The 144,179-nt window shown below is 41.3% G+C and overlaps 1 long non-coding RNA gene across 4 annotated transcripts; it reads right to left on the minus strand.

Annotated features, from left to right (window-relative positions):
• Positions 1-2,231: 2,231 nt before the first annotated feature.
• On the minus strand, positions 2,232-66,043 carry LOC129621574 (uncharacterized). 4 transcript variants are annotated; one of them, XR_008699457.1, is made up of 4 exons: positions 65,352-66,043; positions 57,922-58,053; positions 14,454-14,671; positions 2,232-2,546 (listed from the first exon to the last, which is right to left on the minus strand). It is a non-coding gene; the product is annotated as an uncharacterized LOC129621574 (long non-coding RNA). The 4 variants fall into 4 exon arrangements; XR_008699455.1 differs by lacking the exon at positions 2,232-2,546 and adding an exon at positions 12,052-12,870; XR_008699456.1 differs by lacking the exons at positions 2,232-2,546; positions 14,454-14,671 and adding exons at positions 39,031-39,458; positions 44,117-44,208.
• Positions 66,044-144,179: the final 78,136 nt, after the last annotated feature.

Raw genomic sequence — 144,179 nt, forward strand, 5'->3', positions numbered from 1 at the left:
TTTAGAATTTTTTTCTATTCTTGTGTTCATCTTCATCTTTGAGTTGCATCAGTTGACAGAATGATTGTCACCACCACTAGGGAACATAAGCCCATAGAAAAGTGACAAAGGTGTCACTTTCTCATAAGTAAAGACTGGATGCATGAGAAGCATCACTTTTTTAACATATGTTCAATCTATGTTATGATCTATGTCTCAGAAGTTATCAGAAAGGGTTTATACATCATGTCTGATTTTTGGCCCTCAGAAATGTACCAAAGAGAAACTTAGCCTAAACTGCACTCAAATCTTGCAAGCAGAGCTGACAATATTGGTGGCCAAGCTGCATCCTATATGGAGTTAATGCTACAGCAAATTATGCAGGACAAAGCAAGACAACGGCAAAGGGAGTTCAGAATGCCCCCTCCTCCCCAGCTCTGCCTCTCTTCCCAGCCCTGTTCACTCTTGTTAATGGACTGCTTCTACAGACTCCAGTCCAGCCTGGTCCTGACCCCCAACCTTACCCACATACATGTGGGAGAAGGCAATCCTGTGCATCCCCATCCAAACCTACATGTGATGGAGAATTAGCCAGATGAGAAGCTGCAATTCAGCCTGCCAGAACTTCCTCCTCAAGATCTGCTCTACATGGAAACTGACTGGAGCCAGACTCATCCGCTTTCTAACTCCATATCAACTCAGAGCCAAGCAGAAAAAGGCCTGGTAGCCTGACAGAGATGCTGTGGTAGATGAGTCATTTTGTCCTTTAATTAACATAACATCTGCAAGCAATCTCTCCCCATCCCCATAATCTTACCAACAACATTGGCAGGTTCTATGTGTTTGTTGGCTATGTGTACTGTGTGTTTCAAATAATTGATAACATACAGGATTTTTGTGCCCAGACATAGAGCATGATTAATTCTGCATATTCATTAAAAAAGAATTTTTAAAACTTTGTATATGTCAGATTCAAAATCATCTTCTGGTATTGAACTATATCCATGAATTTTTATTTGTTTTTATCATCATGTCATGATAAAAAAGATTCATGGAAAGTTTGGAACATGGTGGTGTTGAATTTTTCTGATTTTGCCTGATTTGTTTACTTTTAGAAAGCAAGCTGTAAATATTAGTAGTAATGATGTGTTGAGTGGAACTACATTCCTACATCAACCTCAGAAGGATTAGAGTAATCCAGAGGTCAGAAATCAAATGAATTTCTAACTGTCCTATCCTTGGCTGAAGTTTTGAAGGAATATTTTTAAGGTAGTCTGTGGCTTAAATTGCATATTTCCTCTGAAGTTTTATTCTAAGTATTTGAAAATACAAAAGAATATATATGATACATGTAACATCTTCAGTTATATCATACATAATATATAGAATGAAGATAACTATAAAGCAGTTCACCAAATTGTACCTGGCATGTAATTCATATTAAATAAATATCTGATAAATGAATAAACTAAAGAAAATATGCAGTTCCTAATAGGGTCATATCTGATTCCTGTAACCAAGTGAAAAAAAAAAAACAACAAAATGTAGCCAGATACACTCTGGGAAAGCGGATAACCAAATTGGGCAGCATCCCACAAAATAGAAAGGACCTCTTGATGAGTGTGAAAGAGGAGAGTGAAAGAGCTGGTTTAAAACTCAACATTCAAAAAAGATCATAGCATCCAGTCCCATCACTTCATGGCAAATAGATGGGGAAAAAGTGGAAGCAGTGACAGATTTTATTTTCTTGGGCTCCAAAATAACTGCAGATGGTGACTACAGCCATGAAATTAAAAGATGCTTGCTCCTTGGAATAAAAGCAATGACAAACCTAGACAGTGTATTAAAAAGCAGAGATATCATTTTGCCAACAAAGGTCCATATGGTCAAAGCTATGGTTTTTCCAGTAGTCATGTACAGATAGATGTGAGAGTTGGATCATAGATAAGACTGAGCACCGAAGAAATGATGCTTTAGAATTGCGGTACTGGGAAAGACTCTTGAAAATCTCTTAGACTGCAAGGAGATCTAACCAGTCAATCCTAAAGGAAATCAACCCTGAATATTCAATGGAGGGACTGATGCTCAAGCTGAAGCTCCAAGACTTTAGCTACCTGATACAAAGAGCTGACTCATTGGAAAAGACCCTGATGCTGGGAAAAATTAAGGGCAAGAGGATAATGGGGTGGCAGAGGATGAGATGGTTAGATAGCATCATTGACTCAATGGACATGAGTTTGAATAAACTCTGGAAGATAGTGAAGGACAGGGAAACCAGATGTGCTGCAGTTCATGGGGTAGCAAAGAGTCGGACACAACTTAGCAACAGAACAACGACTACAGCATGGTGACAATATGTTTTATTCATTTGAGAAAGTCTTATAAATCAAGCAAAGTCAGTCAAATAAGCATTTCTTGTGTAAATTTTAGGTTTTCTTCTCTAAATTCAAAGTGGGCCAGGACTCAGTTCACTCAGGACATTCCCTTGATGACTGGGTATAGCCAGAGAGGTTGCCTGGCTGTTGTTGAACTTGGTCAAAAGAGCCTCTCAAGCATCCTTCTCCAACCTAAACGTCAGGGAGGCAGAAACAGACGCACTGAGTCCAGTGCCCAGAAGGCATTGTAGAAGGTGCCAGGAAGGTGGAAGAGGAGTTTTCAGTCACTGATGGCAGGCTCCAAACATTTAAAGATGAGGGAGAGGAGAGGAGCCTGTGGGGTTGTGGGACCCCAAGGTTATATCCCTTGCAAGGAGCCATGTAGGGCAATTGTTGTTGTTGTTTAGTCACTAAGTCCTGTTGAACTCTTTTGCAACCCCATGGACTATAGCCTGCCAGGCTCCTCTATCCATGGGATTTCCCAGGTAACAATACTGGAGTAAGTTGCCATTTCCTTCTCCAGGGGATCTTCCCCTCCAGGGACTGAACCCATGTCTCCTGCATTGCAGGCAGATTCTTTACCACTGAGCCACCAGGGAAGACCATAGGGCAATTAAAGGAGTATTAATAATGATGATGATCATCCAAGGAATTCTTGCCAAGTGCCAAACACTGGATGACCTCATAATCCTCATTAAAAAGGGAGAGGTAGATACTACCTATACCTTCATTCTGCCTTCATTTCACACAGAATGATAGAATAACCTGTCCAGGAGATACTATTAGTAGGTTTCAAGTCCAGATGGTTGGATACCAAAACTGAGCTATTAATGCTTTGGTCAAGTGCCTTTGCTTGACCAAATGAGGGGATAGGAAAGTAGTGCTGAAGATTTTACCATGATTGCATGACCATAGATTGCACAGACCACCCAGGCATTTATGAACTATTCTCTAGCACAGGGTCTGCAGCACCTCAAGAAAACCCTGGACCCTCAAAAATCCAGAGCAGCTACTCCATGGTACCCACTGTCCCTGTATGAATCATTGCAACTAAGGGAACTGTGTCCCTCTCAGTTCCCTTGTGTTTGCCTCACACCCTTGGATATACCCTGGTGCCCCTTCCTTCCAGGATGGCCTCTTCCCTGCTCTTCACCCACCAGATCACCCCCTCCCTTAAGACCCATAAGGTTTTCGTCAGCCGGTCCAATGCCAGGGGTGACTTCTGCTTTTTCGCTGTACACATCTGTCCACTCAGTCAGAAGATAAGTATTGGTATGCTTTCAGAATCCAGTTACAGGAAATCCATTTGAAACTGGATTTAGCAACAATAGAATGGTTGGTTCACATTCCTGGAAGTCCACAGGGAGAGCCAATATGCGGGTTGCTTAGCCCAGAAGATCTAGCTCTGTTTTTATGTGATTCTCTTAATGCTGCCCTGCTTTGCATATGGGGCTTCATTCTTATTCTTGCAGAAAGATGGAACAGAGAGAGTCAGTTCTGGAAGCAGGAGACAGAACTTTTCCAGAAGCCCCTAGAAACCTTCTTATTGATCTGATTTGAGTGGCATACCTAGCCTGAACCATTCACCACCAAGGAGGACAGAATTACCCTTAATCACAGAAGTTGTGAATAGGGTGGTGGATAATGTTGCATCTCCGCTGCTCACATGCATGCTCCACTTCCCACTGTCGCATCAGACTTCACTTACAAGTCACAAATTCAAATATACAACTACTAAGAATGTGAAGATGGTGATAGCAGAGCATGTAACCACGCATGGAGCCCTCTGAGCATGAAGCCCTGTGTGACTGCACAGGTCACATCCATGAAGCTGGCCCTGGATAGGAAGCTACCTACACAAAATCAAGGAGGGGGTGGAAATTGAATTCTCAGTCAGCACTAACCCCCATTGGCATTATCTTCATTTTGTAGATAAGGAATTGGGTACTCAAGGTGTCAGCATGTAGTTGTTTCAAAGCTGATGTTCAAACCCAGATCAGCCTGCAGCACCGCAGCACTTCCACTCTGGCCCTCCCGTTCTCATACTGATAACCTGTGTCTGGGGATTGCTTTCTGCCTGCTGATACTTATGTTCCAGTGGATCGTCATTGCCTAGAAGCCAGTGCCCCTGGGTCCTCCACAGAGACTAATTGGAATTCTGCATAAACACAGACATTCCCTAATGGCCTCCAGGAAGAACTATTTAGTGTGGGTTTATTTATTCAATTTGTTATCACTGCCCCTATTGCTAGGAGGTATGCATTAAAGAAAGATAGATTCAGATATTACATTAAGAGAAGTCAGTAAAAGCCCCACTGAAGGGGAGTCAGATACCAACTGTTCCAATTGCTTAGTCTCATTTTTGAAACATGCTCACTTTTAAAATGCTTGGGCCTTCACTCTGGAGATCTGCCTCCCCTTCTCTGTGATCACAGATTTCATGGGGCTCTGCTGTAGGGATGAATTACCAGAATGACACTCAGGTATTAGGAAGGAAATGATGAATGGGCAGACATTATTTGGGCAATGCGGTTTTCAGACAGGGGCTGCAGGAGAATATATTTTCAGGTGCTTCTGTTGGTGTTTAACTTGGAGACTGTATGTACAGTAAATCAGGAAGTCCAATAAAACAGTGCAGAGGGCATGTTTTATGTATGGTTCTGACAGCCTACAATGGCTGCCTTGGTGGAGGGGGGATGTGGATTTATGGTCCCACACTTGCAGGTGGTAGCAGCTAATATGTAGCACAGCTCTCTGTCTATACCTGGGAGTATTTATTTTTTGGTTCATCTGGAGGTAAAGGAAAAGTATAAGACAAACTGTGGACTTATTGACACAGAAATGCAGCCTGGGCAGCGACTGCATAACTTTTAAAGAATGGAGAAATTGCTTAGACATAACACACTTGTCCACAGATCTCTCCAAGGTCATTTCTTGATGGCAGCATCTTCCAGTGAAGGGAGGTTTTGATTTCCCAATGGCTCATTCATTTTATCCATGGAGAAGAACTGAGTTATTCAACAGGGACTAAGTGTTGGGGGCTCCTAAAGGTTTTAGGCCAAGATAAATGTTTCAATTATAATTTCTTTTAAAATATGAAGCAAATGAATATAGTTGGAAGGAATAAAGAATGATGGATCCAGCATAGATTATAATTGTCTTTACACCACTGAAGTTGTCAAATATTTTTTAAAAGATTTTTTGGTGTGGATATTTTTTTAAAGTCTTTATTGAATTTGTTACTACACTGCTTCTGTGTTATGTTTTTATTTTTTTTGGCCATGATGCATGTGGTATCTTAACTCCTTGGCCAGGGATTGAACCTACACCCCTTGTGTTGGAGAATGAAGTCTTAACCACTGGACTGCCAGGGAAGTCCCTGACGTTGACAAATATTTTATCCTTTTTTTTTTTTTTAATGGAGGAAGGAGCTCATGATAACCAAAGTGCCAAAGGCCCATGAAAGTCATAAAGTATCCCTACGGTGGCGATAACACGGTACTTAATTAAAATCTAACATCTTCCATCCCCACAGGCAGGTAGGGCCTGTGGCATCTGGCGAGGGTGAGTTAGTCCTAGCCTAGAACTGTCTCCAGAGAACCTCAGGGAAGGACCGAGGCTGTCTGTGAACCACACCTGTAGCCTGTTCAGGCAGTGCTCCCACAACCCTGACTCCAAGAGCACCCACCTGACCCATTAATGGGGTTTGCAATAGCTTTCAGATGACTCCTTCAGTTCTCTCTCTAGCTTAGTAGTTTCCTAGGGCTGCCATAACAAGTCCTTCTTTCCGCACAGTCCTGGAGGCTAGAAGTCCAAATCCAGCTGTCTGCAGAGTTGGCTCCTCCTCAGGGCTATGAGGACAACTCCGTGCCAGGCCTCTCTCCTAGTTTCTTGTGGTTTGCTGGTGATCTTTGGTCCCTGACTTGTAGCAGCCTCATCCTGATCTCTACTGTCATTGTCACATGGTGATCTAAGAGCACATCTGTGTCCAAATTTCCCCTTTTCATAGGTCGTGCTGCATGTTGCTGCCTGCTCAGTAGCTCAGTTGTGTCCGACTCTTTGCAATCCTATGGACTGTAGCCCACCAGGCTCCTCTGTCCATTGGATTTCCCAGGCAAGAATACTGGAGTGGGTTGCCATTTCCTTCTCCAGGGGATTTTTCTGACCCAAGAATTGAACCTGTGTCTCCTGCATTGGCAGGCAGATTCTTTACTCCTGAACCACCTGGGACTAGTCATCAAATTAGGCTACTCTTGTATGATCTCTTCTTATCTAGTTACATCTGTGATGACCCTGTATCCAAATAAGGTCACATTCTGAGGTTGGGGGTTAGGCCTTCATGAATTTTGAGAGGACACAATTCAGCCCCTAATGGCAGTTCACACTGAGCCTGTGACCTTAACATGGGCCTTCAGTGACAGCCTCTTATGCCTGAAGTTCCAGAAAGCAACTTAGTATGAGTCATCTGCCTATCTCTCATTTCACCTTCTCCTATCTTTCATCCCGTGATTGGTCTATGTATTCTCACTTCATTGAGTGTAATCAGGGATCTGTGTTCCCAATGCTAGCTAGGGATTAAGGAGAAATGAGAGGAGGGGCTCTCTATTATGCTCCTTTGCTACCACAAAGCCTACTCTTCAAAAAAAAGAGATAAGAGTGGGCTGCTGAGATATAGGTGAAACTGAAGGTCACCAGACGTGAGAACAGAGAGGGAGGTGATAGACAGGTAGGACCAGAGCCAGCAGGCTTGATCTGATTATCTCTATGTCAACTGCACAGAACTCTTCTCATTAGCAGGATGGAGAATCCCTTGCAGGCCAGGGTCAGGAGCAGAGATGCTGAGTCTGAAATGCAGGTGTGGGTGTGGGGAGATGGAGGGAGATTTTTAGGGCTGGCATTGAGCCTAGGGTGTGTGGGAAGACTGAAAGTTCAGCAGAGCAACTGTGGGCATTAACCAGTTTACTTACTCAGCAACACCAGCCCCCCTGGACTCGTCAGACTTGTGTACATATCACAATGCACAGGATTGGGTGCAGTGAAAAAAGAATAAATGGAATTATACAGAACTGAATTTAAACTCCAAATTCTGAGTCCACAGGCTTTAGGCAAATCATTTTATCTTTCTGGTCACAAGTTCCAACATCTGTAAAATGGGACATATAATAACAACAACAACACTATCCCGTAAGATTGTTGGGAACACGAGATATGTGAGGTGCTGATAGAATCTTGGCACGTAGTAGGTAATGAATAAATGGCAGCTAGTAAAGGTGATGCGAGAGTCTTGAACCAACTAAATGCTGTCTTTGTTCAAAGTGTGTGAAGTTGAAACTAAGGCTAAATTTCCAGGATTTTTCTTTAATTCTGAGTTTAAAATGTACACACAAAGTCTTAGCTGTTACCTCTGGGTTAAAATTCTCGTAGAACAACTTGATTCAAGATAAAGGTGCCAGGGTTGCCCTGGATAGTTTGCCCTTTACTATTATTGATGTGGCGGCTGCCCGGTTAGTGACCCAGCACTTTGATCTCTGCTCTGCTCTCCTTCAAAAGTGAGTGGAAAAGTAATGATAATAATGAACACTGACATGATGTTTACCATGTGCCCAGTCCTGTTCTCTATATAATCCCCACAACAACTCTAGGGAGTTAAGTGCTAGTAATATGCCCTCATGTTTATGGATGAAAATGTTTCAAGTCCACAAACACAAGGACAAAGTCTGACTGCAGAGGACTCACTCGTAGTCACGACACTCTGCTGCCTTGCTGTGCTCTCTACACTGTGGCTTCCCTGAAGTGGGGCGTGTCTGTGTCAGGGTGTCAGAGAGCACCAAACCCTCACCTCCCAGCCACTGTGCAGAAGGCAGGGGTGAGTTGCTTCATTTCCGCTGTTCTCTCTACTTTTTGTAGAACTTGTCCATTGAAAGATCTTAATACAGGAAATGAATAAAGAAGGGTTTTGAAACAAAATTGAGACCAAGACAGCTCTCATCTTCTGCATGTCTGATAAATAAACCCTCCCAGTAAATAAGCTCTTTGATATGAAACTTCTGTCCCTGGAATATTAATGCTGTAGGACGCTATAAATAACGGTGGTGTAGTTCATTTCCCGAACTATGTCATGGCCATCTGCTCAAACATCTCCCTTCTTTTTCCTGTGTTATAAGGAAAGAACAACTCTTTGGACTATTATGTCACCATTAAAAATGGTAACTTTTAAGCTTTTAAAGTTAAAATGTGTAACAATGAAAAAATATTTATAATATGAGTGAAACAGTTGCATAGATACATGTAAAACACGTGTGCAAGGAGATGAGACCTGAAGGACTTGGAAAAGAAAAATCATTTCCCACAATTGTGGACTTCTTTTTAAAAGTTTTGCAGTTAATTTTTTTAAAAATGGGAATAAAGCAAGGCATTTACCTGTGCCATCAGTTACAAACATAACATATATCCAAAGACTCATAGTTTTGGGGAGCCAGGGAAGGCCTCTAAGATGAACAAAAATTAGCTATTAAAATGACAGAGATTATACTGGATGTTGGAAAATTTATTACTGGATAAGCAATGTGCTTTCCTTATCCTGTCTGAAATTCCTAAGTGATTGAACAACGTAAGAAGAGGGAAAAGATGAAGACAATCATGTCGGCTTTTCCTTTACAACGTTATCTTACGCCAGGTAAGGAGCGGAAAAAAAGGCAGACCAAATCCTTTGGGGAAGGAAGCGGGACATAAATAACAAATAAAATACGAGCTAAATGAAATATTACTTCAGAAATCTTCCTAGATACATTTTTCAATGAACCTGAAACCTATTAGATATTTTTCAGGTCCTCATTTCCTTCACTGACTCAAAGTCTTGAAGCCCGTGTTGCTTTGTTCTACCTTTAGTTTATTCACGGAATCATTTGTTCTCAGCTTTGGGCGCTTGAGGTTTGCTAGAGTGAAATGAATCTTTTATACTTCAGCTCTACATCTTAACAGATTTTTTAAAGGTAGATTTGCACATAAAAAGAGTATTTTTTAAGTGCAGTGCCATGCCATCTGTGCTTCATTTGCTCTGTTGGTCTGGGTCAGCTAAGAAGCCAATACATCTTTACTATTGATGCATCAAAGGACTTAGAGAAATTAATCAACTGCATTCCAGAATTGAGCCTTCATTCCAGAGGAAGTGTGGGTCATTAATAAAAGCTAATTTTCCCCATTTCAAAATTCTATAACATAGAAATGAAAATGAAATGACTTGGAGTAAGTCCAGCCCAAGACTAATTTCCATTCAAAGTAAACTCTTAGGTTAGGTTGAAAAAAAAGTTGAAAGTGTTATTAGCTCAATCATGTCCAACTCTTTGCAACCCCATGGACTGTAGCCTGCTAGGCTCCTCTGTCTTTGGGATTCTCCAGGCAAGAATATTGGAGTGGGTAGTCCCTTCTCCAGGGGATCTTCCTGATCTAGGACTCAAACCTGGACCTCTTGCATTGAGGGCAGATTCTTTACTGTCTGAGCCACCAGGGAAGCCCCTAGGTTAGGTTGGAACTAGACAAAATCGAGTTGTCTTCTGACCCTAGGAGGTCAAATCAGACATATCTGTGATCATTCCTGTTACCAGAGTCCCTGGAACAATCATGTTTCCTGATTCTGCTTAAAGATGTTGAGTCTAAGGAGATCCCTTGAGAAATCAGTGCAAATGATGGTAAGTTCTAAGCAACAAACTTATAGCACGCAAGCTTGCTAAGAACGTCCAAAAGGGCCTATTGTTCCTAAATAAGAAGATTCTAGAAGATTATGATCAAGGAGTAGGTACCAGTGGAGAAGAAGAAGAATCAGAGTTTGGAAATGTGTTAAATTTCCATCAGTATGGCAGAAACGAGACTTGTCTCCAGTTGAGATGTACTGCTGCTCAAGGTGTGGCCTTTGGGAGAGTGTCAATCTCAGCATCATCTGCAGGCCTGTTACAAACGCAGATCCACCAAGAGCAGCTTTCTGTCTGTCTGTTCCCTTGCTCCCCTTGTGTGTTTAACAGTGTCTAGCACACATAATTTCTGGATGAATTCATTTCTTCAGCCCAATCCAAAACCATTAAATAAAAATCTCTGAAGGCAAGTCCCTAGAATCTGCACTTTAACCAGGATCTCTAGGTGGTCCTTCAGTTCAGTAAGTCAGTTCAGTCGCTCAGTCGTGTCTGACTCTTTGCAACCCCATGAATCGCAGCACGCCAGGCCTCCCTGTCTAACACCAACTCCCGGAGTTCACTCAAACTCACGTCCATTGAGTCGGTGATGTCATCTTGCCATCTCATCCTCTGTTGTCCCCTTCTCCTCCTGCCCCCAACCCCTCCCAGCATCAGAGTCTTTTCCAATGAGTCAACTCTTCACATAAGGTGGCCAAAGTACTGGAGTTTCAGCTTTAGCATCATTCCTTCCAAAGAACTCCCAGGGCTGATCTCCTTTAGAATGGACTGGTTGGATCTCCTTGCAGTCCAAGGGACTCTCAAGAGTCTTCTCCAACACCACAGTTCAAAAGCATCAATTTTTCGGCACTCAGCTTTCTTCACAGTCCAACTTTCACATCCGTACATGACCACTGGAAAAACCATAGCCTTGACTAGACGGACCTTTGTTGGCAAAGTAATGGCTCTGCTTTTGAATATGCTTAGACACAGTTAAATGTGAGGACTCTTGCCCTGCTGGGCACAAATGCTGACCAATACCTTATTAGGCCTAAATGTTTCCCCTGAATGCACTACAAGATCTAGGTGCTTAAAGATAAAGGAACAGCCATACCTTGGTTTCTACTGGGGCAACAATGACTGTCCCCTGACACTATGTAAAGCATTTACTCCATTATCTCTGGGTGTTGGGGTAGGCAGTTTTCCTTATCCACATTTTACAAGTAGAGAAACTTAGACATAGGCAAGGTCAACTAATGAACAAAATAGGAATCAAAACCTATCCTACTAGACAGAGGTTAGGAAATTCTTTTAGCTCCTTGGACAAAAGGCACTGCATAAATCCCCAGCATTAGTATTCCTGACATTTGGCACAGTGTTAGATCACTTTCCTCTAATCACTCCATTCTCTTTTATGAGACTTGAGGTTTAACTGGAGGTTCCAATAAGAGATTTTATGTGCTTAATGGATTTTGGTGTAATAATCAGAGTCTGAAATGCTAGTCAGAAGGCCAGCTGACTTCTAACGAAGCTGCACTTGGGGGAATAGGTTTTTAAAAAGACATTACATGTCTACACTATAGAAGTAGAAATGCAAATATTTAGGGGAAACAATATGTATAAGGCATATGGTTACTTCTGAAACCTTGGATATGGACAGACATGTATATTAGAACATGCACTGTTACAATAGTGTCATTCATGATAGAAATTTAAACTGTGGAATGCCCAGCACAATTGAAGGCCCCTGAGGGAATAACATGGAGATGCTTTGTCAGTTTCTCCCATTAGCCACTCCTGGAGTCTCCCTGGAACAGGCTTACCTTCCTGACTCCTCTTCCTCTCACACCCTCTGCAGAATGGAAGGCGGATCTCGCAGCTTCCCTAATTCTACTCCTTCCTTGCTGTTCCCGAAATATGCAATTGTTGACCTCTATTTAATTATGTAAGAGGTTTTTCAACTAGACATCACAAGAATATGGAATTAACAAAAAGAATGAGAAATGAAGAAATTAATCTTATGGGAAATCTTATATTTAGAGCTATATCAGAGCAAATTCCCCAGGACATTTTATGGTATATTGCTGGCTAGACAATTTCTTCCATTCTCAGCACTGTTGGCAATATTTTAAATACCAGACAAGCACTCTTACCACAAAGCTATATTAAGTTGAATATACTTAAGAGTACTGTACAATACATCTCAAGCTTTAAGTGCATGGCCTACACATGGAAACCAACAATTCATAAGTGACCTCACTGGCAGCCAATGATCCTTTGTGCTTCCCAAGGTGGGAACGTGAAACAAGGATCCACTTTGCTATTCCACCCAGGTCACACAGCCTTAGATCCTAGAACTTTACTGGTTTCTCCCTGCCTTTTACTAAAATGTAACTGATGCTAACCAGACTTTTTATACTCATTTTTATAGACTAGGGGATCAGTGGTTCTTAAACTTGAATGTGCACAAGAGACACCCAAAATACTTTTTAAGAATTTAGATTCTTGGTCCCCAATCCCACAAATCAATTCAGCAGACCAGGTGGGGCCCAGCAATGGAAAACTGCACTGGTTTAATGAAAGCTCCAAGGTGATTCTGAGGACTCCTCTTTGAGCAATTGACTTCTGGATCATGCCTGGAGAAACACAGTGTGTGGCCCTATCTGGAAGGGACAACTTGGACCATAGCTCTTGCCTGAGAAACACGAGTGAGTCTCTGGGTCACTCGTGGGGCCCTCACTCATCCCAAAGCTGCTCAAGCTTCCTTGGGTGGAGCTTTGGGTTGGTGGATGAAGAATTCTTCCCTGTGTGTGATCTCCAAAGTTTCCACTTTCCATGGGCTGCGGGGCATCCTATATTAATAAAAAACATTAACTAAGCTCCTGTACCTAACCTGGAGGGCCTTGATTGTTTCCTAGTAACTTATTAGTTGTTTAATTTGACAGCAACATTGGCTTGTGATTTCAGACTATAGGCCTCAATTTCTTCTTAGCCCATTTTGCTGCTCAGTCTCTCAGTTGTGTCCGACTCTGTGAGACCCCATGGACTGTAGCCTGCCAGGCTCCTCTGTCCATGGGATTTCCCAGGCAAGAACACTGGTGTGGGTTGCCATTTCCTCCTCCAGGGGACTTTCCTCCAGGAGCCCGTTATACTAGTGGTTCTCAGACTTGGGTAGGCATCCAAACCATCTGCACAGCTTCTTAAACCTAGGGTGCCAGGCTCACCTCAGACCTACAGCCACATCCCTGGTGTCTGTGCCATCAACTCTGTGATTCTGTATTTGACGAGTTCCACTCGGGGTCCAGGTGCCACCAAACACTGAGAATCTTTGTATAAGGAGTTCTTACCACTTGTCAGGGAATCACCCAGAGAACCCGCTTAACCAAGTCACTGGGACCTACTGCCCAAGTGTCTGATTCAGTAGATCTGAGTGAGGCCTGAGAATTGGAACTTCTGTCAAGTTCCCTAGTGATTCCGATGTTATGATGTAGGGTCCACACTTAGAGAGCCACTAAGCAAATATCTGAGTTGAGTCACACTTAGAGCTATTAATAATTTTTGTTGTTTAGTTGCTAAGTTATGTCTGACTCTTAGCAACCCCATGTACTATAGCAGGCCAGGCTCCTCTGTCCATGGGATTTTCCAGGCAAGAATACTGGAGTGATTTGCCATTTCCTTCTCCAGGGGACTTTCCCACCTCAGGGATCGAACCCGTGCCTCCTGCACTGCACGTGGATTGTTTACCACTGAGCCACCAGAGAAGCCCTTAGAGCTAATAAACTGTCTTAATAAAGACAAACGCTTTCTGTGAAACGTTGCTTTAAGCCTGAGAGGGTCTTCTGCTCTCAGATCACTGGCAGAGTAGCAGAGGTGGTTGAGAGAGGTCATTTCTCCAGGAGCTTTGTGATGTCTCTCATCTGACAGTGTTCCTGTCGCCTGAAAATTACTTTGGCATTGGCCACTGCAACAAGGGACCCAAGTGGCATCCTTCACCCTTTGTTAATTGTATTATTCTGTCCGGCTCAGGCTTAGCCTGTTTGGTGGTCCTGGATTACTCATAGGCACTTTCTCAAAGCCTGAGCCCTTCTTCAGATTCCACTCCTCCATCTTCAATAAAATAGCAGATTTTGCAGGTGTTTCATGTCAAGATGGAAAAGAGATTACATCACATACAGCACAGCAAAACTTCATCAAAATCTCCACCTTAGTCATCTCCTTCTCTCCCCTGTTCTCCCACCCCTCCAATAGTTTTTGTTAGTCTCTTCCTTCCTATTATTGTGTAGAATAATTTAGGGGCCCTCCCCTACCAATTAGCATTCTCCCACCTGAATCAACCCAATGCCCCATCTTAGCAACAAGAAGTTCTCTTTAGGATAATTCCTCTTTAGCAGGAGGGAGGTGTAAAAATGTATCACTTTTTCAACCACTACCTTACCCTGACATAGACTCCAGTAGAGGTTCTCTTTAGAAGAGGATGCTTGCCTTTGGGGAGAGTGTGGTCCATTCTTTTGGGAGTTCCTTCCTCTCCACATCATTAGTCCGGGCACAGGTGTGAGATGGAGAGTTACCTTCTTCTCTTTCTGAGCTCTAACAGATCACAGAGGGGCTCTGGTTGCCACAACCGTCACTCTGAAGCAACGTGGACACCTGGAGCTTTGGGGAGGGAGGGGAGGAGATGCAATATAAACATGTGGAGCCTTTTCTTGGGGAGTGTGGGGAGGTGCACTTGAAGATACAGCATGCAGACTTGGAGTCTTTTCTGGGGAGGAGGATGCATTTGGAGATGGAATATGGATACCTGGAGTCTTTCTCGACCAGGAGAAGGCAGGGGCTACAGTTCACAGCCCTCAAACACTTCAAGAGGCTGAAGTCCACTCTTAGCTACATCACCCTCAGATCTGGACTAGCCCCATGAACAGACAATAGATTTCCCCCCACCACCACTCCTACTGTGGTTTTGGGGTATAACGGCCTGCCCCTAGATGAAGTAACCTGCCAGCCAGCCACAAAGGACTTAGAGCTACATTTTAGTCTCCTGCTGCAGCACAGAGTTCCATGACACAGCATGGAATGACTCAGCAAAGTCAAAGGAGGACGGTGAAGACAAAGGGAATGATAATCCTTTTGGTTAGAGCAATGAACAAAGGTCATCATTAGCGAATACCCACAAAGCACAAATTGCCATGGACGGCAGTTCCACCTGCCGGCTGGGGGCATTTAGTATTATTCTTGCATTGGCTCCATTCTAGAAGCTGTTCTCTGGGCCAAGATTCAAACAAAGGAGGCTGTTCAGGTAAGCTGTCTCCCTGAACTAGATTTCAGAAGAGGTTTTTTGTGAGTCTCTCTCATGCCCTTATGGAACTTCTCTTTATCCTTGAGGAACATGGGTGATCTAAAACTCAGAAAAGTCTAAAACTGTTCAGAGATGTTGAAGGTGTTGGAAAAAAAGGAAGAAAATATACGAAACCTAGCTGCTAAAATATGTCTCTTTGATGTTTTTCATGTGCTTAAAAATCTTCAAGGCACAATAAAATGATCACCAATCAAACTGTTCATGTAACTGTGTAAATGGCCACCGTTCTTCCCTAATTGTTAAAGGCATCCAGCTGCAGTCTAGCTCCTCAGTGGACGAGTCTGTGCAAATGGAATTACATCTCCTCTATCTGCCCTGCCCCATAGTTATAGACACAAATAGTCTTTAAGTTTGTTAATGAAGATGGATCCATATTTCAGTGATATCACCATTGTTGGCTGATTATTTATCAATGTGTTTCAAGCAGGGATTGATTCCAGGATCATAAAAGAAGCAGAAATACGGACATATGTTTGAGATTTGTCTTTAAATTCTAATACCTGTGACTAAAGATTTTACTGCCATATCCGTTTCTCTGCCAGGTTAATGAAATACTTTTCTATGGGCATTAAGATTAACTTTCTTCTTTCTCATCTCCTGGAGTGTTAGCCAGCTGGACCTCTGTTTAACAAGCTCCGTGAAGCATTGTGCTCTGACAACTTGCTTGATGGATGGAGCTGCCAGCGCATGTTCAGTCCAGAGATGAGGAGGGCATTGGCTTACCTATCAACTCCACAAATCAAATGAATAAAATTAGCAACAAAACAAACCTAGGGATCCATTCTCATTTTGGTGTTCTTCATAGATCATAATCTTTGGAATGTGTTCCAGGAAAAATAATGACTTTGATGTTGCTTAGCTTTAAAGAATTAGGAATGATTTACTCTATGAAAGCACTGCTTATAAGCAAGACATCTGGAAAAATCTGTATTATATGCACAAACCTGTCTTCTGTGCCTGGAATAGTATCTTTAAGGGATATTGGAGGGTCTGATCTGAAGTACAATGAGAAGATGTAAAAAGAAATAGCAGTACCAAAGGGGACCCGGGCAGAGGGGGCAGGGCAGAGAGAAGAGGGCAAAATGAGACAACTCAGGGTGCCCAAGAGAGAGGAAAGCTTTTCCTGGCCCACAGCTCCCAGGATATTTCTTTACAAATCTGCCTACTTGTTTCCATGTCAGCTCCCCCTTACAGACTCTGAATCCCTTGATGGCAGGAACTAAGATTCATTTATCTGTGTCCCCATGTTCCCAGGCCTGTGCCTCGTAGTAGGAACTTGGTATAAGATCAATGAATTAATGAGGTTCTGGTATTTTAGCAAAATAATTATAGTAATTCTAGATGGGGGAAAAAAAAAAAACACAAACCCTTCCATATCCTGGCAGAAATGTGTAGAAAATATTACCCAGATTATTAATATGTAAAAAAGGAATTATGGGCAGTGTGTGTATGTTAGTCGCTCAGTCGTGTCTGACTCTTTGTGACCCTATGGACTGTAGCCTGCCAAGCTCTTCTGTACATAGGATTCTCCAGGCAAGAATAGTAGAGTGGTTTACGATTCCCTTCTCCAGGGGATCTTCCAGACCCAGGGACTGAACCCAGGTCTCCTGCATTGCAGACAGATTCTTTACCATCTGAGCCACCAGGGAAACCCTTATGGGGAGTAACTTGCACCAATAAACATAGGCTCTCATGCTTTATTTTTAGCTGAGAAAACACAATTTGTACAGATGATGCTATGAGCATTATATGTCAAGTTTTTCCACTGGGGAAGAAAGCATCCATTAAGCTCTATATTTTTCTAGGTCACCACATACACGACTTTGTCCTGCCCCAAGTTGGCATTCATTGAATTGATGTGCTTTCCTGTTTTCCTGTTGGCCACTGTCTCTCCCTTGGGACTTGGGGTGGTTATAAGTCACCTGTGATGCAGCTTCTGGCTCTGCCTGGCCCCACTCTGTTCACCTGCTTTGAGCTTTAGGGTCTCAGCATCTCTGTCTGTAAAATGTAAATGACAAGACTTGTGCCTTGGCTGCAAAGCAAGACTTGGCTAAAAAATAAGATGTTGTCTGGGAAGTCTGGAAGGCATGTGCCTGGCACAGGGTAAAAACAGCCAAAAGGCAGATGAATGCAGCAAATATTTTGTCATTTGCTTTGCCTTAAAATTTTTCATTACTCTTCATGAAAATGGAAAGATGTCCTTTTGCAGGGTGGCAGCTGCTGTTGGTTGCAAGAAGCTGCTGTTTGCTACTGATAAACAAAGGACAACTTCCCCTGAATGGGTCCATGTATTGCCTGAAGCAGATTTGTGATTAAATTTTTTGCTGGCTTTTTTTTTTTTTTTTTTTTTGACCACTGTAAAAGATTTGGCTGGAGTGGGTATATTTCCCTCTTGACCTAATCCTTTTGGTGTTTTGAAAACTTTCCAAGTGAGAAAATGAACACTTTTACCCAGCTTGAGTCAGATGCTCAAAACACAAAATAAAAATAGCTGCTTGGGGAGCTGCTGTGCTGTTTGCTCTGCCCCCAGGGTGGTTAACCCCTGAGAGGGTGTTCAGTGCGATGAGTTATCTCCCCTGGCTTGTGCTAGAGTTGGTATTTCTCAATTTTGATTTGGGTTGTCCTTGTTATGAGGCATGCAAAGTCACTGTGATTATGGAAAGGAAAGTTGGGTGTGATCCAAATGACAAAGTGCTCTTTCCAAACCATCTGCATTGAGGTGCTTTCCTCCTTGAAGGGATCAGTTTTTGGATTTAACTCTCCCTCTTTCTAATAGGAGCTTATGCATTCACTTCTCTCTCCTGGGTGATTTAGTCAATCTGATTAATCAGTATGTCGCTTGTAATAACAACAAAAATAACATTTTGATATTGAGAGCTGACATTCAGTTTGAATATATGCCAGCTACTTTATATGCATACAAAAACATCATTCCATTTAATCCTCATTTTAAAAATTTATGAAATAGATGCTATTACTAACCTCTATTTTACAGATGGGGGAAAAGGAGGCTCATGGAAGCTAGGTGATTCACCCCAAATCTTACAGCTTAAAAATAGGAGGCAAGAATTTAACTCAAGCCTGCCTGCCCAGAGTCTAAGCCCTTAGCTAGCATGCCCTGCTGAGCAAAGGGCATTGGGTGTAGCATCCTCCCGGCCATCAGTACTGCAGCTCTGGGTCTCAGTCTCTTCCAACGTAACCCTTTACAATTTGATTTAAAAAAAGATTATTTGGGGCTTCTCTGGTGGTCCAGTGGTTAAGAATCTGCCTGCCCATGCAGGGGACACAAGTTCAGTCCTTGGTCCAGGAAGATTCCACATGCTGTGGAGCGACTAAGCCAGTGCACAACTACTGAGGCCACATAGAGTCCACGAGTCACAACAACTGAACCCTGAGCACCAGAGCCTGTGCGCCACAAGAAGAGAAGCCACCAAACGAGAAGCGCCAGCACCGCAGTGAAGACTCAGCAGAGCCAAATATATTAAATTAAAAAAAAAGATTATTCAAGGCAGAGACCTGAAAGAATGTGGTGCATTAACTGCAGGTGGCAGTAAGTATGAGGTTCAGATGGCTGAAAAGCCAGCACGTTGGCTTCCTCAAGTGCCAAAACTCCTTACTGGCTTTGTGAAGTGACAGGCATTAAGAAGAATGTGGGCCTGGGAGTCAGCATCGCTGGACTGGCTTTATTTTTATCTTTGGAAATTTGTTCCCCGTTTTGGATACTCATTCAGCATCTCTGGGGCTTAATTTATTTTTGTAGTTGGGGGTTGGGAGTAGGTAAGGATTAATTAAGCAACCTAGTTGGCAGGAAATTTACAACTCAGTAGAGAGATTAGAATGCCTGAATCCTGTGATGGAACAGAGGTTCAGAATCAGCTGGGATGCAGGGTGCTTTTTCTCAGCTATCTCTCAGTCTAAACCCTGAAATACTTCTCTGAAGGGACACAGTAAAGCCAAAAGGATAAAGTGAGATTTGGAAGATCTAGAGAGATTTGGAATTGATTACAGGTTAGGTCACCCAACGTTGAAGGCAAGAGCTGGTTTCACTTAGATTTAGGTAAATAGGTACAGATCTGAAGGGGACCCTTCCTCCAACTAGAAAAAGAAGTAAACCACAGAGCAGGCACAGATGATTGGTGTGTAAACTGTGGAGGTGACATCAGCCTTTGGGAAGCATCCTTTAAGTCAATAGTATCCCTGAGAAAGGCAGGTGTTTTTTAGGGTCTCAGGAATAAAACTCACAGCATTGGGTGTATCTAAAGTATCTTATTTAAGTTTGAGTTTAAAAGGAGAAATATAAAACCTGTATTTAAGGTGATCACAGAAATAACAGCATTATAAAATCACAAGACCCTGAAGGTTACAATATGGGTGTCTGACAACATTCATATCATCCTCTCTCTGTCTCAGTCAGTCCAAGCTGGCAGTGTTTCTGATGGAATAAAATTCTTCAAAACCTTCAACTTTGGAAAATTTTCTTGTATTATTTTCAAAAATAATTATCTCCCTATTTTTCTATTATATATTTCTTAGAACTCTTATGAATAGAAAGTTGGAGCTCCTAGATTAATCTGCCATGTTTTTTATTTTCTCTCATATTTTACATTTCTTTGTGTATTTGGAAGGTGATATCCTTCCAAACTTTCTAATAAATCATATTATTTTAGTAATAATGTTTCATTTCTAAAAATATCTTTGTTCTATCATTGCTCCTTTTTCACAGCAGCATGTTCTTGTTTAGTGTCTGGGTCTGTTTTCTCCAGAATAGGTCTTTGTTTACCCTTCCCCTTCCTCTCCTTCCTTATTTCCTTTTCCACTTCCTTTTTTTATTTTTTTAACTTTAATATTTCCTCTTAATCCATGCTGTTTGTTCTCCTCTAATGTCTGATGACCTTTGAAAGGCCATGTTACATGTGTTCCCCTCTGGGTCGTCCCAGTGCACACATGTATACCTGTGGCAGATTCATTTTGATATTTGGCAAAACTAATACAATTATATAAAGTTTAAAAATAAAATAAAATTAAAAAAAAAAAAAAAAAAGAAAGGCCATGCTAGTATACAGGGATCCTTTGTATGACTGTCTGCTCTCTGGCTTCTCACGCTGTGGTTGGGCTGACTATGGATTCCATGAAAATGGAGAGGTCGTGTGAACAAATCACCTCCATTTAGGAAGCATGGATAGAGAACATCTCCACAATTACCAAGACAAAGTAGACGTTATACTTGTGCTGGAGATGTGAGAAGTTCTGTGTGTTTCCCTCTAGACAGAGCTTTCATCTCTTTCTTCCTGTGTGTTGTAGAGATCTAGAGTACCCTCAGGGTCCCTCTGCCTCTTGCCATATCTCTTTCCAAGAAGACCTCCCATTACTTCCTGCAGGTCTCTGTTCTGGCCAAGAGGAAAGAAGAGAGGAGGCAGATGCCAAGGCCTGGCTCTGCCAAAAAGAAACAAACACAAAACAACAGCTCCCTACTCTGCCGGAACAACTTTCCAACTGTCCTCCCTGGCAGGCCTTCTTCTATACAGATCCCAGATTTCATTTCTACTGCTCCATTCTATCTGTCCACACAATCCTCATTGATTTTCTCTTCAGGAAATTTATTTTAAAAATTTCTGATCTGCTAATTATGGACTGTGAAGAAAGCTGAGCGCCAAAGAATTGATGCTTTTGAACTGTGGTGTTGGGGAAGACTCTTGAGAATCCCTTGGACTGCAAGGAGATGCAACCAGTCCATTCTAAAGGAGATCAGTCCTGGGATTTCTTTGGAAGGAATGATGCTAAAGCTGAACCTCCAGTACTTTGGCCACCTTATGTGAAGAGTTGACTCACTGGAAAAGACTCTGATGCTGGGAGGGATTGGGGGCAGGAGGAGAAGGGGATGACGGAGGATCAGATGGCTGGATGGCATCACCAACTCGATGGACGTGAGTCTGGGTGAACTCCGGGAGTTGGTGATGGACAGGGAGGCCTGGCGTGCTGCGATTCATGGGGTCTCAAAGAGTCGGACATGACTGAGCGACTGAACTGAACTGAATGATACTCTTACTGTTTTTAGTACCATCATAGTTTTATTTTTGTTCAGTTTTGTCATGCCAATCAAATCATGAGCGAGCAAGAAGGAAATCATATATGGACAATTTACCATCTTGAATTGGGATATATCATCTGAACTCGTGATGATCTCAGGGCCTTACAATCTTAAGAGAGAAAAATATGGTTAAAATTTTGATTTTGAAACCTTGGAAATACTTAACAATTTGAGGTTTGTCAGGATGCTACCTTTCTGCCTTCTTCAATACAGATAAATAACTATTTTATTTTTCTCCCTCTTCTTTTCTGCATTAGATAGATGGAAAGTGAATATTTCCCCTTACCCTGAAAATGTTTGAAGATTGGAAGGAATGATGCTAAAGCTGAAACTCCAGTACTTTGGCCACTTCATGCGAAGAGTTGACTCATTGTAAAAGACTCTGATGCTGGGAGGGATTGAGGGCAGGAGGAGAAGGGGACGACAGAGGATGAGATGGCTGGATGGCATCACTGACTCGATGGATGTGAGTCTGAGTGAACTCTGGGAGTTGGTGATGGACAGGAGGCCTGACGTGCTGCGATTCATGGGGTCGCAAAGAGTCGGACACAACTGAGCAACTGAACTGAACTGAACAGAATTAGAAGAAAGAAGGATCACTTTTCATTTGTTTCTCTGGTTGGTTGCTAATAATTTGAACTCCATTGGTAAAAAACAGGAGAATACCTGTTCAGGTGAGGGTATGTTGAGGGATAAAGATAGGGTAAAACTGGGAATTGGGGAAAGCCTGAGGAAGGTTGGGGCCAGGTGAGACAGACCCTTGGACACCTATGAACTGAGCTGGAAAATTGTCCCTGCTTTTAGGGAAAAACTGTGTAGTAAGGGGCATTCAATGCCCAGCTGGTATCTCAATTTCAACAATAAAATAACCACATAAATATAAACAGCCATATAAGTATTGTATACTCTTTATATTCCAGACACTGTCCTAAGTGTCTCACCCATATGATCTCATGTAATCTTGGTAACAACCTGAGGAGGTCAGTGTCCTACGTTAGGATGTGGTCTGTTGCCATTTAGCATCATTCACATTTCTTTCTAGGTACCTTCCTGTATTGCTGGTTCAGTTCAGTCAGTTCAGTTCAGTCACTGAGTCGTGTCCAACTCTTTGCGACCCCATGGACTGTGGCACGCCAGGCCTCCCTGTCCATCACCGACTCCCAGAGTTTACTCAGACTCATGCACTGAGATTCCATCCATTGAGATTGCATCCAAGTACTACATTTCAGATGCTTTTGTTGACTATGATGGCTACTCCGTTTGGAAGATCTAAAAACTACTTTCCTAGACTCCCTTGAAGCTAGGGTTCTTTCTGGATGCAAGAACCTGTGAGAGGCAATGGCTCCAGATTTGGAAGGTGAAAGTGAAGTGGTGACTATTTGCTTGCTATTGTTAATGCTAGTCAAGTAAAGTTGGATGGCTGTGAGTGAGTGCCCCAGAGAATTCCACACTTCAGTGTCTGGTTACCAGTTTTGTCGGGGTGAGATGCAGCGGTGGCCCCAGCAACAGCAACTTTGTGGCCTCTAGAACTCAGCAATGGTGATGCTCTCAAAGTCTATGGCCCATTTGTGGCTCCTGTGATTCCACTGCTCCAGTCCCTCCTACAATTTTATAGGCACTATTTCTCTGTATTAGATCCATTTCTTCTTCAAATACCTGGAGTATTTTTCTGCATTAAACTCATGTATACTATTTATCATCTTCATTTTATAGGTGAAGCAAATAACGAGGTTAAGTATCAAAGTGATCAATGGTCACTCAACATTGAATGGAAGAGCTGGGTCTGAACCTTGGTGTATCAGAATCTAAGGCCTTAGACTTAACCACCACACTTTTTTATTTCTTGTTGTCGACCTGAAATCGGATCATACTAATATAGACTATTCAGTCCTTAATATTCAAGGGTAGTCCTAAGACTAGTCTGTCAATGAAAGAAAATATGCTTTCAGAATCAGTGAGTCAGGACTATGCCTTTTGGTTCTACTGAGGTCAAACTTTTCATTAACCAAGATGCTCTGAACGAGGTAACTCAAACCTCCCAAAATCACTCTACCAGATCTGAGTTTTCTATAGATGTTAAAAAGTAAATTCAATGAACTTTGTATGATATATGTAGACAGGTGAGTAAACTGAAAATTTTTTTTGAAATTGAAATAATGAGAATACTCTTGATCCTGAAGACAGGATACTTTTGTTCTTTTCATATTTCCATAACCCATCCCCACTGATACTTCATTAAAATATGAGTAAAAGCAAAATATCCTAGAGGCAAGCAAATGATACAAAAGATATGCTTTGAGAATTCTTATTTTCCCAGGTCAGAAACTGTTGCCATAACAATATTTGTCCTTTTAAGAAAAAGAACTTGTGAATGGGGCTATTATACATCAGTTTGACTCAAATATTAATAGCAGCTAGTTGCTGTTGTTTAGTCACTAAGTTGTGTCTGACTTTGCGGCCCCCATGGACTGTTTAGCCCACCATGCTCTTCTGTCTGTGGAATTTTCCAAGCAAGAATATTGGAATGGGTTGCCATTTTCTACTCCAGGGAATCTTTACGACCCAGGGATCAAAGCTACATCTCTTGCATCTCCTGCATTGGCAGGCAGATTCTTTACCACTGTGCCAACTGGGAAGCTGCAATAGCAGCTAGATTTCACCATAATTTCACCATAATTAAAAGGAATGTGGAGGGAGGGGATACATAAAATAAACAAGAACCTACTATATAGCACAGGGAACTATATTCAATATCTGTAATGATCTATAATAGAAAAGAATCTGAAAAATATATAATGTGCTATGCTTAGTTGCTCAATCATGTCCGACTCTTTGTGACCCCATGGACTGTAGCCTGCCAGGCTCCCCTATCCATGGGGATTCTCCAGGCAAGAATACTGGAGTGGGTTGCCATGCCCTCCTCCAGGGGATCTTCCCAATCCAGGGATCAAATCCAGGTCTCCCACATTGCAGGCAGATTCTTTACCATCTGAGTCACCAGGGAAGCCCGAAAAATATATATGTGTGTGTATATATATAACTAATCACTTTGCTATACACCCAAAACATTTTAAATCAACTATACCTCAATTTAAAATGTCATTAAAAAGGGGGGGATATTGGTATTATTAAAATCAGCTGAGCTTCCTCCTGTGCTCTCTCCGGTCTCACGGAGAAGTAAGAGTGCTATGAGGATGTGCTAATGGGCATCTAATTTTAGAGGGAAATACTTCATTTCTGCAGTAATGTGGTCGTGATTCTGTGTGCATTTGAACTGCTGAGCTCAGAAAAGCCTTGGGATTACCTATCCGGTGCTCTTAAGCCAGACGTCCATTGTTCCATGCACATGCGGAAGTCATAGACACTCCACTTCAGATTTCAAGAAACAAGGTCAGCCTATTGTAATTGGGATGATCACTGCAGTCTGATGAAGCAGACATCACTAGTGGATATTATGGGGAGGACCTGAAGAATTCTGGTTATTTCCAAGCACTAAACTATTTATCCAGTTTGGATGAATGGAGGGCACCCAAGATCTAATTGAAAGTGTTTGGGATTGAGGACATTATGTGGTAATGACACTGGGGACCTAGGTTGATTCATACATTGGAGGAAGGAGAGAATGAGAGTGAGATTCATACAGGCCAAGAGGGCTAGACTAGTACACTTCAATCTGGTACTTCATAAAAATCAATTTCACAGGCCTACCCTAACTATATCTGAGCATCACTCCAGCTGGGTCCGGAAAATTCTCTTTAATCAGAAAAGCATTCAAGAGTATTAAATGCTCATATGACTGCCAGGTATTTGTATGTGAAAGAGTTCTAAATATAGTTACTGTAAACTTCCATTTGTCAGGGGTCTTAGTATGTACAATGAATTTATTAAGATCTCAGGAAGATAAATATGTCTTTTTAAAAAAGGTAATTTATAATCTGAGCTTGGGTTTCAGTATGATGGTGTGATAGAGGTTCATTGTGAATTTAAGAAAAGCGGTATTCACTTTCCGTGGGAATAAGTCATATTTTTCCTAAAAAGAGTTAATGGAAACCTCCAACTCAAGTACACTCCAAGGATACATTTTTATCTTGTGTTTCTGAACAATCACTTTTTTGGCAGACTCTCTCACTCATGTGAAACAGAGTTAAGAAATTGATAGGCAACGAAAAAAGGCCTCTTAGCAGTAAAATAATGTTCACAAAGTCCAGATGCTCAAGGTCATGCACTTTACCTGCAAAAGAATCTCTTAGGCACTCAGCAGAGCCTCTCCACTCTTATTTTGTCCACAAATCAATGAGTTTGATTATCTGGTTGTAAAACAGATTGGAAGCAGCAATTAGAAGGGATTAGAAAGTAGCTACTACAGACACACGTGAAAACACAAAAACAGAAATAAATGCTATAAAATGTAGAAATAAGAATCCAAAGAGCCCAGGGGACTGAGCTCATACCACATATTGGAAAACAGCCAGCACCTATATTCCTGTGCATGTATTATTTCCTAGCATGATCATGTTCCTAATGACAGCCCTAAGGTACCAAGGAGGTATTTGGAATTTTCTTTTCAAGATGCAGGAAATGATGAAGCATATTTTCGAAAGGTTACTGTTCAGAGAGATAAAAACTAAAACTGGCAACTGAAGAGATAAAATCTTGATTTGCTTTGAACTCTTCATGTATCCAGAGGAATTTATCCCGTGAGTGGCCCATAGTCAGTGTTTTCCTATGAGAGCTTTAGTTGGGAGAGAGAAAAACGAGAAGTTTTGTTATCTATTCATTGCTTCAAGGTATGTGTATATATGAACATATGTTAGTAAATTTTGTCAACATATGTGTGTACATATATAAGCATATAACATTGTCATACTGTTTAAAGTGAGTACATATGGGTCTGTATACATGCTCAAGCTAAATCTTTCTGTGACCAGAAGGTTTTTAAAAATATGGGAAGGTTTAGATCTTACAATCTGATTAGACATTCAGTTTGGCCATTGCTTAATGATTCAAGCTAGGTATTGCATCACCTGTCTGTCATGGCTTCTCTTTGCCCATTTAGGAAATTGTGTCTGAAGTCCTTCAAATATTCCAGACACAAGCTTTGGCAAATAAAGTATACAGTTTTTGAAGTTTATTTTGATAATGGATTTACCAGACTTAAGGATCTGGAGCTGAAAGATAGGGCAACAGTCATAATATTAATACCTAATGTTTAACAACTTGGCCATTTACAAAGCATTTTCACCCATATGTTCCATTTGGTTGACATGGTCTTAATCCATTTTAAATCTGTAACAGTTAACCCTTGGGTTTTTGTTTGTTTGTCTTTATTGTCTATTTGTTTTAAGGAACTGGGTCATTCACCCTGTGGTAGAACCCCACAATCTAGATGTGATGAGTCCATATGATATCATTTAACATTTTCCTCTCCTCCCTGTAATTTTGTAAACTGGTGTTTACAACAAAAGGTTTGATTAGATTCAGGTTCAATTTTCTTAAAGGACACCACATAGGTGGGGCTATGAACTTCCCACTAAATAGCATCAGAAGGCTGATAATGTCTGGCTGTCTTTCCATTAATGCCTTTAAGATTGACCAGTCAAATCAGGTATTGTCAACTTGATCCATCCATTATAAAACTCTTCATCAAAATTTTACTTAATGCTTTCAGTGAACATTGATCATTGCCTAGAAGAAACCCATTGTTTCACAGGGTGTTCCAAAGCATAATTTCTAATTCCACTATTCCTTATGTAATTATTAGCTGGAACTCTATAAAGAAAAACTTGCCTTGTCAACTAGTTAGAAGCCCTAAAATACACTCAATACAGGAAAGGCAGGATAACTGTAAAGTCCATGCTTTCACTGCTGTGCTGTCCTGGAAGGATACTGCTTTCCTACGTGGGATCTGACAGATCAAGCTTAGCATCAGAAGGTTCTGGCCATGGAGGTCCTTTTCCTTAGACCCTAACATATCCAGTCTATCCAGACTGCGCAGGATTCCTGATGGAAGATGGAATGAGAAGATGGCTCCCAGCTCTGGAGAGAGAAGGCTAGCAAAATTTAGGCAGATTTTCTGGTCCCAACCTGGAAGGGAAATGCAGGCATAGAACTGAAGTATGATAGGAATAGAACTGAGACCCAGGAATATGGACCAGGCATACTGGATGTGGTAAAAGAGGGAGGAGGAAGACATCAGTAGTCCTGAGAGTGTTTATGGTCTTGACCCAAGCCAGAAGGAAACTGAGCTCACATGTGGCTGGGCTTCTTGACGTGGACAGGGAATGAAGGGTGGATACAGGACTGAGCTCTGGAGTGAGTGTTCTCAAAGGCATTTGAAGGGCCTGGGTTTGGGTGGCTGAAGGATTGCGCTGTCTCCCTGGGTATGGAGATGACCATGCCCTAGTCGGTTTGGCACCCGCCACTCCACATAAATCCTGATTGGAAACTCTGTAACCTTCTGTGACAGAACCAAAAGAGCCTGATTTCCAAAGGAAATCAGAGGAAACGGAGCCAATACTGGCTTTGTATGGCTCATACATTCATCACTAGTTCAAACAGTGGTACCTGGTCAGTGAATCCTCCATCACCTTTTTGCTCACATCTGATCCTGTTCTCATCACAATCATATAAATTCTCAAAAACAGGGGAACTGGAGGATTTGTGATTACAGAGCCATGCTCTCTGGGCCAGACTGACTAAGATGTGCAAACGCAAAGAACTGCTGAGGCCTCTGCTCATCCTCTCAGCACCTGACCTTCTCTTCATCTGGGGGCTTTCAGAGAATCATGCCCACCATTATATTTAGGAATTGACTGCTAAAAATTGAACTGCTCAATCCAATTAAATTAAAATTTCTTTTCTTCCTGCCATATTACTTACACACAAGAGCACTGAGAATTATTTTTAGATGTAAAAAATAGCAGTTTGCTGGTACTTGCCATCTAATTTGTAACAGATTTCCAGAGATTAACACTACAAGGTTTTTGGCCACGTTTAATCACAAAAGTAATTCTGTATTCTGTCAATACGCTCAGCTCGGGGGATAAAAATAGCAGGGCAATCTGGTTGGGTGAGTCTCGGCCACGGGGCTTTGCTCCCAGTTTCTGTTTTAATGTTGTTATGGAGTTTCTGTCCTCCTTAAGGACAAACCAGTGTAGGAAGATGGTAGAGTTTATGATGTGCTGTTAGGCTCAGTGAGGCCCTCAGCATGCTAGAAACAAGATCTTTCCACACAGCCAATGAAGAGAGTAGTTCTCTGTCTGATTATCTGGCCAGGTTTTCCAACTGAGAAACTACATAAAACATGCTTTTTAAAAACTTACTTTTGATAAGAAGTTATTTCAATAAGTGAAAACTAACTCTGGGACAGACATCTGGAAACTGGCTTATCTTTCCTTGTGGCGTCACCTCAAGGAAAGGGAAAGAAACACCAGTAGGAAGTGCATCGAGCAGCACATGTCAATGTCCACCCTGATTTGGTTCTGTTTCCTTGTATATTTCCCATTCTTTAGATCTGCCAATACGAAGCTCTGATGTACCGCAGGGAATAAGTCACTATAATCCACTTAACGTCAGTCATCCTGTGAAGGTTTAATTCTGGACCTAGAAATTCCAGTATTCCCAAGTCTCCCATATTCCTGCAGTGAATTTTCAAAGAATGAAGAAAGCTGCCACAGAGAGAAGGTAAGAGAATTCAAGTTTCTCTTTTTTTAAAAAAAAAAAAAAAAAAGAAGAAGAACTTTCAACCCTCTGTGTTCTGAAGCATCTGAAATGTCTTGTTCATTGCTCACCTGTGGATGAAGGTCTTGGTGGCAAAACTCCCAAGCCTTTAAGATATATATAAGATACAGTCCTCCTTTACCTGATAGCCACTGTCCAAGGAAAAGCTCTGGGATTAACAACAACAACAAATTGCACAAGCACACTCTGGCCTCTGCAAAGACAAGTGAGTTCAGCTTCTCTGGGAGAATGATTGACTTGCCAGAATCCCCTGTAGCCCTCCCTGCCTACCTTTCCTTCTAAGCCCTCTTCTCTGCCAGCTTCATGAAGCCCAACTACAAACTCAGGCAACACCAATCCCTAACTTTTCTGACCTCTCGGAAAATACATTCTCTTAACAGATCAATTACATGAGGGCCTACATCGACGGACATGATTTTTCAATAAATCATGGCCTTTTAGAGCTGGGGGTGGGGGAAAAAAACTTACTGAACATCTAGCTCAGGATTTACCCAAAGTATAAACTAAGAAAGCCTATTCAGAAGAGAGATCTTCTGTAGAAAGGATTCCACAACTGTATTAGGTTTTAGAGCTACAAAACACCATAGACTGGGTGCCCTAAAGAATAAATATTTGTTTTTATTGCTAGAGACTAGACATTCAGCACTAAGGTATCAGCGGGGTTGGTTTCTTGTGTCAAGGAGATCTCTCTCCTTGACTTGTGGACACCCATCTTTACCTTTTGTCTTTCACATCATCTTCTCTCTATGTGTCTGTATCCTAACTGCCTCTTCTTTTTCTTCTTCCATTTTTTTTCCAGTTTAATTGCAATATAATTGACTTATACTGTACAAGTTTAAGGTGCACAGCATAATGATCTGACTTATATACATCACGAAATGATTATCATAATACATTTAGTAAACTTCTATCATCTCATATAGATACAAAATTAAAGGAAAAGAAAGCAATTTCCTTATGAGAACTCTTAGTATTTACTTTCTTAACAACTTTCATATATTAATGTACAACAGTGTTAATTATACTTACCACGTTGTACATTGCATCCCTAGTGTAATACTTCCTTATTTTATAACTGGAAGCTTGTACCTTTTGACCACTTTCATCCAATTTCCTCTCCCCACCACCCCCTTCTCTGGTAACCACAGGTTGGAGCTCTTTGTCTATGGGTTTGTTTGTTTCTGAAGTATAATTGACCCTCAAAAGTATGTCAGTTCCTGTTACATGAAACAGCGATTCGATTTTTCTCTACATTTCAAAATGATCACCACAACAAGTCAAGTTACAATCTCTTACCATATAAAGCTATTACATATTTATTGACTGCATTGCCCACACTGTACATTTCATGCCCATGATTCATTTATTTTGCAACTGGAAGTTTCTACCTCTTAATCTCCCCTCATCTATTTCTTTCCTTCCCCACAGCCGCCCCATCCTCTGACAACCACCGGTTTGCTCTCTGTATCTACAACTCTGTTTCTGTTTGTTATGTTTGTTCACTGTTTTATTTTTTAGATTCCACACGTAAGTGAAATCATACAGAGGAAGACAAACACTAACTGCCTCTTCTTTTAAACATATCAGACAAACTGGGTTAGGGCCCACCCTAATGACCTCATTTTAACCTAAACTCTTTAAGGAACTTATCTCAAAATACAGTCACATTCTGAGGTACTGGGGGTTAGGATTTCAACACATAAATTTGAAGAAAGACACAATTTAGCCCATAACAACAATCAGACAACTTTGGGAAACACTAATGTGAAATTCCCAAGTTACACTGGCTAAATTTCAAAGACTCTCAGGAGCCCTTGAGATAACAAGCTGGTCTAAATATGTTTAACTCATTGTTTCCAAAATATGTTTGACTTGTGATACTTTTTCCTGGATATTCTTAATTAAGTTCCTACTGCTGCTGTTACTGCTAAGTCACTTCAGTCGTGTCTGACTCTGTGCGACCCCATAGATGGCAGCCCACCAGGCTCCCCTGTCCCTGGGATTCTCCAGGCAAGAACACTGGAGTGGGTTGCCATTTCCTTCTCCAATGCATGAAAGTGAAAAGTGAAAGTGAAGTCGCTCAGTCGTGTTCGACCCTCAGCGACCCCATGGACTGCAGCCTTCCAGGCACCTCCATCCATGGGATTTTCCAGGCAGGAGTACTGGAGTGGGGTGCCATTACCTTCTCTGAATTAAGTTCCTACAGAATGTAATTTAGAAACACTGGTCCTATCTATCCTTCCCTATTTACAGGTGAGGAAACCAAGGCCCAAGGATGCAAGTAGCTAAGATTAGTTCTAACTCTCTGGGCTTTTCCTATTACTTCTGATCCAATATCAAAAATGGCCAGATTTGGCTGACAAAGATAAATGCTCCTCAAAGGTATGAGTGGATAGAGGGAAATTGGAATAACAACGGCAGGCTTCTTTGGGGCTGACTGTAGAAGATAGGAATATAAAGCCTCTCCTCCCTGACTTACAGCCTTTCTGCCCTTCTCTGTACAAGTCTCTTAACCCTGTGTGTTGTCAAGACAGCCTCAGTGCTCCTTTTTAACAGATTCCATAGGGATAGAAATACTGGGGGAAGGGGCAGTTCTCTGCTCCTTGAGGACTGACCCTGGCTCTCAAATTGCACACCTGGTAATTCCATTCGCTCTCAGTCTATAGCACAGAAAGGATGTGATTATTTATGCTCACATACCTTTCTGAAGCAGAAACCTCAAAAATGTCAATGATGGGGACAATTAACCTAGGTAAGAGTTGATAGAATATTTATTCAACTCAAGCCCTAAACATGCTCTTTAAAGCTCTCTTCTATTACCCAAGCTCATTTACTTGACATATTTTTATTTCAGAGCTGTATCAGGGAGACTAGAAGTATAAAGTTAAATATGACAACTTCTGAATGAGAGTAGCCATTGCAGTCTTCTCTGGAACACTATCTGTGCTGAGTATCCAGTTCAGGGCCTTTTGTACATAATTTTTAAAGTTTCCTTCCAGAATATGGGGCTTTTAAATCAGCAGGACTCACTCACACTGAGCTGAATATGGTAAGAAAGATATTAGGGACACTAGCCCTGAGCCCTAGGATTCCTGCTTCCATTTTCCCTCCTCTCCTGCTCCACCACAGTGATTACCCAGTAACTCTTGACCTTTTACCCGTTCTCCTGTTCCTGGCCCTAAACATGGCCCCTGGATCTGAAGGCAGAGCTGACCTCCCCTTTTCTCCTTTGACAAGTGCCTCAAACCTGGTTTGTGCTTATTCTCTGCCCTGATCTGCTTCCAGCCCTTCTTGTCACCACCTTGCATCAAAAAAATGGACATCTCTAGACTTTGGAGCTCAGAAATAATCTCACTTTGCCCAGTGCCAGAGAATTTTCCTCTGGACTTGTAGGTGCTGTGTGCTCAGTTATTTCAGTCATGTCTGACTCTTTGCTATCCCATTTGCTATAGCCCGCCAGGTTCCTCTGTCCAAGGGATTCTATAGGCAAGAATACTGGAGTCAGTTGCCAGGCCCTCCACTAGGGGAATCTTCCTAACCCAGGGATCGAAGCTGGGTCTCCTGCATCTCCTACATTGCAGGCAGATTCTTTACCCACTGAGCCACCTGGGAAGCCCTTGGACTTGTAGGAGGTAGCCCCAAAGCCGTTGTGCCACTTCTCATGATGTCTGGGTTGATGATTGTGAAGGGCTTTGGACATAAAGTGCTCTCAAGGAAAGGACCCAGGCTCTCAGGATGGCATGCTGCCTGTTCAGGACTGATGAGAAATCTGCACATGATGTTATCGTGTAAAGGTGTCCAATGGGATGATTCTGCAGCACAAGAATTTCTTCTCTTCCCATTTTATATGCATTGTTTGATACAAAACATCAGACATACTAAATAATTCTGAGAACATTAAATGAAAGAGAAAATCTGCCATTAGAAATCTCAGCATTAAAAACAAAACAAAATCCTACAGCACCATACATTCTTCTTTCCAAAAGAGCCAGTCTTTGCATGATTCTTATCTCCAGCAATTTTTATCGGAGACATTTCTGATTTGTTACTTTAATAGGCTTTCTGAAATCAGACATGATGCTCATTATTCTTGCATGGTTGCTTTATTCTTGCATTTTTCAAACAAACAAGGGAGCCAAGGGACCTGGGGATGCTAATCATTCTAGAACCCTCACACTGTGACAACAGGGTTTTCAACTCCAATATGGAAGTGGTAGCAAAAATACAGCAGTGAGGCCTGATTGAGAGTCCTCTTGGTCATTGGATAAATGCTGAAACAAAGTTGGCCTACATTTAGATCAATTTTGCAGCAACAGATTGTGTCTTTGGCCAATGTGCATAATGGGGTTCCAATGCAGAAACGGGTTAGCAGAGACAGCACAGATGTGAAAAACAACAGAGCCAGGTGTCCAGAGGATTGTCTTTCCTTTTATTCCCCTTCTTAATTCAATAATTTTCATTTATTAGCTGTACGTGTACCACCCAGCTTGGGGCTGGGAGTGTGGTTCTAAGGGAAATAATGTATGATCTCCAATGTATTGACTCCCCAGCCCCATCTTTCACAGATGTATCAATACCTTTATCCCTGGGATCACGTGTGCACCATCCCCTCCTGACTTGGCCAGCCATGGTAGGAGGAATTTCTAATTGAATGAGACAAGGATCCAACACCTGACTGTGGTGCTGGCACTCCAGCTGTGGTGTTGGAGAAGACTTGAGAGTCCCTTGGACAGCAAGGAGATCAAACCAGTCCATCCTAAAGGAGATCAGCCCTGAATATTCATTGGAAGGACTGAAGCTGAAGCTGAAGCTCCGATACTGTTGCCACCTGATGCGAAGAACTGACTCATTGGAAAAGACCCTGATGCTAGGAAAGATTGAAGGCAGGAGGAGAAGGGGACAACAGAGGATGAGATGGTTGGATGGCATCACCAACTCAACGGGCATGAGTTTGAGCAAACTCCAGGAGATGGTGAAGGACAAGGGAATCTGGCATGCTGCACTCCCTGGGGTAGCAAAGAGTTGGACATGACTGAGACTGAACAGCAACCAACATCTAAAGAAGCATCTGGAGGCTGAAACAGGCTCTTGGTGAGTTGGTATAAACCATCCATGACAGAGGACTTCCCAGGTAGCTCAGCAATAAAGAATCTGCCTGCAATGCAGGAGATGAGGGTTTGAGCCTGGGTCAGGAAGATCCTATGGGGAAGAAACTGGCAAGCCCCTCCAATATTCTTGCCTAGGAAATCCTAAGGACAGAGGCGCCTGGTGGGCCACAGTCCATGGGGGTCACAAGAGTCAGACACGACTTGGTGACTAACACCATCACCACCCATGACCGAAGGCCTCTGTACTGAATGAGGCAGTAGGAAAACAGTTTCAATTAAAAAGGAAATCAAAGAATGCTGGTTGGTTTTGTAGACAGTTACTTCCTGGTTCTCAATACTGTCATCCCATCCTCTCTTTCTTCTTACTCCTTTCTTCTTACTCTCTTACTTCTGTCTTTCTGCCACAAGCACCACCCCCATTTCCCATTGTCCTTATTCTATTCCACTTCATTGAATATTGGGGTGTCTATCTATACCTCTGAAGCATGGCTCATTCATGTAGCTAAACTCATAAATACCTTATTCACCCACAATGGAGAAGAGAGAACAGAAAAAAGGGTGAAAGAAAGAGAATTGCTCCTAAATTGTGAAGCCATGATTCAAACAGTCAAAGAGACTCAGACTCGAATCCCTGTCCTACCTTTTTACTAGCTGAGTGATTCTGGGAAACCTGCTAAACATCTCTGAGCCTCGGTTACCTTGGTTGTCAAAGGGGCATAAGGACACTTACGTTTCAGAACTGTTGGGATTAGAGGTTGTGTGTAGGTTACTACCACATAGTAGATTTGAGGAGATAGTTGCTATGAATACTTTATATAGATAGAGTTATATTATATATACAATCTGATATCTGCTTTTCCCATTTAACACCATAATATGAGCGTCTTCTCATGTTCTTCAAAACTTTTTGTAAACATCATTTTTAAATGCTAGGAAGTAGTCAGTCATATGTTTGTACTGTAATTATATAATTGTTCCTTTATTTGGGGACCCTTAAATTTGATTTTGTTGGTCTTTCTTTATTCTGTTATAAAGGGTACTACAGTGAAAATCTTTGAGCGTAATACTTTATCTGTATTTAGGCACATTTTCCATGGGCTTTGTTCATAGAAATGGAATTACTATGCCCAATTGTAAGGACACTTTTAAGAGTCTTGGTATATAGTGCCAAATTTCTTTCCATAGCTCCTATGAGCCATGTATGTGGCCTGTCTCCTTGGCAGGCAGAGAAGATACCATGAGTTGTCTGCCCAAGGACCACTACTTTCCCTTTTTCCCTGTTGATAGAGCCTTAGTTGGTCAAAGTGTTCATGCTTCCTCGGGGGATAAATCTGGATTAGTCTGGACCAATATTGGTCATTTCCTTTCTCTTGCCAGTGATTGGGCTAGAGGTGGGCACATGATCCAGTCCTGGCTAAAGAGATGGGAGATGAGGTTTACTGGGTATTTTTCATCCTTATTTAGAGCAACATGGATGGACCTAGACATTATTATGCTAAGTGAAGTAAGTCAGACAGAGAAAGACAAATGTCACATGATATCATTTATATGTGGAATCCAAAAAAAAGTGATACAAATAAACTTATTTATAGAACAGAAATAGACTCACAGACATAGAAAACAAACTGTGGTTACCAAAGGAGAAAGGCAGGGTGGGGAGGATATATTAAGAGTTTGGGATTAACAGATACACAGTATTATGTATAAAATAGAAAAACAAGGACCTACAGTATAGCACAGGGAATTACACTCAGTATCGTGTAATAAACTATAATGGAAATGAATCCAAAAATATATATATAATACATATAACTGAATTACTCTGTTGTATACCTGAACTACCACTACATTGTAAATCAACTATATTTCAATAATTTTTAAAAAACATAGTATCCTTAGCTACACAGAGGGTTGCCTGTAAATAATTCATCTTCTTCATTTCTTCTTAAATAAAATTATCAAAAAAGAGAGAGAGAGAGAGACAATGGATAAACAGTTTACTTTCTTTCACTGGACATTGGCATGTCTGCATGTAACCATGCCAGCCTAGGGACAAAACCTATGAAGGAGGGGGGCTTGAGGATTCTATGGAAACCCTGAATTAATCAACTGAGGAGCCACACTGCCTTGGGACTTATTTTCACTTGAAATCATATATTATACATGTTATTTAAGAAGTTTGATTTGGTTGTTTTGTTATTATTCCCTAAAAGCATTTTAATGGGAACACCAGCATTATAATTACTAAAAAACCTTTTGCAAATTAATTCACACACAAAAATAGCATCTTAATTTTGTTGGAATTTGCTGTTCTTTAATTACTGATGAGATCACATGTTTATTATTCATAAGGTTGTTAATAATTTGCATGGTTTTTTTCCTAAATTATCTGGAAAGATTTTTCAGAGATCAGCGAATCATTTGCAGGCTGGACTGAGCAGGGCAAGGCGTCTAGGGAACAGTTAAGGTCATGCTGGGAAGGAGACCTGCCACTCCGTTTCATACAAATATTCCTCCATCTTGCAAAGTGTCTTGGGCTCAAAGAGATGGGCTCCTATCCAATATATGGTAATTATAGAAGTCAATCTTTCAGGACTGTTTGTATAGAAAACTAGACCTTGGGGAGGACTGTCTTTCAACATGGAGACAGGAAGTCTGGTGGCCAAAAGGAAAATAAGACTCATGGAGGTGAAGGTTGACAGAGGACAGAAATGAGCTAAAGACTTGGTGTACAGGAGCGCAGCTAGCATTTCTCCCTGCTTGCTCCTGGCGTCTGCAATTTCAAGCCACTCTGGTCCCTGCCCCATTACCCCATTAGGCTTACCCATGTGTCTGCTCTAGCTTAAGAACATTTGCATTAGATTTTCCGTACAGAGAAATGTTTTTAATTACTTGAGTTTTGAAATAAACTTTGAACAAAAACATTGGAGCATCTGATTCATCTCTCAGAAAAGGAAACATATGAAAATAATTCACAATCTCTTTTTATTAGCACATTAGAGAGTGACAGAGTCCTGAGTCATCAGTATGAAGGCAATGTCTAATGGTCAGTTAATCAGAAATTTAAATGGTCTGGGTTTAATAGTAGATTTTCAATATTATGAATAGTCAGTAAATCCAAGCCTGATTGAGAAATGCCCCAGATGAAGTCTTGCCAATGAGCACATGTATAATACATGGCTAAGGTTGTTTTATAAAAGACTTATTGACTTTCTAGTCAAGGGTCTAGTAGCTTCCATCAAAGTCTTGTTCTAAACCATCATAAATTAACAGATCAATCGTTAATGGAACTGCTAGGCAAGTTTAAAGCCAAATAACTCAGATCCCAAGACAACTCGATTTTACTCATTTGTAATTCAGAGGCACTTTTGTAGACAAATTGTTGTTTGTTTAGACAATTTGTACATCCCAAGGTCCTCAGCCTGAACCTCCGTGCCTTCAGTCCACAGAGACTGTCGGCAGTGCGGCTCACTAATCGGCAGCTGCTTCTCTTTTGTTTGTGTTGAGATTGTTCATTACCCAAGTTTCTGCATTAGCAGCATCTCATAGGATTAAATCTGATCATTTGTGGTAGCTAGAATCCTCAAGATCCTGACCAAATCAAAAAGTAGAGTCTTTATCAAAACTGGGAGCAAGAGAACATGAGAATGTATGTGTAGGGGGAAAAAAGGAGGGTATTTTTAAAAGCAATATAGGGCAGTTTGAGGGTGTGTGGTGTAATGGGTACATGCCACATGGCCTGTATTGGTGGGGGTGTTTATGCCACTTCATACAATATTGCTCCAGCTATAATATGAATTCTGTTGGAGGAAGAGAATAGAGAAAAAAATACATCATTTGTGTTTCTGGCTGCCTACTCTTTATATGCAAAATTATCAAATAAACAAGATCCAAAAATAGTACTTTCTTTGCTCACCCAGAGATCTTCCACTCAGCTCTGAATTATAAAAGCCTCTGGTTTAAATGATCTAGATAATGAATTGGGCTCACACGGGAAGCATATAGGAAGAGGCAAGACTAAGTTTAATGAAGGGCTCAGATTTAGCTGCGTTTGCTGATGTTTGTCAAGGGAGGGTGATTTCTCAGTTTCGGGGATGATGACTGCAAATGAAGCCCCACACTTGTGGCCATGAGATTTTCTTTTCCTTCCGTGATAAAGCTCAGGGTGGACAATATCACTGCTGCTGCCCACTTAACTACAAAATTATTCATTCATTCTTCTTCTTTACATTTTTATATATATATATATATATATATATATATATATATATATTTGTGTGTGTGTGTGTGTTCACAAATTTTTATTGCCTTTCTTCTCCAAACTGTTTCTTTAACTTAACAAGATTACTGGATTTTCTTCCCATCTGTGACCTGCAAACTCCCCCTAAATGTGAGCTGGTGCATTCATAGGGCACAACTTTTCCTTCTCTTGGAGATAATTATTGTTTGCTCTCTATTGCCCTGTGTCTTTTTTTTTTAACATTTTTATTTTTATTTATTTTTAAACTTTACATAACTGTATTAGTTTTGCCAAATATCAAAATGAATCCATTTATATATTTTTTAATTGAGGTATAATTGAGTTACCATATTATATAAGTTTCAGGTATACAACATAGTGATTCACAATTTTTAAAGGTTATATACTCCATTTATACTTATTCTAAGATGTTGGCTATCTTCCCTGTGTGCACAATATATCCTTATAGCTTATTTATTTTATATACAGTAGCTTGTACCTCTTAATCCCCTACCTCTATCTCGCCCCCCTCCTTCCCTTTCCCCACTGTTTACAGCTCACTTGTTCTCTAAATATGTGGGTCTTTTTTTTTTTTTTCTTTTACACAGACAATGTTGTCTCAGCCCTGACCAAAGCCTGGCTGCCAGGTAGGGCATTACCATGGCATTATCGGCTAGTAACGCCTGAGGTTTCAAAAGCCTCTTCTCTCTCCTCCAGCCCCAAACCATAGGAATCTGCATTCGGCATCCAGTCTACAGACAGCATAGCTCCTGCATCAGACCCAGGTTCCCGGGCCTACTGAAGATGAACTGTGTCAGACTCTCGGCACGCAGTGTCCAGGAATGGGACTGTTTACATGGGCTCCGGTGATTCTTGGGCTTTGCTTGTGGCTCGGCGAGTAAAGAATCCTCCTGCAATGTGGGAGACCTGGGTTCGATCCCTGGGTTGGGAAGATCCCCTGGAGAAGGAAAAGGCTACCCACTCCACTATTCTGGCCTAGAGAATTCCATGGACTGTATAGGCCATGGGGTTGCAAAGAGTCAAACACTACTAAGCGATTTTCACTTTCACTTTCTGATGATTCTTATGCTCACCCAGATTTTTATGCTCAAAGTTTGAGCTACAATCTCATAGTTTCTTTTTCCTTTTTCTTTACATGTCTAGCAGGATCATCTTTGTGTTTAAAAAACAAACAAAACACACAAAAAAACTACGTCATTAAGAGTGTTTTTACCAGATTCTAGAAGCATTGATTATTTAGTGACAAGTAGTCATGCATTGGAGAAGGAAATGGCAACCCACTCCAGTGTTCTTGCCTGGAGAATCCCAGGGATGGGAGAGCCTGGGGATGGGAGAGCCTGGTGGGCTGCCGTCTATGGGGTCGCACAGAGTTGTACACGACTGAAGTGACTTAGCAGCAGCAGCAGCAGCAGCCATGTATTGATGTGAGAGTTGGACTGTGAAGAAAGCTGAGCACCGAAGAATTGATGCTTTTGAACTGTGGTGTTGGAGAAGACTCTTGAGAGTCCCTTGTACGTCAAGGAGATCCAACCAGTCCATTCTAAAGGATATCAGTCCTGGGTGTTCTTTGGAAGGAATGATGCTAAAGCTGAAACTCCAGTACTTTGGCCACCTCATGCGAAGAGTTGACTCATTGGAAAAGACTCTGATGCTGGGAGGGATTGGGGGCAGGAGGAGAAGGGGATGACAGAGGATGAGATGGCTGGATGGCATCACCAACTCGATGGACGTGAGTTTGAATGAACTCCAGGAGTTGGTGATGGACAGGGAAGCCTGGCGTGCTGCAATTCATGGGGTCACAAAGAGACATGACTGAGCTACTGAACTGAACTGAACTGAACTGAGTCTCTACTTCGTCATCTGACTATGACTCTATTTGAATCTTGGCTAATCCAAATCAGTTCCCTCAACAGTCTTCCTGGTCAGTTTCACAATTCCATAGTTGCAGGCTGAGTGTACCAAATACATCTTATTCTGCTCCTCAAAAGATGTGCCATTCGGCCAAGAAAAGAAATGATGCCACAAAACAAGCTCCCCAATACTGATCAAGTCCCTGTTTTTAATAAAACTATGACAAATTCTTTAATGGTTTTAATAGTATTAATTTCCTTTGTATATTCTGTATTGAGCCCTTAACCTGAAAGATAATGAACTTAACACACAGAAAATCCGTTATGATTCACTTTGTGGATTTTCTAAAGTTTTTATTCCAAGCTGAAAGTCTCCATTGCTCAGGGCCCTGCCAGATTGCCACCTCCCAATTAGTTTAGGCTAAATATGACTGGAAAGGTATCATTTAGGTCGGTTCCATTGCTCAACCATGTTCCACTCTTTGCGACCCCATGGACTGCAGCACACCAGGCTTCCCTATCTATCAACAACCCCCAGAGCTTGCTCAAACTCATGCTCATTGAGTCAGTAATACTATCAAACCATGTCATCCTCTGTCGTCCTGTTCTCCTTCTGCTTTCAATCTTACCAGCATCAGGGTCTTTTCCAATAAATCAGTTCTTTGCATCAGGTGGCCAAAGTACTGGAGCTTCAGGTTTAGCATCAGTCCTTTCAATGAATATTCAGCATGGACTGGTTCAATCTCCTTACAGTCCACGGGACTCTCAAGAGTCTTCTCCAACACCACAGTTCAAAAAAGGAGAGTGAAAAAGCTGGCTTAAAACTCAACATTCAAAAAACGAAGATCACTTCATCCAGCGCTCAGCTTTCTTTATGGTCCAACTCTCACATTTATACATGACTACTGGAAAAACCATAGCTTTGACTAGACAGACCTTTGTTGGTAAAGTAATGTCTCTGCTTTTTAATATGCTGTCTAGGTTGGTCATAGCTTTTGTTCCAAGGAGCAAGCATCTTTTAATTTCATGGCTGCAGTCACCATCTGCAGTGATTTTGGAGCCCAAGAAAATAAAGTCTGTCACTGTTTCCATTGTTTCCCCATCTATTTGCCATGAAGTGATGGGGCCAGATGCCATGATCTTAGTTTTTTGAATGTTGAGTTTTAAGTTAGAGCTTTCACTCTCTTCTTTCACTTTCGTCAAAAGTTTCTTCACTTTCTGCCATAAGGGTGGTGTCATCTGCATATCTGAGGTTACTGATACTTCCCCTGGCAATCTTGATTCCAGCTTGTGCTTCATCCAGTCCAGCATTTCACATGACGTACTCTGCATATAAGTTAAATAAGCAAGGTGACAATATACACTCTTGATGTACTCCTTTCCCAATTTGGAACCAGTTCATTGTTCCACATCCAGTTCTAACTGTTGCTTCTTGACCTGCATACAGATTTCTCAGGAGGTAGGTCAGGTGGTCTGGTATTCCCAGCTCTTTCAGAATTTTCCAGTTTGTTGTGATCCACACAATCAAAGGCTTTAGCGTAATCAATGAAGCAGATGTTTTTCTGGAATTCTCTTGCTTTTTCTATGATCCAACAGATGTTGGCAATTTGATCTCTGGTTCCTCTGCCTTTTCTAAATCCAGCTTGAACATCTGGAAGTTCACAGTTCATGTACTGTTGAAGCCTGGCTTGGAGAATTTTGAGCATTACTTTGCTAGCATGTGAGATGAGTGCAATTGTGTGGTAGTTTGAGTATTCTTTGGCATTGCCCTTCTTTAGGATTAGAATGAAAACTGACCTTTTCCAGTCCTGTGGCCACTGCAGCATTTTCCAAAATTGCTGGCATATTGAGTGCAGCACTTTGGCAGCATCATCTTTTAGGATTTGAAACAGCTCAACTGGAATTTTATCACCTCCACTAGCTTTGTTCATAGTGATGCTTCTTAAGGCCCACTTGACTTCACATTCCAGGATGTTTGGCTCTAGGTAGGTGATCACACCATTGTGGTTATTGGGGTCATTAGGATCTTTTTTGTATAGTTTTCTGTGTATTCTTGCCACATCTTCTTAATATCTTCTGCTTCTGTTAGGTCCATACCATTTCTGTCCTTTATTGTGCCCATCTTTGCATGAAATGTTCCCTTGGTATCTCTATTTTTCTTGAAGAGGTCTCTAGTCTTCCCAATTCTATTATTTTCCTCTATTTCTTTGCATTGATCACTGAGGAAGGCTTTCTTATCTCTCCTTGCTATTCTTTGAAACTCTGCATTCAGATGGATATATCTTCCCTTTTCTCCTTTGCAACCCCATGGACTGTAGCCTGCCATCCTCTATCCATGGAATTCTCCAGGCCAGAATACTGGAGTGGGTAGCTCTTCCCTTATCTACGGGATCTTCCCAACTTAGGGATTGAACCCAGATGTCCCACATAGCAGGTGAATTCTTTATTGTCTGAGCCACCAGGAGAGCCCCTGGAAAGGTACACCAGCTATCAAAGTCAGGATTCCAGATTTTGCTATAATTTGGGTTCAAATCTATGCTTTTCAGCTAAGGTATTGATTGTAATCATTGTTCACAAGTGTTAATGAAAGTTTCAGTTTTTAAAATATATAATTTTATTTTTCCCATTTTTAGTATATGTGCTGCTGAAGTAAACACATGTTTTTGTTATTATTCTCCCTCTTTCATAAAAATAATAACATGCCATGATTAGAAAGTGGTTCTTACTCCAGGAATTATTTAAACTACATAAAGTAGCTTCTATGGAAGACATGTCTTAAACAAGACACTTGTTTTCATGAAAGACAATTTCTCAAAGTCTACCCAACAGAGAAGAGGGGGCTCTTTTTAAGAGCAAAGCAGAACCCCCTGGTGATCCAGTGCTTAAGAATCTGCCTGTGTGGATCACAACAAAGTGTGGAAAATTCTAAAAGAGATGGGAATACCAGACCACCTGACCTGCCTCCTGAGACATCTGTATGCAGGTCAGGAACCAACAGTTAAAACTGGACATGGAACAACAGACTGTTTCCAATTTGGGAAAGTAGTACATCAAGGCTGTATATTGTCACCCTGCTTATTTAACTTACATGCAGAGTACATCATGTGAAATGCTGGGCAGGATGAAGCACAAGCTGGAATCAAGATTACTGGGAGAAATATCAATAACCTCAGATATGCAGATGACACCACCCTTGTGGCAGAAAGCAAAGAACTAAAGAGCCTCTTTAGTTGGCTGGTTCGATCTCAGCAAGGAGATCCAACCAGTCCATCCTAAAGGAAATCAGTCCTGAATATTCATTGGAAGGACTGATGTTGAAGCTGAAACTCCAATACTTTGGCCACCTGATGCGAAGAACTGACTCATTTGCAAAACCCCTGATGCTGGGAAAGATTGAAGGTGGGAGGAGAAGGGGACGACAGAGGATGAGATGACTGTATGGCATCACCAACTCAATGGACACGAGTGTGAGTAAACTCCAGGAGTTGGTGATGGACAGGAAGGCCTGGCATGCTGCAGTCCCTGGGGTTGCAAAAAGTTGGATATGACTGAGAGACTGAAGTGAACTGAACTGCCAGTGCAGGGGATGTGAGTTAGATCCCCGGTCCGGGAAGATCCCACATGCCTCAGGGCAACTTAGTCCATGTGTGACAACTACGGAGCCCTCGTTCCACAGCCACTGAAGTCTGTGCACTTACAGCTTGAGCTCTGCACAGGAGAAGCCACCGCAATGAGAAGCCTGCACACCACAACTAGAGAGCAGCCTCTTCTCGATCCAGTTACAGAAAGTCTGCACGCAGCAACGAAGACCCAGCGCAGCCAAAAATACATAAATAAAAATTTTAAAATAATAATATAAAATATATTTTTTTAAAAGAGCAGGGCAAAGCCTGATTTAAATTTCCCCTCACTACCAACTGGAAAGACACGGCTCATTGGCCAGCATCTCTCTTGAGCTCCTTGTTTCTGCTCCAGCTTTCTCCCTGCATGACCTGCCATTTGTTAAGGTTTTAGACTGGAAGATACTCCAACATTCTGTTCTTTTGCCTCTACCCCAACTCACCCCCCAAAAACTCCCAGCTAGATCCACGTGCCTCAGAGCAGGACTCCAAGGCCCAGCCTGCTGCCTTTGACCCTCCCACTTCAACATCATAACCAAGGTTTCCCAGTTCTGACTTAACCTTCTGGATTCTGCTGGGACTTAACCCAGGCTTCTCTTGGACCCTCTCAGTTTGTATATTACTAGTTCTATGGGGACTCTTTTGATACACCCTAAATTGTATATTTGTATTCATTTAAATCCTCATTGCATTTGAACAGTTCTTCTCTGTGGAGGCCAAATGTTTTTGAGAATGAGCTGGTCTCTAATAACTAGAGCAGCCATATAGTTCATCATTCATATCTGAACATGATTGAAGGTAAAGGGAGATGCTATCTGGATAAGATGCTGGGGCCACAGATTCAAGCAAGACACACAGTCATTCTAGTAATGAGGCAAAGAGTCGCCTCCTGCACGGATTCTGGAATCACGTCCTCTGGACTCCCCACTGGGGAGAGAGGATGGTCAGAGCAGAGTGGACTGAGAAAAGCGGAGGTGGGAAGAAAAAAGGGAAAGAGGAGGAAGCAAAGTGGGACGAGACAAGAGAAAGGCTGAATTCACTATTGCATGACTTCTGGTTGATAAAGTCACAGTCTCTAAGATATACTAACTAGAGCCTCTGCAAGAAGACGACTGGAGAATGAACTGAAGAATCTAAGGTAAGCTCACCTAAGCAGAGCCCACAGTTAATCCAGCTGCTAGGTCTTTACACCATATTGTCTGATTTTTTTCAACATTCTCTATGGGTTGTGACTAATCTTAGATCTGGGCTGGGGAAACAAAGTCGTTATATGTGTAGCTAGATTATAGAACTACAGAAAGTCCTCCCTATCCATGAGTTCCACATATGTAAATTCAACCAGCTGGGCATCAAAAATATTTGGAAAAAAAATTCCAGAAAGTTCCAAAAAGCAACACTTGAATTTTCTGTATGCTGGCAACTATTTGTGTAGCATTTACATTATATTAGGTATTATAAGTGTCCTGGAGATGACAGAGTAAATGGGAGGATGTGCACAGGCTATATGCAAATACTACGTAAGGGCCATTTTATATAAAGTCCTATAGATTTTACTATATGCAGGAGTCCTGAAACCAGTCCTCGTTTAGTATCAAGTGATGCTATACAAAGCTTTTCACTTTTCCTTTAACGTTATAATCCTTCTGCCAATGAATTAGCATCACTGCCGCAAGCCAGGAATGACTCTGCATAAAGCAAATGCCACAAAAGGAGTCAATTATTAGCTTTTAGGTTTTTAACATCTTGGCCTCAAGAGAACAGAAAGAATTAAAGCATGTACAATAGATGTGGGAAAAGAAGTGATGAGTAATAATAAAGAAGCTTTCCCATCCATGCTGCTCCCCATCCTCCAGGCTAAGTTTTCCCCTCACCCCTTCCACCAGCCAGGGAAAGAGAGAGTAGACTAAGTAGATGCCGTCCCAGGTGGCTCAGTGGTAAAGAACCTGCCTGCCAATGCAGGAGACACAGGAGATGGGGGTTCTACCCTTGGGTCGGGAAGATCCCCTGGAGAAGGCAATGGTAACCCTCTCCAGTATTCTAGCCTGGAAAATCCCATGGACAGAGGAGCTTGGTGGGCTACAGTCCATGGGGTCACAAAGAACTGGACACAAATGAGTGACTGAGCATGTATGCATGCAGACTAACTAGAGGTGATGAGTCCTTGATGAAAAAGGTCTGAACTCTGATCCTTTCCTAGGATGAAGTAGAAAGAATGTGCCATAGCAGAAACTCCAGATACATTTGGGAATAGTAGTACAGAGGAAAACTGTTTACTTTCCCAAGGAGACCCTTCAGTTCAGTCGCTCAGTCGTGTCTGACTCTTTGCGACCCCATGAATCACAGCACGCCAGGCCTCCCTGTCCATCACCAACTCCCGGAGTTCACTCAGACTCATGTCCATCGAGTCAGTGATCCCATCCAGCCAACTCATCCTCTGTCGTCCCCTTCTCATCCTGCCCCCAATCCCTCCCAGCATCAGAGTCTTTTCCAATGAGTCAACTCTTCGAACGAGGTGGCCAAAGTACTGGAGTTTCAGCTTTAGCATCATTCCTTCCAAAGAAATCCCAGGGCTGATCTCCTTCAGAATGGACTGGTTGGATCTCCTTGCAGTCCAAGGGACTCTCAAGAGTCTGAAGGCAAAAACCAGGGAAATATGACTGTCTACTCTGCCCTGGCAGATGAGTTTGAAAAATTCTCAGGGTAGAGCTATGAATGGAAGGGGTTGGGGGTAGTGCTGGGGATCTGGAATGATTCTTGTGTTCTCAAGAGTGCCATGGAAGTGACAAATGGCTGTGAATTGGCCCTACCAGGTGTAGTGCTAGAAAAACATGGAACTGTCAAGATTGTCTTGTGTGCCCAGGATGGTCCCCAGTTAGCTGACCCAGTGAAAGTGAGTGTTAGTTTCTCAGTCATGTCCAACTCTTTGCAACCCCATGGACTATATATAGCCTGCAAGTCTCCTCTCCATGAGCCAGACCCAAAGTTGCTGTAATATAGCCCACACACTGCTGGTCAGCAGTAAACAGTAAGTGTCCACATTCCATCTAAGTAGCTGCGCTAGTCAAGAGTGATGGCAGTTTAGATGAGATGCTTCCCCTACCCTAACCTTCATTCATGGGCATGATAAAAGCCTCAAAGTTAAAAGCTTTCTTTCATAAAGAAAGCCAGAACTCTTAAATGACTGAAGTTAAGTTTCTACTGTCTGGAATAAAGAGAGTTTATTATAAGTATTCCCAGGTGGCACTAGGGGTAAAGAATCCATCTGCCAATGCAGGAGACTCAGGAAACATGGGTTTAATTCTTGGGTTAGGAAGATCCCCTGGAGAAGGAAATGGCAACTCACTCCAGTATTATTGCCTGGGAAATCCTGTGGACAGAGGAGACTGGTGGGCTACAGTCCATGGGGCTGCAGAGAGTCGGACACAACTGAGCAACTAAACACAGCACAATATAAGTATTAACTTCATTTACAGAAAAATAAGCTTACTTTATCCATAACTGGGTCTACAATCCAAGATTTGTGTGTATGATATGCACCCCATCCCATGTCCTTTCTCTTCCAAGTCCAGGTAGGATGCCTCATCAGGGCATGGGTATCTCTTATTTCCCCCTAATGCTTCTCAACATTGCACCAGTCCTGGGAACTAGTTGCTTTGTGTTGATTTTATAGCCACGACTGCCGTGGAGAATTTCTCTCTCAAGTATTTCATTGTTTGTGTGTTTTATGCACCATTTCCCTCCAGAAAACAGCCATCTGCTCTGAAGTCAGTATAACTGCATCACTTCTCTGTTCTTTTCATTCGAGGCTTGACCTTAGATGATGTGGACTTCTAAACACATGAGGCTAAAGAAAAAGTTCTTATCTAATTAGGCATGACCCAACACATTGGAAAAACTACTTGAAATAAGATAACCTGGGGGTGAAGGGTAGGGGCCTTCCCTGGTTGGAATACACACATATACACATACATACATACAAACAGACCCAGAATGAAAAAAGAAGGTTCTACTAACCTTCAAGAGAACTCTATTGCCTTTTATACTCTGAAATTAGACATAAAATTAACCTCCTAATTGTAAGTTTAATATATTAGCATTGTATTTAGCTTCACAATTATGTAGCAGGTAAAATTTCTGAAACTCAAGTTATCAAGTATGCTAAAACATAACTCACTTTATTTGATAATTTTACAGACCTAAGTTAATCAAGGTCCATGTCTCCCTTTCTCCACAGACATTCTAAGCTGGGGGTAGGCTGAGGCCAGTAACCAGTGGGAAGGAGTGGCCTGGTGTTCACTGATCACTGAGATGTAGCTTGTACCATCTGGTCTTTGGACATCACACCAGATGGCCTCTGGTTATAGCCAAGTGTCCTCAGTCACTCTCTTGCATCAGATTACCATGTCCACACACTCCAGCCCTCATCCCAGTTAAAAGCCCCTTGGGATCCGCTGACCTTCACTCCATCACCCCCTTAGCGCTCCCAGGAGCAAGGCAAACGTCTTCCTGTATGTGTGCAGGAGTCAGAGAGCTGTGAAAAATCCTCTTTTGTTCCTATTTTTCCTCCTATATTGTTCCTCTACCATGCCACCTGGACCATGTTTGAGTACTACATTCTTAATGTATGTCTAATATCTCTGCCAGGACCTTAACTCTGAGTCACTGAAGCCAAGATTTAGTCTCTGATAGAAATTTAGAACATATTTTTAGGAATTCAAAAGCAGAGAGTCAACATCTGCATTTCCCCCCATTCTTTCCCTTCTCCAGGGCCAATGAATGGCACTCCTGATCCAAATGAATGCAGCTGACAAAGGAGACAGGAGAGAGGGGAAGTCACTGCAATTAGGAGCAGAACGAGGGGACTTGGCGTTAGTCTGACAAAAACACTATTCCACTCCAGTCTCTTGGGTGGGATGCTTTGTTTACGCACTTGAATCATTTCCTCTGCTCCCCCAGTTCCCATATTGCTGAGGGTTACTTTCTTCACAGGCCTCACATCTAACCTCTTGTTCTTTGGCATTTTCTTGCTCTGCATCCCTTTGACCTGCCCTTCTTTACAATCTTGCCTCTCTTCCTGATGCTATGCTGGCTGGCAGATGCTGCCTGGTGAAAAAGGAAACAGTCAATAGTGCTATATTTGGGCATTCCTCCTCCCTTGCCTCTGCCTCCTTTTTTCTCTCCCTTCCTTCCTGACTCAAGGTGTCAACTGTCACACAGGTAGCTGCTGCCAGAAGTGAGGATGGCGAATCCAGCAGGAGTCCGGGGAAGGAGGCTGGCAGAGGCCGTAAACCTTTATGCCCCCTCCTTGACAAACATCACAGAACCCTATTTTCTGTAGGGTAATTGCCTTGTTGACTATAGTCAATTCTCTTCTTTAAATTTTTGGGGGTGAAATTTGTTTTTTAAATGTTTTCTGCACTTGAAGCATAGCTTTTATTTATGCTTTGAGGGAAAAGCTATCTCTGTAGCAGCACAGCTCTAAAGAGGAAACATGATTAACACAGAGTTCACTCCTATCAAGGCCTTTAGGAATGTTCTTTTTCACAAAGGGAAGGTCATTCTGACCATGTTTTCAAAAAGCTTAGGGTAGTCCTAAGAGGTGCCTTCCAGATAGATGATTCAAGACAGCATTTGTCTCTGCCATAAGAAATATCCTTTTATTATTAAACTCCCTCAGTATTAAGTACACACCTGACTAGTATTCATCGTAAGAAAGGACATACTATGGGCTCAGAAATTCTGTGTGCGTGCCTCTGTGTGTCTTGCATTATCTTACTGTTGTGTTCTCCATCACATGTGCTGCCTCACACGTTCAGCTGGAGTAATTTCTCAGACAGTGCAATTTCAACTGAAAATCGCATGACTTTAAAGAAATTTGCATACCCTTGCGTTTTGCTTTTATTTATCCAGAATCCCAAAGTGAATTATAAATGGTTCCTATAACCAGTTCACTTCTGAGTTGAGCATCTCTCCTGGGTGAGAAGAACGATGTTAGGCCCAGAGAAGAGATAAAGATGACTAAGACCTTCCTTGTCTGCAAGAAGTTAGTAACCAAGTGAGGAACTTCAGTTCAGTTCAGTTCAGTCTCTCAGTCATGTCCGACTCTTTGCGACCCCATGAACCACAGCACCCCAGGCTTCCTGTCCATCACCAACTCCCAGAGTTTACTCAAACTCATGTTTGAGTCGATGATGCTATCCAACCATCTGATCCTCTGTCGTCCCCTTCTCCTCCTGCCCTCAATCTTTCCCAGCATCAAGGTCTTTTCCAATGAGTCAGTTTTCACATAGGGGGCCAAAGCATTGGGGTTTCAGCTTCAACATCAGTCCTTCCAATGAACACCCAGGACTGATCTCCTTTAGGATGGACTGGTTGGATCACCTTGCAGTCCAAGGGACTCTCAAGAGTCTTTTCCAACACCACAGTTCAAAAGCATAAATTCTTCCGCACTCAGCTTTCTTTATAGTCCAACTCTCACATCCATACATGACCACTGGAAAAACCATAGCCTCGACTAGACGGACCTTTGTTGACAAAGTAATGTCTCTGCTTTTTAATATGCTGTCTAAGTTGGTCATAACTTTCCTTCCAAGGAATAAGCATCTTTTAATTTCATGGCTGCAGTCACCATCTGTAGTGATTTTGGAGCCCAGAAAAATAAAGTCTGACACTGTTTCCACTGTTTCCCCATCTATTTGCCAAGAAGTGATGGAACTGGATGTCATGATCTTAGTTTTCTGAATGTTGAGCTTTAAGCCAACTTTTTCATTCTCCTCTTTCACTTTCATCAAGAGGCTCTTTAGTTCTTCTTCACTTTCTGCCATAAGGGTGATGTCATCTGCATATCTGAGGTTACTGATACTTCTCGCAGAAATCTTGATTCCAGCTTGTGCTTCTTCCAGCCCAGCAAGACAAGCATTCAAACAAAGCCCTAGCATACAGGGCAGAATGGAATACATGTACAAAGGAGGTACCAGCCAACCTGGGCCAAGGGTACCTGAGAAGGAAGGATAAATTCTGGGAGTCAGGAAACTTTCTGGAGAAGGAGACCTTGATACATAAGGATATTTGATTTGGAGAACAAGAGAAAGGATCTCCAGCATGAGGGAAAGCAGAGAGCATCTCTAATTTATAATTTTACCACATTAATTAAAAAAAAAGAATTTTATCAGTTCAGTTCAGTTCAGTCACTTAGTTGCATCCAATTCTTTCCGACCCCATGGACTGCAGCACACCAGGCTTCCCTGTCCATCACCAACTCCTGGAGCTGGCTCAAACTCATGTCCATCAAGCCATTCAACCATCTCATCCTTTATCGTCCCCTTCTTCTCTTGCCTTCAGTCTTTTTCAGCATCAGGGTCTTTTCCAATGAGTCAGTTCTTTGCATCAGGTGGCCAAACTATTGGAGTTTCAGCTTTAGCATCAGTCCTTCCAATGAATATTCAGGACTGATTTCCTTTAGGATTGACTGGTTTGATCTCCTTGAAGTCCAAGGGACTCTCAAGAGTCTTCTCCAACACCACAGTTCAAAAGCATCAATTCTTTGGTGCTCAGTTTTCTTTATAGTCCAACTCTCACTTCCATACATGACTACTGCAAAGACCATAGCTTTGACTAGATGGACCTTTGTCAGCAAAATAATGTCTCTGCTTTTTAATAGGCTGTCTAGGTTGGTCATAGCTTTTCTTCCAAGCAGCAAGCATCTTTTAATTTCATGGCTGCAGTCACCATCTGCAGTGATTTTGGAGCCCAAGAAAATACAGACTCTCACTGTTTCCATTGTTTCCCCATTTATTTGCCATGAAGTGATGGGACCAGATACCATGATCTTTGTTTTTTGAATGTTGAGTTTTAAGTCAGCTTTTTCACTCTCCTCTTTCACTTTCATCACGAGGCTCTTTAGTTCCTCTTCGCTTTCTGCTGTAAGGGTGGTGTCATCTGCATATCTGAAGTTATTGATGTTTCTCCTGGCAATCCTGATTCCAGCTTGTGCTTCATCCATCCCAGCATTTCGCATGATGTACTCTGCATATAAGTTAATCAGGGAGACAATATACAGCCTTGACGCACTCCTTTCCCAATTTGGAACCAGTCTGTTGTTCCATGACTAGTCCTAACTATTGCTTCTTGACCTGCATACAGATTTCTCAGGAGGCAGGTCAGGTGGTCTGGTATTCCCATCTCTTGAAGAATTTTCCAGTTTGTTGTGATCTACACAATCAAAGGCTTTGGCATAATCAATAAAGCAGAAGAAGATGTTTTTCTGGAATTCTCTTGCTTTTTCTATGATCCAACAGATGTTGGCAATTTGATCTCTGGTTCCTCTGCCTTTTCTAAATCCAGCTTGAACATCTGAAAGTTCATGGTTCATGCACTGTTGAAGCCTGGCTTGGAGAATTTTGAGCATTACTTTGCTAGCGTGTAGGATGAGTGCAATTGTGCAGTGGTTTGAGCATTCTTTGGCATTGCCCTTCTTTAGGATTGGAATGAAAACTGACCTTTTCCAGTCCTGTGGCCACTGCTACGTTTTCCAAAATTGCTGGCACATTGAGTGCAGCACTTTTACAGCATCATCTTTTAGGATTTGAAATAGCTCAAATGGAATTCCATCACCTCCACTCAATTTGTTCATAGTGATGCTTTCTAAGGCCCATTTGACTTCACATTCCAGGATGTCTGGCTCTAGATGAGTGATCACACCATTGTGATTATCTGGGTCATGAAGATATTTTTTGTATAGTTGGTCTGTGTATTCCTGCCACATCTTTTTAATATCTTCTGTTTCTGTTAGCTCCATACCATTTCTGTCCTTTATTGAGCCCATCTTTGCATGAAATGTTCCCTTGATATCTCTAATTTTCTCGAAGAGATCTCTCGTCTTTCCCATTCTATTGTTTTCCTCTATTTCTTTGCATTGATCACTGAGGAAGGCATTCTTATCTCTTCTTGCTATTCTTTGGAACTCTGCATTGAAATAAGTATATCTTTCCTTTTCTCCTTTGCCTTTAGCTTCTCTTCTTTTCTCAGCTATATGTTTAAATATTCCTTTTTTTTTCTTCTAGAAACTTCTGTTTGCAAGTCTTCCTGTTTATCTCCCCAAAGTATATCTTAAAAGTATATCACATTTCTACTCAAAAACTGTCCAGAGAACCTCATGCCCTGGACGCATGGATTCCAAACTCCTCACTGGACATTCAAGACATTTCTTACCCAGACCCAAACCTTCACTCCTGCTTTGAGCTAACTGATCTTCTGCATCAGACATCACACAGTGAAAGACTATGAACTAGGTATACATCCACAATGTTTGAATTTGTAGTCTACATTTGAAAGCCAACATATTTATTCTCCAGTGGTAAAAAAAAAACAAACAGAGCTCCCTGAAGATGTGGTTGATTCCAGGCCTGGAGCAAAGAAAATACAAGATGGGCCTGGAAGATTATATAGTATCAGAAAATAAGGAAGTGCTCACAAAAAGATGGGAGCAAGTCAAAAGGATATAGGAACTAATGTTGACAAGATCCCAGTGGCCAAATCTAGGCAGTGTGAGCAACAAAATGATAATGATAGCATTGATTATACTTTATACCATGAAATAAAATCATATAGATTAGTCCATACTAATAGAAATTAAATAATTAAATAAATAATTAAATGGGGGAATAGGGAGCAGTTTTCCTGACAGAACAATTCTAACCAATAAAAGTAGAATGAATGAGGGAAACACAAAATCACCACTAGGGAAACATCACTGTAATCATTGCTATAGGCAAGATCCACTGGTGGATGTTAAAATCAGTGGACAAAGGTTTGAGAAAGTATGAGGCACTTATAGAGCCCCCAGAATATCTCCAAAATATTTATCACTGACATTGGAAAAGATGGTTATTTTTCAACGGAAAAACACGGCAGATATTGCCTTTACCAAATGATCAAAGTGGACATCATCAGTACTAAGACATATTGACATCATGTACCCTTGATATGATGCACTGAAAAAAGACACAGTGTTGCTTCTGTAGCATTTTGACAAAAGTTCATCATCTCACCTTAACCATGAGAAAAGATCCAACACATATTGACAGAAACTTTATGAAATAACTGAACAGTAATCATTCAAACTGTCAAGATCATGAAAGATAAGAAAAGATTGAAGAACTGTCCCAGATTAGAGGAGACCAAAGAAACACAACTACTAGAAATCAGATCCTGGAACAGAAAAAAGGCCATTGGAGAAAAACTGGAAAATCTGAATAAGCACTACAGTTTCAATAGTACTCTAATAGCAATCTTAATTTTGTAGTTTTTAATCATTATACTATGAGTCTATAAGTCATTAACATTAGTGAAAGCTGGGTAAAGCTTGTACATGAACTCCATATTAATTTTTCAGTTTTTCTGTAAGTCTAAAATTATTTTTAAATGAAAAGTTAAAGAAATACTTCACACCTCTGAATTTCCATACTATCTGGGAAAATTGAAAAGTCCAATAGCCACCTTCCTTTAAATAGGGTGTATTTTCCAGTTTACCACAGTCCTTTCTCCTCTGCATGTGGCCATGTTTTATTTATTTCTTATGCTATAAGCCTGATTCCAATAAATATTTGAACTTGGGATTTTTTACTTAATGAAACTCCTGAGCCCCAGGCCCAATGGTCTACCTGCTGTTCTCTAAACAAGCTTTGTCTTCAGCTTTTCTCTACCTGTACTTCTGCTCAAGCTGTTCTTTCTGTTGAGAATGATTTCCCGCCTCTATCCCTAATCCTACTTATTTCATTTAGTCTTTCTAACGTGCAGACTACCTCCTCTATGAAGCTTCCATCCATTAGTTGAGTACAACTGTCTCTCCTTTGAACAAATAGAATTTGGTATTCCTTGGAAAATAGCACCCTGCATCAATTGCTTAATAAACTGTAGTTATGTGTCAGGCATGTTTTCCTAAGTGCTGGGGACACCCAGATGAACAATATGTCATCTTTTCTCATCAACGATCTTTTAGACCTAGAAAGCCACCAATTAGAATTTATGCAAGAAGTGTTGTGAGAGAGCTACAAATATCCAGAGTATCAGAGAAGGGCCCTTTTTGAGGGGTGAGGCAATTCAGTTGAGTCTTGAAGGAAAATGAGGAATTGGGTAGAGTGATGAAGACAAGAGTAGGGAAGAGCCTCCAGATGAGGGAAAAACTTGATCAACAGCCTGAACACCTGAAAGGGCAACTATCAGCAGCTTAGGTGCATGTGTTTGGCAGGTAAAGTTGGGCACATGGCCTTGTGCAGCAGCCAGGTAGCCAGGTCTATATGTACTTGATCACTCTCACTCAATTAGTAACTCCTTGAGGATAGAGGAACTTAGGGGACAGAAGGAAAAACATTAAACTTGACCATGTAGAACATTCAGACACTATGATCACCAACCAACCTGCACAGATGCTGGGCCAATGGGAATAGACATTGACTACAAAACCTGTAAGTGCAAACCAGGGTGTGCTATCTGATCTGCTATGGTTGAGGAACAGTGACCTGATTTATGTAAACTGCCAGGCATAGTACTTGGGATAAGCAATTAATAAGGATAAGTGATGAACTAAGATTGCCGGGAAAAATATCAATAACCACAGATATGCAGATTACACCACCCTTCTGGCAGAAAGTGAAGAGGAACTAAAAAGCCTCTTGATGAAAGTGAAAGAAGAGAGTGAAAAAGTTGACTTAAAGCCCAACATTCAGAAAACAAAGATCATGGCATCTGGTCCCATCACTTCATGGCAAATAGATGGGGAAACAGTGGAAACAGTGTCAGACTTTATTTTTCTGGGCTCCAAAATCACTGCAGATGGTGATTGCAGCCATGAAATTAAAAGACGCTTACTCCTTGGAAGGAAAGTTATGACTAACCTAGATAGCATATTCAAAAGCAGAGACATTACTTTGCCAACAAAGGTCCATCTAGTCAAGACTATGGTTTTTCCAGTGGTCATGTATGGATGTGAGAGTTGGACTGTGAAGAAAGCTGAGCCCCAAGAATTGATGCTTTTGAACTGTGGTGTTGGAAAAGACTCTTGAGAGTCCCTTGGACTGCAAGGTGATCCAACCGGTCCATTCTAAAGGAGATCAGCCCTGGGTGTTCTTTGGAAGGAATGATGCTAAAGCTGAAACTCCAGTACTTTGGCCACCTTATGTGAAGAGTTGACTCATTGGAAAAGACTCTGATGCTGGGAGGGATTGGGGGCAGGAGGAGAAGGGGACGACAGAGGATGAGATGGCTGGATGGCATCACCGACTTGATGGACGTGAGTCTGAGTGAACTCCAGGAGTTGGTGATGGACAGGGAGGCCTGGCGTGCTGCGATTCATGGGGTTGCAAAGAGTTGGACACGACTAAGTGACTGAACTGAACTGAACTAAAGAGTTAGTTATTAGAACCATGTCTCGGGCACCGGTATGTTTTCTATCTCATTTAATTCCTTTAACAACTCTGTGAGACAGATATTATTCTTTCTACATTTAACAATGGAAGAAAATAAAATTGAGCAAGGTTAAGAAACTCATCCAAGATCACAAAGCTAAGAAGGATCAAAGCTGAGATCTGAAATCCCAAGTATTCAGTTCAGTTTGGTTTAGACTTCAGTACCAGCTACATAATTTGCAGAGCCAAGTACAAAATTGTGGTCCCTTCATCAAAAATTACTAGGAGTTTCAAGGCAGTGTCAGAAGAACATTAACCAAGTGCAGGACCCTTCCAAGTGTGGGGTCCTTCTAAATGTGAGGTCCTTCTAAGCACAGAGACCTGTGTGATGGCACAAGCTGTATTTCTGATAAGCTGGTCCTGACTGTGTTGTTGCCAAAATACCAGAGTGTTCTGGAAAGTGAACTGGCATGAAGGAAAGCCTGAGCATAAGCCTTAGGAATGAAAAGAGTGAATATGGGACAAATCTCTACCCCCTTGATGCTTCATAAATGCCATTGTAATGTGTTAACAACAGCTTCTAATGAGTACAGAGGTCATTAGTAAAATAAAGAATTTAAGAAGCAGAGAAAAGAAAAGCCCACCCTGGATCTGCTGGAATACGGAATGCCAGTGGACTTTACACCACAGTATGAGTTTATTGAACTGTTCTAGTTTGTGTTCAAGGGAATCTCATTATGGTCTGGGTTAAAGACCACTAAAGACCTTTATATATCACATTTACTTTAGTTTGAATCCAGCCACTTCTTGATTTTGTGAGATTTAACATGGACACATGTATCCCAATTACGGACCATGTTAACCTAACACTTTGGAAAAACCTTCTCAGCAAGGAAACTTAATTTTAACTTTGCTCAAGTAAGAAGAGAGAGAAAATATGTAGGGAAGAGGATATCTGTTCCTGACTTACTTTGTATATTGTATATTAACGCATGTGTATAGAATCTAGAATGATGGTACTGATGAACCTATTTGCAGGGGAGCAATGGAGATGCTGACATAGAGAACAGACTTGTGGCCACAGTAAGGGAAGGAAAGGGTGGGACAAACTGAGAAAATAGCATGGAAACGTATACATTACTATATGTAAAATAGATAGCAAGTGGGAATTTGCTGTGTGACACAGGGAGCTCAGCCTGGTGTTCTCTGACAACTTAGAGGGGTGGGATGGGGTGGGAGATGGGGGTGGGGGGGCGCCTCGGGAGGGAGGGACATATGTATATGAATGTATATGTATATGAATGTGGCCGATTCATGTTGATGTATGGCAGAGGCCAACACAATGTTGTAAAGCAATTATCCTCCAATTAAAAACAAAAAAAAGGATATTTGTTGAGTCACAAGCTTGTCCCTCTCTTTGGTTTTCCTTCTCTTTGCTCTTTCCCTGAATAGTCATAAGAGATTTGATTTAGGTCATACCTGAATGGTCTAGTGCTTTTCTCCACTTTCTTCATTTTCAGTCTGAATTTGGCAATAAGGAGTTCATGATCTGAGCTACAGTCAGCTCCAGGTCTTGTTTTTGCTGACTGTATAGAGCTTCTCCATCTTTGGCTGCAAAGAATATAATCAATCTGATTTCAGTGTCAACCGTCTGGTGATGTTCCTGTGTAGAGACTTCTCTTGTGTTGTTGGAAGAGGGTGTTTGCTATGACCAGTGCATTCTCTTGGTAGAACTCTATTAGATTTTGCCCTGCTTCATTCTGTACTCCAAGGCCAAATTTGCCTGTTACTCCAGGTGTTTCTTGACTTCCTATCCCCTATAATTGGAAAAGACCCTGATGCTGAGAAAGATTGAGGGCAGGGGGAGAAGGGGACGACAGAGGATGAGATGGTTGGATGGCATCACCGACTCAATGGACATGGGTTTGGGTGGAGTCTGGGAGTTGGTGATGGACAGGGAGGCCTGGCGTGCTGCGGTTCATGGGGTCACAAAGAGTCAGACACGACTGAGCAACTGAACTGAACTGAACTGAACTGCTCTTTCCCTGAGTTTGCTAAGGAAAGCCTCCCCCGTGTTGCAGAGGCCTGCCTAAGGAGAAAAGGCTTTTCTCTCAACTCCTGCCACTTTTAGATACTCAGATGCTAAACCCATTTCCTCTGTATTAGCATTTATCTGAAGATGCTCCAACACTTCAAAAATAACATCATCATATACCAAATGGGAAAGCTGAGGAACCTTGGTGATGCCCCCTAGGCCACCCTGTACTGTGGGTTTTAAGCACAATTTCACGTCTTTTTAGGCTAAATTTTCATCAATTCTATGATGAGATGACTCAAGAGATCAACAAGCTTTTATTTGACACCTATTAAATTTCCTTTTGAGCTTCCCTTGTGGCTCAGCTGGTAAAGAATCTGCCTGCAATGCAGGAGACCTGGGTTCAGGAGGAGCCCTGCCTCCTGAGAAATCTGTGAGTGAAACTGAAAGTCACTCTGTCGTGTCCAACTCTTTGCAACCCCATGGACTATACAATCCATGAAATTCTCCAGGCCAGAATACTGGAGTGGGTAGCCTATCCCTTCTCCAGTGGAAGCCTATCCCTTCTCCAGTGGATCTTTCTGACCCAGGAATTGAACCAGGGTCTCCTGCATTGCAGGCAGATTCTTTACATAGTGAGCTATCAGGGAAGCCCTGAGAAATATGAATGCAGGTCAAGAAGCAACAGTTAGAACCAGACACGGAACAACAGACTGGTTCCAGTTTGGGAAAGGAGTATATCAAGGCTGTATATTGTCATCCTGCTTATTTAACTTATATGCAGAATACATCATGCAAAATGTTGGGCTGGATGAAACACAAGCTGAAATCAGGATTGCTGTGGAAAATATCAAAAACCTCACATATGCAGATGACACCACCCTTATGGCAGAAAGTGAAGAGGAACTAAAGAGCCTCTTGATGAAAATAAAAGAGAAGAGTGAAAAACCTGACTTAAAATTCAACATTCAAAAAACAAAGATCATGACATCTGGTCCCATCACTTCATGGCAAATAGATGGGGAAACAATGGAAACAGTGAGAATCTGTATTTTCTTGGGCTCCAAAATCACTGAAGATGGTGACTGCAGCCATGAAATTAAAAGATGCTTGCTGCTTGGAAGAAAAGCTATGACCAACCTAGACAGACTATTAAAAAGCAGAGATGTTACTTTGCTGACAAAGGTCCATCTAGTCAAAGCTATGGTCTTTTCAGTAGTCATGTATGGATGTGAGAGTTGGACTGTAAAGAAAGTTGAGCACCAAAGAATTGATGCTTTTGAGCTGTGGTGTTGGAGAAGACTCTTGAGAGTCCCTTGGACTTCAAGGAGATCCAACCAGTCAATCCAAAAGGAAATCAGTCTTGAATATTAATTGGAAGGACTGATGCTGAAGCTGAAACTCCAATACTTTGGCCACCTGATGCAAAGAACTGACTCATTGGAAAAGCCCCTGATGCTGGGAATGATTGAAGGCAAGAGGAGAAGGGGACAACAGAGGATGAGATGGTTGGATGGCATCACTGACTCAATGGACATGAGTTTGAGCAAGTTCTGGAAGTTAGTGATGGACAGGGAAGCCTGGCGTGCTGCAGTCCATGGGGTCACAGAGAGACGGACACAACTCAGCAACTGAACTGAACTGAAATTTCCTTTTATGAGTGTATCAATGATTACAGAAGGACCCACCACTGGAAATAAGAGATTTTAGATCTTCCTATAATAAGAACCCTCAGGCCCTAGTGATAATGTGATGGTGAAGGCCCTTGTCTTTTTGGTTAAGCTGGAGGTCCTCCCAACCCCTATGGAATATTAAAGAACTCACTTTCAGGTGGAAGATCATTGATGGTGTGGGGTGTGGGATGGCAAGAAATCGAGAATTTGACATCAGTTACCTGTGGGCATGTGGTTGAAAACCTTAGAAACTTGGAGTAATTTTACATAGGCCAGGAAGTTAGTAATAGGCTAAAGGAGATGTCATACTAGATTTGGTCATATCTTTTTCATTTTGAATAAAAAGAAATCTATCTCAGAAAATTAAACTCAGCGCTAAGTGAGTTGCCATAGAGTGGATTAGGACCTTCTGGGAAATGGCCAGATTTGCTAACAATGTGGCATAGTCCCCCAGCCCTGCAAAGGGATATCCTGGAGAAGTTCTGCCTGGTTCTGCACACATGAAGGCTATCAGAGAGCATAACATGGCTAGGATGGAACATGTGGCAGAGTGTGATAACTGTCCACAGATACCCATCTTGTCTTCTTCCTTTAGTCGTAGAACTAGGAATATGGTAGTCTAGTTAGAGACATTTCCCATGCTCACCTTTTTTCCCCTTTATCCTTTAAGGGAGCTTTTTTTTTTTCTTTTCTTAATTAACAACTTTACTAAATATAATTAACATACCGTACAAGTCACTCATTTATAATATATAATTCAGAGCACTTAGATATCCATAAATTATACAACCAATAATATAATCACTTTTAAAACATTTTCATCACTTGAAAAAGAAATCCTGTACCATTAGCAGGCACTTCCCAGTTTCCTCCATACTTACCCCACCTCTAGCCTCTGGCAACCACAAATTTACATTCTGTCTCTATAGATTTGGGCTTCCCTGATAGCTCAGTTTGTAAAGAATCTGCCTGCAACACAGGAGACCCCGGATTGATTCCTGGGTTGGGAAGATCCGCTGGAAAAGGGATAGGCCACCCACTCTGGTAAACTTGGGCTTCCCTTGTGGCTCAGCGGGTAAAGAATCTGCCTTCAGTGCGGGAGACCTGGGTTCGATCCCTCAGTTGGGAAGATCCCCTAGAGAAGGGAAAGTCTACCCACTCCAGTATTCTGGCCTGGAGAATTCCGTGGACTGTATAGTCCATGGGGTCCTAAAGAGTTGAACACAACTGAGCGATGTGCACTTTCACAGCACTTTCTATATAGATTTGCTGATTCTGGTCATTCCATATAAATGGAATCATATAATATGTGGTCTTTTGTGACTGACTTCTTTCACTTGGGTTTATGTTTTCAAAGTTCATCCATGTTATGGCATCCATGTTCATCTTTTTCTAAGGCTGAATTATATTCTACTACATGGCTATGCTGCTGCTGCTGCTAAGTCACTTCAGTCGTGTCCGACTCTGTGCGACCCCATAGACGGCAGCCCACCAGGCTCCCCCGTCCCTGGGATTCTCCAGGCAAGAATTCTGGAGTGGGTTGCCATTTCCTCCTCCAATGCATGAAAGTGAAAAGTGAAAGTGAAGTTGCTCAGTCGTGTCCAACTCCTAGCGACCCCATGGACTGCAGCCCACCAGGCTCCTCCATCCATGGGATTTTCTAGGCAAGAGTACTGGACTGGGGTGCCATTGCCTTCTCCGACTGTATGGCTATACCACATTTAAAATTCATTTAGCTGATGGACACTTGAGGTGTTTCTCATTTGGGGCTACTATGAATAATGCTGCTATAAAAATTAATTTATAAAATTTTACATGAATACATGTTTTGATTTCTCTTGGGCATGTATATATATCTAGGAGTAGATTGCAGGGTCATAAAGTAACTCAAGGTTTAATCATTTGAGAAACTACCTATTTGTTTTCCAGAGTGTCTACAGCTATTTTATATTTCCAATTTATCCACATCCTTACCAACATTTTCTATCTTTTTTTATTATACACATCCTAGTGGATATGAAGGTCTTCTCACTGCTTTCTGGCTTCCATAGTTTCTGATAATTAGCTGTTAATCTTAGATAATTAGCTGTTAACCTTATTCTGGGTCCCTTGTATGAGTCATTTTTCTCTTGCTGCTTTCAAATCCTCTCTCTGTCTTTAACCTTTGACAGGTTGATGTATCTGTTTGTGAATCTCTCTGTGCTTACTCTTCTTGAAGATCATTTAGTTTCTTGGATGTATTGATCAATATTTTTCAACAAATTTGAGAAATTTTAAGCCATTATTTCTTTAAATATTTTTTCTATCTGTTTCTCTTCTCATCTCCTTCTGGGACTTTCATTATGCAAGTGTTGGTAGACTTGGTGCCTACCCACAGGTATCTTAGACTGTTCATTTTTCTTAATTTTTTTCTTTTGTTCCTCAACTTGGATAATCTCAATCAACTGACCTATCTTCAAGTTCACAGATTCTCCTGACAGTTTGTCTTTTGAGCTCTTTTAGAGAATTTTTCATTTCAAGTAATATACTTTGCAACTCCAGCATTTCTGTTTGACTCTTGTTTTATAATTTCTACCTCTTTATTGATATTCTCTATTTGCTGAGATGTTATTTTCACACTTTCCTTTAATTCTTTGGAAATCAATTTTCTAAGATCCTTGAATATAGTTGTAACAGCTGATTCAAAGTTTTGATACAATAAGTCTAATATGCTATTAGGGACAAGAACAATTACAGTCAACTTATTTTTTTATGTATGGCCCATCTTTTCCTGCTTCTCTGCACACCATGCAATTTTTTTGTTAAAAACTGGACATCTTAATATAGCATGGCAACTCTGGAAGTCAGATTCCCGTTCCTAGTCTCCGCCTCCACTGCCGTCCTCTCCAGAGTGTGTTGTTGTTGGTCGTTTTGTTTTTGTTGTTGTTGCTGCTGCTACTCTTTGCTTGTTGAGTAATTTTCCTGGACTAATCTGTTGTGTATAGCCAATGATGTCTCTGCCCAGTTAGCTTGTGTGTGTGTGTGTGTGTTAAGTTGCTCAGTTGTGTCCAACTGTTTGTGACCCCAAGGACTCTAGCCCACCAGGTTCCTCTGTCCATGGAATTCTCCAGGCAAGAATACTGCAGAGGGTTGCCATTCCCTTCCCCAGGGGAGATTATCGACCCAGGGACAAACCTTGGTCTCCTGCATTATAGGTAGATTCTTTACCATCTGGGCCACCAGGGAAGCCCATGCCCAGTTAGCTTAATGATCAACTAATGATTAGACAAGAGATTTTCTTAAATGGCTTGAAAAATAAAGCTCTCAACTGTGCTCGTGTGTGTGCTGGGGCACACAGTCAGTGCCCTAGCAGTTTAAAACTCTGCCTTAGCCTTCATTACCTGCTTATGCAGAACCTGAAGGTTAGCCAGAGCTGATGTTAGAACCTTCTCATGTCTTTCTTGGGTGTGTGCACACCCCTGCACATACATGTCGGCTTCTAGGTCTCTAGGAATATGTTCAAGCTTTCTAAGCTCATTATGAGCATCTCATCCCCTAGTTTAAATTTTTGGGGGTCAGTTTTCACCAACTTGCATTCCTACCTAAAGCAGCTGGATATTAAACAATTGCTGCTAATTATTTCCAACAAATACCTTGGGGACAGGGCTATTTGCACTGAGCAAGCTCTGGGTCAGGTCAAATAAATACAAGCCCTCTAAGGCTTTTCCAGAGAACTACCAAACAGGTTGGATAGTAACAATTCTCTGGGGATGGAGCTTTTGGGGAAGCTCCAAATCCATTCTTCCCCCTCTAGTAGCTATTAGGCTGCTTGTTTTTCACAGCTGTGATGGTTGTAAGACTACTCATTTTCAGTGCTGCTGAGGAACTGGGAGAATGGGAGAAGGGCAAGCTAAAACACCAAAACTCATTGTTTTTTCCAAGATTCAGCTGTTTTTCTTGAAAAAATACTCCTCAAATTTTCATGTAACTTTGGTTAATTTCCAAGTTTCTGAAAAAGTTGATTTTGATAATCCTTACCAGTATTTTCATTGCTTTTATGGAAGAGTCTATTTTTGGAGGTCCTTCCTCTACCAATCCAGAAATGTTCCCCTAGAATCTGCACATTTACAAGATCTCCAGGTATTTGTAGGCACATAGAAGTTTGAGAAACTCTGGTTTATAGGACATCATTGGTCCCTAAACTTTCCAGATACCCTCATTTGAAGTTATCAGGTGGCTGTGGAACTTTCCAGCTGGTTTGTATCATAATCATATGTTGATAATACCTAATATGAAAAGTTTGTACTGCCAGATCCTATGATGATAAGAAACTCAGGCTCTTTCTAACTTAGTGCTTACATCTGGAAATGTTTGTATGAGCTTTGATGCTCATGTCTGCTTGCCCTTCATTAATCAGTATAAAAGTTTTCACTTGCTATAATATTTTGGCATCTTCTTTGGAAATGTGAGTTCTGGCTGTCCTAACTGAATTCAAAATACCGAATCTGTTGACCTGAGGGCAGTCAAGATGAACAAAAGAGTATCTCTCTTGGCTTTTGTTTTCTGAAAAAACCATAGTGTTTCTAGTGGAAGAGCAAGAAGGGAAAGGAGTTTACTTCCTTGGGGTCCCATTGTCCTCTGGCTGATTTGGGGTTATAATGCGAGCAAAGGTTGTGTTCTGAAAAGAAACATGGGTTGACTTTCCTCTCCTTCATCTGGGGTTCACCCCCTCACCATTTCTAATCATCTTATTTCTTATCTTTTCCTTCTTTGTCCTTCTTTCTTCCTACACCCTCCCCATTTTTCTTCTTCAGCAAGAACTCATTTATTAGCCAGCTTTCTGTGTTTCAGGGAAATTTGGGACATAAATGTAGTTTTCTTTCTTGATTGTGTTGCCCTGTGTTCTTTCTGGCTCTTCCCCCTTTCCCCAACCTGAGCCATCTCCCTTTAGCCTCATTTTATCCCAACATCCCTAAATCAAACATTATTATATGTAAAATACAGCTGCCCTTTTTGGACGTGGATGCACAACTCATCAAAGTAATTGCTTGTGTCCATTTTTAATATCCTAAAACCTGGCGATTTTGCCATTAGGGAGAAGCAACTTTTTTCATCAGATATGAAGGAGAAATTATGCTTCAAATAAGAAAAATGCTTCACCACCTTAATGGTTAATTCTGCTAAAGACCTCAATAGAAACAAAATTAAATGTAAATCATTACCTGCATGAGGAGGAAAGGGAGTGAAAATCAAGCTGTCCTGGACAAGGAGGCTGGGGGATCTTGCTGGAACTGAAACACACTGGCTCGGATTTAATGTTATCGATTAAGCACAGCTCAGTGCTTTCAGCTGGTAAGAATCAAAGTGTGAGGCTAAACACTAAATTAGCTGTGTGCTGTACCTCACAGCAGAGCCAAAGTGAGGCAGCATTTTTTATCCCTGCACCTCCCGTTGCCTGCCAAAAGGAATTCAAAGCAAGGGAAAATATGCCTCCTGTTGTTTGGGGGAGGTACAAGATACATTTAAAAATTGATTTATGCTTTAATCGCTCTTGAAGCTTCATTATTCCAAGTATTAGTCCGAAAGGCTGTCTGATCCAGCAGACTTATTTGTTAATGCACCAACGGTAGCAACAGATGTGCTGTTTTTCATCTCCGACCTGATCCACTAGCTGATTCATCTGCTTCCGTTTTCATTTTCCTGTCATTGATTTATTAATGATGTCTTACTTATCTGTGGTTCTTTGATGGGGTGGGCTTTCTCCGGCATGGTCTCAATAGAGATGTTCTGTACCTTCCCCAAACATCAAAAACCCTGCCCCCCTTTCTGGCGTTCTTTATCACCGCTCCAGAGATTAGACACTTTAATCATTTAGTAACTGAAATAACCTCTGTGGCTTGCAGAGTTTATAGCCAATTTGTCTTCAGTGCACAGAATTCAACTGCTTTTCCTTGCTAAGGAATGGGCCGTGCTTGTTACACTGCTTCTTCGGACGTGGGGGAGAGGGAAGGGAGGGGCAGTCGGTGTGCTGTGCAGACACAATGCAAATAGAGGATGACTCTGGGGAGCTCAAGACCACAAGGCATGGCTCAGCATGGCCCTGGGAACACATGTGTATATTCCATGAGGCTGTTAACCTTCTGAGTTGCTTAGACAGTGGGTGTGGCTTTTAGCTCCAAGCAGCAAAGAAAAGAAAGTACAAACCAGGATTGAAATTCTATTAATAGAACCAGTGGCAGAACCATCAATGGAGTTGTCTACTCCAAATGCCAAATGGACTTCTTTTGTTGTCTATGTTAAAAAGAAAGAAAGATCTTGGTTTGTTTTGAAACTTTGGACTCCTGGAAAACCTAAGTCCTGTGTAATTAATTGACAAAGGCATATTTCACCACTAAGGTTCACCTGAGGATCTGAAAGTCACTACTTACTCTGTAGTTATGGTTTCTAAAACTTTATATTTGTTAGTAGGTAGGCTGGTGTGGTGGATGTCATGATTCTCACTCAGATCTCCTTGGAGGACTCAAACACTTGTTCCCCTCTCTACCCTCCATGCCAGAGACTGACTGCTCTCAGCTAAGTCCTTTGCTGAGACTTGCTCTGGGCTGAAGACTTTGCCCAAGGTCACCTTGCTTCCTTCCCAGGGACAGCCCCTACTGGGTGACTGTTTGATGCAGGGCCTAAAGGCCTGGGCTTTCATCCCAGTTTGGAACCACCCTGCAGGGCCACCCCAGGCCTGGAGCTCCCCATGGGGTCAGCTGAGGTATTTGCTGTGACCCCATCTCTGTGCATCTTATCCCTCTGTGCAATTCTGTTTCCTTTCTTCCCCCACACAAAGGCTGATCCTGAGAGCTGTTCCACGTTTTTATTTCCATGGGAAAATCTCTGTCTTGGACTTGGCTTCCCTGGGAACCAGACCTGTAACAATTGGTACTTAGAGTGAAAAATCATGAACTCAAGTGTGAAAGCCAGAAGGCCTCTGGGACAGCTTATAAAGAGACTCTTCTGCAGTTGGAGAGCAGAAAAGCTAAGGAACAGACTCAGGGCTTAGGTATAAAAGGAACAGAGTTCCAGAGAAGGTTGTGTTCTTGGCCCCAACAGGTTGGCTGTGCTAATGCCTTGAGATACGTAATAGGTATATCTAGAAAATGTGGATTCCCAGATTCTTCTGAACCCTCTGGGTTCACAGATGTGGCCCATTCCTCCCTGTTAAAGGCTAGTTGCACCTCCCCTACCTGAAGAGGTGCAGAGCTTTCCTGCTGTGCAAGACAACACACTCCTTCTCCCCAAACACCACTCACAGCTCTCCTCCTAACCAACAGACCATTGATGAGTGTTGAGTCCCACCATAATTGGGTTGGGGAAATGCTGGATCTGCTAATAAAGTAAAGGGCTACACTCTGGGGGAGCTGAATGACCTAGCTAACGTGGACTGGAACAGAGTTAGGATAGGACTGGCCCTGAGATGCTGGATTAATGGGGGCAGAAAATGAACTTGGATAACTGAGAGGTTATGGGAACACTGACAGTGGGTACAGAATGTAATACCTTGACAAGGACTCCAGGGAAATCATCTAACATACTCCTAGGGTGGCCCTTGGAACTTGGAGAAATCGATGGCTCACACTCTATGAAAAAAATACCAAAAGTGCCATGGAAGGTGGCAGAAGGCAAGACCATAAGACTCAGAGAAGCAGACATGTGGAGTGGATATACTAGGTAAGGCCAGAAAGTTCTTGGAATATGCTGCCTATAGAGCTTGGGTATTCACACTGGGCAAAAAGGAAGACTCCAACATTTCAGACACTGTTTGGACATAGGGTCTGAGCTGATCTGGATGTCCTAGGGAATGGAGGTGTCTTCTAGGCCCCCTGTTTGAGAGCAGACCTGGAGTCTGGGTGATAAATGATGTTCTGGTTAGGTCTAATTCTCAGTGAGTCCACTGGGTGCACAGACCCAGTAGGTGGTCTGTTCCCCAGATCTGGAATATGTAATTGGAAGAGAAATAATCAGTAGTTGGCAGAACATTAAAGGTCAGCTTCTTAGCTGTGGGGTAAGAGCAATCATTGGGAAGAAGACCAAATAGAAACTGTCCCCTTTACCCATCGGCCAAGATAGTAAATACAAAACAGCTTCACAACCAAGGAGGAATGATAAAGATTAGTGCCATGCTGAAAGGCCTAAAGGGTACAGGGACAGAGGGTATCCCCATCATATTCCCATTAATCAACCAGTCTGTCCCCTACAAAAGCCAGACAGATCTTGAAGAAATGAGAGTGAATTGCTGCAAACTAACAAAACAGTAGCCCCAGTTTCAGATATTGTGCCACACATAGCATCCTAGCTATAACAAATTAACATGGCCTTGTAACTGGCCTGTAGCTGTTGTTATGAACACGTGTTTTTAAAATTCTGATCAGAAAGGAAGATCAGAAATAGTTCAGTCACTTTGGACTGACCAGAAAATGCTGGGTCTTTCCCCAGAGCCAAGTGAACTCTTCCATTCTCTGCCATAAATAAGGTGGGAGTAGTGTATTTGGAGGGCTTGCCTGGTGGTTCAGTGGTAAAGAATCTGCCTGCCAATGCAGGAGATGGGGATTTGATCCCTGGGTTGGAAAGATCCCCAAATAAAATGGCAACCCACTCCAGAATTCTTGTCTGGGAAATCCCATGGATAGAGGCACTTGGCAGGCTATAGTCCATGGGGTTGCAAAAGAGTCAGACACAACTGACTCAGTGACTAAACAACAATAACAGCAACAGTACATTTGGAAATGGGTACAAACAGGATGAGAAGGCACAAGTCGGTTGCATAAAGAAGTAGTAGCCCAAGTCCCTGTATCATCCACTCATATACAGGAGCTTCTCCCCAAGTTCCATGGCCACCTGACCATGGAGGGTAAAAGTCAAGCTTGCTTCATGGACTCATCAGCTCAATATGTAGGCTTAAAATAGAAATCCTCACAAGGGACAGAGCTTTGCAAGATTCATCTGCTTATCCACTTTGGGAAGAAAGAAAAGTGATTTGAGGTTAGAATACGTGAAGACTCAGACAGTGGTGAATGCTTGACTGGTTAGGGGCTCAAAAGGAGAAAAATAAAGAAGACTGAGGACAAGGGCATCAGAGGAAAAGGGGTCAGCTGGGGGAGAGGGTACTCAGTGAGGATGGGGAGCCATTCTCCAGGAAGCTGTGTATACCTCGAGTCTACAACCATTAAAATGGCAATGCAGAAGTACCAGAGTCTGGCCTGCTCACCTCATTTCAGGACAATTCTGCAGGACCATCCAGCCCCAAAGTCACAGCGGTATTAGCTGAGGCTTTTTTGATGACTGCACTGCCTAACTCCTTCCACTGCCCAATCCTGCCCCCTTTATTCCTCCATGGAAAGCACTTCCCAGTAAATGACCTGCATTCAGTCTCCATTTCAAATCCTGTTTCCTGGAGACCCCACCTGAGACAATTGCCAGATGCGTTTTCATAACTGGCATTTTCATTTACAAAGCTCCATACCACTTTTAGTCTGACAGGCAGGCTAATGTAAGCTAAGCCAGTAGGGAACCTGAAGAAAAGAAAGGAACTATTATTCAGCCTGTCACCTAATAATTCAGAGGCCAAGTCTTGTGTAAGGCACGGGACCCGTCTAGACTTGAAGTTCACGATCAGCGTTTACCCAAGGGTGCCCCAAGGGTTGCCTGCAGTCCGACAAAAGGATCATCAAGCCTTCTCTGCACCCACCTTCCCCTTTCTCCTGCCCCACCCCCTATCCCTTGCATGTCAGATTTGTATTAAAAGGTGATGAGAAGAAAGAGAAACAGAACTGAATAAACAGGCAGCAATCCAAGGTTAACAAGAAGACTGCTAATCAGCCGTATCAGCTATGAAATCTATTCAGGCTCCGTGCAAATGTTCTTCTGCTCTCCTTCCATGAGCCCACACAGTATGGGACTTCTGGGGAAATCCTGGTGAAGACTTCTACTCCACTGAAGTGTATGATTAGCCACCCACGTGTTGGGAAGATGTCAGGTCTAAAACCTAAAAGGCCTCACTTGTGAACCAAAACCTTTTCTCTCCACTCTCGTAACACCCAGCATTGACTGCTTCACACTTGACCCCTGCTTCTGCCTCTTTGTCTGCCCAAGCACATGCTGTTTCCCGGGGAGCTTGGCTGCCTGATGTCTCAGAAGAGTTGGGGTATTTAACAACTTTGGGTTGCTACTGGCCCTCTTTGGGTGCTGGGTTTCCTTTAGGCATCTTCAGAGAGCCCTGAACAGCACCACTCCATCCTCCCTGTTGTACTTTTTTTTAAACTCCTGTGCTTTGTTTGACTCATTCACTCTGATTCAGTTCAAAGAGTTCACTTCACTCCCTCCTTTCCTTGCTCCCATCCTGTGAGCTCCCATCCTTCTAGAGCTGCCTGACTCTGCTTTTGAGCTAAGCAAATGCAGGACCACACCTGGGGATTAAATAAGGCAGTCACTTTTTAAACTTTTTCCATTTTAATTTCTGGCTCACTTAATTGAATTGTAAAAGGTCCATGTAACGGGAACTCAGGGGCTTTAAGACTGGAGAAGGAATATGACATTCAAATTCCTGCAGCTCCTTACTGAAAAAATGTAATGATCCACTCCCATGAAGTCAACATTATCAGAAAGGTCCCTCCCACCCCACCCCCAGCTTGGCCCAGCTGCAAGGATTTTCAACAGGAAGGTTCAGCCAGAACAATTTCCTAAGCCAATCTGAACAAGCTAAGAAATTCATTCGGAGTCCACACCCATCACACATGAGATTTAGAATTAAGTTCTTAAAAACTTGGTAGTTGCAGCTCAAGGAGTTGCAGTTTTCTTAAATAACTCCCTTTGCATGTGTTCCATGTAGCAGGGAGCTTTTGTCCTGCTTTGTGAACTCCTCTTTCCTCCGTAGTCCAGAGCTGCCATGAACCCAGTCCCTTAGTTCACTCCACGGCCATCTGCTGAATGCTTCCTCCCTGCATAGCTGCATATACTGTTTTTACACCCACCCACCTCCATTCCACCCCAGCTTGAAGCTGTTCTGCTTCCAACCACAGGGACTCCATCACTTATTAGAAGGTGCTGCTATTATCCATGTGCCACAGAATATTCTCTCCATTCAGAGACACTGTCCACTGGTTAGAATATTTGAATAGTAATACAACCCTGCGGGGGGGCAGGGGGGTGAGGAATCAAACTCCCATGTTCCTAACTCATTATGTTTAGGGGACTGGTCCTCTTCCTGAGGAGCACAGGCTATAGCTGGATCATTCCTCTGGTCCTGACCCCTATCAATTCCAACTTATTTTTACTACCCCAACCATTGCAGGGCACCACTGGGGGCCTGGGATTACTTGCAGTTGACCCACATGGACTTGCAAAGAAATTAGAATAGGGATAGAACTTGGAAAACGTGCTCCTGTGCAGTCCAACTCAGGCCTGTATCTTCTTCCTATTCAGTTATCCACCGGCTTGGTCTGTTACGTTACGTCAAGAAGCCAATGATAGGCACATTGGTTCCCCACCCCAAGCCTTTTGAAATCAGAGATCATTTCCCAGGAAATACACACCTGACCCCATAAAGGCCACTGAAATGCACCTTGACGCATAATATCTTAGGCTGAACAATTCAAGTAAGAGATATCTTTTTCCTTTTCCTCTTGTGAAGGCTATAATTTTGGAGAAGTTTCACACCTTCATCTTCTGCCAATAAAATTCTGGCTCTTAACTGATGTGCTAACCACTTCTGAAGGCTGAATCTCTAATGTATTTCAGAATCTAGGGGGAGGGAAAATAAGAGAGTTTTATCAATACATTTGTTTATTTCCCAAACTAGTAAGGCACAGGAGTTCTCATGGCAGTGACTCATGTGAAACCTAAGGGTCCACTTCTGTCCATAGTCTAGTTTTCTTTTTTTTTCTTTTTAATTAATTTTTTTTGGAAGGATAACTGCTTTACAGAATTTTGTTGTTTTCTGTCAAACCTGGACATGAATCAGCCATCAGTATACATATATCCCCGCCCTTTTCAACCTCCCTCCCATCTTCCTCCCCATTCCACCCCTCAAACAGAGCCCCTGTTTGAGTTTCCTGAGCCACACAGCAAATTCCCTTTGGCTATCTATTTTACATATGGTAATGTAAGTTTCCATGTTACTCTTTCCATAGATCTCACCCTCTCCTTCCCTCTTCCTATGTCCATAAGTCTATTCTCTATGTCTGTTTCTCAACTGCTGCCCTGAAAATAAATTCTTCAGTACCATTTTTCTAGATTCTGTATATGGGCGTTAAAATATGATATTTATCTTTCTTTTTCTGACTGACTTCACTCTGTATAATAGGTTCTAGGTTAATTTACCTCATCAGAACTGACTCAAATGTGTCCCTTTTTATGGCTGAGTAATATTCCATTGTGTATATGTACCACAACTTCATTATCCATTCATCTGTTGATGGACATCTAGGTTGCCTCCATGTTCTAGCTATTGTAAATAGTCCTGCAATGAACAATGGGATACACGTGTCTTTTTCAATTTTGGTTTCCTCAGGAGTGGGATTGCCTAGGAGTGGGATTTCTGGGTCACACTGCTGCTGCTGCTAAGTCACTGCAGTCGTGTCCGACCCCATGCGACCCCATAGATGGCAGCCCACCAGGCTCCCTCGTCCCTGGGATTCTCCAGGCAAGAACACTGGAGTGGGTCATATGATGGTTTTATTCCTAGTTTTTTAAGGGATCTCCATACTGACTTCCATTCTAAAGGAGATCAGTCCTGGGTGTTCTTTGGAAGGAATGATGCTGAAGCTGAAACTCCAGTACTTTGGCCACCTCATGCAAAGAGTTGACTCACTGGAAAAGACTCTGATACTTGGAGGGATTGGGGGCACAAGGAAAAAGGGACGACAGATGATGAGATGGCTGGATGGCATCATCGACTCGATGGACGTGGGTTTGAATGAACTCCGGGAGTTGGTGATGGACAGGGAGGCCTGACGTGCTGCAGTTCATGGGGTCACAAAGAGTCGGACACGACTGAGCGACTGAACTGAACTGAACTGATACTGTCTTCCATAGTGGCTATATCAATTTACATTCCCACCAACAGTGCAAGAGTGTTTGTTCCCTTTTCTCCACACCATCTCCAGAATTTATTGTTTGTAGACTTTTTGATGATGGCTGCTCTGACTGGTGTAAGGTGACATCTCATTGTGGTTTTGATTTGCATTTCTCTAATAATGAACGTTGTTGAGCGTCTTTTCATGTGTTTGTTAGCCATCTGTATGTGTTCTTTGGAGATATGTCTGTTTAGGTCTTTTCCCCACTTTTTGTCTGGGTTGTTTGTTTTTCTGGCATTGAGTTGTATGAGCTGCTTATATATTTTGGAAATTAATTCTTTGTCAGTTGTTACCTTTGCTATTATTTTCTCCCATTCTGAGGGTTGTCTTTTCACCTTGCTTATAGTTTCCTTTGCTGTGCAAAAGCTTTTAAGTTTAATCAGGTCCCACTTGTTTACTTTTGTTTTTATTTTCATTACTCTAGGAGGTGGGTCATAGAGGATCTCGCTGTGATTTATGTCAGAGAGTGTTCTGCCTATATTTTCCTCTAAGAGTTTTATAGCTTCTGGTCTTATATTTAGGTCTTTAATCCATTTTGAGTTTATCTTTGTGTATGGTGTTAGGAGGTGTTCTAATTTCATTCTTTTACACGTAGCTGTCCAGTTTTCCCCAGCACCATTTATTGAAGAGGCTGTCTTTGCCCCATTGTATATTCTTGCCTCCTTTGTCAAAATGGGCTTCCCTGGTGGCTCAGACGGTAAAGCGCCTGCCCACAATGCAGGAGACCCAGGTTTGTTTCCTGGGTCAGGAAGATCCCCTGGAGAAGGAAATGGCAATCCACTCCAGCACTCTTGCCTGGAAAATCCCATAGACGGAGGAGCCTGATAGGCTACAGTCCATGGGGTCACAAAGAGTCAGACACGACTGAGCGACTTCACTTTACTTTGTCAAAATAAACATAGATCAAAAATAAACATTTGTCAAAAAAACCCCATAGGTGCATGGGTTTATTTCTGGGCCTTCTATCTTGTTCTATTGGTCTATATTTCTGTTTTTGTGCCAGTAGCATACTGTCTTGATGACTGTAGCTTTGTAGTGTAATCTGAAGTCAGGAAGGTTGATTCCTCTAGCTCCATTCTTCTTTCTCAAGACTTCTTTGGCTATTTGGGGTCTTTTGTGTTTCCATATGAATTGTGAAATTTTTTGTTCTGTTCTGTGAAAAATGCCATTGGTAATTTGATAGGGATTGCATTGAATCTGTAGATTGCATTTGGCAGTACAGTCATTTTCACAATATTGATTCTTCCTACCCAGGAACATGGAATACCTTCCCATCTGTGTATGTTGTCTTTGATTTCTTTCCTCAGTGTCTTATAATTTTCTGTGTACAGTTCTTTTGCCTCCTTCGGTAAGTTTATTCCTAGATATTTAATTCTTTTCATTACAGTGGTAAATGGGATGATTCCTTAATTTCTCTTTCTGATTTTTCATTGTTAGTATATAGAAATTCAAGTGATTTCTGTGTATTGATTTTGTATCCTGCAACTTTGCTGATTAGCTGATTAGCTCTAGTAATTTTCTGATACTATCTTTAGGGTTTTCTATGTACAGTATCATGCCATCTGCAAACAGCAAGTGCTTTATTTCTTCTTTTCTGATCTGGATTCCTTTTATTTCTTTTTCTTCTCCGATTGCTGTAGCTAGGACTTCCAGAACTATGTTGAATAATAGTGGTGAAAGTGGACACCCTTGTCTTGTTCCTGATCTCAGGGGGAATACTTTCAGTTTTTCACCATTGAGGATAATGTTTGCTGTAGGCTTATCATATAGGGCTTTTACTATGTTGAGGTAGGTTCCTTCTATGCCCATTTTTTGAAGAGTTTTAATCATAAATGGGTGTTGAATTTTGTCGAAGGCTTTTTCTACATCTATTGAGATTATCATATGGTTTTTATCTTTCAATGTGCTAATATGGTGTATCACTTTGATTGATTTATGTATACTGAAGAATCCTTGCATCCCTGGAATAAACCCAGCTTGATCTTTTCAATGTATTGATGAATTCTGTTTGTTAAAATTTTGCTGAGGATTTTTGCATCTATATTCATCAGTGATATTGACCTGTAGTTTTCTTTTTTTGTGTTGTCTTTGTCTAGTTTTGGTATCAGGGTGATGGTGACCTTATAGAATGAGTTTGGAAGTGTTCCTTCCTCTGCAATTTTTTGAAAGAGTTTTAGAAGGATAGGCATTAGCTCTTCTCTAAATGTTTCATAGAATTCTCCTGTGAAGCCATCTGGTCCTGGGCTTTTGTTTTTTGGGAGAATTTTTTTTATCACAGCTTTAATTTCAGTGCTTGTAATTGAGTTGTTCACAATTTCTATTTCTTCCTGGTTCAGTCTTGGAAGATTGAACTTATCTAAGAATCTGTCCATTTCTTCCAGGTTATCCATTTTATTGACATATAGTTGTTCATAATAGTCTCTTATAATCCTTTGTATTTCTGCATTGTCTGTTGTAACCTCTCCTTTTTCATTTCTAATTTTGTTGGCTTTATTCCTCTCTCTTTTGTTCTTGATGAGTCTGGCTAAGTTTTGTCAATTTTGTTTATCTTTTCAAAGAACAAGCTTTTAGTTTTATTAATCTTTACTATTGTTTCTTTCATTTCTTTTTATTTCTGTTCAGATCTTTATGATTTCTTTCCTTCTACTAACTTTGGGGTTTTTTTGTTCTTTTTCCATTTGTTTTAGTTGAAAAGTTAGGTTGTCTATTCAGTGTTTTTCTTGTTTCTTGAGATAGGATTGTATTGCTATAAATTTCCCTTTTAGAATTGCTTTTGCCACATCCCATAGGTTTTGAGTTGTCATGTTTTCATTGTCACTTGTTTCTAGAAATTTTTTATTTCCATTTTGATTTCTTCAGTAACCTGCTGGTTATTTAGAAACGTGCTGTTTAATCTCCATGTGTTTGTGTTTCTTACAGGTTTTTTTTTTTTTTTTGTAATTGATATCTAGTTTCATAGTGTTGTGGTCAGAAAAGATGCTTGATACAATTACAATTTTCTTAAATTTACTGAGGTTTGATTTGTGATCCAAGATGTGGTCTATCCTGGAGAATGTTCCATGTGCACTTGAGAAGAAGGTGTATTCTTCTGCATTTGGATGGAATGTCCTGAAGATACCAATGAGATCCATCTCATCTAATGTATCATTTAAGACTTGTGTTTCCTTATTAATTTTCTGTTTTGGTGATTTGTCCATTGGTGTGAGTGGGGTGTTAAAGTCTCCTACTATTATTGTGTTACTGTCAATTTCTCCTTTTATGTCTGCTAGTGTTTGTCTTATGTATTGAGGTGCCTCTATGTTGGGTGCATAGATATTTACAATTGTTATGTCTTCCTCTTGGATTGATCCCTTGATCATTATGTAGTGTCCTTCCTTATCTCTTGTAATCTTCTTTATTTTAAGGTCTATTTTGTCTTATATGAGGATTGCTACTCCAGCTTTCTTTTCCTTCCCATTTGCATGGAATATATTTTTCCATCCTTTCACTTTCAGGTTATATGTGTCTTCAGATCTGAAGTGGGTTTCTTGTAGACAGAATATATATGGGTCTTGTTTTTGTATCCATTCAGCCACTCTGTATCTTTTGGTTGGAGCATTTATTCCACTTACATTTAAAGTAATTAATGATATATATATATATATATATATATGTTCCTTTTGATATTTTCTTGATTGTTTGGGGTTGATTTTGTAGATCTTATTTCTTCTCTTGTATGTCTTGACTATATAAGTCCCTTTAACATTTGTTGTAAAGCTGGTTTGGTGGTATTGAATTCTTTTAACTTTTGCTTGTCTGAAAAGCTTTTTATTTATCCATCAGTTTTGAATGAGATCCTTTTTGGGTACAGTAATCTTGGTTGTAGATTTTTTCCCTTTCAGTACTTTAAATATATCCTGCCATTCCCTTCTGGCCTGCAGAGTTTCTGCTGAAAGATCAGCTGTTAAGCGTATGGGGTTTCCCTTATATCCCTTGTATGTTACTTGTTGCTTCTCCCTTGCTGCTTTTAATGTTCTTTCTTTGTGTTTAGTCTTTGTTAGTTTGATTAGTATGTGTCTTGGCATGTTTCTCCTTGGGTTTATCCTGAATGGAACTCTTTGTGCCTCTTGGACTTGATTGACTATTTCCTTTTCCATATTGGGGAAATTATCATCTATAATCTCTTCAAAAATTTTCTCATGCCCTTTCATTTTTTCTTCTTCTCCTGGGACCCCTGTAATTCGAATGTTGGTGCATTTGATATTGTCCCAGAGGTCTCTGAGACTATTCTTTTAATCCTTTTTAGTTTATTCTCCTCTTTAAAATTTATTTCCACCATTTTATCTTCCAGCTCACTGATTCGTTCTTCTGCTTCAGATATTCTGCTATTGATTCCTTCTAGCATATTTTTAATTTCAATAATTGTGTTGTTTGTCTCTGTATGTTTATTCTTTAATTCTTCTAGGTCTTTGTTAATTGATTCTTGCATTTTCTCCATTTTGTTTTCAAGGTTTGTGATCATCTTTACTAAGCAGAGATATTGCTTTGCCAACAAAGGTCCGTCTAGTCAAGGCTATGGTTTTTCTAGTGATCATGTATGGATGTGAGAGTTGGACTGTGAAGAAAGCTGAGCACCAAAGAATTGATGCTTTTGAACTGCGGTGTTGGAGAAGACTCTTGAGAGCCCCTTGGACTGCAAGGAGATCCAACCAGTCCATCCTGAAGGAGATCAGTCCTGGGTGTTCATTGGAAGGACTGATGCTGAAGCCGAAACTCCAATACTTTGGCCACCTCAGGAGAAGAGTTGACTTATTGGAAAGGACTCTGATGCTGGGAGGGATTGGGGGCAGGAGGAGAAGGGGACGACAGAGGATGAGATGGCTGGATAGCATTACCGACTCGATGGACATGAGTTTGAGTGAACTCCGAGAGTTGGTGATGGACATGGAGGCCTGGCGTGCTGTGATTCATGGAGTCACAAAGAGTTGGACAGACTGAGCAACTGAACTGAATTGAACTGAACATACTATCACTATTCTGAACTCTTTTTCAGGTAGTTCGCCTATTTCCTCTTCATTTATTTGAATGTCTCTGTTTCTAGTTTGTTCCTTCATTTGTGTAGTATTTCTCTGCCTTTCCATTATTTATTTATTTTTTTTACTTACTGTGTTTGAGGTCTCCTTTCCCAGCCTTCAAGGTTGAATTCTTTCTTCCTTTTTGTTTCTGACCTCCTAAGTTTGGTCCAGTGGTTTATGTAAGCTTTTTGTATAGGGTGGGATTTGTGCTGAGTGTTTGTTTTTCCTCTGATGGGAAAGGCTGAGTGAGGTGGTAATCCTGTTTGCATGATTGGGTTTGTATTTTTGTTTTGTCTGTTGTTTAGATGAGGCATCCTGCACAGGGTGTTATTGGTGGTTGGATGATGCTGGGTCAACAACTGTATTCAAGTTGTTTCCTTTGTATGAGTTCTCACTACTTGATACTCCCTAGGGTCAGTTCTCTCGTAGTCTAGGGTCTTGGAGTCAGTGCTCCCACTCGAAAGGCTCAGGGCTTGATCTCTGGTCAGGAACAATGGTTCCACAAGTGGTTTGTTATGGCATTAAGTGAGATTAAAACAAATATCCAAAAATGAGAAACCAAAGATGAACCCCAGACAAATGGCAGTTGCAAAATCAGGCAAATAATAGTTAAAATAATGGAATATATGCATATACACCCCTGAGCAAAGTCAAAAGAGTCCAACAAAAATTAAGTACAATAGACTGACCTGGCAAACAAAGGAAATCAAAATTTATATTTACCAGTTAAGAACAAAACTAACTAAAGCACAAACTGGAAAACAAAACTAAAGCAAGGTGCCAAGTGGGGAATAAAGCAATGAACACTAACAAATATGTTGAGAAGAAAGGAAAGAAAGAAAAGAAAGAAAGAATAGATATGCAAAGTTAAATAGAGGTCAATGAAGAAGATTTATATACATTAAAGATTAACTGCAAGGGAAAAGAACAGTAGGAAAGGCAAACAAAGGAATAAACATAGAAAAAAATAATAGCTTTAAAAAATTTGAAAGTTAACATTATAAAAAAAGAGAAAAGGAAAAAAAAAAGGAAGAAGAAAGAAAAAAGGGAAAAGGAAAACTCTACAGAATTGCAAATGCCCAACATAAATGCAGAGCTTTATAACAAAAATAAAAAGTGTGACTGCATATACACATATACATGTACACCCATAAGCAAAATCAAAACAATCCAACAAAGATAAAGTACAATAGATTGACCCAGTGAACAAAGGAAACTCAAAATGATATCTACCCAGAGCAAAAATTACTAAAGCACAAAGTGGGAAACAAAATTAAAGCAAGGTGCCAATTGGGGAATAAAGCAATGAAAATAAAACTAACAAATACATTGAGAGGAAAGGAAAGAAAGAATAGATATGCAAAGTTAAATAGAGGCAGATGAAGATTTATATACATTAAAGATTAACTGCAAGGGGAAAAGAACAGTAGGAAAAGCAAACAAAGGAATAAATGTATAAAAAATAATAATAGGTTTAGAAATTTTTTAAAAAGCTCAAAAGCTTAATTGGATTTCATAGTTCCAATAAAATTGACAACTACAACAGAGGGGGATAAAAAGGGAAAAAAGGAAAAAATCCAAAATAATCTACAGAACAAGTCAAAACATAAGAATAATAAATGTTTTTCTTGAGTCACTGCTGGCAGAGTCCTTTCCCTCACTGGGAGTCACAGTCTACCTCACCTCCCTAGGATGCCCGCCAACACTGCTGATCTCTGAACCTGTTGTGAGGGCAGCTCAGATTCTAATCTGGTCCTACTCCTGTGTGTCTTCTTGCCTCCAGTGTTCACAGATATCAGAACTAGTGCACTTTCTTTTGTGGGAGCTCTCAGTGAGAGATTTTATATATTCCATAGACACAGAGTTTGCCTAGTTGATCATGTGGATTTAATCTGCAGCTTGTACAACTGGTAGGAAGGTTTTAGGTCTTCTTCCTTAGCCACACTGCCCCTGGGTTTCGATTGTGGTTTTATTTCCACCTCTGCATGTGGATTACCCACTGGGTTTGCTCCTGAGGCTGCCCTGGAGGACTTGGGTTTGTCCCTGTGAGGGCCAGGTGTGGAGGTGGTGCAGCTACTTCAGTCACAGGGGTTCTGGCAGCACCAGGTATTCAGGGGAGTTGGTGGCTAGGGTAGCAGGAAATATAGCACTCTAGAAGGGTATGGCGACGGGTATTGGCCAATATGCTCGAGTATTCTTGCCTGGAGAAACCCCTCCCTGACAGAAAGCCTGGCAGGCCACAGTCTACAGGGTTGCAAAGAGTTGGACACTACTGAAGTGATCCTGCGCACATAGGTGCAAGACTTTTTTGCCTGTGGCAGTTCTGCCCCAGTGAGAGTTGAGTGCGAAGGTGGCGCAGCTGCTTGGCTTGCAGGGGCTCTGGTGGCGCCCAGTGTGCAGGGACACAGACTGCCTCTGCTGCAGGAGTTACAGCCCTATCAGAGTCTTTTTTCGAGCCTCTTGTAGCTGGCGATCAGAAGGCCTCTTTGGCCAGTCTTTGTCCATAGCTCCACCCATTCAGGCACTTACAGGGGTCCTTCTCTATTGTTCCCACATCAGGCACATAGAGGGGCCCCTCTGACTGAAGTCCTACTCTGTAGTTTGGCGCATCAGTCACTTAAAGGAGCACCCTGGGTGGGGTCCTACTCTGTAGTTCAGTGCGACAGGCATTTGATGGGCCAGCCTCTCTATTGTTCAGCTGCCAATGCTGGCGTGTGAGGGGAGAGAGGCTATGGTGATGGCTCCACCCCCTACACGTGACTCAGCAGTATCGCCTTGCTTCCATGGCTGCCCGGCTTTCCTCCACAGGCATTTCCCACCACAATCTCCTCCCTCACATCCCCTCGATCTGTCTCTCCACAGTCAACAGCAGCCCTCACCCTGGGATTGCTCCACTGTCCCTAAACTCCAGCTCCCAGCCGCTGCACCTTCCAGGGGATCTACTTACCCATGTTCGGGGTAAATATGGCTGTGGCAAGGACTGTCTGATTCTCATTCCATTTAGACTGCCACAGATCAGTTGTTGCATTCTCAGCCTTAAATGTTTCTCCTCTGACTCAGACAATTGCCCTGATGTGGGGATCGGACCCCTGCTTCAGTTCCCCCACCCGCCGAGGGCAGGTCCAGTCCTACTAACACTCGTTTTTCCCCCTAGTTCCTTCCTCCTACCGAGTTTTGCATGGATCTATATATTCTTTTCCACTGGTCAGGTACTCCTGTCTGCTCCCCGCTGGTGTTCTGCATGCATTTCTGTGTCTGAAGGTGTATTCCTGATATATCCATGGAGAGAGATGTACTCCATGTCCACCTACTCCTCTGCCATCTTGTTCTCTGTGGTCTACTTTTTGTGTGCCTTAGGTTTTGGGAAAATCCCTTGTTCCATTACCCAACTATGCTGCTGCTAAGTCGCTTCAGTCGTGTCCGACTCTGTGCGACCCCATAGACTGAAGCCCACCAGGCTCCCCCGTCCCTGGGATTCTCTAGGCGAGAACACTGGAGCGGGCCGCCATTTCCTTCTCCAATGCGTGAAAGGGAAAAGTGAAAGTGAAGTCACTCAGTCGTGTCTGACTCTTAGTGACCCCATGGACCGCAGCCTACCAGGCTCCTCTGTCCATGGGATTTTCCAGGCAAGAGTACTGGAGTGGGGTGCCATTACCCAACTATAGAAAGTAATTAAAAAAAAAATTAAAAAAAAAAGAAAGAAAGTAATTTAAGTTTGATACTCATCTCCTGTTGAGAAGAGGAACTAAGAAAATAGCATCTTATGAAATTTGAGATATTTCATATATATTTGTTTAGGAACTAAATATTGTCAGAGGATCTATTCAATAGACTGTCTTTCGTTCTAAATGAAATACAGATTTTTTAGCTCTCCTCTAATGTTATTTGATTGTGATTGTATTAGATTCTTATTGCTGCTCTAACACATGACCACAAGCTTAGTGGTTTAAAAAAATAAACATTTATTACTATTTCATCATTATTATTTATAACACATTTATTATCTTTCACTCCCACTGGGCTAAAGTAAGGTTATGTTCCATTTTGGAGACTCTAAAAGAGAATCTGCATTCATGCATTTTCCAGATCCTAGAACTTGCCTGCATTCCTTAGCTCATGGCCCCTTTCCGTTTTCAAAGCCAGTAATGGCCAGTCCAGTCTTTCCCACATCCTATCACTGACATTGACTGTCCTCTCTTTTTCACGTATGAGCACCTTGTGATTACATCAGGCCCATGCAGATAATCCAGGATTATGTTCCCATTTTGAGATTCCTAATCACCAAGTCCCACCAAGTCCCTTTGCAAACATGTGCACAGGTTCTGGGACGTGGACATTTGGTGGTGGTAGGGCATTGTACTTTGGCCACCTAATGCGAAAAGCCAACTCACTGGGAAAGACCCTGTTGCTGAGAAAGATTGAGGGAAAGAAGAAATGGGGACGACAGAGTATGAGATGGTTGGATGGCATCACTGACTTATTGGACATGAGTTTGAACAAACTCTGGGAGACAGTGAAAGACAGGGAAGCCTGGCATGCTGCAGTTCATGGGGTCACAGAGAGTCGGATATGCTTGACTGACTGAACAACAACATAGGCATTATTCTGGTGCCACAAGGCTATTGAAGCATAAACCATTTCACATATTCTTTGTTAAATAATTTCATCCACTTTGTATTAGAAATTAACTCCCCAGGAAGTTCTCAAGATTGGCTAAGATTATTCTAGACAACCCTTCACCACGCCATTGCTTAGTCATGACTTGTCTAATTTCTTGAGGAAAGAGTAATGTGTTTCTGGATTTGAGACACAGAGATGACTACATACATTTGTCGCCTTCCCTTTGCCAATTCTCCATTTTATTTAATTCTGTAGAGACCTGGCATATTGCCCTTGGAAACTGGCCACTCCCTAAAATACTGCCAATTTGGGCTTAGAGAAGAAAGATTATGAGATGGTTGCTTGAACAGTGTATTACAACACTACTGTGAAGGTGTATTACAACATCAGCAGTAAATAATAAGAAAAAGGAAATTAAAAAAAAAATCATTTGTGTTGGGGTTGAGTTTAAAATAAGGTTTAACCCTCCCTGCATTGCTCTAGCGTGGTGACTCTTCATTTCAGTCATTGTTGCAGTGTTTCCGTCCATCTGCAGCACTCTGCTGGTACCAGCTGTTGTGATGTGGCCAGCAGGGGCCCCCGTGTGTTTGAAACGTCCTGTGGCTCCCGAGGAGAATCAGGACTTAACTCATTTACCCTGGCTCCTCCATGCCTTTCTCTGCCAACGCAGCTGCAACTCAGCTCCTCCATCTAGAAACCTGGCAGCTGTCCCAGCCTGGTGCTACCTGCCAACACTTTTCTGAAGACCAGCCAGAGGAGGGAGGAACAGGGGGGCAGGGGACTGAGGAGGGAAGGAAGAGAAGATGCAAATCTAATTGCATTGGCCTGCAGCCACCTTAGATCTCCATGCTCCCAGAGGTGATGACATACTTGTACTCAGCAGCCCTCACTGATCTTGCTTGTAAAAGTCCTATTTAGATGTGGGCACACTTTCCTGAGATTTGAGTTTCTGGAATTACCCTCATCTTCCTCTTGATTCTGCAATTATAGAGAACGAAGAAGACCCCACTGGCTAGAAGAGTGGTGATTTGGTGTTCTTATGTCTCTTTGCTAATATGCTGATCATTAACTTCTCTACCTTCCTCTCATCTCCATAATGAGCTACAAGAACACTGTTCACCTTTTAAGGATGCGTACCTCTTGTTAATGTCAACTTTTATAGCCTTCCCACTGGATTGTACTATAGTTGTACTTTAACGGTTGCTTTTTAAAATATGTCACCAAAAGCATTTGAGTGCAATAAGTTTTGGATAAATTTGTGTTTTATTAATCACAACAGTCTCTAATAACATTTAAAAACCAGCCAGAACAGAGTCTGCTGCAGTACCAGGTACAAAGTATGTACTCTTTAAGATTAAAGGAAAGAATAAAGGCAGTGTTTGTTGTGAATATGGATTCATGGGCCCTTGACAAGAACTTGACATCCTAGAGAAAGGGTGGCTCCTAGGAGGGGCCCCACTGGAAGGAAATGGGCTCAGACTTACCTGGTTTGTGTGTGCATAGGCCAGGTCTGCGAGTAGCCCAATCAGCTCTCTGCAAGGATGGGGATGCCCCTGGGGAGTGGGGCAAAGGTGGTGGTTGGCAAGACCACAGTTCAGAGCAGGCCCACCCACAGGAAACCACATTGTTGAGATTCCCCCCTTTCATGGTTCAGAATCCTTCAAAACAAATAAAGCTACCCTGTAGGCTTGGACTCCAGTTACACCCTTTTGGTTTATATTACAAATCTTACCAGGAAAAGTGACCTCCACAGCAGCTGGAGCTAAGTGGGAAAACTATCCAAGTAGAAGTGACAGCAGCCAGGGCAGCCAGCTCTAGTCCACAAAGGGACCTCACCAGGGGACAGTGATTGCAGGTTCTCTGTGTTATCCTGCAAACAAGTTGGGAACCAAAGACAGGCTAATAAAGAGAGAACTGGTTAGAAACCAGAATGATGAAATATTTAGAAACCAGTAAGACCCTAATGCTGGGAAAGATTGAGGGGAGAAGAAGGGGTCAACATAGGATGAGATGGTTGGATGGCATCCCCAACTTAAAGGACATGAGTTTGAGCAAGCTCCGAGAGATGGTGAAGGACAGGGAAGCCTGGCATGCAGCAGTCCATAGGGTCGCAAAGAGTCAGACAGGACTTAGCGACTAAACAACAACAGGACATGGTGAGGGCTTCCCTGGTGACTCAGAGGTAAAGAATCTGCCTGCAATGCAGAAGACCAGGTTTGATCCCTGGGTTGGGAAGATCCCCTGGAGAGTATTCCTGCCTGGAGAATTCCATGAACAGAGGAGCCTATTGGGCTACAGTCCATGGGGTCACAGAGTCAGATATGACTGAGTGACTAACACTTTCAATTTCAGGACATGGTGATAATTCCCGTGTATCGAAATGGACAATTAACCTGAGTTCTAAAGAAGCTTCTGAAGCAGCGCTCTCTCACCTCCCACCCTAATGACTAGGCATTAACCCTTTGGATGCTGGATTGAGGGAAGGTTAGGCTTTCAAGGTGGTTGGGATGGTAATGCAGAGACTTGATTCAGAGGCAACCTAGCAACTGGTATGAAAGGATTTCCATATTTAACACCTAAAAATCTGTACCCCTGCATATTGGTCGCTTAAGCCAGTAATCAAAAACTCCCATAAGGGTTTTGAAGCCATGGAGAGAATAGATAGAATCCATAGATAGAATAGAAGCCATAGATAGAATAGAAGCCATAGATAGAATTCCATTCCTTCATTTTCTCTCACTGTCCCTATAGTGAATTCAAACCTAGACTCATTCTTCTAAATAAAAACTTTTTTTTCTGAGGTGGAAGGGAAAATTACTCTGTGTTGAGTGTCTGCTATGTTCCAGTCCCTAGGCTTGGAGCTTTTCATCCATGGTTTTACTTTCCCTCACAACCATCACCCAGGTGGAGGTTTTTATTTCCATTTATAGTTGAGGAGCTTGGCACCCAAGGTCACACATCTAGTGAAAAGTTGATCCAAATTCCACCCAAATCAGCTTGACTCCTGAGCTGATGCACTTCCTACCCACCACATCACACTACAGTTCTGAAAGTTTTCTTGTAAACTTTTTGGGGACACAGTTCTCCAGGTGGTCATGAGGGCTGTATAGTTTATCAAATAGGTCCATTATATTCTTTTTAACCACCCCCAACCAATTCTTCATATATGACCATATTCATTTTATTTCCATTGATTGACTCAACCAGTAACTCGTTAATCAATCTAACCACATTGAAGTTATCACTTTCAATGGAGCCAAAGCCACATTTAGCTTATTTGGGATATGTGCTTACTGTATATAACAAAGCCTTATTTACTTAAACCTCCTTATTATCAAAAGCAAGAAACAGTTCAGTTAAAAAACACATACATAGTTACATATGTACAGACACTCCCCAAAAGATAAAAGTTGCAGTGATTCTGAAAGAATACCTTGGATTTTCAACTATAGTATTTTCCACAGAAATCGATTTCATGGACTTGTTAATATGAGCCAGTGCCTCCTGACAGAGATTCCATCTTTTCATGAACCCTTTCCAACCCCCATTACTTTTTATCTTCTACTGTTTATTGATAAGGCAGTATTATAAATACCTATCAAATACAAATCAATAATGATAAGTGTCTATTTCCAATTAATGCCATCTAAAATCTGATACACATGAGATTGCTAAATGGTGGGGCAAGAGGAATGCCTTTGAGCCTAATTGAGACTTTATGCCTTTGGTGAGGAGCAAAGTGCCCTTGGTGAGGCTTGAGGGGTTTATGGAGCAAAGTGCCTTTGTTTCTGAGTTCTGCTCCTTACCAGGTTGTGCTCACCCTCCTCACACAATGTGTCCAAACTTCACCCTTCACAGTGAAAAGGCAAAAGGCCTTTCTGGGACTCTGTGTAAAACTACATAATGAAAATGGGCTTTGTAAGAATGGAATGAATGTAAAAGGATGGAAGTTGTGGCTTTCCCATTCTATTAGGTCCAAACAAGTAGCAGAGTGGTCTATGGCTAATATTTTAGTGTTTGACTCAATAGCTGATGTGCTCTATTTGTTTTCCCCTGGACTAAAATTTAAAACATTGCTGGCCTTAGATGGGGATGTATCTTATCTGAACTTCTTATGAGACACAATTCTTTACTCCACCTCAGATTCCTTAAGCTTTCTGAGGTTCAAAAAATATTCCTACTTCTTCTTTAATGCCTTCTTTTCTTAATGTAATTATATCTTTTTAATGTATTCTACAATATTTAAGACATTTTGAAAAAGAGGATGAGGAAAAATACAAGAAATACCCATGTATCCTCCGGTCAGCTCAAGAGATAAAACTTTGGAAACACAGTTAAATCCATTGTATGCTCCATGGCTTTTTGATAGAGTCTGTTACTTCCTAAGAGGTTGTTTCCCAGGGGACCTGGATGCTTGGCTCTGCCCACCTTTGCAAGGTCTAGAACTGTTTTTTGTGTCTCTGGCTTTTGTGTTGAGTCAGAGATGACAATGTGATTTTTCCAGGCTGTGGGTTAGCCATGGAATGTCTGGACCTTGGCTGTGACTTTGGGGCACCTTTCCTCTGACCTTGTTGTCAGATGGAGGTGCGCACGGCTTTCCATGACCACCTCTTCCTGAGTGTACAGTGAGAGGGCCCAGAACCCTTGCCCACAGCTGTGCATTATGGGTGGCCAGAAAGGCCAAGGTAGCTGATTAAGCTCTCTGAACTTGAGGTAGACAATGAGGTGGACTTGACTCATTGAAGAGGAGGGGGTGTCACTGCCTCCTGAAGCCTCAGCACCATAGTGACAACTCTGTGACAGCAGGATGGCCTTGGTTTGGGCTGGCACCGAGGGTGGGGCAGGTCCAGCTGCCCCTCCCTGTGGTGTCTTCTCTCTTGGCCATAGGGCTGTCCTGGCTGGAAAGCCCTGGACCAGTGCTTTCTCAGACCTTCACCATTTTTGGTGAAGAGTAAACGCAGAATATTGACTGTCTTTTATATTATTCTGTGGACATTAGTCTTAGGTAAGTGCTTTAAGGCCCAGTGGTCTTAAAAATAAAGAATACATAAAGCTTGAGGAGTCATTTGCCTGTTGCTCTTGTATATTGCAGACAAATGAACACATTCCCATGTACTTATTTATGTTGCAGACCAGTCATTTTTCCTTACACAGGAATCTTATTAAAACAATAAATCAATGTTAACCTGGGTTTTAAATTGGCCCAATATGTTTGGAGAATTTGCTGGTTTAATTTTCCTATTTTTCATTTTCAGTTAACTAATTTACTTTTCCCAGTTGGGATACCACAACCTTAAGATGTGGATTTATCTTGAAACCAGCTAGTCCCAACATATTGCTACCAGAACAAGAGAAGAAAAGCCAACATTTTGTCTTATAATGAAACAGCAGAGAAGCTCAGGTCCAGAAGCCACCCACCCATCCTGAGCACTGCCAAGTACCAAGCCTGGACCCTGGGAAGTGGCACCAACTGCCTGCAAATTCTCTTGTATATTCTGTTCTGCATTTTCTCCACATCTCCTTGGCCTGAAAACCTCCAGTACATCTCTGTTATGGACTGAATGTTTCTGTCTTACTCCAAATTCATAGGTTGAATGAAGCCCTAACATGATTGTATTTGGAAATAATTTATGTAAGTAATTAAAGTTAAATGAGGTCATAAGATCCAATAGGATTAATGTCCTTGTAAGAAAATATACCATCAGAGAACACTCTCCCTAGTTCTCCCACCCCACCTACACATCCCTCCCCACCATGCACACACATCCCCACCCTCTACAGGCAAGAAGAGGCCATACAAGCATTTGTCCAGTGAGATGGTGCCACCTACAAGCCAAGAAAAGAAGCCTCAGAATGAAACTTAGTTTGCTGGCACCTTGATCTTGGACTTTCAGCCTCCACAACTGTGAGAAAATAGATTTCTGTTTCTTAGGCCTTGTGGTCTATGGTATTTTGTTATGGTAGCCCAAGCAGACAGAGACAAACCGACAGAGACAATCTCCTGGCAGTGTTTTCCCAGGAACACTGTGATGATTGCTGGTGCCCCCATTTCCCCAAAGCACTTGGGGTCCCAGCAAGATCTCAGCTGGCGCCTTTAAGGGTCCTGCACCACCGCAGCTTGGGTAGGTTGCAACACAGCACAAGGTCATAGAGTATGATTGGGGACCAGATACCAAGGGAAACCTTTCCAGCCATCAACCCCCAGAGAAATATGTGCATGCGAGCATGTATCTGTTGAAGAGGGGTGACTCTGTCAATGGGCCAGAATAGATGTGGCCTTAAGCCCAGAATGGACATGTACTCTGAAAAGAGCTACTGGGTGTGAGTATCAGCCGTAAGAAAATGGTGGCTCAGCAAGTGCTGTCTTTTTGGGAAAAATAGCACTGTGTAGTGTAATGGAAATGTCATTGGCTTTGGAGTCAGTCAAAACTGATTCAAATTCCAGCTTTTTACTGCACTAATCAAAATAGTATAAGCAAGGGCTCCATTGGTCACATAACTGAAAAGTCTAGGGAGATATTCGGCATTCAGATATAGTAACATCCAAGCACTCAAAGATGTCATTGGAAATCTGTCTCTTTCTCTCTTTCTGCTCTGATTATCTTTCTGCTGGCCTCACTCTAAGGAGAATCTTCCTCAGCAACTCTAGAATTGTATGATCCTTAGCACAAGGATGGGTGGAAGACAGAGAATGTCTTTGCCAAGGGGTTCAACAAGTCTGGGTGAGGTTGCTGATTGGCTGGTTCTGAGTCACATGTACACCCCTAGGGTTGGTCCTATTTGAACCCAGGAGAGACAGTGTTGTTGCTTAAGAAGGAGGAAGGGATGCAGGGAGGGCCAAATTAGCATTTGTCCACTTAGACACTGAAGGGCTCTATGACTCCAGGCAAGTTATTGAACCTCTCTGATCCTCGAGTTTCCCCATTTAGAATGTCTGTACTAGTACCTACCACCAGTGAACTGATGAATACTGAAGTGTGCTTCTAGCACAGCTCCAGGCACAGAATGTAGGTGTAACAACTGTTAACTCCCTTCTTCCTCCCTTTCCCCGCCCCTGGCCCTCTCCTGAAAACCTGAGGGAAGTCCATGGAACATCTGAGGATATTGAAGGTGTCATGCTGTTTCCAGCTGAGTCTCCTGTGCCAGGGGTTGGTTCTAGTTGGTGATGGTGGCCTTGGGGACACAGTGAGACTCTGAGGATTCCCTAGTTGTGTTCTGCCCTGGGACATCCATGTAAGCTGGTGGAGCCTTCCAAAAGACAACTGATGTCTGCAGTTTCCTGGACTGGAGAGGTCAGAGGAGCCAGCAGATCACTTCCTGGTTCTCTCTAAAAACCAAGCATCCCACCATAAACATTACTTACCCAAATAAATTAGGTCCTGGATGAGATATACAGTCCCTCTCAGACCTGTGGGGATTCCCTCACCCAAATAACCACTCACTACTTGAATTGATCTTTGTGAACTCTAAAGAATCCTAATGTAAATTTACCTCTCAACAGTATATGAACCCTGAACTTCCAGATGTTCAAGCTGGATTTAGAAAAGGCAGAGGAACCAGAGACCAAACTGCCAACATCTGTTGAATCATCAAACAAGTAAGAGAATACCAGAAAAACATCAACTTCTGCTTTATTGATTACACCAAAGCCTTTGATTGTGTAGATCACAACAAACTGTGGAAAATTCTTAAAGAGATGGGAATTCCAGACCACCTTCCCTGCCTCATGAGAAATCTGTATGCAGGTCAAGGAGCAACAGTTAGAACTGGACATGGAACAACAGACTGGTTCCAAATAGGAAAAGGAGCACATCAAGGCTGTATATGGTCACTCTGCTTCTTTAACTTATATGCAGAGTACATCATGTGAAATGCTGGACTGGGTGAAGCACAAGCTGGAATCAAGATTGCCGGGAGAAATATCAATACCTCAGATATGCAGATGACACCACCCTTATGACAGAAAGTGAAGAAGAACTAAAGAGCCTCTTGATGAAAGTGAAAGAGGAGAGTGAAAAAGTTGGCTTAAAACTCAACATTCAGAAAATGAAGATCATAGCATCTGGTTCCATCACTTCAAGGCAAATAGATGAGGAAACAATGGAAACAGTGACAGACTTTGTTTTGGGGGCGCCAAAATCACTGCAGATGGTGACTATAGCCATGAAATTAGAAGACGCTTGCTCCTTGGAAGAAAAGCTATGACCAACCCAAACAGCATATTAAAAAACCGAGACATTACTTTGCCAACAAAGGTCCGTCGAGTCAAAGCTGTGGTTTTTCCAGTAGTCATATATGGATGTGAGAGTTGGACTATAAAGAAAGCTGAGCACCAAAGAATTGATGCTTTTGAACTGTGGTGTTGGAGAAAACTCTTGAGAGTCCCTTGGACTTCAAGGAGATCAAACCAGTCAATCCTAAAGGAAATCAGTCCTGAATATTCATTGGAAAGACTGATGCTGAAGCTGAAACTCCAATACTTTGGCCACCTGATGTGAAAAACTGACTTGTTACAAAAGACCCTGATGCTGGGAAAGATTGAAGGCAGGAGGAGAAGGGGACGACAGAGGAGGGGATGGTTGGGTGGCATCACCAACTTGATGGACATGAGTTTGAGCAAACTCCAGGAGTTGGTGATGGACAGGGAAACCTGGCATGCTGCAGTCCATGGGGTTGCAAAGAGTCAGACACGACTGAGCAACTGAACTGAAGATACCTAAAAGAACCTACTGCATCATGCTAGAATCAGGTACCTGTTGAACTGGCAGCAGGATAGAAACTGCCAAATTCGTTCTTCCCACTTCTTCTACTTCTTCCCTAACCATCCTCACAACACTTCCTTATCCTTTTATCAAAGGTTAAAAGAGTCCTGGCACTTGTCCCCTCCAGTGGGTCAGACTGAGGCACGAGACTGTCTGCCAACACACTCATGCCCACTGGAAGGAGGTCTGGCATCTCAGTGACCCCCCTTTCCCCTGACTCTGCAGCTTTAAATGTCACTCACAGATTCAGAGGAAATCAAACTAAAAAAAGAACCATCATTTAATGGATTTCTTTCAAGTTTTGTTACCTAGTTTCCTTGGATCCACCTTAATTTATCCTGGGACCTTGGCCCAGGATCTCATTTTCATGGCTGCTGCAGAGGAAAACAAGATAATCTCTCCCTATATCTCCACAAAGCTTCAACAATATCTTTCCTGGTCCTGGCAAGACCATGTGACCATAAATGAGGTAAGTAAAAAGAAGAGAAAGTGTTAGTCACTCAGTCGTGTCTGACTCTTTGTGACCCTAAGGACTGTACCCTGCCAGGTTCCTCTGGCCATGGAATTCTTCAGGCAAGAACACTGGAGTGGGTTGCCATTCCCTTCTCCAGGGGATCTTTCTGACCCAAGGATGGAGCCTGGGTCTCCTGCATTGGCAGGCAGATTCTTTACAGTTTGAGCTACCAGGGAAGCCAACTTTAGGTAGTGTAGTAATAACAAGTCTCGTTTTAATTACATAAATGTCTATTTTATTTATCCTATTCTAAATAACCATCCATATATAAATGAGGTAACATATATTTAAATGTTATGAACACTTTGATGGAGAAGGTCTACATAATCTGAAGGCAGCATTATTATCAATGGCAGTGAGGGTGGTCATTTTCTCCTTGGGCGGTCAGTGGCTCAGTTAGAGCAGAGAAGATTCAGGGGCAATGGAGAATGATTCTGGTAATAACTTGGGGGTAGGGAACAAGTTCCAACTTCAGAATGGAAGAATGTGCTATAAAACTGTTTCAGGGTGAGTACTTAAGAGGTGTTGGGACAGTCACCTCCTTCAGAGATAGTGATTTATGGGTAAAATTGCAGAACTGGTGTGATTCCCAAAGATCCTAGAGTAAATGGAGACAAATAATGTTATTATAAAGAGAGACTCAGTGACTTCCCTGGTGGTCCAGGGGTTAAGACTTGGCCTGCCAATGCAGGGGGTGCAGGTTTGATTTCTGGTCAGGGAGTTAAGATCCCACATGCCTCTTGGCCAAAAAACAAAACATAAAACAGAAGCAATATTGTAACAAACTCGATAAAGACTTTAAAATTAAAAAAATAAATAAAGGGAGGCTCATGTCAATGGACCCCATTTGACCCCTTCAAGGGGTCCTGACAGTTTCCAATTTGTGTAATTTGGATCTTTCATTTAGAAACCCATTTCCTGAGGCTGTTTTTATTTTGTATAGTATGTGTGGGATTGCTAATCCATAAAGAGCATCTTTTGAGGGAGTGAAGAAAGGCCCTTCTGCATGCTGTTAGCAGGAATGTGAAATGGGAAAACTAGAGTTTGGAAAGCTTTGGGGAATATCTAGCCAAGTTAAAAATGCAAAAATCCTATGACATGGCAATTCCATTTTAGGAGTAGATCCTGTGCATGTACAAACATATATGCACAAATGGCTATGTGTACATCCTACCCAGTGATGAGTTCAGCCTCAAGCCTCTTCAGCAGAGTGCTGGCGAAATAACCTGCGGCAGAGCCCTCACAGGACACTGTGTAGATATTAAGAAGACTGAGATACATCCTATGTGAAGATCACACAGTATGTCAGCTGGGAAAAAAACAAGAGACACAACAGTGTGCATAATATGCTTTCATTTATGTCCAAAATTGACTTGTATGTGTGTGCAGAAGAAATTATTGGAAGCATATACCAGAAATTATTAGCAGGTGTGGAAAGACAGGAGAGCTGGACTGAGACGCTTACTTTTCATCAGTTCATGTCATACTATTTGAATCTTATTTGACCCTGTTCATGCACTTCTTTCTCAACTAGGGAAAACATTAGAAATCAAACAAATAGGCCCTTTTCCAAGGGAACTCCCATTTCCAAGGCAATACTGCTGCCAGGAATGAACAACACTGGTTCTGTAAAAGAGAGAAACTTTTATGAGTCCACCTAGCTCATCACATTTTAAAGACCAGCCATGTCCATTCATTGGAAAAGATCCTGATGCTGGGAAAGACTGAGGGCAGGAGGAGAAGAGCGAGACAGAAGATAAGATGGTTGAATGGTATCATCAACTCAATGGACACGAGTTTGCAGGAACTCCAAGAGATAGTGAAGGACAGGGAAGCCTGGCGTGCTGCAGTTCATGGGGTCACTAAGAGTCGGGCACAACTGAGTGAGCTACAACAAATGTCCACTGATAGAACAGACATTGAACTTGGGGTTCTATTAGAATTTGAAGGAAGACTCATGGAGACATTTCCCCTTCATGCTCTTGTTGATATGTGCTGTTAGCCATCTTGTCCCACCTGTCTCCCTGTGTGGTCCTGCTACTGTAGAGGGTGTCCAGATATGTGGGCCCAAGGGTATGAGTGGCTGTTCAGAAGGTGGCAGGAACCAGAGCACAGCCTCAATTCTGGAACCTCCTAAGTGTGAGAAACTGAAGTGGGCTCATGGTGCTTCCAATGTATAACAGCCACTTGAGTCATATGTACTTTCATTTAATAATTTATTAATTTATGTGCCTAAGCTTAAAGAAAGCCTAAGAAACTCAAGAAAGCTTAAGAAAGTACTATGCTATTTTTTTTCTTACTGCTTTATTTATTTATGTTTATTATTTATGTACTGTAGTCCACCAGGCTCCTTTGTCCTTGGAATTCTCCAGGCAAGAATACTGGAGTAGGTAGCCCTTCCCTTCTCTAGGTGATCTTCCCTATCCAGAGATTGAACTTGGGTGTCCCACAATGCAGGCAGATTCTTTACTATCTGAGCCCCCAGGGAAGCTTCATTATTTGATGATTTATTATTCGTGAATCCTTACATATCCTTTTATCTTATATAGCAATAAATCCAAATGTGAGAAATTTAAATAAGACATGTTTATTTGATTGGTAAAGCTTTAAATTTGAGGAGAAGTTACTCAGTTTTCCTGGGTCTCTCCCGTTTATACATGTAATTAAATTTTTGGTTGATTTTCTCCTGCTAATCTGTGTATGTCATTTTAATCTTAGGCTAGCCAGAAGAACCTAGACGGGTAGAAAAAATTTCTTCCTCCCTGACAGTTGGCAACAGGACATGATGCACCTTTACTGGCTGGACACTCCTCGCCCCAAAGCTGTTGCAGTTAAGAGACCCTGGGACAACCTGAAAAAAGCCAGCAGGAGGTGAGAATCTTTACTATATATATCAGGCTGTCTGCAGAGCCTATTGAAAAGAGTTTTTCTCTTTTCTAAAAAAACTTGGGGGAGGAGCCAAGATGGCGGAGGAGTAGGACGGGGAGAACACTTTCTCCCCCACAAATTCATCAAAAGAGCATTTAAACGTCGAGTAAATTCCACAAAACAACTTCTGAATGCCGGCAGAGGACATCAGGCACCCAGAAAAGCAGCCCAACTCTTCGAAAGGAGGTAGGAAAAAATATAAAAGACAAAAAAAGAGACAAAAGAGGGAGGGACTGAGTTCCGTCCCGGGAAGGGAGTCTTAAAAAGAGAGAAGTTTCCAAACACCAGGAAACCCTCTCCCTGCTGAATCTGTGCCGAGCTTTGGAAGCACAGAGGGCAACATAAAAGGGAGGGGAAAAAAAATAAACAATTAAAAATCGCGGATTGTGAGCTCTACGGTAACTCCCCCAGCGGAGAAGCAGCGCAGACGTCAGCACACGGCATTAGCAAGTGGGGGCTGGGCAGGGAAGCGCGGCGCGGGCTGTGTCCCTTAGAGTAAGAATCCGCCCGAATGTCCTGAGCGCTATCTGAGCGAAATAATTTGGGCTAGCAAACCAGACTGTGGGATATCTACCACGCGAAAAGCCAGCCCTAACCTAAGACACCGCCAGGCCCGCGCACGGAACAAAGGACTGAGCAGAGATAGCCGGCTGCAGACCTTCCCCCTCCGGTGACAGGCAGCCAGAGCTGGAAGGGGGCAATCGCAGCCCCAGAGAGACACTATCTATAAAACTGTAAGCAGGCTTCTTTGCTAACTAAAACTTCTTGGGGGTCTGGACGGTCAACATCTGCCTGAGAAGGTGCGCCGGATTTACACCCAGATAACCGAGTGGCGGGGAGGCGATAAGTCGCAGCATTGGCGCCCGCCAAACACATCACCTGAGCTACTCGGATCTGGGAAGAGCACAAAACGCAGGCCCAACCGAGTCTGCGCCTCTGAGGACTACCCGAGTGCCTGAACCTGAGCAGCTTGGACCTGGGAGCTCAGCCCAGGGCCGGCCTCTGATTGTTCCCGGCGGAACAACCTAGAGCCCGAGCAGTGTGGGCACGGAGGCTACACACGCCGTGAGCAGGGGCGGACCCAGTGTGGCTGAGGCACTGCGAGAGCACGCCAGTGTTATCTGTTTGCAGCATCCCTCCCTCCCTCCCCACAGCGCGGCTGAACAAGTGAGCCTAAATTTAAAAAAAAAAAAAAAAAAAAAATAGTGTCCTCAACCATCCGCTTTGTGTCAGGGCGGGAACCAGACACTGAAGAGACCAGCAAACAGAAGAAGCTGTAACAGAGGGAAACGCCTTGGAAGCTACAGGCCATAGATTAAAACCCTGTGGTTACTACGGATTACATAGGAAGGGGCCTGTAGATCTTGAGAAATATAAGTCGGACTAAGGAACTGCCAAAAATGAACTGAACCCACAATACTCACAACCAAACCAGAGAAAGACCTAGATATATTTTTACTATTTTTACGATCAATCTTTCTTTCTTTTTTTTTTTAATTAAAAAAGAAAAAAAATTTTTAAGTCCTCTATTGTCCTTTAATTTTCACTTTTATAACTATTACTTTGCAAAAAAAAAAAAAAGACCCTATTTTTTTTTTCTTCTTCAGCAAACTTCATATATATATTTTATAATTTTTTGACCGTGGTTTTTTTTTTTCTTTTTTCTTTTTCTTCTTTTCTTTAACATTGTATTTTTGAAATTCCAAACTGTACTCTAGATTTTTAATTTTAGCCTTTTGATATATGCTATCAATTTTGTACCTATAGTTTTTTTCATAATTTCTGTGACTTTTTTTTTCCTCTGTTTCTTTCTCTTCTTCTTTTATATAACATCATATATCTGCAATTCCAAACTCTACTCAAGATTTTTAATTTATGCTTTTTGGTATTTGATATCAATTTTGTACCTGTATTTTCTTTATAATTTTTGCGACATTGTTTTTGTTGGTTTGTTTGTTTTCTCTCTTTATTTTTCTTCTTCTTCTTTTTTTTTTTTTTTTTTTAACGTTGTATTTTTGAAATTCCAAACTCTACTCTAGATTTTTAATTTTTGCTTTTTGGTATTAGTTATCAATTTTGTACCTGTAGTTTCTTTATTACTTTCACGACCTTGTTTGTTTTTCTTTGTTCGTTTTTTCTCTCTTTCTTTTCCTTCTTCTTTTCATTAACATCGCATTTTTGAAATTCCAAACTCTACTCTAGATTTCTAATTTTTGTTTTTATGTATTTGTTACCAATTTTGTACCTTTAAGAACCCAATCTTCAGGACCCATTTTTCACTAGTGTACGAGATTACTGGCTTGACTGCTCTCTCTCCCTTTGGACTCTCCATTTTCTCCACCAGGTCACCTGTATCTCCTCCCTAACCCCTCTCTACTCTACCCAACTCTGTGAATTTCTGTGTGTTCCAGACGGTGGAGAACACTTAAGGAACTGATTACTGGCTGGATCTGTCTCCCTCCTTTTCATTTCCCCCTTTTATCCTTCTGGCCACCTCTGTCTCCTGCCTCCTTCTTCTCTTCCCTGTATAACTCCGTGAACATCTCTGAGTGGTCCAGTTGTGGAGTGCACATAAGGAAGTGACTACTGGATAGCCCACTCTCTCCACTATTGATTCCACCTCATCTCATTTGGGTCACCTCTAACTCCCTCCTCCCACTTCTCTTCTCCATGTAACGCTGTGAACCTCTCTGAGTGACCCTCACAGTAGAGAAACTTTTCATCTTTAACGTAGATGTTTTATCAGTGGTGCTGTATAGAAGGAGAAGTTTTGAAACTACTGTAAAAATAAGACCGATAACTGGAAGTAGGAGGCTTAAGTCCAAACCCTGACTCCAGGGAACTCCTGACTCCAAGGAACATTAATTGACAGGAGCTCATCAAACGCCTCCATACCGACACTGAAACCAAGCACCACACAAGGGCCAACAAGTTCCAGGGAAAGACATAACAAGCAAATTCTCCAGCAACAAAGGAACACAGCCCTGAGCTTCAAGATACAGGCTGCCCAAAGTCACCCCAAAACCATAGACATCTCATAACTCATTACCGGACATTTCATTACACTCCAGAGAGAAGAAATACAGTTCCATCCACCAGAACATCGACACAAGCTTCCCTAACCAGGAAACCTTGACAAGCCACCTGTACAAACCCACACACAGCGAGGAAACGCCACAATAAAGAGAACTCCACAAACTGCCAGAATACAGAAAGGACACCCCAAACTCAGCAATTTAAACAAGATGAAGAGACAGAGGAATAGCCAGCAGATAAAGGAACAGGATAAATGCCCACCAAACCAAACAAAAGAGGAAGAGATAGGGAATCTACCTGATAAAGAATTCCGAATAATGATAGTGAAATTGATCCAAAATCTTGAAATTAAAATGGAATCACAGATAAATAGCCTGGAGGCAAGGATTGAGAAGATGCAAGAAAGGTTTAACAAGGACTTAGAAGAAATAAAAAAGAGTCAATATATAATGAATAATGCAATAAGTGAAATTAAAAACACTCTGGAGGCAACAAATAGTAGAATAACAGAGGCAGAAGATAGGATTAGTGAATTAGAAGATAGAATGGTAGAAATAAATGAATCAGAGAGGATAAAAGAAAAACGAATTAAAAGAAATGAGGACAATCTCAGAGACCTCCAGGACAATATTAAACACTACAACATTCGAATCATAGGGATCCCAGAAGAAGAAGACAAAAAGAAAGACCATGAGAAAATACTTGAGGAGATAATAGTTGAAAACTTCCCTAAAATGGGGAAGGAAATAATCACCCAAGTCCAAGAAACCCAGAGAGTCCCAAACAGGATAAACCCAAGGCAAAACACCCCAAGACACATAGTAATCAAATTAACAAAGATCAAACACAAAGAACAAATATTAAAAGCAGCAAGGGAAAAACAACAAATAACACACAAGGGAATTCCCATAAGGATAACAGCTGATCTTTCAATAGAAACTCTTCAAGCCAGGAGGGAATGGCAAGACATACTTAAAATGATGAAAGAAAATAACCTACAGCCCAGATTATTGTACCCAGCAAGGATCTCATTCAAGTATGAAGGAGAAATCAAAAGCTTTTCAGACAAGCAAAAGCTGAGAGAATTCTGCACCACCAAACCAGCTCTCCAACAAATACTAAAGGATATTCTCTAGACAGGAAACACAAAAATGGTGTATAAATTCGAACCCAAAACAATAAAGTAAATGGCAACGGGGTCATACTTATCAGTAATTACCTTAAACGTAAATGGGTTGAATGCCCCAACCAAAAGACAAAGACTGGCTGAATGGATACAAAAACAAGACCCCTGCATATGTTGTCTACAAGAGACCCACCTCAAAACAGGGGACACATACAGACTGAAAGTGAAGGGCTGGAAAAAGATTTTCCATGCGAATAGGGACCAAAAGAAAGCAGGAGTAGCAATACTCATATCAGATAAAATAGACTTTAAAACAAAGACTGTGAAAAGAGACAAAGATGGTCACTACATAATGATCAAAGGATCAATCCAAGAAGAAGATATAACAATTATAAATATATATGCACCCAACACGGGAGCACCGCAGTATGTAAGACAAATGCTAACAAGTATGAAAGAAGAAATTAACAATAACACAATAATAGTGGGAGACTTTAATACCCCACTCACACCTATGGATAGATCAACTAAACAGAAAATTAACAAGGAAACACAAACTTTAAATGATACAATAGACCAGTTAGACCTAATTGATATCTATAGGACATTTCATCCCAAAACAATGAATTTCACCTTCTTCTCAAGTGCACATGGAACCTTCTCCAGGATAGATCACATCCTGGGCCATAAAGCTAGCCTTGGTAAATTCAAAAAAATAGAAATCATTCCAAGCATCTTTTCTGGCCACAATGCAGTAAGATTAGATCTCAATTACAGGAGAAAAACTATTAAAAAATCCAACATATGGAGGCTGAACAACACACTGCTGAATAACCAACAAATCACAGAAGAAATCAAAAAAGAAATCAAAATTTGCATAGAAACGAATGAAAATGAAAACACAACAACCCAAAACCTGTGGGACACGGTAAAAGCAGTCCTAAGGGGAAAGTTCATAGCAATACAGGCACACCTCAAGAAACAAGAAAAAAGTCAAATAAATAACCTAACTCTACACCTAAAGCAACTAGAAAAGGAAGAAATGAAGAACCCCAGGGTTAGTAGAAGGAAAGAAATCTTAAAAATTAGAGCAGAAATAAATGCAAAAGAAACAAAAGAGACCATAGCAAAAATCAACAAAACCAAAAGCTGGTTCTTTGAAAGGATAAATAAAATTGACAAACCATTAGCCAGACTCATCAAGAAACAAAGGGAGAAAAATCAAATCAATAAAATTAGAAATGAAAATGGAGAGATCACAACAGACAACACAGAAATACAAAGGATCATAAGAGACTACTATCAACAATTATATGCCAATAAAATGGACAACGAGGAAGAAATAGACAAATTCTTAGAAAAGTACAACTTTCCAAAACTCGATCAGGAAGAAATAGAAAATCTTAACAGACCCATCACAAGCACGGAAATTGAAACTGTAATCAAAAATCTTCCAGCAAACAAAAGCCCAGGTCCAGACGGCTTCACACCTGAATTCTACCAAAAATTTAGAGAAGAGCTAACACCTATCCTGCTCAAACTCTTCCAGAAAATTGCAGAGGATGGTAAACTTCCAAACTCATTCTATGAGGCCACCATCACCCTAATACCAAAACCTGACAAAGATCCCACAAAAAAAGAAAACTACAGGCCAATATCACTGATGAACATAGATGCAAAAATCCTTAACAAAATTCTAGCAATCAGAATCCAACAACACATTAAAAAGATCATACACCATGACCAAGTGGGCTTTATCCCAGGGATGCAAGGATTCTTCAATATCCGCAAATCAATCAATGTAATACACCACATTAACAAATTGAAAAATAAAAACCATATGATTATCTCAATAGATGCAGAGAAAGCCTTTGACAAAATTCAACATCCATTTATGATCAAAACTCTCCAGAAAGCAGGAATAGAAGGAACATACCTCAACATAATCAAAGCTATATATGACAAACCCACAGCAAACATTATCCTCAATGGTGAAAAATTGAAAGCATTTCCTCTAAAGTCAGGAACAAGACAAGGGTGCCCACTTTCACCATTACTATTCAACATAGTTTTGGAAGTTTTGGCCACAGCAATCAGAGCAGAAAAAGAAATAAAAGGAATCCAAATTGGAAAAGAAGAAGTAAAGCTCTCACTGTTTGCAGATGACATGATCCTCTACATAGAAAACCCTAAAGACTCCACCAGAAAATTACTAGAACTAATCAATGACTATAGTAAAGTTGCAGGATATAAAATCAACACACAGAAATCCCTTGCATTCCTATACACTAATAATGAGAAAACAGAAAGAGAAATTAAGGAAACAATTCCATTCACCATTGCAACGGAAAGAATAAAATACTTAGGAATATATCTACCTAAAGAATCTAAAGACCTATATATAGAAAACTATAAAACACTGGTGAAAGAAATCAAAGAGGACACTAACAGATGGAGAAATATACCATGTTCATGGATTGGAAGAATCAATATAGTGAAAATGAGTATACTACCCAAAGCAATCTACAGATTCAATGCAATCCCTATCAAGCTACCAACGGTATTCTTCACAGAGCTAGAACAAATAATTTCACAATTTGTATGGAAAAACAAAAAACCTCGAATAGCCAAAGCGATCTTGAGAAAGAAGAATGGAACTGGAGGAATCAACCTACCTGACTTCAGGCTCTACTACAAAGCCACAGTTATCAAGACAGTATGGTACTGGCACAAAGACAGAAATATAGATCAATGGAACAAAATAGAAAGCCCAGAGATAAATCCACGCACATATGGACACCTTATCTTCGACAAAGGAGGCAAGAATATACAATGGATTAAAGACAATCTCTTTAACAAGTGGTGCTGGGAACTCTGGTCAACCACTTGTAAAAGAATGAAACTAGAACACTTTCTAACACCATACACAAAAATAAACTCAAAATGGATTAAAGATCTAAACGTAAGACCAGAAACTATAAAACTCCTAGAGGAGAACATAGGCAAAACACTCTCTGACATACATCACAGCAGGATCCTCTATGACCCACCTCCCAGAATATTGGAAATAAAACAAAAATAAGCAAATGGAACCTAATTAACCTTAAAAGCTTCTGCACATCAAAGGAAACTATTAGCAAGGTGAAAAGACAGCCTTCAGAATGGGAGAAGATAATAGCAAATGAAGCAACTGACAAACAACTAATCTCGAGAATATACAAGCAACTCCTACAGCTCAACTCCAGAAAAATAAATGACCCAATCAAAAAATGGGCCAAAGAACTAAATAGACATTTCTCCAAAGAAGACATACAGATGGCTAACAAACACATGAAAAGATGCTCAACATCACTCATTATCAGAGAAATGCAAATCAAAACCACTATGAGGTACCATTTCACACCAGTCAGAATGGCTGCGATCCAAAAGTCTACAAGTAATAAACGCTGGAGAGGGTGTGGAGAAAAGGGAACCCTCTTACACTGTTGGTGGGAATGCAAACTAGTACAGCCACTATGGAGAACAGTGTGGAGATTCCTTAAAAAACTGGAAATAGACATGCCTTATGATCCAGAAGTCCCACTGCTGGGCATACACACTGAGAAAACCAGAAGGGAAAGAGACACGAGTACCCCAATGTTCATCGCAGCACTGTTTATAATAGCCAGGACATGGAAGCAACCTAGATGTCCATCAGCAGATGAATGGATAAGAAAGCAGTGGTACATATACACAATGGAGTATTATTCAGCCATTAAAAAGAATACATTTGAATCAGTTCTAATGAGGTGGATGAAACTGGAGCCTATTATACAGAGTGAAGTAAGCCAGAAAGAAAAACACCAATACAGTATACTAATGCATATACATGGAATTTAGAAAGATGGTAACAATAACCCTGTGTATGAGACAGCAAAAGAGACACTGATGTATAGAGCAGTCTTATGGACTCTGTGGGAGAGGGAGAGGGTGGGAAGATTTGGGAGAATGGCATTGAAACATGTAAAATATCATGTATGAAATGAGATGCCAGTCCAGGTTCGATGCACGATACTGGATGCTTGGGGCTGGTGCACTGGGACGACCCAGAGGGATGGAATGGGGAGGGAGGAGGGAGGAGGGTTCAGGATGGGGAACACATGTATACCTGTGGCGGATTCATTTTGATATTTGGCAAATCTAATACAGTTATGTAAAGTTTAAAAATAAAATAAAATTAAAAAAAAAAAACGATTTAGCAGAAAAATTTATATCTATATTGATATTTTTAGAGCTACTTTCTTAAGACTTGGTGACTCAGTTTCAAGTTTGTCAGAGTGCTCTTAATTTGTGGATCTGTTTCCTCCCAGAGATGGTCTCTGTTTCTCTTTGTCTGTCTTTTGTGTCACTTGTCATAAGGAGGAAAACCATTGGTCTGATTAGGTTTTCCTTTCATCTTGTTCAATGTTGTAAGAGCTTGGCTTGCTGGTTGATGAGAAAACTCTCTCTAATCTCTGTCATCCTGAAGATACCCAAAGTAGTGTGCATTTGGAAGCCAATCGGATAGACTGGGATTCTAAGCATCTCTTTATCAGCTCTCAGAAGAGTTTGTCATAAGAGGTCCCAGTCCCTATGGGGTCTTTGTCATATCAATATTTATTGCTTTGTTAATGATGCAATAAAGGTCTTTGTTTTATCAGGCTATTTTGGGGAGTGGCCTTTCTGGATCTGGTGAGGGCTGCATCATTTGCACTCTCTTGTAGGAATGCCTCACGTATCTTCTTGGTTTGAGTCACTATTAAGCTCACTCATCAATGGCCAGGTGATGTATCTTTTGAATTAGGAAAAAATTGCATTGCAATTGGATATTCAACCACAACACTTTTTGTCATTTGAAGACAGTTATTGTTTTAATCTAATTCTTTTACAAAAACGCTTCATCTTCAAGATTTGTAGAAAGGACTTTTTGGCAAATATAGGTTTCTGATAATGTTCAGATTGTATCACTGAACTAGATAAGATATAACAGAACTTAATGGGAAACCTGATGGCTTCATAAAACTGCTAAGAGAAGATCAGGTTCAACAAGAATTAGTTACATAGAACTTAATGAACTGATGAATATGATTATAAATTTTATAACATTTTGTCCGAAATATTGCTATCTTTTAAAAATCTTTGTTTTCTAGATATAAGGAAACTTTTCCTCTTATACTATGATTTACAACAATTTGTTTAACTATACCTTTGTAAGCAGAACTGAAACATTTTTTCCCTATATAATGCCTCCAGAATTTAGAAACTCTTAGTTAAGTACTCTTATTTTCTTGCCAATATAGTTATTTGCATACGTTTACTAAGAATCTGTTCTCAGTGTAACAGGACACAATTGGAAACATTGATTACAAACATTACCATGGCTTTAACAGGAATGTCATATTTGAGAATATATACATAATCAGATATGACCAAATGGCCTTATGGAACTAGATTGACTTTATGGAACCATAAAGCCCCTTGGAAAAAGAGCATGGTGTCTTGCAGGCAAGCCTGATGGCAAGTTCTTGGCCTGGTTTCCTGGCCTTGAGAGGCATTTAAAAAGTTCAATCTGGAAATTCCATATGAAAAATTCCAGTAAAGCAGATTCAAAAGAGCTTATTTGGTCAATTGCTATTCTTGCGGGACTTATGTAAATAATCAAGCCAAGTTTAATGAGACTAAACTTATTTTGCAAGTAAATTAGTCTTAATTTGTCTTTGGTAGAAATGAGGGTGATTCTAAAGAGAAAAAAAAATTGCTTCAGCAGAAACTTAACATACAGTTGTGGATGTTGTTGCTGCTGTTGTTCAGTTGCTCAGTCGTGTCCAACTGACTCTTTGCGACCCCATGGACTGCAGCATGCCAGGCCTCCCTGTCCTTCACCATCTCCCGGAGCCTGCTCAAACTCATGTCCATTGAGTCAGTGATGCCATCCAACTATCTCATCCTTTGTTGTCCCCTTCTCTCACTGCCTTCAATCTTTCCCAGCATCGGGGTCTTTATGAATCAGCTCTTCACATCAGGTGGGCCAAAGTATTAGCGTTTCAGCTTCAGCATCAGTCCTTCCAATGAATATTCAGGACTGATTTCCTTTAGGATGGACCGATTTGATCTCCTTGCAGTTACAGAAATTAGATTGTAAAAAAAAAAGTTTTGGAGTACAAGTGTTAGCAAAAGTGAGAGAGAAGTAGCTGTGGTGGGTATAAATTGCCTCAATTCTTTTAGAAATGGTTTGACAGTATCTGTTCAAAGAAATATATGCATAGTCCCTGACACAGCAATTCCTTGTCTAGGATTCCTTTTGCAGAAACACTTCCAGATGTGCACAAAGATTATTGTACAAGAATTTTATTCAATGCTGTTCCTATTTAGGAAGATTGGAAATAACCCAAATGCATACCAATAGCATTAAACACTCATGATACTTCTGTACAATGGGACATGATGGTGACGTAAAGAGAAGCTGCTCTGCATGTATTGATATGGAATGATGTCCATGATTGAGAGCCAAGTTTTTTGAAAAAAGTAAAAGTGAAAAGGTATTATGTATGTTCTTATTTCAATTTATAAATACTCTAAAGATCTGTAATAGTATGCACTAAAAAATAATATTTGGACAAGTATAAACCAAGCAGTGTTTATCTCTGGGGTTTATAGGGACTTCTACTATTTTATGGCATACACTTTGTAATTTTTATTACAGTCATGTGTTACTTTTATTATCAGAGATAACAATAATGGTTTTTAAAATAAGCAAAAAATATTGATCAGAAAAAAATACTGCACACTCATACTTAAAGGCAACTAATACCAGGAATTTTTTGATTTTTACTCTTAAAAGTTAGTCTGTTCCTCTGATCAAGTTTGCACACCAGTGACTAAATTTGGAGAAAAGAACTTTCTTTACTGCTTCCAATTATATTCTAATTTGTTGTGGAATGCCACTGTCCATTATCATTTACACTCTTGTTTGGCTGGTCCAGGGTCCTGAAAAGGACTGAGTTGGTGACTCATTCCAGCAGTCCCACTTAGTGAGGAACTGTAGGCTAGGGTGAAATAACTTACTGCAGACTTAAACAAGCAGCAAGACTCGAGTCTCCTGACAGCTATTCTAGTCAGAACAAACCCTACTTTGCTCTTTCCATGGCTTTATAATGAAAGTTGTTCAAATGGAGATTTATCTCTTTATTTTGGTGGAATGTCTCAGGGGTTTGATTTGAAAGATGAAATGCATGGTTGCCTTTCAGCTCATGCACAGTCTGGCAAGTCTTCTCATTAGCATTTTCGGCTCAGTCTTTGCCCATCCAGCCCTGGCTTCCTTCCTGGAATGAGTCGTGGCTTGAGCTCCAGGGGCTGCCTGAGCCTCCTGCCTCTCAGTGCTGCTGCCAGCCCCGCCAGCATGGCCTGAATCACACAGCCATCACTGCCGATGTACTTCAGTCTCCAGCCTGGGAGATGAGACCTGATTGGCTCTTAGAGAATAGGATGCCAGTTTCTTTCCTGAAGAAACAACAGACTCTGTCTCCTGGAACTGAGCTGTAATATCAGAGCTGTGAGGTGAGGGTCGTATCAGCCTGGGCATTTGTTAGAGGTCAGGAGCTTAAGGCCTTGTGTAGTGAACTGAAGGGCTCCACGCTTTGGGTCCCTTTCCAGTCTCTGGTTTATGAATGTCATCAATTCAAAGAATAAGCAAGACAGACACAACACAATAAAAAAGGAAGTGCCCTGAAATTGTCAGTTCATTATGAAAGGTCTCTGTATTAGAGATGTCCTCAAACTGGACAACATCCTAAAATTCATATATTTCCAATAACAAGCTGTAAAACTAAAATAAAATGCTAAAAGATTAATACTAAAAACTCATTTTTATCAATCATGGTAGAGCAAAGAATGAATTTGCTTTCTAGGCTTTCATCAGAAAATAACATTTTAAAAGACTTAAAAAAAATTTTTTTTTTGATGCAGACTATTTTTTAAAGTCTTTATTGAATTTGTTACAATATTGTATCTGTTTTATGTTTTGTTTTTGCCCGAGAGGCATGTGTGATTTTAACTCCCTGATCGGGGACTGAACCTGCATCCTCTGCACTAGAAGTTGAAGTCTTAACCACTGGACCACCATAGAAGTCTCAAAGATTGTTGATCTATAAAAGGCACTCAAATAGCAGGCAACCAAAATGGGAAACTAGAGAGGTATGTCAGACTGTTAATGAATATATGATGTTGTTTATATGAATGTTGTAATGCCTGTGGTATTGTTCACAATCTAAATCTAAATCTAAAATTGGTATTTTAGATTTCTGATTTTCTTTTATTTCTTTTCCACTCTAAATAAACATTCATTTGGTAGCAATTTCATGCTTTTTTTCTTAAAGAGAGACTCCTAAATTGCATACACATCGTTGCCCCACAAAATATGGACCAACTTCTATAGGTGTTCTTGCTGATACCCAGCTGCATATGTGTGTCCAGCACTGGCCAGGCATCTCCAACACTGTCATCATCTGTAAGATCATTATCTCCTTAGCAAGTGTGTATTGCTTCTTATCCTGAAAGAGCAGTCACATCTATTACCTTGGATATAGTGTAGAGACTATGGATGACTTAAAGCATCTCTTAGTTACTTAAACTCTCTGTGCCTTAGTTTTCTCATCTGTAAAATGAGGATAATCCTAATGTCTACTTTGTAGGATCACTGTGAGGGGTAAATGAATTAATATCTGTAACTTGCTTAGAACTGTAAGAGCTGGCTGTGATTTTATTTTCTTCTTTGCCCATAAATGTGCACTTCACAATGTGCAGTAGCACAAGACCTCAGACTTTCTTCAGCTTTTTCTTCCTCCTCCACTCAGTATCGGGAGTTTGGAGGAGAGATGAGAGATTTGTAGTGGAAGGACTCATATGAAAGGCAGCAAAATCTTCTTCAAACAGGAAATCAACAGATAAGGTAAAAATTCATATCCAGAAATCACAATGGAAGCATATTATCTAGAAAAGTGTACTTATGGAGACAAATTCTAGAAGAAATGGCTGAAAGATTTGAAAGTTGTGGCCTCTGAAGAGGTAAGAACGGACAGAGCGGGAAATTACTGTTTTTTTCATCATAAGTTTTGACTCTTTTAAATATGTACATATGTAACTTTGCTTTTTAAATTTTAAATATTTTTAAGATGTTACAAATATTTGACTAAAAATATCCTTTCAAAGCATTCTTTTGATTGGAAGAACTAGCTTTTTTTCTCCTGATGTGATAACAATGCTCTTGGTTCCTCTTTGTAGTTATTTTAATAAGAAAAATTAATAAGCAGCAAATTGCAACAAAAAGGAAGAGGGTTTGTTTAGGTAAATCACAAGTAAGCTTTCCCTTGTGGAAGCCTTTGCTTAATTGGGCTGCAGCTGGTGCTAATTTATTCCCTTCACTGTATCTCATTTTGGTCTTGCATGTGTATTTGCCTGTGTTTGTGTTTTAAGCTTCACATAATTTGAGGCTTTCATTTGATGGCATGAATTCAGATACAACTGGGAACTGCTCATGAGAAGCTTATCCTAAAGTAGAATTTACTTTTTTGTTATGGCTGTTTTGAGGTGTACCTGGAAGCCCACTGATTGTAATTGGAGTACAACTGGGATGAACTAGGTTGGGGGTTTCTACGTGATCATATTTGATCTTATTTTTCCTTTCTATTATTTTCTCAGTTCCTACCCTCCCACTCCTCAATTTGGTATTCAAGCATGAAAGAAGCTCTGATTGGCTGGTTACTAGGTACATGGGTTCACTGGGCATGACAATCAATGCCTGAGCCTCAGTCTAGAAAAGGTAGCATCCTGGGCACAACATGGAGAAGGAATTGGCTTTTTTAGTTTGAAAAATGGAGAATAACATCTGGGCAGATTTCTCTTGCGCCTGGGAGTGTTTCTGCTGGGTCTGCTGGACACAAATTGCATTTCATTATCATCTAACAAGTGGCATCCGTCATGGTCCCATCTCTCCTTGGCTCACAGGAAGGATCAGTGAACAGAACATATTGTTGTTGATTTTGTTCAATCTAGGTACAAGAGGAAGATTTCATTTTATTACTGAATTGCAAGTCATGCTTGCAGCCAAAATTAATCACTTGCTGAAGAGTCTTACTGTTCTTTTTTCCCTGTTTAGATTTTACAGAGGCAATACCTGACTTAAAAGGAAAAAAAGGTAATCAGAGCTCAACTGCCAGCTGTTTTATAAGGCAAAACGGGATTTTGAGTTTGAGACATAGTAAATCGTATCACAAGATACTACAGGCTAAGTTACTCTCTCTATAAGAGATTCATCAATGAAGCATTGAAAGTAACTGTTGAACTCTGAAAACATGCCAAATGAAATAAACCTGACACAAAAAGACAAATATGATTCCACTTATATGAGGGACCGAAAGTAGTCAAATTCACAGAGGCGAAAATACATGGTTACCAAGGATGGGGGAGGAGGGAATGAGGAGTTATTGTTTATTGGGTCACAGTTTATGTTCAGGATGTTGAAAACTTCTGGAAATGGATGGTGGTAATGGCTGCACATCATTGTGAATGTGCCTAATGTCACCAAATTATACACCTAAAAGTGGTTAAAATGGTAAGTTTAATGTATATTTTACCACAATAACAAAAATACAAAAAAAAAAAAAAAAAAGGCAGCGTTCCCTGTGTGACGCTGGTGCAATCCCAATTATATAAATAGGCACATTATGCAATTTTGTAAAACTCAGAGATATTTACAGCTACACTCCCCAGTCATCCTTTGACCTTTTTCCCATATTGTTCTTCAAGAAGGGAAATAGAGGGAAAGGAAATTTAACCTTATAAACACGGCTGATTTGGGGACTAATCCATAGTCCTCTTGTAACATGGGGTTTATCACAGTCTAATCAATATTTAAGTGCAGAGATTACCAGTAGATTTCAAATTTTCCTCATCCTACTCCTCCTTCATGGGTGAGGAGATGATGTTTTGGATAAGCAGTAGCTCGTGCCGTCATCGCTACTCTCCTCTGAGGGCGACCAGTCTCCCCAACAGCTGCAGAAAGAATTTCCGCAATAGCTCAGTCAAAGGGGAGTGGTGGGAATTCTGTGGGATTAGAGTGGAATTTGGAGCTCTGGCACAGAGGCTGGGAGGCTGCAGATGGACACTGAAGCTATTTGTTAATGTTATGTTTCCAAAGCACAGCTAACGCTTGCCTGTGTCTCCTTATCTCTGGGCCATCTCCTTCCTGTCGTGCTAACAGGCAGGAACTGCTATTAGTGTCCCTCGTCCCTCACATATCAGAAGGCAGTATCCTCAGACGCCTGCTGGGAAGCAGTCGGGCAGTCACTGAAGTGAGGACAGCTCACATGCTCAGCTTGAGAAGTCTTCTGCTCCCTCAAAACTGTACATTTGCTCTGTGATGATGACGACCATCAGAAGAGAAGCAGTCAGATCAATAAATTTTACACTTTCCTTCCCTTCCCTTCAGTTCAGTTCAGTCGCTCAGTCATGTCCGACTCTTTGGGACCCCATGAATCGCAGCACACCAGGCCTCCCTGTCCATCACCATCTCCCGGAGTTCACTCAAACTCATGTCCATCGAGTCGGTGATGCCATCCAGCCATCTCATCCTCTATCATCCCCTTCTCCTCCTACTCCCAATCCCTCCCAGCATCAGAGTCTTTTCCAATGAGTCAACTCTTCACATAAGGTGGCCAAAGTACTGGAGTTTCAGCTTTAGCATCATTCCTTCCAAAGAAATCCCAGGGCTGATCTCCTTTAGAATGGACTGGTTGGATCTCCTTGCAGTCCAAGGGACTCTCAAGAGTCTTCTCCAACACCACACTTCAAAAGCATCAATTCTTTGGCACTCAGCCTTCTTCACAGTCCAACTCTCACATCCATACATGACCACTGGAAAAACCATAGCCTTGACTACACAAACCTTTGTTGGCAAATAATGTCTCTGCTTTTCAATATGCTATCTAGGTTGGTCATAACTTTTCTTCCAAGGAGTAAGTGTCTTTTAATTTCATGGCTGCAGTCACCATCTGCAGTGATTTTGGAGCCCAGAAAAATAAAGTCTGACACTGCTTCCACTGTTTCCCCATCTATTTCCCATGAAGTGATGGGACTAGATGCCATGCTCTTAGTTTTCTGAATGTTGAGCTTTAAGCCAACTTTTTAACTCTCCTCTATGCCTGTCACCCAGAAGAATTTATTGTTTCATTTCTTTTTGAGGTTCTATGACGTTAATATGTCAAACCTAATGGAGAGGAAATACTATGTCTTTTTATATCCAGAGAAAGCACAATTGTGATACTTTTAGCCCAGTGTCCGGTCACGCTAGGTGTCATGTTGCAGAAACCATAGCCAATACTATTCATTTTCCTGCGTGTATATAAATATCTTGCTCTAGGGGATGAGGTAAATGCATCAACCTATTCATAGATCATTCTAAATAAATAGGAGAGCATTGCAGGGGAGAGGGGTAGGGAAATCTTAAAACTTGGAAGTGTATTAACTATGTGTGTGTGTGTGTGTGCTCAGTTGATCAGTTGTGTTCAATTCTTTGCAACCCCATGGACTGTAGCCCACCAGGCTACTCTGTCCACAGAATTTCCCAGGCAAGAATAATGGAGTGGATTGCCATTTCCTATCCAGGGTATCTTTCCAACAACCCAGGGATCGAACCCTCATCTCTTGCATCTCCTGCATTGGCAGGTGGATTCTTTACCACTAGCGCTGCCTGGGAAGCCTGTAGTAACTACATTGTTTTCTGAAATAACTATCATAGAGACCATTGTTGAGCAAGAATTTTTAATGATTGATAAAGCTTAAAAAAGTTGAAGAAAATACAATTGTTTTCTTATATTAAGGGAAAAAAAATAGCCAAAACTTGGAAACAAAGAAAAAGGTAACTGCATATCCTTTCTATATCACACTGGAGCAATGTCCAATGGGCCAACTAAGGAATACCTACTTCTCTAGGGTATGATATGTACTTTTATTGGATATTATTTACTATTGATTGTATATGTTAACCTGTAGAAAATGTAAGCAATGAAAATTATTCTTGTCCAATAGCAATACAGATGAATTTGCTCACAGAGAAATTGTTTCTGCCTGGTAAAAAAGATCACAACCTAAAGGTCTAAGTTTTGCCCTGTATGATATAACAAATTTGTGTAATTTAGACATTTATTAAAGTATGGTTTTTTAAGTGACTATAGATAATCTTGGAGAAGGCACTGGCAACCCACTCCAGTACTCTTGCCTGGAAAATCATATGGGCAGAGGAGCCTGGTAGGCTGCAGTCCATGGGGTCGCTAAGAGTCGGGCACGACTAAGTGACTTCACTCTCACTTTTCACTTTCATGCATTGGAGAAGGAAATGGCAACCCACTCCAGTGTTCTTGCCTGGAGAATCCCAGGGACAGGGGAGCCTGGTAGGCTGCCGTCTATGGGGTCACACAGAGTCGCACATGACTGAAGCGACTTAGCAGCAGCAGCAGCAGCAGCATAGATAACCTGTTTTTCCTATATTCCTTGGAACCAGTTTTGATCTTTCATGAATGAAATAAACAGACCTTTAGTGCATACTCACTTTAATTTTGTACAACAGTTATGTTTGTAACCTTGTGAAAATTATACTTTGACACTAGTGTACTCCTCAAGGCTTAAGAAGGCAAGTAACTGACGGTCACTGATAATGCTGGTTAGAAGCCAGTGTTCTCAAACACAAAAAGTGAGTTCACATGAAACATCAATGTTGTTTGTTTTTCACGATGCCCAAAGTCCAAATGGGTTTTGAATTGTCAGCAACCTGCATCAGCATTGAACTGAGACATTCCAAATTCACTATCAGAGTGGTCAAGTGGGCTGAAGAGGGGGGAATGAAGTGAAAAGACCACTTGGTCTAGAATTACTAAGTTATCCAGAATGGGAAGGGTCAATTTGCAACCTAAGAGTTATAAACACAAATCCAAAAAGGCATCAGCTATGCTGTATAATCTCAAAGGCTGGATTCCTATTAATAATTCAACCTCAAATATGACAGAAAGGAAGTTTTTATATTTAAACTGGGAGAGGGAAATGATCAATACACCTTCCTTCTTAAAGGATCATAATGAGGTTCATGAGTGAATGGCTCTTTGTGGACCTGAACTGGGAGGAGATAACTAAAATGAAGAGAGATAAATTGGTCTGGGTAATAAAGTAAAAGATTATTCCAGAAGCTCCTCTAGAGGGAGGAAGTATGTGGTCCCTGAGGGACATGGACAAAGTGAAGCAGAAAGAAGTGTCCAGGAGAGAGCAGGCTCTGTGGCTACAGAGTCAGATCCTTCCATGGAGAGAAGAGTCTTGAACAAACACTGTGTCCAGTATTTGATTTTGAATTTTTTCCTGCTGTTCTGATTGCCCTCAGTCCCCTCAGCCTTTCAGTAGATACCTGTCACCTTAAGTAGAGGCTTTGAGGAATGAAAAAGGAGCCAGATAAGCCCACAGAGGAGAAGTATGGAGAGGAGGGGACAGAAGCCACAAAAGCTGAGGTGGCTGGGAGGAGGCATGGCTTGAAATATTACCCCTCCCCTCTCTTCCTGGCTCCTGAGAAACCTTAGGAACTGGAGAAGCATGCTGGATTCCCTGTATTTGTATAAGAGGGCTTAGTTCATTTTTCTTAATTAAAAGAAATAATGATCCCAGAATACTAGAGACTTTGAGAATCCAAGGTATAAATATACCTTAAAAATCTGGAGCAAAATGGGCCATGAAACATGGATTGAGGCCATCAGACCCAGTTGGGTTCCTGTCTGCATAAATCGCAAGTCTAGGGTTCTTCTTGCTAGTTCAGAGTAGGAGCAAAACAGTTTCGAGAGAACTGGCTCTTTAAGAAAATAAACAACAGCAAATTGCTCAAATAAAACAAGGTCCAGGCCTGAGCAGGGGCTTCTCAAGCGAGAAGACCTAAAAGTGAAGACTTATTTGCAATGTGGTACAACGGCCTCTGAATTTGAGATACTTTTAAAGCAGGGATTAAGGAAATGAATTAGATAGCTACATCTCTCAAGTTAAGATTCTGTTTAGAAAAAGAAAACTTGAGTCTTTTTAGAGCAGTTCAAACAAAAGTGCTCATGATAGAAGGTGCTAGAACCAGGTTCTTATTCTAGGGCAGTGATTATTTTGGCTAATGTGGTACTGCTCTAGAGATACTTTGCTGCAAATAAGAAAGGGCTTTGCCTCTCCAGGACTGGCACCACTACCACCATTCAGAAGAGATCAGATTAACAAGCCAGGCACCAGGTAGCCGGAAGAAAGCTCACCCAACAGCCCCCACAGACAGGTAGGGTTTTCCAGGTAATGTTGGGTGAGGCCTCTCACTTCTCCTCAGCTTTTAAAACAGATTTGAACATTTCATGGTAATCCTTTTGCTTTCACTGTTTGGCCTGAAATCCATAAACTTGGGTGGTCCTAAATCGATTTTGTTAACATTCTATATCTTTTCCTTGCATCAGTGATAGATTTTAGAGGTTTTCTGTTTGTCTTGTGTTTTTTATTTTTTGTTGGAAAAGAACATGGTGCCGGCAGCAGGCTAGAAAGGGATAAAAGGCATTCATGTAGCTTTTTAGGAATAAATACCGGGAAACAGACCAGATTTTGAAATTACACATTTCTATTTTTATAAGACTAATAAAAAATTCCTTTAGCCGTAAAAAACATATCTGATGCTATGCTTTCAGAAGCATGTTTAGACACTTGATTTCATGAAATTTTCTTTATAAGAACCCCATGAATTGTTCAGAGTGAAAAATATTATTTTCCCCTTTTGCTCCCCTTTTTCCCCAGCTATCATGCTCCCTCACCCACAATTCTGTCCTGAAATTTAATGATGATAACACTGAAATCAAACCTGGCAAGAGATCCCCAAGCTGGCAAGGCAGCCAATAGAGGAACTCAGACTGGATCTCAGGACTCCTGAACTTTAGTCCTGTGGTCTTTCCTTACGAATCTATAAATAAATTATCCCAAATTATTAATTATTCTCTCATTAATTAACAGAAGGTGGTGTCCATGGCGTTATTCCTTACTCCTGTTTACCTTTATTTATGTCTTCAATTCAGTTCAGTCGCTCAGTCGTATCCAACTCTTTGAAACCCCATAGACAGCAGCATGCCAGACTTCCCTGTCCATCACCAACTCATGTAGCTTGCTCAAACTCATGTCCATCAAATTGGTGGTGCCATCCAACCATCTCATCCTCTGTCATTCCCTTCTCCTCCTGCCTTCAATTTTTCCCACCATAAGGGTCTTTTACAATGAGTCAGTTCTTTGCATGAATGTTAGGTCTTAAGCCAGCTTTTTCACTCTCCTCTTTCACTTTCATCAAGAGGCTCTTTAGTTCCTCTTTGCTCTCTGCCATAAGGATGCTGTCATCTGTATATGTGTCCTAGTGGGTCTAAAAATTTTAGCTTCCCATGCCTTGATTCTACCTGGAGCCAAGGACGTTTGTGTTGGGCGTGGTAGGGGCCCCTGTTGCATGGATAAATGAATGAATAAACCTACTGAAGGGAAGGACTGAGTGGAGGATGGAGATGCTGGTCTTTCTCAGGACACAGGGTGGGGTCTTCCTGCGCCTGGAAAGCTCTCTTCTCAGTGCTCACTCAGTCTTTTCTGGGTTCCCTCCTCTGTGCTCTGGCCACTCCTTTCGCCTTGTCTGCACGCCCCTCCTTCTCCACCCAGTCGCTAAACGTGGGGGCTCCTCCAAGTTAGTCTTAGGCCCCTTTCTCCTTTCCTACACTCAGTCCCAAATGGGTTCAACACTGCTTTCTCCTTCAAATGTCACCTACGGGCTATTAACCCCCAAACCATTTCTACTCCAGACCTTTCTGAGCTTCAACCCTTAAATCCAACTATGGATTGAATATGTCTACTATGATGTCCCAAATTCTCATCATGCTTCAGACAGAACTCAGGATCTTCCCTCTTCCCCCAAATAGGATTGATCTCCTATCCACTACCCATCCGACTGCAAAGTCCTGGGAACTCCTCTCTCCCTCTCCTCCTGGAACCTATGGATGACCAAGACTGCTGCTTTCACCTGCTAAATATCTGGTGACTGTGACAACTTCCCTCCACTCATCCCGGCCTAAACTACCATCATCTTTCATCTGGACCTACAGTGAAGTCTGCTTCTTCTCAAAGCCATGCTTGTTCCTCCCTTACTCCTCTTTACACCAAAGGCTCTGCTACTATCAATCACCCACTTCTATATTGCTTCCCTGAACCACCCCTCCCTCTCTGTGCTGCTGCCAAGCTGACTGTCTTTTGGTTCAGTGCATCAAGCCATGCTCCCCTTCCCTCCACTGGCCCCCTTCCTCCCCAACCACCACCATCACAGGGGCTTCAGTTCAGTTCAGTTCAGTCGCTCAGTCGTGTCTGACTCTTTGTGACCCATGAACTGCAGCATGCCAGGCCTCCCTGTCCATCACCAACTCCTGGAGTCCACCCAAACCCATGTCCATTGTGTCGGTGATGCCATCCAACCATCTCATCCTCCATCGTTCCCTTCTCCTCCTGCCCTCAATCTTTCCCAGTATCAGGGTCTTTTCAAATGAGTCAGCTCTTTGCATCAGGTGTCCAAAGTATTGGAGTTTCAGCTTCAACATCAGTCCTTCCAATGAACACCCAGGACTGATCTCCTTTACAATGGACTGGTTGGATCTCCTTGCAGTCCAAGGGACTCTCAAGAGTCTTCTCCAACACCACAGTTCAAAAGCATCAATTCTTTGGCATTCAGCTTTCTTTATAGTCCAACTCTCACATCCATACATGACCACTGGAAAAACCATAGTCTTGACTAGACGGACCTTTGTTGGCAAAGTAACGTCTCTGCTTTTGAATACACTATCTAGGTTGGTCATAACTTTCCTTCCAAGGAGTAAGCATCTTTTAATTTTATGGCTGCAGTCACCATCTGCAGTGATTTTGGAGCCCAGAAAAATAAAGTCAGCTACTGTTTCCACTGTTTCCCCATCTATTTCCTATGAAGTGATGGGACCAGATGCCATGATCTTTGTTTTCTGAATGTTGAGCTTTAAGTCAACTTTTTCACTCTCCTCTTTCACCAATGGCACCCCACTCCAGTACTCTTGCCTGGAAAATCCCATGGATGGAGGAGCCTGGTAGGCTGCAGTCCATGGGGTCACTAAGAGTCGGATACAACTGAGCAACTTCACTTCACTTTCACCTTCATCAAGAGGCTCTTTAGTTTTTCTTCACTTTCTGCCATAAGGGTGGTGTCATCTGCATATCTGAGATTATTGATACTTCTCCCAGCAATCTTGGTTCCAGCTTGTGCTTCTTCCAGCCCAGCGTTTCTCATGATGTACTCTGCATATAAGTTAAACAAGCAGGGTGACAATATACAGCCTTGACATACTGCTTTTACTATTTGGAACCAGTCTGTTGTTCCATGTCCAGTTCTAACTGTTGCTTCCTGATCTGCATACAGGTTTCTCAAGAGGCAGGTCAGGTGATCTGGTATTTCTATCTGTTTCAGAATTTCCCACAGTTTATTGTGATCCACACAGTCAAAGGCTTTGGCATAGTCAATAAAGCAGAGATAGATGTTTTTCTGGAACTCTCTTGCTTTTTCAATGATCCAGCAGATGTTGGCAATTTTCACCCATGGGCTTGTCTGTGCCAAGGGACTCCCCAATCCCCTCGTCACCTCCTGCTCATCCTCCAGAGCTCTCCACAAGCATCATTTCCTCAACGCCAGACCATGTTCCTTTGTTCAACATGAGCACAGGGTGATGACCTGGAGACACATAGCTCAGATCTGTAATTACACTCCTTCCTCCGTCAACCACCCTTTACTGAGCACTTTACTTTGTTACGGGCACTGTTCTAGGCACTTGAGATCCACTGGGGAACTAAACAGACAAAAATCCCTGCTGTAAATGGGCTTATATTCTATAGGAAATTATAAATACATTTCTGTGTTTAACCTTTTTAATGTCTGTCCTGCACTGGCCTCTAAGAGTGGTGGGATGGTGTCTGTTTTTGCCATCAAGAGTTATCAGCCCTCAGCACAATGCTAGTTCCCAGGAGACACTCAAACATTTCGGGAACTATTGGCTCTTTACATTTGTAAATTAACAAATGAGTGAATAAATGTAATTTTAATATCATGACTTGGCTTATATTATCAAACTTGTGATACTTTCAATAGTCAATAAATATTGTGATAAAGGATCAGAAAATAAAGTCTATGTGTAACCACCAAGACAATCTTTCTCCAACTTGCCCATTAACCTTTAAAGGCTGTGAAGCAGCCATTTCCTTCTCTCCTAGCATTTAAATGGCTTCTGAAGAACTAGCTGAACTTTGCTGCCATCTTGTGACCAAAGTTAATACCACAGTGATGAAGGCTCCATCTCATTGTATTTCAAGTTCTCTGTTATCAGTGAAAATCCCATGGACGGAGGAGCCTGGTGGGCTGCAGTCCATGGGGTCGCTAAGAGTTGGACACGACTGAGTGACTTTCCTTCCACTTTTCACTTTCATGCATTGGAGAAGGAAATGGCAACCCACTCCAGTGTTCTTGCATGGAGAATCCCAGGGACGGTGGAGTCTGGTGGGCTGCCGTCTATGGGGTCGCACAGAGTTGGACACGACTGAAGCGACTTAGCAGCAGCATTATCAGTGAAAAGGCCCACCATTGTGTTCTATCTTTGCCTAAAAGTGCAAGAATGTGTTGCCAGTTAATAGGAAATCCATGGTTACATCCAGTGTCTACCTCTATTATAGTTTTTTATTTTTGCTTGTTTGCATAGCTCTCTCCTATCCTTCTTCCTTCTACATTCCAGCACCATGGTAAATGCTTAGTAATTTTTTATATGAAGATTAATGTGAACAGTGAATGAATAATTGTTTTATATCAGAATTTGTGGAGCACAGACACTCAACCAGATACTAGCTATTATAGTTGTTATTAACATTATCATCATTATAAAGAGCCTTCCTTTGTAAAACAGATGAGTTAGATAAGACTTCTGCTACAAGTTCTGTGTGTGAGGACACCCATCCCAAACTCAATATAAGTTTTCTATATTTTCCTCCTTTCAATCTTTTCTCTGTCTCTCTCTTCTGGAAAGCCTATTAAAACTACTTTTTGTTGTCATCTCAATCCTTTAAACATATATATATGTTATATATATAATATATATATATGTTTATATATATAAAGGACTATATATATATATTTACATATACATTTCTAATAAAATTATAAATGCCTAGTTACAAAGGAATTATATTTTAATCTCCCGCAATACACAATAAACTCCCATGGACTGTACTAAAGCCTCTTTTCTGAAATGAAAGATATGAAGAAATATTTGCTCAGATATATTTTGTGTGAAGACCAGGGTAAGGAAACTATGACAGAGAACCAGCTATATATTTAAAGTAAATATTTGAAAATTTCATTCCTTGGGAAATTTCGCACATTTGAAATCTGTCTTCTTTGAAATCGCTATAATGCCAGGGAGTTTTTGTATATTTGAAGCTGGAGAATAGAAAACAAGAACCAAGAATCATGGCAAAGTTAACCTCTTTAAATAAAGCAAGCCAGAGAGATGAAAAAAATTGGATTGTACCCTCAGGAAAAGTTTGAAAGGATTGCATGCTATCTGAGCAATATACAGACGTATTAAAAGAACATACACCTTGGAGTCTCTGAACAATGTCTGCAGTAGCATTGGTTTCAGATAATTGAAGTTATCGAATAATCTAAGAAAGGAAACCATGAGACTCAGAAGGTCATCATCAGCTGGAGATGAGCCCTCTGAGCACGACTGGGAAGTGCTGCAGCTGCAGGAGAAGCCATTTCACTCTAAGTACCTGCTTTGTACATATTAGGTTGTCAACAAAAACCTATTGAATTCAAGGGGTCCTTGATTAGCCAAATTACTCTTCACTACACTTCGGTAAATGCTGAGTGAATGATTCTAAAGATCCAATTAAAAAAAAAAGTTTTTATTGAAGTATAGTTGATTTACAATATTGGGTTAATTTCTGATGTACAGCAAAGTAATTCATTTTATATTCTTTTTTCATTATGGTTTATTATAGGATATTGAATATAGTTCCCTGAGGTATACAGTAGGACCTTGCTGTTTATCTATTTTTTTTAACTTTCTATTTTATATTGGAGTATAGCCTATTAACAATGTGTGATAGTTTCATTGTTTCATGAAACTTCATAGTTTCATAGACAGCAAATTATCTATTTTAAATACAGTAGTTTATATCTATTTTACATACAGTAGTTTTTATCTGCTAATCCCAAACACCTAATTTATCCCTCCCCACCCCCTTCACCTTTGGTAACCATAAATTTGTTTCCTATAAACATTCAACTTTGTGTCCAGTTTCAAACAATTAATTTAGAATAGGGATGTCCAGAAAAACTAGGGTTTGAAATGTAGTCTGCCATCTGATTGAGAAAAATAAAGTCTGTGAACAGAAATTTGAATGATTTTATGTTCAGCGCCTATGTAAAATGTGTTTTTTACTAATTTTATTATAAGCATTGCTCATTTTCATTTTTGCCCAGAAGCATTCTGAGAATTGGTGGCTGTCATTGGTCCTTTATGTGGGGTGGCCTGGTTCATCAGAAATGGAATGGCTTTGTTCTGGGGAAAATTTTCCAGTCTCAGCTGAACACAGTCCAAGCACTGAGCAGTATGACCTCTTTGTTTCCCCTGCCTCATGCAGGAAAGAAGATACCTGCCAGCAATTTCCTGTGCTGACAGAATAGGAATAAAGCCTCTGAGCCAGAGGGGAAATGGGAGAACCGGCTGGATCAGGCTGGTCATTTGGAAAGACTAATGCTGGCTACGAGGCACCTGCCCAAGACATCACCTGGTTATTTAAAAACCTTTGTGTAGTTCAATGGGCTAAATGGGAGCACAGAGGACAAGGAACTATTCATTTCTCTTAGGTTTAACTCTTCAGAAGAGCCCTCAAAATAGAAGGCTACTCTATTTTGAGGGCACTAAATCCTCTTGGTGACTTTGGTGAAAGAGACATGAAATAACTGATGAAGGCAATGCGTTTCAGATGGTAAATAATGGCTCTTGGAATGGAATGCCAGTGAACAGCTGGTGTCCCTTTATCGTGAATGAACATCTGTCTCCTTGGTTAATAGATTACACCTGTTGACCCAGCCAAACTTCTGCCTACCTCTAAATGAAGGTGAAAAGACCGAGGTCCCACCTCAAGAGAGCCTGTTATCATTTCTTGGCATTGGCCTGGACTTCAGGATTTTTTTAAGCTCCCCAAGTGATTTTAACATGTAATCAAGATTGAGAACCCCAATGTAAGCAGAAAGAGACTCTGATGGATTTGGGAATATGATTTACAAATGCATCAAAAACTGAAACAAACTAGAGATATGAATTGTTTATAGAATTTTATCATGCACTTAAAATATTTTAAATAATTTTGCTTACATTAAATTTTTAACAGTTTTAGACAGCCGTATGTTGAATTTATTGAGCTCCTGTCAAATTATAAATACACCCTGAGGCAGATGATATCTTATCCACTGTGTCAGTGATGGACTGTTACTAACAAACAGAAGCTAAAACAAGTCTCCATGTTGTTCACATCCCTATGCATGCAATCCTTTCGAACCTTTCCTCAGGAGACAACCTTATTATGGGTTTCTTGTGATTGAAGACAATCTGGGGTAACTATTTGGTGCTTCGTTATTTTCTTATTTTTATAACTACTTATTGAGTCAAATTTAGTATTTTAAAAACCTAGTGGTTTAATATTAATATTTTATTAATTTAATAAATATGACTGGATAACTGGTGAGAACCTTTATCTTTGTATAGCAGGAGACAATTTTACTTATATTAGTAGAAATATGATTCTAGAAAAACTTGTTTTTCTGTGCTAGCAGAAAACTGCCTTAAATTAAAAAATGACTGAACTCTGGCACTAATAAACCATCTTCGTGTAGACAATATCATGCCCTGGTGTCTTCAACTGTCTTTAAGACTTTGATTTAATGACTATTCTGGTGCAGCCACGAAGCAAACAGGAAGTAATAATCCTGAGCTGTAGTCCCAACCTACTGCAAACACACAGATCTACAACCACCTTCCACATATCAACTGTAATTAAAAACTCTTAAAACTGTAAAAGATGTGCCTATTTGAAATCTTTATCGGCTGCCACTTCATTTCCTCGTGACAAACAAAGACATCAACCTAAGATGTAACTTAAGATTATATTTTTTAAAATAGACAAGGGCCAAACAGATACAAAATATCTGTTCGTTTAGTAAAAACAGAACTTGATTTATCCTTTCATTTATTCATTCATCCAAGGAGCCACTGTGTGATAAACAGCATGGATTTCTCCTTCAAGGATAGATAAGATGAAACCACAAAGCCAAATAGCTTAGTCAGGAAAGCCAAGGTATTCTACCACTCCTGGTCTAAAATCTTTAAAAAAAGCTTTCATTATAGAATTCAGTATACATTTTTAAAAATCTTAAAAAATGATTTCCACATATATATTTTTACATTTATAGGTGGTATTTTCACTATAAATCGTAATTTTTCTGGGCCTCAGTTCCTAATATATGAAGTTATTAATCAGGTCACAGAGGCTAATAAAAAAGAGACTGAAAATCATGGTAGCTTCAATGGGTTCAGATCAGATCAGATCAGTCGCTCAGTCATGTCCGACTCTTTGTGACCCCATGAATCGCAGCACGCCAGGCCTCCCTGTCCATCACCAACTCCCTGAGTTCAATCAGACTCACGTCCATCGAGTCGGTGATGCCATCCAGCCATCTCATCCTCTATCGTCCCCTTCTCCTCTTGCCCCCAATCGCTCCCAGCATCAGAGTCTTTTCCAATGAGTCAACTCTTTGCATGAGGTGGCCAAAGTACTGGAGTTTCAGCTTCAGCATCATTCCTTCCAAAGAAATCCCAGGGCTGATCTCCTTCAGAATGGACTGGTTGGATCTCCTTGCAGTCCAAGGGACTCTCAAGAGTCTTCTCCAACACCACACTTCAAAAGCATCAATTCTTCAGTGCTCAGCCTTCTTCACAGTCCAACTCTCACATCCATACATGACCACAGGAAAAACCATAGTTCAATGGGTTAGAAAAGGCAAAGCTTGGTTTCTCTTTCACGTCCAAAGCTCAACAGGCACTCTGAAATACCTAAGCAGGTCGACTATGTAGAACCATACATTGACCCACTCCAGTACTCTTGCCTGGAAAATCCCATGGATGGAGGAGCCTGGTAGGCTGCAGTCCATGGGATCGCTGAGTCGGACACGACTGAGCGACCTCACTTTCACTTTTCACTTTCATGCATTGGAGAAGGAAATGGCAACCCACTCCAGTGTTCTTGCCTGGAGAATCCCAGGGACGGGGGAGCCTGGTGGGCTGCCATCTGTGGGGTCGCACAGAGTCGGACACGACTGAAGCGACTTAGCAGCATTGACCCAGGATGGCTAACTAGCTCTGCTGTTCTCAATAGGTGACTTCCATCTCGGGGCCCAAGGTATCTACTACAGTTGTTGCTGCATCCCATCCAGCAGAATAAAAGAAACATGAGAGCAAATAGCAACTTTACAAAGGAACTGACTGGAAGTTGCATGCATCTCTTCTGTTCACATCTTGTTGATTTAGACTTGGTCTCATGGCCAACCCTAGATGCAAAGGAGCATGGGAAACATACTATTATTGGGTGGTCATATGCTCAGCTTAACCTTGGGGAGTTCTACCACTAGAATGAAGGGAAGAGTGAAGAGTAGAGGACACTTATCAATCTCTGTCATTTGAAGGATTCAGACCAGAGGATTTTTAGTATTGCATTCAGCAATTAAATCCTACAACTCTATGATTTTGACAAGTGTCTGCTCTTTAACTTTGAACCTGAAGTGTGTGCATGTGTATATTCAGATTGTGATTCAGTAGGTCTGGAGTGAGACTTGCAACTCTGCATTTCTTAAAAGCTCGTCTGATGCTGCTGATGTTGGTACTGTTGGTCATCAGTTAACACTTTGACTAACAAAAAGCTAACTCATCCTAATAAGAAGGCAAATGCCAAGTGCGGCTCTTTGAGGCAGCACATTACATCAGGAAACCATCCAGTGTCTCACCTTCCACTTCTGAGAGAAGTGGAAGTAAGCAAGGGTCACTTAGGTCAGCACAAAGTTATCACCAGCATTGATATAGAATAGTAGCACAAATATCAATAATCCACATGGATAGTGGATTAGGGAAAGATTGTATATGATGGGTTCAGAATACTTTCCAATACTAACTTATATACTTTTTCAATAAATGGCCCACAAACTAAAATCAAAGTAGATAATAGGATATTTACATGACATTTATTTGGTCTTTGAGAGCATTTACCTCCATTCCCATGTTTATCTGTTTTTGATTACTGTTTCATTTAATATGCAGAGTATATAGTATGAAATGCTGGGCTGGATAAATCACAAGCTGGAATCAAGATTGCTGGGAGAAATGTCAACAACCTCAAATATGCAGATGATACCACTCTAATGGCAGAAAGTGAAAAGGAACTAAAGAGCCTCTTGATGAGGGTGAGAGAGGAAAGTGAAAAGGCTGGCTTAAAACTCAACATTTAAAAAATGAAGATTATGGCATCTGGTCCCGTCACTTCATGGTAAATAGAAGGGGAAAAAGTGGAAGCATGGACAAATTTTATTTTCGTGGTCCCCAAAATCACTGTGGACAGTGACTGCAGTCAGGAAATTAAAAGACACTTGCTCCTTGGAAGGAAAGCTGTGAAAAACCTAGACTACGTTTAAAAGCAGAGACATCACTTTGCTGACAAAGGTCCATATAGTCAAAGCTATTTTTTTTTTCCAGTGGTCATGTACAGATGTGAGAGGTGGACCACAAAGAAGGCTGAACAATTAATGCTTTTAAATTGTAGTGCTGGAGAAGACTCTTAAGAGTCCCTTGGACTGGAAGGAGATTAAACAAGTCAGTCCTAAAGGAAATCAGTCCTGAATATTCATTGGAAGGAATGATGCTGAAGCTGAAGCTCCACTATTTTGACCACCTGATGCAAAGAGCCTACTCACTGGAAAAGACCCTGATGCTGGAAAAGATTGAAGGCAAAAGAAGAAGGGGGCGGCAGAGGATGAGATTGTTAGATAGCATCACCGACTCAATAGACATGAATTTAAGCAAACTGCAGGAGATAGTGAAAGACAGGTGAGCCTGACATACTGCAGTCCATGGGATCACAAAGAGTCAGATGCGACTTAGCAACTGATCACACCACCACCACCACTCCCACATAGAGAGTTAATCTCTATTGGACATCCAAAGTACATATTATTCCTTAGAGGTCATTGGGAGTCATAAAAATGTTTCCTTTTCTTAAAGACTTTTCTATATATTTTAACTAAACTGGACATTACTAATATCAGTAGAAACATATTAAACTGTATTTACCTACCATTTATTCATTTTACAGGAGAAGACAGAATTTGCTGTATTTTTCTTGATGTAAAATTGTTACTTATATAACTTAAGAAATGTTCTTATATAACTTAAGAAATGTTCCTTTTTGGCACTTCGTTTTTACACTTTGAGACATATCTTCTAAAATTAGAGAAAATTAGGGGCATCCCAGGTCATGCTAGTGGTAAAGAACCTGTCTGCCAATGCAGGAGATGTAGAGTCACGGGTTTGATCCCTGAGTTGGAAAGATCCCCTGGAAGAGGGCATCACAACCCACTCCAGTATTCTTGCCTGGGAAATCCCATGGACAGAGGAGCCTGGTGGGCTACAGTCCATGGGGTCACAAAGAGTTGGACACAACTGAAGCAACTTAGCCCACACCATAGAAAATACAAAAAAAAAAAAGAGAGAGAGAGAGAGAGAAAATCAGAAGCTTTTCTGGCGTCCTATCACATAACACGTTCTGTCTCTTTCCTGGACTTCACATTTGAAATGGAGCACAGTGGATTTTGAATTATCAACTCCATGGGAGAAGTCCTAATAGAGCCATTGGCTTTGGCAAATTTGAAAATGAGGGTGTTATATTCTGACAGGTCTTCCAGTTCCCAAGATCTCTGGGATGGTTTTTCATAACTGCCCCTAGTGGATAGCTGCCACTGTCTATTCAAAGGCTTAGGGGTCACTATCCCAAGGAAAAGAATTGAGATTTAGAGAATGAGCAGAAGGGAATGTGTTAAAGTCTTATAATGAATACCAAAAAAATCGTTTACAGTGTTTATCCCTGGGTAGAAGATTTTGAGGCATTTACTTTAAATTTTCTGTTTCCGGGGATTTTTGAATCTTAATGTATATTTTATTTTATTAAAAACTTTTATTTAAATGTATTTTTTTATTTAACATTTTTATTTATTTATTTTGGCTGTGCTGGGTCTTTGTTGCTGTGTGGGCTTTTTTTCCCTCTAGCTGTAGAGAGAAGGAGCTACTCTCTAGTTGCAGTGTGTGGCTTCTCATTGCAGCGGCTTCTTTTGTTGTGGAGCACAGGCTCTAGAGCACACAGGCTTCAGCAGTTGTAGCACTTGGGCTCAGTAGTTGCAGCTCCTAGGCTTTATGGCACAGACTCAATAGTTGCCGTGCAAGGGCTTAGTTGCTCCACAGCATGTGGGATCTTCCTGGATCAGGGATCAAACTCATGTCTCCCACACTGGCAGGTGGATTCTTTACCACTGAGCCATCAGGAAAGCCCCTTAATGTGTATTTGATATCCAGATAAAATTCAATCTGAAATTAAATATTAATGAATTCATAGAAAGAAAAGAAAAAGAAGGAAGAAATGAAGCCAGGGAGGGAGAGAGGATGAGAATAAGGATTAGAGTAGATGACTTCTACCATTTCCCATTAGTTTTACAAATATACCCTACACTATGAATCTGATGACTGAGAATAGACAAGATGGTCACCATAGAGAATTTTAGGCCTAGCTTCCAAAATTTTATGCCAAAAAAAAATTCTGAATTTGGAGAAAGAATTTTGTTTTCTCTGAGCCAAGAAGAACACTCATCACCAAAATACTTGGCTGACACAAGGCTGGTGTCTGCCCACTGGCATTCAGTTTGACCTTGGTATAGCATCTAATGACAGCCCTAAAACCAAATAAAAGAAGATGCTAATTAAAATAATGATAAAATACTGGCTGCATTGGAAAGTTTATGACCTGTCTACTGCTTTTCCATTTGTTTTGCTCATGAAGACTGTATGTGGTTATAAAATGCTTCCTCTGTTCTTAGATATAGCTGTAAATATTGTCAACCTCACATGCTGAAATTTTTAGCTGTTTTTATCCTCTGTTAGCTCTAAGCTTGGTCTTCTTCACTGATCTTGGGATTTCTAGTCCTAAGGACTCAGAATAGAGATGTAACCTTCAGTTCTTCTGGTCACAACAGCCCGTAGGGGTCAGCCAATAAGGACATGGCTACAAACTGTAATAGGCATTGAGCCCTCTGTCTTCTTGCTGCCAGTGAGACCACTAGGTCTCTAAATGCACCATATCCCGACTGTTCTATTCTTTTTCAAAGATCCAGGACCTCGTGTGCTTGCTTGGGGACCAGTTGAAATTTTCTGGTTATTGGTGTCCATTATCACTTCTGTCTGACTTCTCCTGCCACAGCTATGCTACAGCCGCTCCATTCCCATGCCTCAGAGGCACCATTCACACAGAATACAATGAATCACGCAGCTTGTGGGCCCTTTCTGTACCGGAAGACTGCTCTGACCTCCCTGCCCCTGCAGCTTCTCCAGCTTTTGCTGGAATTAGGGGGTATCTTAAGTCTTCTGTGTGGACAGCTTGGGAAGAGTGCCTGAGCTTTACTCAACAGTCTTGTCTCCAGAGGAAACTGGTTGTGGCTACAGTCCATGGGGTTGCAAAGAGTCAGACACGACTAAGCAACTGTCACTTTCACTTAGGGGCCAACCAATAATTCCTCTGTGTCTTCCAAGAAGTCCAGCAAGTTTGCTTCAAAATGGAACTCCTTAAAGGTTTCAGTGCTAGCCCATTGTCCCTGCAGTAAACATCAGAGCTGTGGTAGATGTGCAGGCAGGAGAGGCTGGTTGCATATGGGATGCTGCAAGCTCTGTCTGTCTTGCCCGTTAAAATGTCTCCTTGTGGGCACTGTATTCTTGCCTTCTCTGCAGAAGGTCACTAGTAAAGAGCTGGAGCCTTACTTTCTCTGAGTAGCTCCTGTCATTTCACAGCATGAAAACCCCATGAGTAAAGTTTCTAGGAGAAGGTGCATCTTTAGAAGGGGGATTAAAAGAGGGGAGAAAGAATGTGCTACCAGGGTGAAAGGGAGTGTTTCTGGCCTTTGGATAGGGGTGGGCTGCAAGGGAAACATTAGGACTCTGACTGCTGAGGGTGGGAGAAGCAAACCAAGCTGAGAAACCCAGGAAAATTTTACCTGTCTTATGTTTTCTATCAGTTCTTCACAACGCACATCACATGTGGTGCCTGCACAGAAGTCCACCCTCCTACCCCCAGCGCTGTAGGTGGTTCCAGGGCGGTTGTCAATCACTGTTCTCATTTCCTTTGGTCATGGAGTTTGGATCAGGATGCTGGCACATGACCCAAGCTGGACCAATCACTGCTCTTCTCTGGGATTCTTGAAACACACCCTTTTCTTCTTGAATGGCAAAATGGCAAAATGGGAGATGTGAGCTCAGGGACTGTCAGACACCATGGTTCTGGCCCCGAGGAGAAAACTGATTTGTGGCAGGGGAAAATGCAGCTGTCACTCAGAGAAGCAGGGACAAAATGAGGAAAGAGTACAGATGACATTCACATCCTCATCTGAGTTGTTTGGAGCTGTACTGTGTCTCTTTCTAGTTACAGGAGCCAGTACACTTTCTATGTGGCCTAAGCTGCTTTCAGTTGAAGTTTTGGTAATGTATACCCCAAATATCCTGGCTAACGCCTTACTATGACTCCACTTTTTCCTCCCTTACTTATTTCTTCCCTCTCTAGCTCTCAAAAGTTGTTTAAAGGTATTTGCTCCACCACCTCTGAGGAAAGAAGCTAATTTCTTAAAAATGAGTGACTTGCCAGAGTCAATTCATATTTAACATAAAGAGATATGTAAAGTGCTTAGAACAGTGCTGGGCATACAATAAGTACAATCTGTTTGCTATTATTATTACCAGTAGTAGTAATAGTAGTAGTAACCAGAAAAGATACAATGGTATGTGGTGGTATAACATGAGAGTATCAAAAGCCCTTCCAGATTAATAGGACTTGGTGATGCATTACCCAAGAAAAACATATAAAATGGTAGGTATGAATCAATCCACTTTTTTCCCCCACTGCCTCATTTTTGATCCCATGCTAGAAATTCCTTCAGCCAATGACCTGCTTTTGCAGCCTGGTATGTTTGGTTTCTTTGCTCTCCATGCCTGGAAAGCCAGTTGATCCATCGTGTCCCTGGTATCTCTTTGTGTAACAACTGCTTCAACTGCCCAATCTGCTCTCCAGGAATGCCGGTACTTTGGGAAGGTTGTGAAAATGAAAAGACTACTCTACATTGCATTTCTTGGCCACCCCTGCCATCTTCATTCCATAGTATATGTTCTCCTATCTGCTGATACAACAGTCCAGTCAGAACTGACGGAAGTCTGTATTTTCAGTCCATTAATTATGGACTCTGTTGAGGATGAACAAAGTTTAAACAGGAAAAAAAAGTTGATACCAGGCAATACAATTTAAAGTACATGGTACCGTGGGTAAAAGTTCAGTATAATCAATCTGCCAGCATGTAATGGTCCACACCCCTTTGGGCTCTGTCCTTCAAACAAAAGTTGATTTGTCTTTTGCTATTGGCTGCTTGAGTAATCCTGGGAAATAAAGAGGTTTTAGATGGAGTCAAAAGAATGTGTCATGATTGAATATAATATTTTATATCTCATGGTCTCCCAGTGTTCATTTATCTTGTGGACCCCAGTGACCACCTTTAAAATGCTTGATGTTTCAACCAATCACAACTTTCTCATCCATATATGTAACAAATAGTCATTCATATTTGAGATGAAAAAAAAAAGTAGCTTTTCTGTGTATCTTGTCCTTAAATTAAGATCTTTTTGATACTTGCCAGAGTAAACAAGTTCTAGCCTAAGAGTTTATAGAAGCTCTTTGTTACCGGCTAAGAGTTTATATAAAAATACACAGTAGTATGACAGTTTCTTGTATTGAGAGGTGTGAGAATCAACCAAAACACTTTCAACTTAGCCCACTGAATAGACATATACTTGTCTTCCACCAGAGTCTTTCTTGTGAGCGAATGACTAGTCAGAGCCTTCCTTGACCCCTCTGAGTTAACTGGACAGGGCTCGGTGAACTAAACTTGGCCAGTTATGTTCTTTTGAATTCATATACTATATACTCACAAATCCTTATTGCCAGAAGGAAATCTTATGGTGAGGACAGTTTTTGCTCCAGGGCTATCACTGCCATTATGGATCCTATGGGCCACTATCAATTCACTCCCTTTTGTGTATTTCTTACTAGGCTGTTTCTTATCTAATCAGTAACCTTCTTTGAGTTTCCCCGCTAATATCTAAATATCTCTCAAATGTCACCCAGGACAGTTTTGGCATTCCTGGTATTAGAATTACTTTGGTTTCCTTGTCATAGGAAATGACATCCTAACCAGTGATCAGTAGCAGTCTCTTGAAAGGGGAGCACTGAGCAGGTGCATTAGGTAATCATCAAAATTTTAAGTCCCAAGGCTAACACTTCTCCTTGATTCTGCCACAGTCTCCAAACTCACCAGGTCTCTCATGGAGACTATCGATATTATAGGGTTAATAAGCTTATAAGCAGAGCTTCTCCGGTGGTTCAACAATAAAGAATCCACTTGCAATGGAGGAGACACGGGAGATGTGGGTTTGATCCCCAGGTCAGGAAGATCCCCTGGAGAAGGGAATGGCAACTCATTCCAGTATTCCTACCTGGAGAATCCCGAGGACAGAGGAGCCTGGTGAGCTACGGTCCATAGGGTCACAAAGAGTCAGATAGGACTGAAGTGACTTGGCATGCATGCATGCAAGCTCATAAGGACCCACTGGGATCTGCTATATTTCTCCTCACTTAAAATCAGTCTTTTCATGTGAAATGTGGCAAATAGATTCCCAAAATATCCCCCAGGTATGGAACAGCTTGCTCAAAATCCAAATAATTCTATTAGCACATTTGTTTCCATCTCAGGGTGGAATCAGAAATGTTCTCAGCTTATTTTTCTAGTCAAGGATAGGCTTAAGATATGCTTATGATTTTAACCAGTCCTTTTACTTGGGTACGGGAGAAGGCAATGGCACCCCACTCCAATAGTCTTGCCTGGAAAAATCCCATGGACGGAGGAGCCTGGTAGGCTGCAGTCCATGGGGTCGCTGAGGGTTGGACTCGACTGAGCGACTTCACTTTCACTTTTCACTTCCATGCACTGGACAGGGAAATGGCAAACCCACTCTAGTGGGGTTTTTTGCCTGGAGAATCCCAGGGACGGGGGAGCCTGGTGGGCTGCCATCTATGGGGTCGCACAGAATCGGACACGACTGAAGTGACTTAGCTTGGCTTAGCTTACTTGGATATGGGCTTCCCTGGTGGCTCAGTCAGTAAAGAATACCCCTGAAATTCAGGAGACTGCCTGCAGCACAGGAGACCCAGGTTCAATCCCTAGGTCTGGAAGATCCCTCGGAAAAGGAAATGGCTACTCACTCCAGGATTTTTGCCTGGAAAATCTTATGAACAGAGGAGTTGGCAGGCTACAAACCATGGGGTCACAAGAGTCAGATACGACTTCACAACTAAACCACAACCACCACATACTTAGGTATAGTCACCAGCTAACTAAATTATATCATATATTCTATTATCTTGTACAAATAAGAATGTTCTTATCTTAAAATTTATAAGAATCGATTTTTTAAAATTTGGTTTAACTATTTCAAATAAAAAGTTATTACTTAAAAAAAAGACAGTGGTTACCATGGTCAGATTTCTTCTTACTTATTACCATAAATAGAAGAATTAATGTAACCCTAAGATAGTACAGTAAAATCATACTGCATTCTGTTCCATGTAAAAGCAAATGGTCTCTGCTTGACCTCTTAGGGTGAAGAGAAGGTATTATTAAGATAATATCAAGTTCAGTCATCGCATCCCATTCTTCTTCAGACTGCTTTCTTTCCTACAATTATGGGGTTTATCCCAGAGTAAATGAAAAGTCCTGCCTAACATTTTCATAGCCAAATTGACTGAAAGTGTAAAAAATTAGTATCCATTAATACCCTTACAGTCACTGTTTCTTTAGTTAAAAGTTCTATTTCCTAAAGTATTTAATATGCATTAATTTGTATGTACAGCCCTGGATTGCCATACTTTTTCTTTGTATACATGTCAATAAAATTGATTTTTTTTAAAAAAAAGTTCTATTTCCTATTGTTTACAAAAAGCCTGATTTATTTAAAATTTATCTTACCTCTCAGCTTTTGTAAATCCAGAGATATGATAAGCCCAGAGAATCCCATTTAGCATGACAAATTAAAATAAAGAAAAGGGTTCTTTTTTTTTTTAACCCTGTCACCTCCATGATAGCCAAGAAGTTTTTCATTTGTGGTGATATGCATTCTAATTAAATATTTAGGTACTGGAGTAATCACCATTTATCCACAGAATCTTGTTAGCAGTGTTTTTTTGGTCTTTTGCCTCTTTTCCACTGCATCCCCAATTCCCTGAAATAAAGTTACTTTAAACCCTTTTCCAAGTATTTGGGAATTTCTTTGTGATGAGTCTCTGTATCCAGAAGTCCTATTTGTGCTGCTTTAGCTCCCTCTATTGGCTCCATGATTTTCACCAGAGCAATAAATAGCCAAGGCATGTCCCCAGTAGCTCAGCTGGTAAAGAATCCTCCTGGACAGCAGGAGAACCTGGTTCAAGTCCTTGGTCAGGAAGATCCCCTGAAGAAAGGATAGGCTACCCACTCCAGTGTTCTTGGGCTTCCCTGGTGGCTCAGCTGGTAAAGAATCCGCCTGCAATATGGGAGACCTGGGCTTGATCCCTGGGTTGGGAGGATCCCCCAGAGAAGGAAACAACTACTCACTCCAGTATTCAGGCCTGAAGAATTCCATGAAGAGTCGGACACCACTGAGCAACTTTGACTTTCAAGGCATGTCAAGTGTACACTCCTTTGAAAAAAACAAAAAGCTTTGCTCTATTTTAATGGAACAGATCCAGAAGGATAAGGACTGTGCTTCACGTGTTTCTTCCTCTTACACATTTCAAGCCCTTCAGTTCAGTTCAGTTCAGTCACTGCTCAGTCGTGTCCGACTCTTTGTGACCCCATGAATCGCAGCACGCCAGGCCTCCCTGTCCATCACCAACTCCTGGAGTTCACTCAGACTCACGTCCATCAAGTCGGTGATGCCATCCAGCCATCTCACCCTCTGTCGTCCCCTTCTCTTCCTGCCCCCAATCCTTCCCAGCACAAGAGTCTTTTCCAATGAGTCAACTCTTCGCATGAGGTGGCCAAAGTACTGGAGTTTCAGCTTTAGCATCATTCCTTCCAAAGAAATCCCAGGGCTGATCTCCTTCAGAATGGACTGGTTGGATATCCTTGCAGTCCAAGGGACTCTCAAGAGTCTTCTCCAACACCACAGTTCAAAAGCATCAATTCTTCGGTGCTCAGCCTTCTTCACAGTCCAACTCTCACATCCATACATGACCACAGGAAAAACCATAGCCTTGACTAGACAGACCTTTGTTGGCAAAGTAATGTCTCTGCTTTTGAATATGCTATCTAGGTTGGTCATAACTTTCCTTCCAAGGAGTAAGCGTCTTTTAATTTCATGGCTGCAGTCACCATCTGCAGTGATTTTGGAGCCCTGAAAAATAAAGTCTGACACTGTTTCCACTGTTTCCCCATCTATTTCCCATGAAGTGGTGGGACCGGATGCCATGATCTTTGTTTTCTGAATGTTGAGCTTTAAGCCAACTTTTTCACTCTCCACTTTCACTTTCATCAAGAGGCTTTTGAGTTCCTCTTCACTTTCTGCCATAAGGGTGGTGTCATCTGCGTATCTGAGGTTATTGATATTTCTCCCGGCAATCTTGATTCCAGTTTGTGTTTCTTCCAGTCCAGCGTTTCTCATGATGTACTCTGCATAGAAGTTAAATAAACAGGGTGATGATATACAGCCTTGACGAACTCCTTTTCCTATTTGGAACCAGTCTGTTGTTCCATGTCCAGTTCTAACTGTTGCTTCCTGACCTGCATATAGGTTTCTCAAGAGGCAGGTCAGGTGGTCTGGTATTCCCATCTCTTTCAGAATTTCCCACAGTTTATTGTGATCCACACAGTCAAAGGCTTTAGTAATCTCAAACCAGAGATGCTCGTCTGATCAATCCAACACTGATACCCCTTGGTCTCTTGTCCCTACTAGTTCTGGAGTTATGTCATTACTCTTACATCTGCCTCTAACCTGCAAGGTGACTATGGATAAATGTCAAGAGCAAACTTGGATTAATGACCAGACACCATTTCGATAAAGCAAACAACATTGCAGTCAGGATAAACAATGGAAGTATCTAGGGCAAACAAAGGTATAAGTTTTCAGATCCCCAAATCCTCGCAAAGGGGAGTATGTATTTGGGCTTAAAAATATCCTGACTGATCATCACAGGAGGGTGAGATGTCTTCCTTTAGTTTTACGAGATTGGAGTAAATTTTGTACATTAACTAGTCTGAATGTATGCCACCAATCACTCATCTGGATCTGATGTGTCCAACAATCAGATAAGATTGATCAGATCAAACAATCTGCCTAATCAGAGTTAGACAGTAAACAGTATGACTACAGAGCTCAGCACAGTACAGAATGCTCGGGCATGAACTCAGCTCTCAGTCTCTCAAGGTAATGTTGTCTATTTTTACTCTTAAACTACAAAACTACATTAAGAGTCAGTTACTCAGACATCTCTGAATCATATGGATATGTCCTTGGATTAGCCAAATAGATCCACCTTTCCATCTACAGAGACTTCTCTTTGGAGAAGTTCTATACCCTCCTCTGCTTTCTGTTCACAGCTTCACAGCCTTTACCTCTGCTCCAGGACATCCCCAGAGTTCTCTCTGAGCCTGCAGGAATAGCCACTATTGACCTGAAGAAGAGCCTTTCCTCAACTCACAGAGCTTCCAGTTTCACAGACAGACCTTCTGTTGGCTCCCTCTTGCTTTTCTTCTCTCTTCTCCTTTGTCCCATAGGGTAATGATACAATGTTAGGTAAGATTTTATACTTTGTGTGACACTCAATGGTGGCCAAAGATTGTCCCAGCAGTGGTCCCATTCCCTGAGAACAGACCTATGTGGGCTATTGCTCTGGGATTCAGGAGAAGTTATTACAAGGGGAACCAGGGCTTAAGGGAAGACAGATTGGTGTCCACATACCAATTTGCTCACTGAGTACAGTAATAATGCAACCTTGAGCAAATTTCCTAACCTTTATCTTCATTTCATCCATAAAGTGGAGATAATCAGAGATTGCAAATTTCTTGTGAGGATTAAACAAGAGAATGTGCTTGAAACACTGGAACATGGAAAGTACTTAGGAAATGCCAGGTACATCACCATCATCATCATTATTCCCAAGTCTAGTTCTGCCAGGAGAATTTGCCTGGCTACTTCACAGAGGCTTCCCAGATGGTGCTAGTGGCAAAGAACCCACCTGCCAACTAAGAAAAGGAGGAGACTCAAGAGACACAGGTTTGATCCCTGGGTCAGGAAGATCCCCTGGAGGAGGGCATGGCAATCCACTCCAGTATTCTTGCCTAGAGAATCCCATGGACAGAGGAGCCTGGTGGGCTACAGTTCATGGGGTTGCAAAGAGTCGGACATGACTGAAGTGACTTAGCATGCACTTTACAGAAACTGCAATTTGGCTTGTCCCGATATGTTTGGGTAGAAGGATGGAATGTTAAACTCTAAGAGTAGTTACCTAAATAGTTTCTTTTTCCTCCTCAAACTGTCAAAAATTTTCAGAATAGCATCATATGAACTCTAGAGCCCTGGAACTTGAGAGTTCTAGTTCCATCTCTGCTATTAGCCATTATTAGGACCTTTGTCTTCTCAGACCCTCAGTTTTCTTAGCTAGAAAATAGGAATATACATACTTTGCAGAATTGTGCAGAGAATTGATGCGGTAAGGTATGTGAAGTTCTTCATATAGTATCTGGTATATTTCAGGCAGGGGTACCACAAATGCTGGTCACAGAAGGTCTCAAAGCCCTTGGCTTTCAGCCCCATTGCACTAAAGCCTCTTTCCCTACCTGTTTGGGATGCCTCACACTGGAATCTGGGACCTGTTCTTCCTACTTTCCTTTGGTAAACTCTGTAGCTCTCCTGTACCTCTTGAAATCTTAGTATTTACATGTACTGGTCTGGTATAATGACATAATGCATTCTTTAAATTTTTGTACTGTATTTTGTATCAAAGCTATGAAGGCCATGACCTGATTTCCTTCCCAGACCTAATTCTCAGGCCATCTTTCTCATCTTGGTATATGATATTCCCTTCCATTCAATTCGTTAAATTAAAAATCAAGATCTCTCACATCCTCGCTTTTCCTCACCACCTATATCCAAGCCAGGACAAGAAGTCCTATTGATTGTACCATTAAAACATATCCAAATACGTCAGCTGTCTCCATTTCTACCCTTGCTCTACTGGAGAAAGCCACCATCGTTCTGACACAGCGTTGCTATAGTAGCCTCCCAACCCATTTTACAGCTTCTTCCTTTGCTTACTTACAATTTATTCTCCACATCATAACCAGAGAGAGCTTTTCAAGACTGTGAACCAAATTGTGTTATTCCCCTGCTTGATGTTCTTCACTTTCTTTTCTTTGGCCTTTCAAGGCCCTCCATGTTCTGGTATTGCTTGTCTTTCCATTTTCAACTACTGCCATTCTCTCCATCTGCCATGCTTCAGTCACTCTGACCATCCTTCTGTTCCCTGAACACCCTCAAGCTTACCTCTGTCTTAAGATTCCTGTACTAGCTACTTCCTTTGCCTGGAATGCTCTCTCTCTCTCTCTCCTGAGCTTCAAGTGGCTGGCTGTCTTGGCATTCAAATCTAAAGCCATATATCATCTTCTTACGGAGACTATTCTCAGTACACCAATCCGAATTATCCACTGTATCACTCAACCACATCATCCTATTTTAATTCTCTACAGAGCAAGTATCATGAAGATTTTTCTTATTTAAATTTTTAATTTTCTCTCATCCATTAGAGTGTATGCTCCTTGAAGTCAGAATCCTGAGTCATCTTTTTTGATGCTGACAGCAGCATAATTCTAACCACAGAGCCTAGAACCTCGCACAGCACAGAGTAAATATTCAATAAGTATCAATAATTTGTCATTACAAATTCATTGCCTTCACTTTACATTAATAGTTAGCATCTCTCACCACTAGAGGGCAATATATTACCTAACTGAAATGAGCAAATGGGTATCCTATTATGCCACTTTCAAGATGAACTTAGATTTTAATCATTAATGTAACAGATATTTATTGAAGAAAAACACTCTCCTTCCAAAAAAAAAAAAAGGAGTATGAAAAGGAAAAAAAAGTCTTTTTTAGATTTTCAAACTAGCCACCTGGTACCAGCCCAAGAGAAAAGAGTTTGTTTATTCCAAAGATACAAACATAGTGAAATAATTTAAAATATACTTTCTCTTTAAATGTGTTCAGTTAAAAAAAAACACTTTTGATGTAAAATGAGAAAGTATTAACTTGAGTGATATGGAATTCTTTAGGAAATCAGAGGGAAATTAACCAATATTGTATTTTCTCCATCTTTCACACATACACACACACATCCCTGTCACTGTTCCAGTTTTGCTTTTAAAAGTGAGTGCTGGCCAGTCTCAGGGGAGTAGAGATTCTGAAAGGAATTTTCTGTTTTCTATTTCCTTAACTCCATTTCATTCTGAGCCTTTCTTTTATGTCTACGCTTTTAAAGAAAGCAACCTGGTATGTTCAGGAAATGACAGCAAGCAATAAGACATCAACTGTTCCATTGACAAGTCTGCCTTGTGGCCAGAATAGCCTGAGTGACTAACGTCCAGCGATAAGGACCAGGTTTCTATTTCATGACCGGCAGCAGTGCTTGTCACTGGAGGCGCAGAGAAGGTGCAGTCACGCTGCTGTCCCTGTCTGTTGGGTGACCAGAGGAGGAGGCTGCAGAGCTCCCACTGAACTCCAGGTGGCAGCATAGAAATACTCAAGATGAATTTACCTGCGGAGGAAACTCTTCCGTGAAGGACTCCCATGTTTGGTTGGTCCTAAGAACAGTTTCTAAAACCACATGTTTGACAAAGGAGACGAGAATACACAACGGAGAAAAGGCGGCCTCTTCAATAAGTGGTGCTGGGAAAACTGGACAGCTACATGTAGAAGAATGAAACTAGAATACCTCCTGACACCATACACAACAATAAATTCAAACTGGATTAAAGACTTAAATGTTAGGCCAGAAACTATAAAGCTCCTACAGGATAACATAGGCAGCACACTCCTTGACATAAATCACAGCAAGATCCTCTGTGACCCACCTCCTAGAATAACAGAAATAAAAACAAAAATAAACAACTGGGACCAAGTTGAACTTAAAGGCTTTTAGATAGCAAAGGAAACTATAAAAAAGGTAAAAAGACAACCCTCAGAATGCGGGAAAATAATAACAAATGAATCAACTGGCAAAGAATTATCTTCAAAATATACAAACAGCTCATACACTTAATACCAAAAAAACAAACAACCCATCAAAAAGTTGGCAGAAGACCTAAACAGACATTTTTCCAAAGAAGACATACAGATGGCTAATAAACACATGAAAAGATGCTCAACGTAGCTCATTATTTGAGAAATGCAAATCAAAACTACAAAGAGGTACCACATCACACCGGTCAGAATGGCCATCATCAAAATCAGTTCAGTTCAGTTCAGTCACGCAGTTGTGTCCGACTCTTTGTGACTCCATGGACTGAAGCACACCAGGCTTCCCTATACATCACCAATTCCCAGACCTTACTCAAACTCATGTCCATCGAGTCAGTGATGCCATCCAACCATCTCATCCTCTATTGTCCCCTTCTTCTCCCGCCTTCAATCCTTCCCAGCATCAGGGTCTTTTCAAATGAGTCAGCTCTTCACATCAGGTAGCCAAAGTATTGGAGCTTCAGCTCCAGCATCAGTCCTTCCAATGACTATTCAGGACTGATTACCTTTAGGATGGACTGGTTTGATCTCCTTGCAGTCCAAGGGACTCTCGAGAGTCTTCTCCAACACAGTTCAAAATCATTAATTCTTCTGCACTCAGCTTTCTTTATAGTCCAACCCTCACATCCATACATGACTACTGGAAAAACCATAGCTTTTTCTAGACAGAAGTTTGTCAGCAAAGTAATGTCTCTGCTTTTTAATATGCTGTCTAGGTTGGTCATAGCTTTTCTTCCAAGGAGCAAGCGTCTTTTAATTTCCTGGTTGCAGTCACCAACTGCAGTGATTTTGGAGCCCAAAAAAATAAAGTCTGTCACTGTTTCCATTGTTTCCCCATCTATTTTCTATGAAGTGATGGGACCAGATGCCATGATCTTAGTTTTCTGAATGTTGAGTTTTAAGCCAACTTTTTCACTCTCCTCTTTCACTTGCATCAAGAGGCTCTTTAGTTTTTCTTTGCTCTCTGCCATAAGGGTGGTATCATCTGCATATCTGAGGTTACTGGTATTTCTCCCGGCAATCTTGATTCTAGCTTGTGCTTCTTCCAGCCCGGCATTTTGCATGATGTACTCTGCATATAAGTTAAATAAGCAGGGTGACAGTATATAGCCTTGATGTACTCCTTTCCCTATTTGGAACCAGTCTGTTGTTTCATGCCCAGTTCTAACTGTTGCTTCTTGACCTGCATACAGATTTCTCAGGAGGCAGGTCAGGTGGTCTGGTGTTCCCATCTCTTGAAGAATTTTCCACAGTTTGTTGTGATCCACACAGTCAAAGGCTTTAGCATAGTCAATAAGGCAGAAGCAAATGTTTTTCTGGAACTCTCTTGCTTTTTCTATGATCCAACAGATGTTGACACTTTGATCTCTGGTTCCTCTGCCTTTTCTAAATCCAGCTTGAACATCTGGAAGTTCACTGTTCACATACTGTTGAAGCCTGGTCATCAGAAAATCCACAAACAATGAATGCTGGAGAGGGTGTGGAGAAAACAGAAGCCTCTTGCACTGTTAGTGGGAATGTAAATAGATACAGCAACTATGGAGAACAGTATGGAGATTCCTTAAAAAACTAGGAATATAAGTACCATATGACCCAACAATCCCATTACTGGGCATACACCCTGAAGAAACCATAACTGAAAAAGACACACGTATCCCAGTGTTCACTGCAGCACTATTTACAGTAGCTAGGACAGGGAAACAACCTAGATGTCCATTGACGGATGAATAGATAATGAAGTTGTGGTATGTACATGCAATGAAATATTACTCAGCCATTAAAAGGAACACATTGCAAGAGTTCTAATAAGGTGGAAGAACCTAGAGCCTATTATATAGAATGAAGTAAGTCAGAAAGAGAAAAACAAATACCATATATTAACACATATGTATGGAATCTATAAAGATGGTACTGATGAACCTATTTACAGAGCAGCAATGGAGACACAGACATAGAGAACAGACTTATGGGCACAGTGGGGGAAGGAGAGGGAGGGACAAATGGAAAGAATAGAATTTGCTGTTTGACACAGTGCTTTGTAACCTGGAGAAATGGAATGGGGCAAGAGGTAGAAGGGGACATATGTATATCTATGGCTGATTCATGTTGATGTATGAATTGATGTTGAAACTAGCACAATATTGAAAAGCAATTATCCTCCAATTAAAAAGAAAAAAAAGAAAACCACATTAGGTCAGTCACCATGACAACTGGAAGGCTGTACTGGAATCTATGAGATTCTAGTGACTCTATCTCTAAAGGAGAGAAATGACTTGGAGAAAAAAAGTTTGACACTAGGTGGAGAAAACAAATTTTCATTTATGTGAAAAAGTCTGCTCATGTGACTTACTATAGCATAAAGACTTCCCCAGAATATGAGTGTTGAGGGTGGTGGGAACAGAGGTGGGTCAAATGAGGCTGAGACCATCAAGGATCCATTTCCAGAGATCTACTAGAGGAGGAGAGTGGCCTAAACTTCTCTAGACACTTAGTAACAATGAGAGTGGTTAAGGACACTCACCATGTGAGTTATGAGAGGGAATAATCAAGATCAGCTTGCTTGCTTCTTTACATTCTTTTGAGTAGGGCAGACTGTATTGAATCCTCAGACCAATTATAATCTATTGCCAGTAACTCAGTAAAAGAATGCAAGAAGCACGAGAATGAGCCCCTGTGGCTCTTCTTCACTGAAGAAAGGGAACATTCTCTTCCATCCCCATGTTCTCGATTTTGCACCACAAAAGATTGCATTCATGCATCCATCTGGCAAATATTCATTTGCTGAGCACCCACAAAACACTTACTATTAAATACATTCAAGGAATCAAATGGAAATAGAGAATTAAGTTATGAGGTAACAATAAAATATTATTGAGAATTCAAAAGACAGGGTTTTCAGTGTGAGGATGTGTGTTAGTCGCTCAGTCACGTCCTTAGCTGCACAGTAGTGTCCGACTCTTTGCAACCCCATAGACTGTAGCCCACCAGGCTCCTCTGTCCATGGAATTCTCCAGGCAAGAATACTGGAATGGGTTGCCATTCCCTTCTCCAATTATGAGGATATCGAGTAATAATTCATGCAGCAATGTATTTTGCCTTAAAGAATGAGTGCATTTTAGGCTGACAGAACCGGGTTGATGAAAGAAAGGGTATCCCAAACCAGATGGAGTAAGCAAATGTATAAGGTGAGATAATCCAAATTGAGCTAGATATATAGAGAACAGGCAAAATATAGACTACAGGGAAGTAGCAAATGATAAAGATTTTAAGCAGTGATTCTCAACCCAGAGAGATTTTGTCACTCAGGGGACATTTGGAAATGGCCTTGTAGTACAAAATGAAGCAGGGCAAGGGCTAACGGAGTTTTACCAAGAGAATATACTGGTCACAGCAAATACCCTCTTCCAACAACACAAGAGATGACTCTACACATGGACATCACCAGATCGTCAATATCAAAATCAGACTGGTTATATTCTTTGCAGTCGAAGATGGAGAAGCTCTATACACTCAGCAAAAACAAGACTGGGAACTGACTGTGGCTCAGATCATGAACTCCTTATTGCTAAATTCAGACTTAAATCGAAGAAAGTAGGGAAAACCACTAGACCATTCAGGTATGACCTAATCAAATCTCTTATGACTATACAGTGGAAGTGACAAATAGATTCAAGGGATTAGATCTGATAGAGTGCCTGAAGAACTATGGATGGAGGTTCATAACACTGTACAGGAGGCAGTGATCAAAACCATCCCCGAGAAGAAGAAATGCAAAAAGGCCAAATGGTTGCCTAAGGAGGCCTTACAAATAGCTGAGAAATAAAAGAAGCTAAAGGCAAAGGAGAAAATGAAAGATACACCCATTGGAATGCAGAGTTCCAAAGAATAGCAAGGAGAGATAAGAAAGCCTTCCTAAGTGATCAATGCAAAGAAATAGAGGAAAATAATAGAATGGGGAAGACTAGAGACATCTTCAAGAAAAATAGAGATACCAAGGGAACATTTCATGCAAAGATGGGCTCAATAAAGGACAGAAATGGTATGGACCTAACAGAAGCAGATGATATTAAGAAGAGGTAGCAAGAATACACAGAAGAACTGTACAAAAAAGATGATAATCACAATGGTGTGATCACTCACCTAGAGCCAGACATCCTGGAATGTGAAGTCAAGTGAGCCTTAGGAAGCAGAACTATGAACAAAGCTAGTGGACGTGATGGAATTCCAGTTGAGCTCTTTCAAATCACAAAAGATGATGCTGTTAAAGTGATACAGTCAATATGCCAGCAAATTTGGAAAACTCAGCAGTGGCCACAGGACTGGAAAAGGTCAGTTTTCATTCCAATCCCAAAGAAAGGCAATGCCAACAATGTTCAAACTCCCACATAATTGCACTCATCTCACACATTAGCAAAGTAATGCTCAAAATTCTCCAAGCTAGGCTCCAGCAGTATGTGAACCAAGAACTTCCAGATGTTCAGGCTAGATTTAGAAAAGGCAGAGGAAGCAGAGATCAAATTGCCAACATCCTCTGGATCATAGAAAAAGCAAGAGAATTCAAGAAAAACATCTACTTCTGCTTCATTTACTATGCTAAAGCCTTTGACTGTGTGGATCACAACAAACTGTGGAAAATTCTTCAAGAGATAGGAATACTAGATCACCTTACCTGCCTCCTGAGAATCTTATGCAGGTCAAGAAGCAACAGTTCAAACCAGACATGTAACAACGGATTGGTTCCAAATTGGGAAAGGAGTACAACAAGGCTGTATATTGCCACCTTGCTTATTTAACTTATATGCAGAGTACATCATGCAAAATGACAGGCTGGATGAAGCACAAGATGGAATCAAGATTGCCGGAAGAAATATCAATAACCTCAGACATGCAGATGACACCACCCTTATGACAGAAAGTGAAGAAGAACTAAAGAGCCTCTTGATGAAAGTGAAAGAGAAGAGCGAAAAAGCTGGCTTAAAACTCAACATTTAAAAAATGAAGATGATGGCATCTG

Source organism: Bubalus kerabau, chromosome 10, assembly GCF_029407905.1.
Source record: "Bubalus kerabau isolate K-KA32 ecotype Philippines breed swamp buffalo chromosome 10, PCC_UOA_SB_1v2, whole genome shotgun sequence".
NCBI classification, from domain to species: Eukaryota; Metazoa; Chordata; class Mammalia; order Artiodactyla; family Bovidae; genus Bubalus; species Bubalus kerabau.